Raw genomic sequence first — 143,540 nt, 5'->3', positions numbered from 1 at the left:
TTTTATTACTATTTTCCCTAATCCGTACTCTTATTCTAACCCTAAAACTAACCCCATCTCCCCTAAACCTAACACTAATTCTGACCTTAACCCAAAAAACTAACCCTAGAAATTTGTTGGTTCCCTTGTGGGGACCAACAACATGTCCCCAGTTAGTCAAATATGTGTTTGTTTACTATTCTTGTGGGGACTTCTGGTCTCCGCAAGAATAGTTCAACATGTCCACACACACAAACACAGAGTTCAGATTATCTGATCACATGTTTGTCTGTAGGCGTGTGTGTATATTTGTGAGTGTCCTCTCTCCGGTCACACCCCTCCCCCTTTGGCACAGAGAGGTTTGTTTCCCCACCCCTTAGAGGGAGAGGGAAGGGCAAAGGGGCTAGACTGCACTATGGAATTTGGGCAAAGGTTTGAGGTCTGAGAATAGTGGTGGTTAGTTAGGTAGAGGTTGGCCTGGTGTGTGTGTGTGTGTTTGGAGAGGGGGGGGTTCATTTGAGTGGCTCAATCTGGTTCTCCCCCTTGAGCCTTTCGCAGTGGGAGAACCTGCCACACACTTTCCCACCCTCAGCCCAGTGGGTGGTGTTGGCATCTGGCCCTGGGGCCCTTCCTCGGTGGGGTCCTCCTGGGCTCTATAGGCCCAGCCCTCCAGCCCTGCTCCAGCCCCACAGCGCTGGTTATAGTGAACCTCTGTGTGAACCTCTCAGCCTCTCCCCCTCATAGCCCTTGTCCCCTCTTCTTCTTCCCTGTTCACTGTCCCATTTATTCTCCTCTACTGTCAAATCCTCTCCTGGTTCCCCTTCTATCTGTACCCTTATCATCTCCTCTACTGTCAAATCCTCTCCTGTCTTCTCTTCTCTTTACTCTCTACCCCACCTTCTTTCCTCTCCTTTTTTGTCTCCTCTTCCCCCAGTGCTGTAGGCCTCATAAGGAGGAAAAGCAACCCGTTGTAGAGGTTGAGTCTAGTAGAGCCTAGAGGGGAGCCTACATCATCTGCCTGCATGGTGAACAGGACATTTTCTCTCTTTCATGAATGAAAGTGTTGATCAACTGCTCTCCAACAGAGAAATTTGTTGTGGGTGCTATCTGTGTGTCTCTCTCTGTGTGTCTCTCTCTGTGTGTCTCTCTCTGTGTGTCTCTCTCTGTGTGTCTCTCTCTGTGTGTCTCTCTCTCTGTGTGTCTCTCTCTTTGTGTGTCTCTCTCTTTGTGTGTCTCTCTCTTTGTGTGTCTCTCTCTTTGTGTGTGTCTCTCTTTGTGTGTGTCTCTCTCTCTCTCTGTGTGTCTCTCTCTGTCTCTCTCTGTGTGTCTCTCTCTGTCTCTCTCTGTGTGTCTCTCTCTGTCTCTCTCTCTGTGTCTCTCTGTGTGTCTCTCTCTCTCTCTCTCTGTGTGTCTCTCTCTCTCCCTCTCTCTGTGTCTCAATTCAATTTGCTTTATTGGCATGACGTAACAATGTACATATTGCCAAAGCTTACTTTGGATATTTACAATAAGAAAATAATAAGAATTTAAATTGTCAACGGGACAACAATAACCAAGTGTCAAAATAACCATACATTGAACAACAACAATAATCATACAATAGATGACATGTGCAGTTTGATTGGTCTGTCAGACAATGTCCCTCATCTTATGAGGCAATGTAGTGCGCTGCCAACCCACAGCTCTCTGCGTCCTCCCCCAACAGGACGGGTAGCCTACTCTCATCAGAGAGGTCTTTGAAACCTTGAATAAGGGTTTCAAATTTGGGGAAATAACACTCTCTAATTGTTTTATATTTTTCAAATTTTGTCAGGAAATCCAGCTCTGTCTCAGGTTCTGCTGTTGTGCAATGGTTGCACAGCCTTTCCTCTACAGGGAGCCAGGTTTTCATGTGTCTACCCTTCTCAATGGCAAGGCTGTGCTCACTGAGCCTGTACTTTGTCAAGGTTTTTCTAAGGTTTTGATCAGTAACCATGGTCAAATAGTTAGCGACAGTGTACCTTCGATGTAGGGCCAGATAGCACTGCATTTTGCTTTGTGTTTCCCAATAAGCAATGTAGTTTTGTTTTGACTGTGTTGTAATTTGGTTTATTCTGATTGATTGGAGGTTCTGGTCCTGAGGTTTTAGTGTGTAAGTAGACAGGTTTGTGACCTCAGCCCCAGGACCAGCTGGATGAGGGGACTCTTTTCTTTGCTCAGCTCTTGGCATTGCAGGGCTTGGTAATGATATGAGAGGGGGTCACTGTATTTTAGATGTTTCCAAAACTTAATTGCTCTTTTTTGAGTTTTTATTATTAGTGGATATTGGAATAATTCTGCCCTTGCATGCATTGTTTGTAGTTTTCCTCTGGACATGTAGGAGCATCTTACAGAACTCTGCATGCAGGGTTTCAATGTTTTTTTGTCCCATTTGATGAAATCTTGTTTTGCAAGTGGACCCCACACCTCACTGCCATAAAATACAATTGGTTCAATGACATATTCAATTAGTTTTAGCCAAATTGTAATAGGTATTTCAATTTGAATTATCTTTTTAATGGCGTAGAATGCCCTGCGTGCTTTCTCTCAGTTTATTCACTGCATCATTAAGGTGTCCAGTTTAGCTTATTTTTAAACCTAAGTAATTGCAGTGTGTGCAGTACTCTATATATGTTGTACCAATTGAGAACTTTGGTCTAATTCCCTGAGATCTGGATCTTCTCTGGAAAATCATTATTTTAGTCTTTTTGGGGTTTACTGCCAGTGCCCATGTCTGGCATTACTGCTCTAGCAGGTCCAGGCTCTGCTGTAGGCCATGTGCTGTGGATGACGGCAGACATAGGTGAACTCTGTGAAGAGTAGGCATTTAACTTCTGAATTGTGGAGACTAACACCAGGGGCTGAGGATTTTTCTAGAATAGTGGCCAATTCGTTGATGTAAATATTGAAGAGTGCAGGGCTCAGATTGCAACCATGGCGAAGGCCCCGCCCCAAGTTAAAGAATTCTGATATTTTCTTGCCAAGTTTAATGCTGCACATATTGCCAGTATACATTGATTTAATTATGTCATGTTTTACTCCCTACACCACTTTCATTAACTTTGTAGAACAGTCCTGTTTGTCAAATAGAATCAAATGCTTTTGGAAGTTGATAAAGCAAGCGTATATTTTGGTATTATTTTGATGGACATGTTTATCTATCAGGGTGTGCAGGGTGTAAATATCATAAGTTGTGCGATGTATTGGTATAAATCCAATTAGGCTTTTACTCAAGACATTGTGCTTATTAAGGAAGTTTAGAACTCTTACATTTATAATACTACAGAAAACCTTCCCCGGGTTACTTTTCACACAAATGCCTCTGTAATTGTTAGGGTCAAATTTGTCTCAGCTCTTAAAGATTGGGGGTTTGAGTCCTTGATTCCAGATGTCAGGGGAATAACCTACCCTCAGGATCAAATGAAACAGTTTTAATATAGCCAATTGAAATGTTGCACTAGTGAGTTTGAGCATCTCATTTAGGATGCCATCAGGTCCGCATGCTGTTTTATATTTGAGAGCCTGAAGTTTATAGAGCTCCTGGTCAGTAATTGGGGAGTCCAGTGGATTTGAATCATCATGAATTTGGCGTTGTTCTACGTTTGTGTCAATTTGAACGCTGTCGTAGACTGTTTTAAAATGGGTTGTCCATATGTCAACATTTTGTATTGCTAATTCCTCTTGTTTCGATTTTTGTAGTTTTTTTTTTCAATTTTGCCAGAAGTTGTTTGTTTTTATGGACTCAATTCGTGTCAGCTGCTTGCTGTTGTACTGTGCCTTTTTGGTTCTGAGTGTACGTTTATGGAGTTTTAAAGTCTCACAGTAATGAGTATCTCTCTCTGTGTGTGTGTGTGTCTCTCTGTGTGTGTCTCTTTGTGTCTTTCTCTCTGTGCGTGGGTCTTTCTTTCTGTGCGTGGGTCTTTCTTTCTGTGCGTGGGTCTCTCTCTCTGTGCGTGTATCTCTGTGTGTGTGTCTCTCGCTCTCTCTCTCTCTCTCTCTCCGTGTGTGTGCGTCTCTTTCTCTCTTCTCTCTCTCTTGCTCTCTCTCTTGCTCTCTTTCTTCTCTCTCTCTCTCTCTGTCTCTGTCTCTGTCTCTGTCTCTGTCTCTGTCTCTCTCTCTCTCTCTCTCTGTGTGTGTGTCTCCAGGGTACCAACTGTAATTATGCTTCCTATTCATCATGACCGTTAAGCAGAAGACACAGAGGTCAGGGGCCATGGTACTGAGAGGCAGGGCTGAAACTGGAGTGTACGGGGCAAGGCGTGTGTGTTTGGCGTGTACCTTTGCTGTGTATGCGTTGTGGTTTATGTGTTTGTTAATGTGTCACATGTACAGTTTGTGTGTGAGACAAAGACAGCGTTATGGTGTGTATGTCTGTATTCTCTCCCCCTCAGGCACCTCCTGGCTGTGGGGTTTTATTTATGGCAGCCGTGACCTGTGTGATCTGAGGGTAAACCATTAACTGTATAGCTTCATACCAAACCAATATGGGGTCATGGTACAGTTACAGTAGACATTCTGTCACTTCCTCCATTCTGGGGCTACAGCATTACAGGATGTATCCCAGTTTCCTCACCTCATAGTCAATGGTAATGGGCCTTGTATCACTGTGTGTGTGCTGTTAGAGCCACAATGTTCCCAGAGACTCCGGTGTCCGACTGTGTCTGTGGGAAATAGGAGAGGAAGGAGTGAGGGACAGACGTGTGTGTGTGTGTGTCCCAGACAGCAGGCCAAGCTGGGAGGGGCACAGCCACAGAGCCATGGGGGTGTGGGAGGAATGATGAGGGAGGGAAGGAGAGGAGGGAAGAGCAGTGACCCAGATTGTCACTCTGTTCCCCCCTCTCCATCTCTGTCACACACGCTCTTCCTCTCTTACACTCATCACTCTCTCTCTCTTTCTGTGTCTTTTTTTCTCCTGCCGCAACAGATCCCAGGGAAGTGAAGACAAACTCTCTCTCTCTCTCTCTCTCTCTCTCATATGTATTCAATTCAAGGGCTTTATTGGCATGGGAAACATGTGTTAAATTAATTAGATAATAAACAATAAAAATTCACCAGCAAACATTACACTCACTAAAGTTCCAGAATAAAGACATTTCAAATGTCATATTATGTGCAAATAGTTAAAGTATAAAAGGGAAAATAAATAAACATGGTTTGTATTTACGATGGTGTTTGTTCTTCACTGGTTGCCCTTTTCTGGTGGCAACAGGTCACATATCTTGCTGTTGTGATGTCACACTGTAGTATTTCACCCAGTAGATAACACTCAATTTGGTGTTTGTCATTTTGCAGGAGGTTAGGAAGTTTAACCTCATTTTGTGGGCAGTGCACATAGCCTCAATAGCTTCCCTTTAGGTGGTTGTAGAATTTAACTGGATTTAAAATTTTTTTTTACACATTTGTGAATTCTTGGATAGTGAGCGGACCCCAGACCTCACAACCATAAAGGGAAATGGTTTCTATAACTGATTCAAGTATTTTTAGCCAGAGCGTAATTGGTATGTTGAATTTTATGTTCCTTTTGATGGCATAGAAAGACCCCTCTTGCCTTGTCTCTCAGCTCGTTCACAGCTTTGTGGAACTTACCTGTGGCACTGATGTTTAGGCCGAGGTATGTATAGTTTTTTTGTGTGATCTAGGGCAACGGTGTCTAGATGGAATTTGTTTTTGTGGTCCTGGCGACTGAACCTTTTTTAGAACACTATTATTTTGATCTTACTGAGATTAACTGTCAGGGCCCAGGTCTGGCAGAATATGTGCAGAAGATCTAGGTGCTGCTTGGTTGGTGACAGAAGCACCAGATCATCAGCAAACAGTAGACTTTTTGTGACCGACCTCCTTGATTCTGGTTTATGTAGCAACATTTTAAATGTTTTTTTTTTTTTTACATGGGATATAAGCAGAGATGCAGAACTACAAAATGGTATATCATATACTGCATTTGCGGAACAATGGGAAAGTAATTCTGCTTTGAAATTTGATAAACTTGTAATCTCGCTTTTGAGAAAATGGCCTTAGAAAGTTTTGGTACACCTACTGGAGAGCCCTTCTTTGTCTACACCCATTCAACATCGTTCACACCCTCTTAAGCTTTAGCCCCACACATCTTTTTAACCTGTCTGGCCCACCCGGGACGCAACTGCACCCCTGCCAACAATAAATGCAAATGCGCTACGCCAAATGCTAATAGCACTCGTTAAAACTCAAACGTTCATTAAAATTCACATGCAGGGTAGTCAATTCAAGCTACACTCGTTGTGAATCAAGCCAACAAGTCAGATTTGTAAAATGCTTTTCGGCGAAAGCATGAGTAGCTATTATCTGATAGCAGGCAACACGCCGAAATATCAGAAGGGACGTAAACAAAGGAATTAGCGTAGCCGGCGCTACACAAAACGCAGAAATAAAATATAAAACATTCATTACCTTTGACGAGATTCTTTGTTGGCACTCCTATATGTCCCATAAACATCACAATTGGGTCTTTTTCGATTAAATCAGTCCTTGTGTACCCAAAATGTCAATTTATGAAGACCGTCAGATCCAGTAAAAACACTTTTTAAACGCAACGTTATTTTTTAAAATTAAAAAAGTTGCCTATAAACTTTGACAAAACACTTCAAACTACTTATGTAATCCAACTTTAGGTATTACTAAACGTTAATAAACGATCAAATTGATCACGGAGCGATCTGTATTCAATAAGCACGAGTTTGTGTAACGTAACTAACTTTTCCGGTTCCATTGTTTACAGCTGTGGACTTGACAACCGGATGTGGCTATTACTCAGATGACCAAGGATTTAGTTGAATCGAAATCACAACACTGGCGACACCGTGTGGAAGCTGTAGGAACTGTAATCTCACTCTTAATTATTTTTCCTTCCAATAGACAATACATGGGCTGGCGGATTGATTTTTTCTTCGTCGATTTAGTGACCAGGTTTTCTGGCGATTTTGACCACGGAACTCGTTCTGTTATAGTCACAGACACCATTGAACCAGTTCTAGAAACTTCAGAGTGTTTTCTATGCACACATACTAATCATATGAATATACTATATTCCTGGCATGAGTAGCAGGACGTTGAAATGTTGCACGATTTTTAACAGAATGTTGAAAAAAGTAGCCCGATCTCTAAGAGGTTTTAAGGATTCACATGTAAGGCTAAACAGTGAGTCGTGTAGTAAAGATTAAGACTAAAAGTGGTCAAAGTAGTAGCCTACAATAAGGAACAATTCCAGGTAAACAGTGTCCAGATAAATACAATCTAATATATTTATAAAATATTTTTTATTTATTTTTTTATTTCACCTTTATATAACCAGGTAGGCTAGTTGAGAACAAGTTCTCATTTACAATTGCGACCTGGCCAAGATAAAGCAAAGCAGTTCGACACATCCAACAACACAGAGTTACACATGGGATAAACAAATATACAGTCAAAAATCTATAAAAACGTATATATACAGTGTGTGTAAATGAGGTAGGAGAAGGGAGGTAAGGCAATAAATAGGCCGTAGTGGGGAAATAATTACAATTTAGCAATTAAACACGGGAGTGATAGATGTGCAGAAGATGAATGTGCAAGTAGAGATACTGGGGTGTCAAGGAGCAAGATAAATAAATAAATACAGTATGGATACAGTATGGAGATGGGCTATTTACAGATGGGCTATGTACAGGTGCAGTGATCTGTGAGCTGCTTTGACAACTGGTGCTTAAAGCTAGTGAGGGAGATTGGAGTCTCCAGCTTCAGAGATTTTATAGTTGGTTCCAGTCATTGGCAGCAGAGAACTGGATGGAAAGGTGGCCAAAGGAGGAATTGGCTTTGGGGTGACCAGTGAGATATACCTGCTGGAGCGCGTGCTACGGGTGGGTGCTGCTATGGTGACCAGTGACCTGAGATAAGTGGGGACTTTACCTAGCAGGGTCTTGTATATGACCTGGAGCCAGTGGATTTGGCGACAAGTATGAAGCGAGGGCCAGCCAACGAGAGCGTACAGGTCGCAGTGGTGGGTAGTATATGGGGCTTTGGTGACAAAGCGGATGGCGCTGTGATAGACTGCATCCAATTTGTTGAGTAGAGTGTTGGGAGGCTATTTTGTAGATGACATCGCCGAAGTCGAGGATCGGTAGGATAGTCAGTTTTACGAGGGTATGTTTGGCAGCATGAGTGAAGGATGCTTTGTTGCAAAATAGGAAGCCAATTCTAGATTTAATTTTGGAATGGAGATGCCTAATGTGAGTCTGGAAGGAGAGTTTACAGTCTAACCAGAGACCCAGGTATTTGTAGTTGTCCACGTATTCTAAGTCAGAGCCGTCCAGAGTAGTGATGCCGGACGGGCGAGCAGGTGCAGGCAGTGATCGGTTGAAGGGCATGCATTTAGTTTTACTTGCATTTAAAGAGTAGTTGGAGGCCACGGACGGAGAGTTGTATGGCATTGAAGCTTGTTTGGAGATTAGTTAACACTGTGTCCAAAGAAGGGCCATAGGTATACAGAATGGTGTTGTCTGCGTAGAGGTGGATACGAGAATTGCCAGCATCAAGAGCAACATTATTGATGTATACAGAGAAGAGATTTTGCCCGGGAATTGAACCCTGTGGCACTCCCATAGAGACTGCCAGAGGCCCGGGCAACAGGCCCTCTGATTTGACACACTGAACTCTATCAGAGAAGTTGTTAGTGAACCAGGCAATGCAATCATTTGAGAAACCAAGGTTGTTGAGTCTGCTGATAAGAATGTGGTGATTGAAAGCTTGGCCAGGTCGATGAAAACGGCTGCTAAGTACTGTCTTTTATCGATGGCGGCTATGACATCGTTTAGGACCTTGTGTGTGGCTGAGGTGCACCCATGACCAGCTCTGAAACCAGATTGCATAGCTGAGAAGGTACAGTGGGATTCGAAATGGTTGGTAATCTGTTTGTTGACTTGGCTTTCGGAGACCTTCGAAGGGCAGGGTAGGATGGATAGAGGTCTGTACTAGTTTGGGTCTGGAGTGTCTCCCCCTTTGAAGAGGGTGATGATCATGGCAGCTTTCCAATATTTGGGAATCTCAGGCGATACAAAAGAGGTTGAACAGGCTAGTAATAGGGGTTGCAACAATTTCGGCAGATAATTTTTGAAAGCGGGGTCCAGATTGTCCAACCCGGCTGATTTGTAGGGGTTCAGATTTTGCAGTTTTTTCAGAACAACTGCTATCTGGATTTGGGTAAAGGAGAACCTGGAGAGGCTTGGGCGAGTAGCTGCGGGGGGTGGGTGACCGTGTTACCTCGCCTCAGTGCAGTGGGCAGCTGGGAGTTGCTCTTGTTCTCCATGGACTTCAGTGTCCCAGAACTTTTTGGAGTTAGGGGGGGGAGCTGTAGGCCGAGGTTAGAGTAGCCAGGAGGAAGGCATGGCCAGCCGTTACGAAATGCTTGTTGAAGTTTTCGATAATCATGGATTTATCGGTGGTGACCGTGTTACCTCGCCTCAGTGCAGTGGGCAGCTGGGAGTTGCTCTTGTTCTCCATGGACTTCAGTGTCCCAGAACTTTTTGTAGTTAGAGCTACAGGATGCAAATTTCTGCCTGAAGAAGCTGGCCTTAGCTTTCCTGACTGACTGCGTGTATTGGTTCCTGACTTCCCTGAACAGTTGCATATCGCGGGGACTATTCGATTCTATTGCAGTCCGCCACAGGATGTTTTTGTGCTGGTCGAGGGCAATCAGGTCTGGAGTGAACCAAGGGCCATATCTGTTCTTAGTTCTGCATTTTTTTGAACGGAGTATGCTTATCTAAATTGGTGAGGAAGTTACTTTTAAAGAATGACCAGGCATCTTCAACTGACGGGATGAGGTCAATATCCTTCCAGCATACCCGGGCCAGGTCGATTAGAAATGCCTGCTCGCAGAAGTGTTTTAGCGAGCGTTTGACAGTGATGAGGGGTGGTTGTTTGACTGCGGATACAGGTAATGAGGCAGTGATCTGTGAGATCCTGGTTGAAGACAGCGGAGGTGTATTTGGAGGGCCAGTTGGTCAGGATGACGTCTATTAGGATGCCCTTGTTTACAGATTTAGGGTTGTATCTGGTGGGTTCTTTGATGATTTGTGTGAGATTGAGGGCATCTAGCTTAGATTGTAGGACTGCCAGGGTGTTAAGCATATCCCAGTTTAGGTCACCTAACAGAACAAACTCTGAAGCTAGATGGGGGGCGATCAATTCACAAATGGTGTCCAGGGCACAGCTGGGAGCTGAGGGGGGTCGGTAGGAGGCGGCAACAGTGAGAGACTTATTTCTGGGGAGAGTAATTTTTAAAATTAGAAGTTTGAACTGTTTGGGTATGGACCTGGAAAGTATGACATTACTTTGCAGGCTATCTCTGCAGTAGACTGCAACTCCTCCCCCTTTGGCAGTTCTATCTTGACGGAAAATGTTATAGTTGGGTATGGAAATCTCAGAATTTTTGTTACCTGTAAACTTGTTCCAAACATTTCAAACAATTTTCCTAATACAACTTTAGGTATTTTTTTGCGTAAATAATCGATAAAATTTAAGACTAGATAAACTGCGGATATAAACAAAGTGGAGCAAGCATTCAGGTCACGCTCCGCTAACAAACAATACACTTCACTCGACCCTCGTTCTGGTCATTTTACTCGCCCGAGCCGAGCTGGTTAGGCTGTTTTCATGTTATCCAGAGCGTTGGTGACTGTAAATGTGCTCTTGGCAACAATTTAATAAGGCTTTTTTGCTGACGTTTACTGAAACTGGCCATATTCAACGGGTGTTGAGCTTTGGTAAATTCATCAGTTATTCTGCGCTGTGGCACACTCAGATGAAAGTGCTCTGAAAGAGTTGTTACAGTGACATTCTATTGAAATGTCACTTGTTGTTTGTGTACATGGATTTTATAATGTTGTGTGTTTTTCCCCAACACCACTTCCCATCAATGTGTATAGCAGAACCTCATGCCAAATTAAGTCGATTAGGTTTTTTGAAATCAAACAAAGAATGAGAAGACTTTGCCTTTGTTTTGGTTTGCTTGTTTGTCAATTAGGGTGTGCAGGGTGAATATGTGGTCTGTCGTATGGTCATTTAGTAAAAGCCAATTTGACATTTGCTCAGTACATTGTTTTCACTGAGACAATTTACTGGTCTGCTGGATTTCCCCAAGGTGGCTGTTGACGCATATCCCACGGTAGGTATTGAGGTCAAAGTTGTCTCCACTTTTGTGGATAGGGGTGATCATTCCTTGGTTCCAAATTTTTGGGGGAAGATGGCAGAGCTAAGGATGATGTTAAAGAGTTTATGTATAGCCAATTGGAATTTGTGGTGTGTATATTTTATAATTTAATTGAGGATACCATCAACACCACAGGCCTTTTTGGGTTGGAGGGTTTGCATTTTGTCCTGTAGTTCATTCAATGTAATTGGAGAGTCCAGGGGGTTCTGGAAGTCGAGGGCCAAAAAGATGGGAGAAGTGGATTACCCATACATCCCCGTTTTGGATAGATCACTCACTCACTCACTCACTCACTCACTCACTCACTCACTCACTCACTCACTCACTCACTCCTTGTTAGTTTTGCTTCACCCACCCCGTACCACTCTCTTCTCCAAGCACTCTGTGATCATAGAATGTAGCTGAGTACAGAGAGAGAAGGGAAAGGAATAGAGGAATCTAGCATAGTTAGCCACCCTGTGCCTGCAGGCTTGACTGGCTCTGTATGTACAGTGCATTCGGAAAGAATTCAGACCCAGCCTTATTCTAAAATTGATTAAATTGTTCTGTTTTTTTGTCATCAATCTACACACAATATGAAAAAGCAAAGCCAGATTTTTTTTGCAAAAAAAACAAAATGGTATCACATTTACATAAGTATTAAGACCCTTTTAATCAGTACTTTGTTGAAGCACCTTTGACAGCGATTAGAGCCTCAAGTCAAATTGGGTATGATGCTACAAGCTTGGCACACCTGTATTTGGGGAGTTTCTCCCATTCTTCTCTGTAGATCCTCTCAAGCTCTGTCAGGTTGAATGGGGAGTGTCGCTGCACAGCTATTTTCAGGTCTCTACAGAGATGTTAGGGTCGTTGTCCTGTTGGAAGGTGAACCTTCGCCCCCAGTCTGATGTCCTGAGCGCTCTGGAGCAGGTTTTCATCAAGGATCTCTCTGTACTTTGCTCGGTTCATCTATTACTACCACACATTGATGCCAAAGCTAAGAACGCCCTCAACCAACTCGATAAGGCCATAAGCAAACAAGAAAAAATTTATCCAGAAGCGGCTCTCCTAGTGGCCGGGGACTTTAATGCAACCAGAAACTTAAATCAGTTTTACCTCATTTCTATCAGCATGTTAAATGTGCAACCAGAGGGAAAAAAACTCTAGACCACCTTTACTCCACACACAGAGACGCATACAAAGCTCTCCCTCACCCTCCATTTGGCAAATTTGACCATAATTATATCCTCCTGATGCCTGCTTACAAGCTAAAACTAAAGCAGGAAGTACCAGCGACTCGCTCAATAGGCAAGTGGTCAGATGATGCGGATGCTACGCTACAGGACTGTTTTGCAAGCACAGACTGGAATATGTTCCGGGATTCATTCACCTGCTTCATCAATAAGTGCATTGACAACATAGTCCGCACAGTGACCGTGCGTACATATCCTAACCAAAAGCCATGGTTTACAGGCAACATCCCCACCGAGCTAAAGGTTAGAGTTGCCACTTTCAAGGAGCGGAACACTAATCCGGACACTTATAAGAAATCCCGCTATGCCCTCAGATGAACCATCAAACAAGCAAAGTTTCAATATAGGACTAAGATTGAATCCTACTACACCGGCTCTGACTCTCATCAGATGTGACCGGGCTTGACAACTATTACGGACTACAAAGGGAAACCCAGCCGCGAGTTGCCCAGTGACGCTGCCTTCCAGACGAGCTAAATACCTATTTATGCTTCGAGGCAAGCATACGTGAGAGCACCAGCTGTTTTTGACAACTGTGTGATAACGCTCTCCGTAGCCAATGTTTTTTATTTATTTTTTATTTATTTCACCTTTATTTAACCAGGTAGGCTCGTTGAGAACAAGTTCTCATTTGCAACTGCGACCTGGCCAAGATAAAGCATAGCAGTGTGAACAGACAACACAGAGTTACACATGGAGTAAACAATAAACAAGTCAATAACACAGTAGAAAAAAAAGAGTCTATATACATTGTGTGCAAAAGGAGGTAGGCAAATAGGAGGTAGGCAAATAATTACAATTTTGCAGATTTACACTGGAGTGATAAATGATCAGATGGTCATGTACAGGTAGAGATACTGGTGTGCAAAGAGCAGAAAAGTAAATAAATAAAAACAGTATGGGGATGAGGTAGGTAAATTGGGTGGGCTATATACCGATGGACTATGTACAGCTGCAGCGATCGGTTAGCTGCTCAGATAGCAGATGTTTGAAGTTGGTGAGGGAGATAAAAGTCTCCAACTTCAGCAATTTTTGCAATTTGTTCCAGTCGCAGGCAGCAGAGAACTGGAACGAAAGGCGGCCAAATGAGGTGTTGGCTTTAGGGATGATCAGTGAGATACACCTGCTGGAGCACGTGCTACGGGTGACCAGTGAACTGAGATAAGGCGGAGCTTTACTTAGTATGGACTTGTAGATGACCTGGAACCAGTGGGTCTGGCGACGAATATGTTGCGAGGGCCAGCCGACGAGAGCATACAGGTCGCAGTGGTGGGTGGTATAAGGTGCTTTAGTGACAAAACGGATGGCACTGTGATAAACTGCATCCAGTTTGCTGAGTAGAGTGTTGGAAGCTATTTTGTAGATGAGGTCGCCGAAGTCGAGGATCGGTAGGATTGTCAGTTTTACTAGGGTAAGTTTGGCGGCGTGAGTGAAGGAGGCTTTGTTGAATAGAAAGCCGACTCTAGATTTGATTTTCGATTGGAGATGTTTGATATGAGTCTGGAAGGAGAGTTTACAGTCTAGCCAGACACCTAGGTACTTATAGATGTCCACATATTCAAGGTCGGAACCATCCAGGGTGGTGATACTAGTCAGGCGTGCGGGTGCAGGCAGCGAACGGTTGAAAAGCATGCATTTGGTTTTACTAGCGTTCAAGAGCAGTTGGAGGCCACGGAAGGAGTGTTGTATGGCATTGAAGCTCGTTTGGAGGTTAGATAGCACAGTGTCCAAGGATGGGCCGGAAGTATATAGAATGGTGTCGTCTGCGTAGAGGTGGATCAGGGAATCGCCCGCAGCAAGAGCAACATCATTGATATATACAGAGAAAAGAGTCGGCCCGAGAATTGAACCCTGTGGCACCTCCATAGAGACTGCCGGAGGACCGGACAGCATGCCCTCCGATTTGACACACTGAACTGTCTGCAAAGTAGTTGGTGAACCAGGCAAGGCAGTCATCAGAAAAACCGAGGCTACTGAGTCTGCCGATAAGAATATGGTGATTGACAGAGTCGAAAGCCTTGGCAAGGTCGATGAAGACGGCTGCACAGTACTGTCTTTTATCGATGGCCGTTATGATATCGTTTAGTACCTTGAGCGTGGCTGAGGTGCACCCGTGACCGGATCGGAAACCAGATTGCACAGCGGAGAAGGTACGGTGTGATTCAAGATGGTCAGTGACCTGTTTGTTGACTTGGCTTTCGAAGACCTTAGATAGGCAGGGCAGGATGGATATAGGTCTGTAACAGTTTGGGTCCAGGGTGTCTCCCCCTTTGAAGAGGGGGATGACTGCGGCAGCTTTCCAATCCTTGTGGATCTCAGACGATATGAAAGAGAGGTTGAACAGGCTGGTAATAGGGGTTGCGACAATGGCGGCGGATAGTTTCAGAAATAGAGGGTCCAGATTGTCAAGCCCAGCTGATTTGTACGGGTCCAGGTTTTGCAGCTCTTTCAGAACATCTGCTATCTGGATTTGGGTAAAGGAGAACCTGGAGAGGCTTGGGCGAGTAGCTGCGGGGGCGGAGCTGTTGGCCGAGGTTGGAGTAGCCAGGCGGAAGGCATGGCCAGCCGTTGCGAAATGCTTGTTGAAGTTTTCGATAATCATGGATTTATCGGTGGTGACCGTGTTACCTGGCCTCAGTGCAGTGGGCAGCTGGGAGGAGGTGCTCTTGTTCTCCATGGACTTCAGTGTCCCAGAACTTTTTGGAGTTGGAGCTACAGGATGCAAATTTCTGCCTGAAGAAGCTGGCCTTAGCTTTCCTGACTGACTGCGTGTATTGGTTCCTGACTTCCCTGAACAGTTGCTTATCGCGGGGACTATTCGATGCTATTGCAGTCCGCCACAAGATGTTTTTGTGCTGGTCGAGGGCAGTCAGGTCTGGAGTGAACCAAGGGCTATATCTGTTCTTAGTTCTGCATTTTTTGAACGGAGCATGCTTATCTAAAATGGTGAGGAAGTTACTTTTAAAGAATGACCAGGCATCTTCAACTGACGGGATGAGGTCAATGTCCTTCCAGGATACCCTGTGCCAGGTCGATTAGAAATGCCTGCTCACAGAAGCGTTAGGGAGCGTTTGACAGTGATGAGGGGTGGGCGTTTGACTGCGGATACAGGCAATGAGGCTGAGATCCTGGTTGAAGACGGCGGAGGTGTATTTGGAGGGCCAGTTGGTCAGGATGACGTCTATGAGGGTGCCCTTGATTACAGATTTAGGGTTGTACCTGGTGGGTTCCTTGATGATTTGTTTGAGATTGAGGGCATCTAGCTTAGATTGTAGGACTGCCGGGGTGTTTAGCATATCCCAGTTTAGGCCACCTAACAGAAAAATCTCTGAAGCTAGATAGGGGGCGATCAATTCACAAATGGTGTCCAGGGCACAGCTGGGAGCTGAGGGGGGTCGGTCGCAGGCGGCAACAGTGAGAGACTTATTTCTGGAGAGAGTAATCTTTAAGATTAGTAGTTTGAACTGTTAGGGTATGGACCTGGATGTGATCAAGATCTTTCAACAGGTCAACATTCACAGGGCAGGGCTTGCATTCCATTAGACTACAAAGGGAAGCACAGCCGAGAGCTGCCCATTAACATGAGCCTACCAGACGAGCTTAACTACTTCAATGCTTGCTTCGAGGCAAATAACACTGAAACATGTATGAGAGCACCAGCTGTTCCGGACGACTATGTGATCACTCTCTCCACAGCTGATGTGAGTAAGACCTTTTAAACAGGTCAACATTCACAAGGCCGCGGAGCCAAACGGATTATCAGGACGTGTACTCATAGCATGCGCGGACCAACTGAAAGGGTCTTCACTGACATTTTCAACCTCTCCCTGACCGAGTGTAATACATACATGTTTCAAGCAGACCACCATAGTCTCTGTGCCCAAGAACACTAAGGCAACTTGCCTAAATTACTACCGACCCGTAGCACTCACGTCTTTAGCCAGGAAGTGCTTTGAAAGGCTGGTCATGGCTCACATCAACAACATTATCCCAGAAACCTTAGATCCAATCCAATTCGCATACCGCCCCAACAGATCACAGGTGGACTTTATTTAACTAATTATGTGACTTCTGAAGGCAATTGGTTGCACCAGATCCTATTTAGGGGCTTCATAGCAAAGGGGGTAAATACACGCACTACTTTTCCATTTTGTATTTTTTTGAAACAAGTTATTTTTAAAATTTCACTTCACCAATTTGTCCAATTTTGTGTGTCCATTACATGAAATCCAAATAAAAATCAATTTCAATTACGGGTTGTAATGCAACAAAATAGGAAAAATGCCAAGGGGGTGAATACTTTTGCAAGGCACTGTATGTAAGAATGCTTTCATCAACTACAGCTCAACATTCAACACCATAGTACCCTCCAAACTCATCATTAAGCTTGAGGACCTGAGTCTCAACCTCGCCCTGTGCAATTGCGTCCTGGGCTTCCTGACTGGCCGCCCCCAGATGGTGAAGGTAGGAAACAGCATCTCTACTTCGCTGATCCTCAACACAGGGGCCCCACAAGGGTGCGTGCTCAGCCCCCTCCTGTACTCCCTATTCATGACTGCAAGGCCATGCAAGCCACCAACTCAATCATCAAGTTTGCAGATGACACAACAGTAGTGGGCTTGATCACCAACATCTACAAGACAGGCTAAAGGGAGGAGGTGAGGGCACTCGGAGTGTAGTGTCAGGAAAACAACCTCGCACTCAACGTCAACAAAACAAAGGAGATGATCGTGGACTTCAGGAAACAGCAGAGGGAGCACCCCCCTATCCAAATCGACGGGACAGAAGTGGAGAAAGTGGAACGTTTTTAAGTTCCTCTGCAATTGGGTCCTAGACTTCCTGACGGGCTGCCCCCAGGTGGTGAAGGTAGGAAACAACACATCCTCCGTGCTGATTCTCAACACAGGGGCCCCACAAGGGTGTGTGCCCCCTCCTGTACTCCCTATTCATGACTGCAAGGCCATGCAAGCCACCAACTCAATCATCAAGTTTGCAGACGACACAACAATAGTGGGCTTGATCACCGACAACGACGAGACAGCCTATAGGGAGGAGGTCAGAGACCTGGCCGTGTGGTGCCAGGATAACAACCTCTCCCTAAATGTGATTAAGACAAAGGAGATGATTGTGGCCTACAGGTAATGGAGGACCGAGCACGCCATCTTTCTCATCGACGGGGCTGTAGTGGAGCAAGTTGAGAGCTTCAAGTTCCTTGATGTCCACATCACCAACAAACTAACATGGTCCAAGCACGACAAAACCTTTTACCCCCTGGGAGACTGAAAAAATTTGGCATGGGTCCTCAGATCCTCAAAAGTTTCTACAGCTGCACCATGTCATAGCTGAAGTGTACCTATGATGAAAATTACAGGCCTCTCATCTTTTTAAGTGGGAGAACATGCACAATTGGTGGCTGACTAAATACTGTTTTGCCCCACTGTACATCCACAGGTACACCTCCAGTTGACTCAAATGATGTCAATTAGCCTATCAGAAGCTTCTAATGCCATGACATAATTCTCTGTAATTTTCCAAGCTGTTTAAAGGCACAGTCAACTTAGTATATGTAAACTTCTGACCCACTGGAATTGTGATACAGTGCATTTTAAGTTAAATAATCTGTCTGTAAATAATTGTTGGAAAAATGACTTGTGTCATGCGCAAAGTAGATGTCCTACCCGACTTGCCAAAACTGTAGTTTGTTAACAAGAAATTTGTGGAGTGGTTGAAAATCGAGTTTTAATGACTCCAACCATAGTGTATGTAAACTTCCGACTTCCAACTGTATATTTCATTTTTTAGTATCATTTATTTTTTTATTTTTAAGTCAAACTTGTTCAGTGGTCTTCCATATCGCTGCTCAGCAATGCTGTTCACAGCCAAGTCATTGTCGAACTGCCTTCGATTTGCTGGCATCAGAGGACACAGCTTGGTGATGATGTCCATCATCTTGGACTCTTATTGCCCTGTTGCTTATTTAGATTGCATGGGCGGTCATTGTCCTAATGCACCCTCATACTTCAACTTTGACTGGGACAGTCATGCAATATTGGAATATAAAAGAACACCAAAAACCCTGGACATGTGAGTAGATATATTATTAGAGAGGGAGCAATGCTGTGTGTGTGCTCAACCGGAAAACGAGGGTGACAATTCAGTATGGGGTGCACATCTAACTGACTGGCTAGAGATCATGTGTGTGGTGTATCGTTACTGATTCAAATAACCCATGGAATGTCAGAATACAATTACAGGGTTTATATTCATTATAGGAATAATAGATGTAAGCTAGTATAAATTGCTGATCACCTCTTATGCGAGCTTCATGCTAATGCTATGTAGGTAGGTTTTTAAATTTTGGTAGGGGCGCGTCAGTTCTAGCTAGGTGGCTTTCACTGGCTAGGAATTGTGTGTGTGTGTGGTGTACTGATTCAAAGAATCCATTTCTGAATATAGTTCATTATCGGGCTAATAGATTGAAGTTAGATTTAATTGCAGATCTCTTATGGGAGCCGGTAGCATTGTTAGTCTATGCTCACTAGCTAGTTAGCTAATTAAATATGTTCTCAGATCTACTTAGCAAGCTAGTTCTTACCAATACAGGAGTTGTGACCCTAGATAAGCTTATTTTCAGAACTGTATTTAACTTCAAATAACAGAGAATTCCATTGTCAGAATGATAATAAAACCTCCCAGGAAAGCTTTCAGGGAACATTCTCAGAATCTCTCTTCAACTTAAAAATATATGTTCCCAGAACAGAGGAAATGTTCACTTTTGTTCTTAGAGCATTTAAAAACCGGTCAGACTTGGGGGCCAAAAAACGTACGTTCCCACAACTTCCAAGGAACCAAATGTGCTAGCTGGGCTGTCGCTTTTACAGTGGGTGTTGGGAGAGGGCACAGCGTGTGTGTTTTTAGTAGGGGGAGGGGTGTGTGCATGTAGCGGGGGTAGGAGGGTTTGTGTGTAGCAGGGGGATGTGTGTGCGTGTAGTGGGGAGGTGTGTGTGTGTGTGTGTGAGCAGAGCCACACCCAGGCTGATTGGGGGACCACACCTCTTTGAGGAATCTGCTGCAGCTGGGTCACATGTCTACCCCTTCTCTCTCTCTCTCGCTCGCTCTCTCTCCAATTAAATTTAATTCAAAGGGCTTTATTGGGATGGGAAACATATGTTTATATAGTTTGTCACTTTATTACCTATCCCAATCAGAAATTAACAGTAAACATTACTCACAAAAGTTTCAAAAGTTCTCTCTCGCGCGCTCTGCTAAGCTGTATTCTAGCATTCTGCTAAGGAGCTGGGCTGTGGCATTTCCATCTAAAAGGTCCCATGAGCACCAACATGTGAAGTTCATAGGAGCATGTCAAATTAAAGCTAAGAGTCTATTTTGTTACAGTACGAACTGTAAGAGGCATTTCCATCTATGTCAAATTGGGACCGACCGACCAAATCGGTCTTAGGTGGCAAAATTTCAAATAGTGTTTTTTACATTTGATAAAAGCAAAGACACAGAGCTACAAAATGGTATATCATACACTGCATTTGAGGAACAATGGGAATGTAATTCTGCTTTAAAAGTTGATAAACTTGTAACCTAATTTTTGAGAAAATGGCCTTTGAATATTTTGGTACACCTACTGGAGAGCCCTTCTTTGTCTACACCCATTCAGCATCTTTCACACCCTCTTAAGCTTTAGCCACACCCATCTCTTTAAGGGTTGATCCGAGCTTTCTGTACCAAGAGCAGTCCAGCACCCAAGCTAGCTAACTTGCTAGCTACTTCAGGCATGTGAAAACAGTTCACTGAACATTGCTTGCCCTAGCAGATCTGGTTAGGCTGTTTTGTTATCCAGAGCGTTGGTGACCGCAAATGTGCTGTCAGATTGATTTGTAAATTCAGAGCTTCTTGCTCTAGGAGCATTCAGAGCACATACTGGTCTCTGACCGATGAGTAAGGTTGATCCGAACGTTATGATCTCACAAGTCAAACACCCAAGCTAACTGGCTAACATTGGCTAGCTACTTCCAGACACATGATGAGATAACACCCCACTCTGACCATTTTACTCCCCCTAGCAGAGCTGGGTGACTGTAATTGTGCTACTGGCCACAATTTAATTATGCTTTTTTAGCCGACATCGGGATAATTTCAACCGGTGTTGAGCGTTCGTATATTCATCAGTTATTCTGCGCTCTGGCACACGCCGATCGTCTATTGTTAAAACAATTAACCATAATCCCAACTCATGACGTTACTACCCTGCATGAATCTGCAGGTAGCTCCTTAAAGCTTTCACTGAATGTTTCAATACGAACTTTAATAACACTGCTAGCTTAGGTTAACTGCTTTGAACTCCAAGCACAGATGGGACACATGGAAATTCATTTTTATTTAGGCATTAATCATGCAAACACGTTTATTTTTATTGTGGCACAGCGTCAATGAGATTCAAACCTATTGTCTTTTGTTATGTATCCATGGAAAGTCCACTATGCCACCAGGTTGGAGTTTTTTTTTTTTACTCATACGAAGCTGTTCATTTTTGTTTGTTAAAACAGACCCCATTTTTAAGGAAACAAGCTCTCATAAAGATCAGGTGAGGCCAACACACTTAAACACACTTAACAAGATAGAGTATAATGAGAGTTTTGTTGACGCTGACAACAAAATGTATATGTTTTTTAATTATGTTTTTAGGAAGTTTTTTTGTTGTAATGTTACTAACGTTTTCTTATTTTTTTATGGAAAGCTTTCTTAATGTTCTGAGAAAATGACTATACATAGAACCGTGAAGAACTTGCCGAAGTACTGAAATTCCCAAAGAAGAACCTAGTTCAGTGAGCGTTAAGAAACCATTTGAGAACATTCCCAATGTCAAACCAGTTGGAAAACCTTTCTATAACATGAAGAAAATGGATAAATGTTATCATGTTTGAACTTTTAGGAAACGTTCTGTTAAAGTAATGAAATACCAAGAAAATAACATTGTTTTGTCAAGTTCCTTAAATGTTCTGAGAGTGTTCCAAAGCCAAGCAACTATCCTGCACCATTCCCAGAACGTTGTGGGAAGGTTGTATGCAAAATAACCATAGTACAACCACTCTCTCACCAGACTCTAAGAAAACATGGTCTTCAGAACGTTATGTGCATGCTGGGTTTACTGTACTGAACTCTACCGTTAATCTAACGCCTGCCTCAGACCACTCGTAGAACAGTGCGTCGTAGATGTTTTTTTGCACTCCAGCATCACTTCATACACAGAAGATCTCCGCTAAACAAAGAATTACATGGTTTGACTGCCGAAAACTTCAGAATAAAGTTGACTACAGTAGAAATACAAAGTTGCCAATGTCTTTGCAATTAATACAGACAAGCGACGTATAAAATGAGGCTTCAAATGAAATCCAAGATGACTGCATTAAAATATATCACATTGACATACATTTCATGTTCAATCAATTGAGTTGTATTTTGCTACTTGTAGGCTACTGTCTGTAATTTGTCTTGATATATGTGTAGCCTAACAGCAATGATGTACCAAATCGTGATTTAGTGCATTTTCTTTCATTGGGTAGGAGTTACAATAAGCCGACTCAGTATTTGCAGCTGTAGGTTGTAATATCTCTCGAGGAGCTGATCTGTCGTCAGTGTTGTTGAATAATTCTAATGTTAAGGAAAGATTTTATTTGAGAAAAGTGATCCGAGTGCAGCGCTCCCCTTTTTCCCGATCCTATCAGTATCGTCACATGCTCCAATGACGCACGTAGCAACCGTTCTCTCTTCATTGTGATTTGGCCTTGATGGAGGTCCTTGAAGATCTTCTTGGCCTTCCTGAAATGCATGTTGGCCCTTGATGGGAAGATGCTAAGTTCCATCACTTCCAGGAAACCGGACCCTGTGCTCTTCCGTGCTGTACTGTCCAAACTTGGGAACCATAGACATCTAAGATCCTTTCACATTTGATCTGGTCTGGACCAACCAAATGTGCTCTTGTTTGGGGGTCGAGCTCATTACAATAAGAGTTAGTGATTAGAATTATACCTAAATATGCAAAAATAAGGATATTGCAAATTTCTACCTTTTTGAGTTCCTAGGTACATCACCATGAAGAGAATGATATTTATAAGCATAATTATGAATTTGTGTAGAGTACAGATCAGGGACCTATGATTCTGTTACCGTAATTCCGTTACCAGATGTAAATCCACTTCACCTACTGTACTTCAATAACCAACATTTGTTTCATAGCTGACACCCCATTCTTTCTGCAGACATCTTTTAATCATAATTCGTAGCCGATATTTACGAGGTTTTGGAGAACTTGGTTGCATAAATAGCTGAGGGATATTTTACTGTAATTCTGTCACTGAACTTCTGCAGTTCTTCCAGTAAATATGTTTTTGTGAAATGTTCTTTGTAAATTGTTTATTTAGTCCTTGTGCATAGAGGTTTATGGTTTAAACTTTGAAATCAATGTTTTTTGTTTGGCATACATTTTTAAAGTGAAAACTTGAGTCAAACCGTAATTGCGTTACCATGGAACTGTGTGTGTGTGTGTGTGTGTGTGTGTGTGTGTGTGTGTGTGTGTGTGTGCACGTGCGTGCAAGTGACTACATAGACCCACAAAGAATTCAGAAACCAATCCAATTTTGATAAACTGAAATACCACAGTGTGCATCACAGCAGCAAGACTTGTGACCTGTTGACACAAGAAAAGGGAAACAAGTGAAGAACAAACACCATTGTAAATACAACCCATATTTATGTTGATTTATTTTCCCTTTTCTACTTTAACTATTTGCAAATTGTTACAACACTATATATAATAGGACATTTTAAATGTCTTTATTCCTTTGGAGCTTTTGTGAGTGTAATGTTTACTGTTCATTTTGTTTATTTCACTTTTGTTTTATCTATTTCACTTGCTTTGTTCAAGAGAGAGAGAGAGAGAGAGAGACTCTCCACTCCCCTCTGCTTCTAGAGAAGGGTGTGACTGTCTACCAGTGAGAGAGAGGGAGGGGACATTCTTGTTGAGCTACTCCTCCCTGTTTCTCTCTTTCTCTTTCGGTCCCATTAACTTACTAGCAGGGCAAGGATTAGGCTTTCTCTCTCTCGCTACATATATGTCCCTATTTCCTTCTGTTTTCCTCTACTCTTTATTGTATTTCTCTCTACACCAAATTAGTATTTTTGTTTCTGAGTAGTAGGCCTACAGTTTGAGAAGAGGTAATGCTGGGTATATTTGTGTGGGTGGCACTACTCTGGTTGTCATTTCCTCTTTTTACCTGTCTCTACTCCTCCCCATCCCCCCTGTTCTCACCTCTCCTCTAATGGTTCTGTTGTCTTTCCCTCTCTACCTCTATCTCACCCATCCTCTATCGCATCTGTCTGTTGCATGTCAGCATATGTAGCAGTTGGCTAACATGTCTTATCTCCCAGTGTAGCAGTAGTCTAACTGTACCCCTGTACAGATAACTGTGTGTGTCTGTCTCTGTCTCTCTCTGTCTCTGTGTGTGTGTGTGTGTGTGTTATCTATATGTATTATGTGGCTAACAGTCCTCTCTCTCCCTCTCCTCTGCAGTGCCTGTCGAGTCCTAAGGCCAGCGGTGGTGCCAGCTCCCAACCACAACCCAAGAAGGAGTCCCAACCCCAGCAGCCCAAGTTGACCAAGAAGGAACCCAAGACAGAGCCTCATACCCAGGAGGAAGAAGAAAACATGCCCTCAGTACACATCAAACCAGAACCACAGGAGGTGGAGTCCACGGTGAGAGATTGAATGAGGGGTGGATGGAGGGTTTGGGGAGTGTGGGGTGGTGAAGAAGAGGGGGATAGATGACTTAAATTGAAGAGAAAGAGTTCTGGGTGGATGGTTGTAGAGAGAGAGGCTAAAGGAAATCGAGTCTGGGTCTGTTTGTAGATTGTTAGAAAGGGCAGAAGAAATGGTGGCTGGAGAGGAAAGATAGTGTTAGAGAGAGAAGGGTGTAGAGCAGGGCTGTTCATTGTCGGTCCTGAAGGGCCAAAGCACTTCTGGGTTTCATCCTCTCCTAATCAGGACTGATTCAGACCTGGGACATCAGGTGAGTGTAGTTAACTACCAGGTAGAAACAAAAAGCAGAAGTGTTTCGGCCCTCCAGGACCGGATTTGAACAGTCCTGGTGCAGATAAGACGACTGAGGGTGAATGTATTGTGTAGGACAGATTCCCTGTCATACGGAAAGGGAACTCATGCCAGCTCTATAGGTCTACATTTACATTTCTCTGTGCATGTAGAGAGAGTTGGGTGAGCTGTAGCGAGAGAATGTTACCCATAAAGTTCCGCTGATATTTTTCTGAGGGTTCAGAGAATATTCTATCAACATCATTTCAAACATACACAGAACACGGTTGCCATGTTCTCAGAATGTAAGATATGTTTAATGGGAACGTTGCCAGAACATGTCTGTGTGTCAGTTGTGGCCTGATGGTCCCAAAGAAACATTCCCCCCCCCAAAAAAAGACATTCATTACACATCACGCCTTGTTACTGTTGCCCATCAAGGCCTTGGTTGGTGAACCAACCACTTATCCATTCACAGCTCTTTTTGTCTGTTGGCAAGGGATACTCACACACATGATGACATTGTGCATGTTCATTTATACAGTAATTATTATTCAACATGTCCTCAGCTGGGATTTGACCTCACAGCATTCAGATCTTCCTGCTGCGCCACCATGTCTGTGTCAGTTATTAGCTCATTTCACAATTCTCACGTCTTTGATTTACTTATTTGTAGTTGTCTAATGTTGGTGGGGCATATTAAACTTTTAATGATTTTAATGATACTCCCCAATCACTATGATCAATACGTTTTTCTTGAGTGTACTTTTAACAGAGCTGAGATTTACTTTGAAGTGCATTCCCCCTATTGCTTACAACTATCAAGTGCCTAGGGAGGATGGGTTAGGTTTTCTTCTGGACAGGGCCTAACTACAGTGGGGCAAAAAAGTATTTTGTCAGCCACCAATTGTGCAAGTTCTCCCACTTAAAAAGATGAGAGGCCTGTAATTTTCATCATAGGTACACTTCAACTATGACAGACAAATTGAGAAGCAAAAAAATACAGAAAATCACATTGTAGGATTTTTTATGAATTTATTTGCAAATTATGGTGGAAAAAAAGTATTTGGTCAATAACAAAAGTTTATCTCAATACTTGGTTATATACCCTTTGTTGGCAATGACAGAGGTCAAATGATTTCTGTAAGTCTTCACAAGGTTTTCACACACTTGCTGGTATTTTGGCCCATTCCTCCATGCAGATCTCCTCTAGAGCAGTGATGTTTTGGGGCTGTTGCTGGGCACATGGCCTTTCAACTCCCTCCAAAGATTTTCTCTGGGGTTGAGATCTGGAGACTGGCTAGGCCACTCCAGGACCTTGAAATGCTTCTTACGAAGCCACTCCTTCGTTGCCCGGGTGGTGTGTTTGGGATCATTGTCATGCTGAAAGACCCAGCCACGTTTCATCTTGAATGCCCTTGCTGATGGAAGGAGGTTTTCACTCAAAATCTCAGAAACATGGCCCCATTCATTCTTTCCTTTACACGGATCAGTCGTCCTGGTCCCTTTGCAGAAAAACAGCCCCAAAGTATGATGTTTACACCCCCATGCTTCACAGTAGGTATGGTGTTCTTTGGATGCAACTCAGCATTCTTTGTCCTCCAAACACGACGAGTTGATTATTTTTTTACCAAAAAGTTATATTTTGGTTTCATCTGACCATATGACATTCTCCCAATCTTCTTCTGGATCATCCAAATTCTCTCTAGCAAACTTCAGACGGGCCTGGACATGTACTGGCTTAAGCAGGGGGACACGTCTGGCACTGCAGGATTTGAGTCCCTGGCGGCGTAGTGTGTTACTGATGGTAGGCTTTGTTACTTTGGTCCCAGCTCTCTGTAGGTCATTCCCTAGGTCCCCCCGTGTGGTTCTGGGATTTTTGCTCTCCGTTCTTGTGATCATTTTGACCCCACGGGGTGAGATCTTGCGTGGAGCCCCAGACCGAGGGAGATTATCAGTGGTCTTGTATGTCTTCCAATTCCTAATAATTGCTCCCACAGTTGATTTCTTCAAACCAAGATGCTTACCTATTGCAGATTCAGTCTTCCCAGCCTGGTGCAGGTCTACACTTTTGTTTCTGGTGTCCTTTGACAGCTCTTTGGTCTTGGCCATAGTGGAGTTTGGAGTGTGACTGTTTGAGGTTGTGGACAGGTGTCTTTTATACTGATAACAAGTTCAAACAGGTGCCATTAATACAGGTAACGAGGGGAGGACAGAGGAGCCTCTTAAAGAAGAAGTTACAGGTCTGTGAGAGCCAGAAATCTTGCTTGTTTGTAGGTGACCAAATACTTATTTTCCACCATGATTTGCAAATAAATTCATTAAAAATCCTACAATGTGATTTTCTGGATTTTTTTTCTCATTTTGTCTGTCATAGTTGAAGTGTGCCGATGATGAAAATTACAGGCCTCTCATCTTTTTAAGTGGGACAACTTGCACAATTGGTGGCTGACTAAATACGTTTTTGCCCCACTGTATACTTGCCCAATAAGTACATGCCACTGGTTCCCAAACTGTGGCGGCGTATAATTTCTTCTCGCATCTACATGCTCTACTTGTTTCACCTTTTCCCTTCGCTTGTGGACTTCAATGCACAACACATCAGCTGTTTGACCAGGCCAAAAAATCTTTCTAAGCCAAACCTTCTTATCATAACCGCTAACCGCTACACACAGCCTACATCGTTGTCACCATATTAACATCATAGTCAACATAGGTAATATAAATAAGGTGTTAGTAAACCCGCTACAATCATGCAGTAGTACAGTGTACAGTCAGCAGCAAGCAGTTTAGCAGTTACATCTTTTGGCCCAGGTGGCATTAATTTAATACAACCAAAAGCTTACCTTGACTTGGAAGAGTTCCAGTGTTGGATAGCCATAGACAGCTAGCTAACATAGCATCCCTCTCTGTTTGAGCCAGGTGTTTGAGTAGGCTAAACTAGCTAGCTGCATTTGCTAGCTGAGTAAGTGAAGTGAAAAAGAAATACAACAAAATATAGCTATCTCTCTCTCCTTCGCTTCTCCTTAATTTTTGAAGAAATTAATTTGTTCAAAACTGATGGCCAACTAGCTGAAAAAGTTTGAGAGCGTTTATCTAATGTTCCCTCGCTAGATTTGATCTAATCTCACTCTGGCTAGCATTAGTTGTTGATCTTGTTGATGTGCATGACTGTGGTTGTTTGATCAATAGGACTGTAACGTTCCCAAATGTCAGAGGAATCCTGTGGTATTTACATATAGGCCCTACTGCCTGTAAACACACAGTCCAATTCAGAGTGAATGATGTCGGATGGCTTATTTGCGTAAAGCGTGTCAAGAACATTTGTCTTATATTCTGAAAAAATGGTGACCACGATCTGGGTAAGTTGCATTTGACATTAAGGGGGTTGGAAACATTCCTTGCACATCACGGGGACATTCCTATAAAAACGTCAGTTCGTGACTTAATGAGACTCTTTAAGGGAACTTTCTCTAAAGTTGTGGGAACATTTGTTGTTACCTGGGAGAGCTTTCAGAGGGGAGAGGGGGAGGAGAGAGAGAGAAAGGGGTGGAAAGAGAGGGAGGAGGGGTGGGCAGATAGGGTGGGGGGCTGGGTGGGTCACAGTTGCATTAGGCCTAGTTTGAGAGGGGTGTGGTTGGGTTGTTTGTTTGTGTGTGTGTGTGTTGACCACCCCCTCAAGGAAGCCGCCCAGTAAGAACACAGCAGGATTGTGGGTTTCCTGTCCAGAGATAAGGGGTTCGTCCCAAATAGCACCGTATTCCTTACACAGTGCTCGACTTTTGACCAGAGCCCTAAAGGCCTGGTCACAAGTAGTGCACTGTAAGTGGATATGGGCTTAAGTTCCCAAACACAGCTGACAGACTAACTGCTACATGGGCTCTATTGGACTCTACTCTGGGCTCTTTTGAGGGGCTCTACTGGGCACTGTTTAGTATGACAAATCTGGAGTAAACCGGGAGAAAAGGTCATGTTTTTGTTGTTCAAATTAATAAAAATTAAATAAAAAAATATCCCATTTTGTGCTAAACAGGACCCTGGTCTGGACCTTACCTTACCAGACAAGGAACTGGGAGATGGATAGAGACTGAGAGAAGAGAGAAAGGGAAAGGGTGTAAGAGATGGACATAGTGAGAGGGAGATGGGAAAAGAGAGACACACACACACACTCAATGAGATGCAGAAGTACAGTACACACACTACCGTTCAAACGTTTGGGCTCACTTAGAAACGTCCTTGTTTTCCATGAGAATATGTTGCAAAATTAATAGGAAATGTAGTCAAGACGTTGACGAGGTTATAAATAATGATTTTTAATTGAAATAATAATTATGTCCTTCAAACTTTGCTTTCATCAAAGAATCCTCCATTTGCAGCAATTACATCCTTGTAGACCTTTGGCATTCTAGTTGTCAATTTGTTGAGGTAATCTGACGAGATCTCACCCCATGCTTCCTGAAGCACCTCCCACAATGCTTGATGGGCATTTCTTACGTACCACAATAGCTCAACAGGGTTGAGATCCGGTGACTGTGCTGGCCACTCCATTATAGACAGAATACCAGCTGACTGCTTCTTCCCTAAATAGTTCTTGCATAGTTTGGAGCTTTGCTTTGGGTCATTGTCCTGTTGTAGGAGGAAATTGGCTCCAATTAAGCGCCGTCCACAGGGTATGACATGGCGTCGCAAAATGGAGTGATAGCCTTCCTTCTTCAAGATCCACCAACGCAGCCCCAGACCATCACATTGCCTCCACCATGCTTGACAGATGGCACTCCTCCAGCATCTTTTCATTTTTTTCTGCGTCTCACAAATGTTTTTCTTTGTGATCCGAACACCTCAAACTTAGATTCGTCTGTCCATAACACTGTTTTCCAATCTTCCTCTGTCCAGTGTCTGTGTTCTTTTGCCCATCTTCATCTTTTATTTTTATTGGCCAGTCTGAGATATGACTTTTTGTTTGCAATTCTACCTAGAAGGCCAGCATCCCGAAGTCGCCTCTTCACTGTTAACGTTGAGACCGGTGTGTTGAAGGTACTCGTTAATGAAGCTGCCAGTTGAGGACTTGTGAGGCGTCTGTTTCTCAATCGAGACACTCTATTGTACTTGTCCTGTTGCTCAGTTGTGCACCGGGGCCTCCCACTCCTCTTTCTATTCTGGTTAGAGCAAGTTTGAGCTGTTCTGTGTATGGAGTAGTACACAGCGTTGTACGAGATCTTCAGTTTCTTGGCAATTTCTCGCATGGAATAGCCTTCATTTCTCAGAACAAGAATAGACTAACGAGTTTCAGAAGAAAGGCCTTTGTTTCTGGCCATTTTGAGCCTGTAAATGAACCCATAAATGCTGATGCTCCAGATACTTAACTAGTCTAAAGATGGCCAGTTTTATTGTTTCTTTGATCAGAACAACAGTTTTCAGCTGTGCTAACGTACTTGAAAAAGGGTTTTCTAATGATCAACTAGCCTTTTAAAATGATAAACTCTGATTAGCTAACACAACGTGCCATTGGAACACAGGAGTGATGGTTGCTGATAATGGGCCTCTGTACGCCTATGTAGATATTCCATAAAAAATCTGCCGTTTCCAGCTACAATAGTCATTTACAACATTAACAATGTCTACACTGTATTTCTGATCAATTTCATGTTATTTTAATTGACAAAAAAATGTGCCTTTAAAAAAAAAAAAAGGACATTTCTAAGTGACCACAAACTTCTGAATTGTAGTGTACATTCACACCCTGCTTTGACACTCCCCTCCCTCCCTTCCTCACCCACACTCTTTTTCTCTCTCGCCCCGGCTACCACTTTCAGTTTCTCTCAGTTTTTTTCAATATAAGGGCTTTATTGACATGGGAAACATATGTTATCATCGCCAAAGCAAGTGAAGTAGATAATCAACAAAAGTGAAATAAACAATAAAAATGAACAGTAAACATTACACTCACAGAAGTTCTCTTGCTCTCTGAGTCTCGCCTAGGCCCTAATAGGATATATCGAGGGAGGCTTCCGCTCTCTGGTAGCCATGGCAACGGGGCTCTGGTGGGAGTTGGAGCCAGCCTGCCCACACCCCTCACACACACACCCCTCCTCCACCCCTTCACTGCTACCCCCCTGCAACTCTCCCCTCCATCCCCCACAACACACCACTACTACACCCAAAGGCACAAACAAATACACACAGTAAAACTGACACGCATGCGCGCACACACAGATAAACCCACACAAAGACACACATACACACAAAACTTGTTGCCTGCTAGAAATACACATTTTCATTTGAATCTCACTCTCTCTCACACACACACACACACCCACACACACCCAGGGACTTGTCCTCCAGCTATCTGGAGCGCTAATGCAGAAAGATGTGTACCACACCCACTCTACCCACTCCATTTACACACACACACACACACACACACACACACACACACACACACACACACACACACACACACACACACACACACACACACACACACACACACACACACACACACACACACACACACACACACACACACACACACTCACCACACATTACTGTAGTATTGCTAGGATGCTGCTAGCGTTCCATCCCTATTCACCCACAATCAGTCATGGTGCAGAGTGATGATGTCATTGTTGGCCAGTGCGAGCAATCTTTCCTCCTGGACCAGAAATTACAGTAACTCCACGTTAGGCTATGTTGGGTTGTCAGAACATTCATGACTTTACACTGACATGTTTGTTGTCTTTGACCGAAGGCTCTTCATTTTGTGTGTTGGTGTCTTAGATTCTGTGTTTTTAAGCTGTTGTATCTACAATCAACTTTGGGTTCCACCCTGCTTTTAAAGCACCGATTACAGTGAGGCTAATTGAAGGTTATTACTAAGGTCTATAGGCTGAGGGAGTATCACAGGGTATAAACACAACATTTGGACAATTAGGTTGTAAAGACACAGTTTGACACAGTTTGATGTCAGTCAGCTCTGCCAGAGAGGCTTGTTGTTGTTTGTTGTCTGCTCGATATAGGCTATGTTTAAGTATTAACCCTAGGGTGTGTGTGTGCCTGCATGCATCTATGGGAATTGGTCTATATGGATAGGGCTCATTTTAAATGTTTCTTACACAAGAAATATCGAAAGCATGTACATAACCTTGGTAGCAATTAAAAGGGAACATTTACATTTGACATTTTAGTAATAATAAATATATATTTTTATTTTATTTTAGGGAGTGGATCAGCTTTAATATTGCGGATAAATTGTTGCTTCCATCAATGTAATACATAGGAGGTTATGAGTACATACAGTTGAAGTCGGAAGTTTACATACACTTAGGTTGGAGTCATTAACTTGTTTTTCAACCACTCCACAAATGTCGTGTTAACAAACTACAGTTTTGGCAAGTCGGTTAGGACGTCTACTTTGTGCATGACACAAGTCATTTTTCCAACAATTGTTTACAGACTGATTATTTCACTTATTTATTCACTCACTGTATCACAATTCCTGTGGGTCAGAAGTTTACATACACTAAGTTGACTGTGCCTTTAAACAGCCTGTGCAAATCAATCCCAGAACAACAGCAAGGACCTTGTGAAGATGCTGGAGGAAACGGGTACAAAAGTATCTATAAAACGAGTCCTATATCGACATAACCTGAAAGGCCGTTCAGCAAGGATAAAGCCACTGGTCCAAAGCCACCATAAAAAAGCCAGACTACTAGTTTGCAACTGCACATGGGGACAAAGATCGTACTTTTTGTAGAAATGTCCTCTGGTCTGAAAGAACTGTTTGGCCATAATCGTTATGTTTGGAGGAAAAAGGGGGAGGCTTGCAAGCCGAAGAACACCATCCCAACCGTGGACCACGGGTGTGGCAGCGTCATGTTGTGGGGGTGCTTTGCTGCAGGAGGGACTGGTGCACTTCACAAAATAGATAGCGTCATAAGGCAGGAAAAGGTTGTGGATATATTGAAGTAACATCAAGACATCAGTCAGGAAGTGAAAGCTTGGTTGCAAATGGGTCTTCCAAATGGACAATGACCCCCAAGCATACTTCCAAAGTTGTGGCAAAATGGCTTAAGGACAACAAAGTCAAGGTATTGAACTGGCCATCACAAAGCCTATAGAACATTTGTGGGCAGAACTGAAAAAGCGTGTGCAAGCAAGGAGGCCTACAAACCTGACTCAGTTACACCACCTCTGACAGGAGGAATTGGCCAAAATTCACCCAACTTATTGTGGGAAGCTTGTGGAAGTTTACCCGAAACGTTTGACCCAAGTTAAACAATTTAAAGGCAATGCTACCAAATACTAATTGAGTGTATGTAAAATTATGACCCACTGGGAATGTGATGAAAGAAATAAAAGCTTTAATAAATAATTCTCTCTACTATTATTCTGACATTTCACATCCTTAAAATAAAGTGGTGATCCTAACTGACCTAAAACAGGGACTTTTTACCAGGATTAAATGTCAGGAATTGTGAAAAACTGAGTTTAAATGTATTTGGCTAAGGTTTATGTAAACTTCTGACTTCAACTGTACATACATACCTATATACATAGATACATACAATATATATAAACATTCACACATGTACTCATACATACACTACCGTTCAAAAGTTTGGGGTCGCTTAGAAATGTCCTTGTTTTTGAAAGAAAGGCAACATTTTTTTTGTCCATTTAAAATGACACCAAGCTGATCAGAAATACAGTGCAGACGTTGTTAATGTTGTAAATGACTATTGTAGCTGGAAATGGCAGATTGTATCTGCCGATGTAGATATTCCATTAACAGAGTCCCTTTATCAGCAACTCCTGTGTTCCAATGGCACATTGTGTTAGCTAAGTACATAACTAGTCTAAAGAAGGCCAGATTTATTGGTTCTTTAATTAGTACAACAGTTTTCATAATTGCAAAATGGTTTTCTAATGATCAATTATCCTTTTTGAAATCATAAACTTGGATTAGCAAACACATTTCTAAGCGACCCCAAACTTTTGAACGGTAGTGTATATACATACATGTACAGTGGGGCAAAAAAGTATTTAGTCAGCCACCAATTGTGCAAGTTCTCTCACTTAAAAAGATGAGAGGCCTGTAAATTTCATCATAGGTACACTTCAACTATGACAGACAAAATGAGAAAAAAAAATCCAGAAAATCACATTGTAGGATTTTTAATTTATTTATTTGCAAACGATGGTGGAAAGTAAGTATTAGGAGTAGAGTGTTGGTTTGTTGAGGAGGGGAGCGACATGGGCCATTTTGAAGTCAAAGGGGACGCAGCCATTGGTCAGGGATGAGTTGAGGAATGGGAGAAGGTCTCCAGAGAAGGTCTGGAGAAGGGAGGAGGGATGGGGTAGAGTGGGCAGGTTGTCAGACGGCTGGACCTCACGAGTCGCAGGATTTCATCTGAAAAGAGAGGGGAGAAATCGGTCAAAGCCGTAGGGTAGTTCTGTGTGAGTAGGACCAGTGGACTCAATAGGCTTAGTGAATGAGGAACAGATGTCATCAACGTTCTTTTCAAAGTGGAACAGTTTGTCGTTTATGGGAAAAATATTAGACCAATTGTGAGGACCTGACATGAGTAAATCCAAACATTACACTCTTGATTTTATGTGCATTTTATATTTACTTTACTTTTCACCATATGTGTTGATAACAAAAACAGAAAATACTCTGGATCTATTCTGTAACGTAGATAGAACATTCTGGAAAATACTCTGGATCCATTCAGTTACATAGATAAAATATTCTGGAAAATACTCTGGATCCATTCAGTAACATATTAGGAACATTCTGGAAAATACTCTGGATCCATTCAGTAACATAGTAGGAATATTCTGGAAAATACTCTGGATCCATTCAGTAACAAAATGGAAAACTCTGGATCCATTCAGTAACATAGTAGGAATATTCTGGAAAATACTCTGGATCCATTCAGTTACATAGTAGGAATATTCTGGAAAATACTCTGGATCCATTCAGTTACATAGTAGGAATACTCTGGAAAATACTCTGGATCCATTCAGTAACATAGTAGGAATATTCTGGAAAATACTCTGGATCCATTCAGTAACATAGTAGGAATATTCTGGAAAATACTCTGGATGCATTCAGTTACATAGTAGGAATATTCTGGAAAATACTCTGGATCCATTCAGTTACATAGTAGGAATATTCTGGAAAATACTCTGGATGCATTCAGTTACATAGTAGGAATATTCTGGAAAATACTCTGGATCCATTCAGTAACATAGTAGGAATGTTCTGGAATAGGTTCAACATTGTTATTATAATCCTCAACGTCTTTCAAAATACGTTGAGCTGCTTAATTTACAGCATTTCCCCCACTCAAACAGCATCAATTGTGCAAAAGTTTCCCAATTAGCGTTAGGGATGGGGGCAACTTCTTTCTTTGGTCCCGTGGTGCTCAAGTTCAGAACGGCTGTCAGTCAAAGCCCATATACAGAGGCGTGAAGAGGAGGACCCTCTGACGTCATGTATAGCATGTTCAAGTACAGCTGCTTTGTTATTTAGGCATTATTTACAAGTATAAAGGTGGTTGTTGAAGTTGTCTGTGAGAAGGGAAGAGTTGATTGGTTGGTACGTACAGTCAGACCAGAGTGGGTGTTTTATACAGTGTAGAGGTTGCAGTTAGGGTGGACGGCAGAGTGCTGTGTGTTGGCAGGACTTCCTGCGTGCTCAACAGCTAATATCACATAATAGTGTGCCCATCGAAAGAGATTTGGTTTAATAAGTAATATTTTTTTCTCTCAAAAAGGTAGGGGTGTCAATAATTTTGATCCCTAAAGATTCTTAGAAATAAAGTAGTCAAAAGTTTAGTATTTGGTCCCATATTCCTAGAACGCAATGACTACATCAGGCTTGTAACGGCAAATGCATCTAAAACGTTTGTAGAGTCACAAGCTTAATGTAGTCATTGCGTGTTAGGATTGAGGGACCAAATACTAAACTTATGAATTCATAAGAATCTTTATCGAGGATGTCAATAACTGGTTGACCTACTTTTGTGGCAGCAGGTCACGCATTTTGCTGCTTGGATTGCACACTGTGGTATTTCACCAAACAGATATGGGAGTTTGTCCAAATGTGGCAGTCTGCCTATGGTGTACCTCTCTCAATAGCAAGGCTCTGAGTCTACATAGTCAAAGCTTTTCTTAGCTTTGGGTCAGTTTACTCTCTTTTTTTCAGGCAAGGTAGAATTCCTATTTGCTCAGTTTTTTGGGTTGATTCTTGACAATTTATCAAGTAATTCTCTTTTTGTTTTCTCGTAATTTGGTTGGGTGTAATTGTGTTGCTGTCCTAGGGCTCGTGTATTTGTGAACAGCGCCCCAAAATCATTTGGCTGAGGGGATTCTCCTCTAGGTATCTCCTTGAAGGTTAGGGATTGTGAGGGAAGGTTTGGGCATCACTTTCCTTTTGGTGGTTGTGGAATTCAACGGCTGTTTGCTGGCTTTTGGGACTTCCGATCACGGCCTGATGTGATGCAGCCTGGATTTGAACCAGGGACTGCAGTGATGCCTCTTGCACTAAGATACAGTGCCTTAGACCGCTGCGCCACTCGGGAGCCCAAAAGGAGGTCAGTAACCTCCTGCCAAATGTACGACCATATCAAGAAGATTTGTGACCTGTTGCCACAAGGGCAACCAGTGAAGAGCAAACACCATTGTAAATAAAACCCATTTGCACATCATTGCAACACTGTATATAGACAAATATGACATTTTAAATGTCTTTATTCTTTTGGAACTTTTGTGTGTAATGTTTACAGATCATTTTTATTGTTTATTTCACTTTTGTATATTGTCTACTTCACTTGCTTTGGCAATGTAAACGTGTTTCCCATGTCAACAAAGCCCTTATATTGAGAGAGAGAGGAGGGGGAGGGGAGACGGGGGGAGAGAGAGAAACAGGGGAGAGAGATGGGGGAGAGATGGGGGGTGAGAGAGAGACAGGGGAGAGCAAGAGGGAGAGAGATGGGGGAGAGCAAGAGACAGGAGAGGGTTTAAGAAGGAGTTGGGTCAGAGAGAGAGAGTTTATCTCTCCTGGTGTTGCTCATATGTATTGCTTTTGACCAGGGACCGCTCAGGGACAAGGATATACAGGGCTGCCATTTCAGACACAGCCTCTCTTCTGTCCGTGTGTAATGGGGTTTAATTCAGACACAGCCTCTCTCTCTTCTGTCAGTGTGTAATGGGGTTTCATTCAGATACAACCTCTCTTCTGTCAGTGTGTAATGGGGTTTCATTCTGACACTGCCTCTCTTCTGTCAGTGTGTAATGGGGTTTCATTTCAGACACAGCCTCTCTTCTGTCAGTGTGTAATGGGGTTTCATTTCAGACACAGCCTCTCTCTCTTCTGTCAGTGTGTAATGGGATTTCATTCTGACACTGCCTCTCTTCTGTCAGTGTGTAATGGTGTTATATTTCCGACACTGCCTCTCTTCTGTCAGTGTGTAATGGGATTTCATTCTGACACAGCCTCTTTCTCTTCTGTCAGTGTGTAATGGTGTTATATTTCCGACACAGTCTCTCTTCTGTCAGTGTGTAATGGGATTTCATTCTGACACAGCCTCTTTCTCTTCTGTCAGTGTGTAATGGGGTTTCATTCTGACACTGCCTCTCTCTCTTCTGTCAGTGTGTAATGGGATTTCATTCTGACACAGCCTCTCTCTCTTCTGTCAGTGTGTAATGGGGTTTCATTTCAGACACAGCCTCTCTTCTGTCAGTGTGTAATGGGATTTCATTCTGACACAGCCTCTCTCTCTTCTGTCAGTGTATAATGGGGGTTCATTTCAGACACAGCCTCTCTTCTGTCAGGTTGTAATGGGGTTTCATTCTGACACAGCCTCTCTTCTGTCCGTGTGTAATGGGATTTCATTTCAGACACAGCCTCTCTTCTGTCAGTGTGTAATGGGGTTTCATTCTGACACAGCCTTTCTTCTGTCAGTGTGTAATGGGGTTTCATTCTGACACAGCCTCTCTTCTGTCAGTGTGTAATGGGATTTCATTCTGACACAGCCTCTCTCTCTTCTGTCAGTGTATAATGGGGGTTCATTTCAGACACAGCCTCTCTTCTGTCAGGTTGTAATGGGGTTTCATTCTGACACAGCCTCTCTTCTGTCCGTGTGTAATGGGATTTCATTTCAGACACAGCCTCTCTTCTGTCAGTGTGTAATGGGGTTTCATTCTGACACAGCCTTTCTTCTGTCAGTGTGTAATGGGGTTTCATTCTGACACAGCCTCTCTTCTGTCAGTGTGTAATGGGATTTCATTCTGACACAGCCTCTCTTCTGTCAGTGTGTAATGGGGTTTCATTCTGACACAGCCTTTCTTCTGTCAGTGTGTAATGGGGTTTCATTTTGACACGTCCTTTCTTATGTCAGTTTGTAATGGGGTTTCATTCCGATACATCCTCTCTTCTGTCAGTGTGTAATGGGGTTTCATTTCTGACACAGCCTCTCTTCTGTCAGCGTATAATGGGGTTTCATTTTGACACAGCCTCTCTTCTGTCAGTGTGTAGTGGGGTTTCATTTCTGACACAGCCTCTCTTCTGTCAGTGTGTAATGGGATTTCATTCTGACACAGCCTCTCTCTCTTCTTTCTGTGTGTAATGGGATTCATTTCTGACACAGCCCCTCTCTCTTCTGTCAGTGTGTAATGGGGTTATCATTCTGACACAGCCTCTCTTCTGTCAGTGTGTAATGCGGTTTCATTTTGACACATCCATTCTTCTGTCAGTTTGTAATGGGGTTTCATTTCAGACATGCCTCTCTTCTGTCAGTGTGTAATGGGGTTATATTTCCGACACTGCCTCTCTTCTGTCAGTGTGTAATGGTGTTATATTTCCGACACTGCCTCTCTTCTGTCAGTGTGTAATGGGGTTATATTTCTGACACAGCCTCTCTTCTGTCAGTGTGTAATGGGGTTTCATTTCTGACACAGCCTCTCTCTCTTCTGTCAGTGTGTAATGGGGTTATATTTCCGACACAGCCTCTCTTCTGTCAGTGTGTAATGGGGTTATATTTCTGACACAGTCTCTCTCTCTTCTGTCAGTGTGTAATGGGGTTTCATTTCAGATACAGCCTCTCTTCTGTCAGTGTGTAATGGGTTTATATTTCCGACAGCCTCTCTTCTGTCAGTGTGTAGTGGGGTTATATTTCTGACACAGCCTCTCTTCTGTCACTGTGTAATGGGGTTATATTTCTGACACAGCCTCTCTTCTGTCAGTGTGTAATGGGGTTTCATTTTAGACACAGCCTCTCTCTCTTCTGTCAGTGTGTAATGCGGTTTCATTTTGACACTTCCATTCTTCTGTCAGTTTTTAATGGGGTTTCATTTCAGATACAGCCTCTCTTCTGTCAGTGTTTAATGGGGTTTCATTTCTGACACAGCCTCTCTTCTGTCAGTGTGTAATGGGGTTTCATTTCAGACACAGCCTCTCTTCTGTCAGTGTGTAATGGGGTTTCATTTCAGACACAGCCTCTCTCTCTTCTGTCAGTGTGTAATGGGGTTTAATAATTCAGACACAGCCTCTCTTCTGTCAGTGTGTAATGGGGTTTCATTTCTGACACAGCCTCTCTTCTGTCAGTGTGTAATGGGGTTTCATTTCTGACACAGCCTCTCTTCTGTCAGTGTGCAATGTTGTTATATTTCCGACACAGCCTCTCTTCTGTCAGTGTGTAATGGGGGTTATATTTCAGACACAGCCTCTCTTCTGTCACTGTGTAATGGGGTTATATTTCTGACACAGCCTCTCTTCTGTCAGTGTGTAATGGGGTTTCATTTTAGACACAGCCTCTCTCTTCTGTCAGTTTGTAATGGGGTTTCATTCCGACACAGCCTCTCTTCTGTCAGTGTGTAATGGGATTTCATTCTGACACAGCCTCTCTTCTGTCCGTGTGTAATGGGGTTTCATTTTGACACAGCCTCTCTACTGTCATTGTGTAATGGGGTTTCATTCTGACACAGCCTCTCTCTTTTCTGTCAGTGTGTAATGGGGTTTCATTTCTGACACAGCCTCTCTTCTGTCAGCGTGTAATGGGGTTTCACTTCAGACACAGCCCTCTCTCTGTCAGTGTGTAATGGGGTTTGTCACCGCCTCTCTTCTGTCAGTGTGTAATGGGGTTTCATTTCTGACACCGCCTCTCTTATGTCAGTGTGTAATGGAGTTTAATTTCTGACACAGCCTCTCTTCTGTCAGCGTGTAATGGGATTTCATTTCTGACACAGCCTTTCTCTCTTCTGTCAGTGTGTAATGCAGTTTCATTTTGACACATCCATTTTTCTCTCAGTTTGTAATGGGGTTTCATTTCAGATACAGCCTCTCTTCTGTCAGTGTGTAATAGGGTTTCATTTCAGACACAGCCTCTCTTCTGTCAGTGTGTAATGGGGTTTCATTTCTGACACAGCCTCTCTTCTGTCAGTGTGTAATGGGGTTTCATTCTGACACAGTCTCTCTCTCTTCTGTCAGTGTGTAATGGGGTTTCATTCTGACACAGCCGCTCTCTCTTCTGTCAGTGTGTAATGGGGGTTCATTTCAGACACAGCCTCTCTCTCTTCTGTCAGTGTGTAATGGGATTTCATTTCAGACACAGCCTCTCTTCTGTCAGTGTGTAATGGGATTTCATTCTGACACAGCCTCTCTTCTGTCAGGTTGTAATGGGGTTTCATTCTGACACAGCCTCTCTTCTGTCCGTGTGTAATGGGATTTCATTCTGACACAGCCTCTCTTCTGTCAGTGTGTAATGGGGTTTCACTCCTGACACAGCCTCTCTTCTGTCAGTGTGTAATGGGGTTTCATTCTGACACAGCCTTTCTTCTGTCAGTGTGTAATGGGGTTTCATTTTGACACGTCCTTTATGTCAGTTTGTAATGGGGTTTCATTCCGATACATCCTCTCTTCTGTCAGTGTGTAATGGGGTTTCATTTCTGACACAGCCTCTCTTCTGTCAGCGTATAATGGGGTTTCATTTTGACACAGCCTCTCTTCTGTCAGTGTGTAGTGGGGTTTCATTTCTGACACAGCCTCTCTTCTGTCAGTGTGTAATGGGATTTCATTCTGACACAGCCTCTCTCTCTTCTTTCTGTGTGTAATGGGATTTCATTTCTGACACAGCCCCTCTCTCTTCTGTCAGTGTGTAATGGGGTTTCATTCTGACACAGCCTCTCTTCTGTCAGTGTGTAATGCGGTTTCATTTTGACACATCCATTCTTCTGTCAGTTTGTAATGGGGTTTCATTTCAGATACATCCTCTCTTCTGTCAGTGTGTAATGGGGTTATATTTCTGACACAGCCTCTCTTCTGTCAGTGTGTAATGGGATTTCATTTCTGACACAGCCTCTCTCTCTTCTGTCAGTGTGTAATGGGGTTATATTTCCGACACAGCCTCTCTTCTGTCAGTGTGTAATGGGGTTATATTTCTGACACAGTCTCTCTCTCTTCTGTCAGTGTGTAATGGGGTTATATTTCCGACACTGCCTCTCTTCTGTCAGTGTGTAATGGGGTTTCATTTCTGACACAGCCTCTCTCTCTTCTGTCAGTGTGTAATGGGGTTATATTTCCGACACTGCCTCTCTTCTGTCAGTGTGTAATGGGGTTATATTTCTGACACAGCCTCTCTTCTGTCAGTGTGTAATGGGGTTTCATTTCTGACACAGCCTCTCTCTCTTCTGTCAGTGTGCAATGGGGTTATATTTCCGACACAGCCTCTCTGCTGTCAGTGTGTAGTGGGGTTTCATTTTAGACACAGCCTCTCTCTCTTCTGTCAGTGTGTAATGGGGTTTCATTTCAGACACAGCCTCTCTTCTGTCAGTGTGTAATGGGTTTATATTTCCGACAGCCTCTCTTCTGTCAGTGTGTAGTGGGGTTATATTTCTGACACAGCCTCTCTTCTGTCACTGTGTAATGGGGTTATATTTCTGACACAGCCTCTCTTCTGTCAGTGTGTAATGGGGTTTCATTTTAGACACAGCCTCTCTCTCTTCTGTCAGTGTGTAATGCGGTTTCATTTTGACACTTCCATTCTTCTGTCAGTTTGTAATGGGGTTTCATTTCAGATACAGCCTCTCTTCTGTCAGTGTTTAATGGGGTTTCATTCTGACACAGCCTCTCTTCTGTCAGTGTGTAATGGGGTTTCATTTCAGACACAGCCTCTCTTCTGTCAGTGTGTAATGGGGTTTCATTTCAGACACAGCCTCTCTTCTGTCAGTGTGTAATGGGGTTATATTTCCGACAGCCTCTCTTCTGTCAGTGTGTAGTGGGGTTATATTTCTGACACAGCCTCTCTTCTGTCACTGTGTAATGGGGTTATTTTTCTGACACAGCCTCTCTTCTGTCAGTGTGTAATGGGGTTTCATTTTAGACACAGCCTCTCTCTCTTCTGTCAGTGTGTAATGCGGTTTCATTTTGACACTTCCATTCTTCTGTCAGTTTGTAATGGGGTTTCATTTCAGATACAGCCTCTCTTCTGTCAGTGTGTAATGGGGTTATATTTCTGACACAGCCTCTCTTCTGTCAGTGTGTAATGGGGTTTCATTTCTGACACAGCCTCTCTCTCTTCTGTCAGTGTGCAATGTTGTTATATTTCCGACACAGCCTCTCTTCTGTCAGTGTGTAGTGGGGGTTATATTTCAGACACAGCCTCTCTTCTGTCAGTGTGTAGTGGGGGTTATATTTCAGACACAGCCTCTCTTCTGTCACTGTGTAATGGGGTTATATTTCTGACACAGCCTCTCTTCTGTCAGTGTGTAATGGGGTTTCATTTTAGACACAGCCTCTCTCTTCTGTCAGTTTGTAATGGGGTTTCATTCCGACACAGCCTCTCTTCTGTTAGTGTGTAATGGGATTTCATTCTGACACAGCCTCTCTTCTGTCAGTGTGTAATGGGGTTTCATTCTGACACAGCCTTTCTTCTGTCAGTGTGTAATGGGGTTTCATTTCTGACACAGCCTTTCTTATGTCAGTGTGTAATGGGGTTTCATTCTGACACAGCCTCTCTTCTGTCAGTGTGTAATGGGGTTTCATTCAGACACAGCCTCTCTCTCCTGTCAGTGTGTAATGGGGTTTCGTTTTAGACACCGCCTCTCTTCTGTCAGTGTGTAATGGGGTTTAATTTCTGACACCGCCTCTCTTATGTCAGTGTGTAATGGAGTTTAATTTCTGACACAGCCTCTCTTCTGTCAGCGTGTAATGGGATTTCATTTCTGACACAGCCTTTCTCTCTTCTGTCAGTTTGTTTTGGGGGTTCATTTCTGACACAGCCTCTCTCTCTTCTGTCAGTGTGTAATGCAGTTTCATTTTGACACATCCATTTTTCTCTCAGTTTGTAATGGGGTTTCATTTCAGATACAGCCTCTCTTCTGTCAGTGTGTAATAGGGTTTCATTTCAGACACAGCCTCTCTTCTGTCAGTGTGTAATGGGGTTTCATTTCTGACACAGCCTCTCTTCTGTCAGTGTGTAATGGGTTTCATTCTGACACAGCCTCTCTTCTGTCAGTGTGTAATGGGGTTTCATTTCAGACCAGCTCTCTCTTCTGTCAGTGTGTAATGGGGTTTCATTCTGACACAGCCTCTCTTCTGTCAGTGTGTAATGGGGTTTCATTTCAGACACAGCCTCTCTCTTCTGTCAGTGTGTAATGGGGTTTCATTTCTGACACAGCCTCTCTTCTGTCAGTGTGTAATGAGTTTCATTTCTGACACAGCCTCTCTTCTGTCAGTGTGTAATGGGGTTTCATTTCTGACACAGCCTCTCTTCTGTCAGTGTGTAATGGGGTTTCATTTCTGACACAGCCTCTCTTCTGTCAGTGTGTAATGGGGTTTCATTTCTGACACAGCTCTCTCTTCTGTCAGTGTGTAATGGGGTTTCATTTCTGACACAGCCTCTCTTCTGTCAGTGTGTAATGGGGTTTCATTTCTGACACAGCCTCTCTTCTGTCAGTGTGTAATGGGGTTTCATTTCTGACACAGCCTCTCTTCTGTCAGTGTGTAATGGGGTTTCATTTCTGACACAGCCTCTCTTCTGTCAGTGTGTAATGGGATTTCATTCTGACACAGCCTCTCTTCTGTCAGTGTGTAATGGGGTTTCATTTCTGACACAGCCTCTCTTCTGTCAGTGTGTAATGGGGTTTCATTCTGACACAGCCTCTCTTCTGTCAGTGTGTAATGGGGTTTCATTTCTGACACAGCCTCCTCTCTTCTGTCAGTGTGTAATGGGGTTTCATTTCAGACACAGCCTCTCTTCTGTCAGTGTGTAATGGGGTTTCATTTCTGACACAGCCTCTCTTCTGTCAGTGTGTAATGGGTTTCATTTCAGACACAGCCTCCTCTCTTCTGTCAGTGTGTAATGGGGTTTCATTTCTGACACAGCCTCTCTTCTGTCAGTGTGTAATGGGGTTTCATTTCTGACACAGCCTCTCTTCTGTCAGTGTGTAATGGGGTTTCATTTACACAGCCTCTCTTCTGTCAGTGTGTAATGGGGTTTCATTTCAGACACAGCCTCTCTTCTGTCAGTGTGTAATGGGGTTTCATTTCAGACACAGCCTCTCTTCTGTCAGTGTGTAATGGGGTTTCATTTCAGACACAGCCTCTCTTCTGTCAGTGTGTAATGGGGTTTCATTTCTGACACAGCCTCTCTTCTGTCAGTGTGTAATGGGGTTTCATTTTGACACAGTCTCTCTTCTGTCAGTGTGTAATGGGGTTTCATTCTGTCAGCCTCTCTTCTGTCAGTGTGTAATGGGTTTCATTTCAGACACAGCCTCCTCTCTTCTGTCAGTGTGTAATGGGGTTTCATTTCAGACACAACCTCTCTTCTGTCAGTGTGTAATGGGGTTTCATTTCAGACACAGCCTCTCTTCTGTCAGTGTGTAATGGGGTTTCATTTCTGACACAGCCTCTCTTCTGTCAGTGTGTAATGGGGTTTCATTTCAGACACAGCCTCTCTTCTGTCAGTGTGTAATGGGGTTTCATTTCTGACACAGCCTCTCTTCTGTCAGTGTGTAATGGGGTTTCATTTCAGACACAGCCTCTCTTCTGTCAGTGTGTAATGGGGTTTCATTTCTGACACAGCCTCTCTTCTGTCAGTGTGTAATGGGGTTTCATTTCTGACACAGCCTCTCTTCTGTCAGTGTGTAATGGGGTTTCATTCTGACACAGCCTCTCTTCTGTCAGTGTGTAATGGGGTTTCATTTCAGACACAGCCTCTCTTCTGTCAGTGTGTAATGGGGTTTCATTTCTCTCCTCTCTTCTGTCAGTGTGTAATGGGGTTTCATTTCTGACACAGCCTCTCTTCTGTCAGTGTGTAATGGGGTTTCATTTCTGACACAGCCTCTCTTCTGTCAGTGTGTAATGGGGTTTCATTTCTGACACAGCCTCTCTTCTGTCAGTGTGTAATGGGATTTCATTCTGACACAGTCTCTCTCTCTTCTGTCAGTGTGTAATGGGGTTTCATTTCTGACACAGCCTCTCTTCTGTCAGTGTGTAATGGGGTTTCATTTCAGACACAGCCTCTCTTCTGTCAGTGTGTAATGGGGTTTCATTTCTGACACAGCCTCTCTTCTGTCAGTGTGTAATGGGGTTTCATTTCTGACACAGCCTCTCTTCTGTCAGTGTGTAATGGGGTTTCATTTTGACACAGCCTCTCTTCTGTCAGTGTGTAATGGGATTTCATTCTGACACAGCCTCTCTTCTGTCAGTGTGTAATGGGTTTCATTCTGACACAGCCTCTCTTCTGTCAGTGTGTAATGGGGTTTCATTCTGACACAGCCTCTCTTCTGTCAGTGTGTAATGGGGTTTCATTCTGACACAGCCTCTCTTCTGTCAGTGTGTAATGGGGTTTCATTTCAGACACAGCCTCTCTTCTGTCAGTGTGTAATGGGGTTTCATTTCTGACACAGCTCTCTCTTCTGTCAGTGTGTAATGGGGTTTCATTTCTGACACAGCCTCTCTTCTGTCAGTGTGTAATGGGGTTTCATTTCTGACACAGCCTCTCTCTCTTCTGTCAGTGTGTAATGGGGATTCATTTCAGACACATCCTCTCATCTGTCAGTGTGTAATGGGGTTTCATTCTGACACAGCCTCTCTTCTGTCAGTGTGTAATGGGGTTTCATTTCAGACACAGCCTCTCTCTCTTCTGTCAGTGTGTAATGGGGTTTCATTTCAGACACAGCCTCTCTTCTGTCAGTGTGTAATGGGGTTTCATTTCAGACACAGCCTCTCTTCTGTCAGTGTGTAATGGGGTTTCATTTCTGACACAGCCTCTCTTCTGTCAGTGTGTAATGGGGTTTTTTCTGACACAGCCTCTCTTCTGTCAGTGTGTAATGGGGTTTCATTTCAGACACAGCCTCTCTCTCTTCTGTCAGTGTGTAATGGGGTTTCATTTTGACACAGCCTCTCTTCTGTCAGTGTGTAATGGGGTTTCATTTCTGACACAGCCTCTCTTCTGTCAGTGTGTAATGGGGTTTCATTTCTGACACAGCCTCTCTTCTGTCAGTGTGTAATGGGGTTTCATTTCTGACACAGCCTCTCTTCTGTCAGTGTGTAATGGGGTTTCATTTCTGACACAGCCTCTCTTCTGTCAGTGTGTAATGGGGTTTCATTTCAGACACAGCCTCTCTTCTGTCAGTGTGTAATGGGGTTTCATTTCTGACACAGCTCTCTCTTCTGTCAGTGTGTAATGGGGTTTTCATTTCTGACACAGCCTCTCTTCTGTCAGTGTGTAATGGGGTTTCATTTCTGACACAGCCTCTCTTCTGTCAGTGTGTAATGGGGTTTCATTTCTGACACAGCCTCTCTTCTGTCAGTGTGTAATGGGGTTTCATTCTGACACAGCCTCTCTCTCTTCTGTCAGTGTGTAATGGGGTTTCATTCTGACACAGCCTCTCTTCTGTCAGTGTGTAATGGGGTTTCATTTCAGACACAGCCTCCTCTCTTCTGTCAGTGTGTAATGGTGTTTCATTTCTGACACAGCTCTCTTCTGTCAGTGTGTAATGGGGTTTAATTTCTGACACAGCCTCTCTTCTGTCAGTGTGTAATGGGGTTTCATTTCTGACACAGCCTCTCTTCTGTCAGTGTGTAATGGGGTTTCATTCTGACACAGCTCTCTCTTCTGTCAGTGTGTAATGGGATTTCATTTCTGACACAGCCTCTCTTCTGTCAGTGTGTAATGGGGTTTCATTTCTGACACAGCCTCTCTTCTGTCAGTGTGTAATGGGGTTTCATTTTGACACAGCCTCTCTTCTGTCAGTGTGTAATGGGGTTTCATTTCTGACACAGCCTCTCTTCTGTCAGTGTGTAATGGGGTTTCATTCTGACACAGCCTCTCTCTTCTGTCAGTGTGTAATGGGGGTTCATTTCTGACACAGCCTCTCTTCTGTCAGTGTGTAATGGGGTTTCATTTCTGACACAGCCTCTCTTCTGTCAGTGTGTAATGGGATTTCATTTCTGACACAGCCTCTCTTCTGTCAGTGTGTAATGGGGTTTCATTTCTGACACAGCCCTCTCTTCTGTCAGTGTGTAATGGGGTTTCATTTCTGACACAGCCTCTCTCTTCTGTCAGTGTGTAATGGGGTTTCATTTCTGACACAGCCTCTCTTCTGTCAGTGTGTAATGGGGTTTCATTTCTGACACAGCCTCTCTTCTGTCAGTGTGTAATGGGGTTTCATTTTGACACAGCCTCTCTTCTGTCAGTGTGTAATGGGATTTCATTCTGACACAGCCTCTCTTCTGTCAGTGTGTAATGGGATTTCATTTCTGACACAGCCTTTCTCTCTTCTGTCAGTGTGTAATGGGGTTTCATTTCAGACACAGCCTCTCTTCTGTCAGTGTGTAATGGGGTTTCATTTTGACACAGCCTTCTTCTGTCAGTGTGTAATGGGGTTTCATTTCTGACACAGCCTCTCTTCTGTCAGTGTGTAATGGGGTTTCATTTCTGACACCGCCTCTCTTCTGTCAGTGTGTAATGGAGTTTAATTTCTGACACAGCCTCTCTTCTGTCAGTGTGTAATGGGGTTTCATTTTGACACAGCCTCTCTTCTGTCAGGTTGTAATGGGGTTTCATTCTGACACAGCCTCTCTTCTGTCAGTGTGTAATGGGATTTCATTTCTGACACAGCTCTCTCTTCTGTCAGTGTGTAATGGGGTTTCATTTCTGACACAGCCTCTCTTCTGTCAGTGTGTAATGGGTTTCATTTCTGACACATCCTTTCTTATGTCAGTGTGTAATGGGGTTTCATTCTGACACAGCCTCTCTTCTGTCAGTGTGTAATGGGATTTCATTTCAGACACAGCCTCTCTTCTGTCAGTGTGTAATGGGATTTCATTCTGACACAGCCTCTCTTCTGTCAGTGTGTAATGGGGTTTCATTCTGACACAGCCTCTCTTCTGTCAGTGTGTAATGGGGTTTCATTTCTGACACAGCCTCTCTTCTGTCAGTGTGTAATGGGGTTTCATTTCTGACACAGCCTCTCTCTCTTCTGTCAGTGTGTAATGGGATTTCATTTCAGACACAGCCTCTCTTCTGTCAGTGTGTAATGGGGTTTCATTCCGACACAGCCTCTCTTCTGTCAGTGTGTAATGGGATTTCATTTCAGACACAGCCTCTCTCTCTTCTGTCAGTGTGTAATGGGGTTTCATTCAGACACAGCCTCTCTTCTGTCAGTGTGTAATGGGGTTTCATTTCTGACACAGCCTCTCTTCTGTCAGTGTGTAATGGGGTTTCATTCAGATACAACCTCTCTTCTGTCAGTGTGTAATGGGGTTTCATTCAGATACAACCTCTCTTCTGTCAGTGTGTAATGGGGTTTCATTTCAGACACATCCTCTCTTCTGTCAGTGTGTAATGGGGGTTCATTTCAGACTTTGCCTCTCTTCTGTCAGTGTGTAATGGGATTTCATTCTGACACAGCCTCTCTTCTGTCAGTGTGTAATGGGGTTTCATTTCAGACACAGTCTCTCTTCTGTCAGTGTGTAATGGGGTTTCATTCTGACACAGCCTCTCTTCTGTCAGTGTGTAATGGGGTTTCATTTCAGACACAGCCTCTCTCTCTCTTCTGTCAGTGTGTAATGGGGTTTCATTCAGATACAACCTCGCCTCTGTCAGTGTGTAATGGGGTTTCATTTCAGACACAGCCTCTCTTCTGTCAGTGTGTAATGGGGTTTCATTTCAGACACAGCCTCTCTCTCTTCTGTCAGTGTGTAATGGGGTTTCATTCTGACACAGCCTCTCTTCTGTCAGTGTGTAATGGGGTTTCATTCTGACACAGCCTCTCTTCTGTCAGTGTGTAATGGGGTTTCATTTCAGACACAGTCTCTCTTCTGTCAGTGTGTAATGGGGTTTCATTCTGACACAGCCTCTCTCTCTTCTGTCAGTGTGTAATGGGGTTTCATTTCTGACACAGCCTCTCTTCTGTCAGTGTGTAATGGGGTTTCATTTCAGACACAGCCTCTCTTCTGTCAGTGTGTAATGGGGTTTCATTTCTGACACAGCCTCTCTTCTGTCAGCGTGTAATGGGATTTCATTCTGACACAGTCTCTCTCTCTTCTGTCAATGTGTAAAGGGGTTTCATTCTGACACAGCCTCTCTCTTCTGTCAGTGTGTAATGGGGGTTCATTTCAGACACAGCCTCTCTCTTCTGTCAGTGTGTAATGGTGTTTCATTTCTGACACAGCCTCTCTTATGTCAGTGTGTAATGGAGTTTAATTTCTGACACAGCCTCTCTTCTGTCAGCGTGTAATGGGGTTTCATTTTGACACAGCCTCTCTTCTGTCAGTGTGTAATGGGATTTCATTCTGACACAGCCTCTCTCTCTTCTTTCAGTGTGTAATGGGATTTCATTTCTGACACAGCCTCTCTCTCTTCTGTCAGTGTGTAATGGGGTTTCATTTCTGACACAGCCTCTCTTCTGTCAGTGTGTAATGGGGTTTAATTTTAGACACAGCCTCTCTTCTGTCAGTGTGTAATGGGGTTTAATTTCTGACACCGCCTCTCTTCTGTCAGTGTGTAATGGGGTTTCATTCTGACACAGCCTCTCTCTTCTGTCAGTGTGTAATGGGGTTTCATTTCAGACACAGCCTCTCTTCTGTCAGTGTGTAATGGTGTTTCATTTCTGACACAGCCTCTCTCTCTTCTGTCAGTGTGTAATGGGATTTCATTTCAGACACAGCCTCTCTTCTGTCAGTGTGTAATGGGGTTTCATTCCGACACAGCCGCTCTCTCTTCTGTCAGTGTGTAATGGGGGTTCATTTCAGACACAGCCTCTCTCTCTTCTGTCAGTGTGTAATGGTGTTTCATTTCTGACACAGCCTCTCTCTCTTCTGTCAGTGTGTAATGGGATTTCATTTCAGACACAGCCTCTCTTCTGTCAGTGTGTAATGGGATTTCATTCTGACACAGCCTCTCTGATGTCAGGTTGTAATGGGGTTTCATTCTGACACAGCCTTTCTTCTGTCAGTGTGTAATGGGGTTTCATTCTGACACAGCCTCTCTTCTGTCAGTGTGTAATGGGATTTCATTCTGACACAGCCTCTCTTCTGTCAGTGTGTAATGGGGTTTCATTCTGACACAGCCTTTCTTCTGTCAGTGTGTAATGGGGTTTCATTTTGACACGTCCTTTCTTATGTCAGTTTGTAATGGGGTTTCATTCCGATACATCCTCTCTTCTGTCAGTGTGTAATGGGGTTTCATTTCTGACACAGCCTCTCTTCTGTCAGCGTATAATGGGGTTTCATTTTGACACAGCCTCTCTTCTGTCAGTGTGTAATGGGGTTTCATTTCTGACACAGCCTCTCTTCTGTCAGTGTGTAATGGGATTTCATTCTGACACAGCCTCTCTCTCTTCTTTCTGTGTGTAATGGGATTTCATTTCTGACACAGCCCCTCTCTCTTCTGTCAGTGTGTAATGGGGTTTCATTCTGACACAGCCTCTCTTCTGTCAGTGTGTAATGCGGTTTCATTTTGACACAGCCTCTCTTCTGTCAGTGTGTAATGGGATTTCATTCTGACACAGCCTCTCTCTCTTCTGTCAGTGTGTAATGGGATTTCATTCTGACTCAGCCTCTCTTCTGTCAGGCTGTAATGGGGTTTCATTCTGACACAGCCTCTCTTCTGTCCGTGTGTAATGGGATTTCATTCTGACACAGCCTCTCTCTCTTCTGTCAGTGTGTAATGGGATTTCATTTCAGACACAGCCTCTCTTCTGTCAGTGTGTAATGGGGTTTCATTCCGACACAGCCTCTCTTCTGTCAGTGTGTAATGGGATTTCATTTCAGACACAGCCTCTCTCTCTTCTGTCAGTGTGTAATGGGGTTTCATTCAGATACAACCTCTCTTCTGTCAGTGTGTAATGGGGTTTCATTCTGACACAGCCTCTCTCTCTTCTTTCAGTGTGTAATGGGGTTTCATTCAGATACAACCTCTCTTCTGTCAGTGTGTAATGGGGTTTCATTCAGATACAACCTCTCTTCTGTCAGTGTGTAATGGGGTTTCATTTCAGACACATCCTCTCTTCTGTCAGTGTGTAATGGGGGTTCATTTCAGACTTTGCCTCTCTTCTGTCAGTGTGTAATGGGATTTCATTCTGACACAGCCTCTCTTCTGTCAGTGTGTAATGGGGTTTCATTTCAGACACAGTCTCTCTTCTGTCAGTGTGTAATGGGGTTTCATTCTGACACAGCCTCTCTTCTGTCAGTGTGTAATGGGTTTTCATTTCAGACACAGCCTCTCTCTCTCTTCTGTCAGTGTGTAATGGGGTTTCATTCAGATACAACCTCTCTTCTGTCAGTGTGTAATGGGGTTTCATTTCAGACACAGCCTCTCTTCTGTCAGTGTGTAATGGGGTTTCATTTCAGACACAGCCTCTCTTCTGTCAGTGTGTAATGGGGTTTCATTCTGACACAGCCTCTCTTCTGTCAGTGTGTAATGGGGTTTCATTCTGACACAGCCTCTCTTCTGTCAGTGTGTAATGGGGTTTCATTTCAGACACAGTCTCTCTTCTGTCAGTGTGTAATGGGGTTTCATTCTGACACAGCCTCTCTCTCTTCTGTCAGTGTGTAATGGGGTTTCATTTCTGACACAGCCTCTCTTCTGTCAGTGTGTAATGGGGTTTCATTTCAGACACAGCCTCTCTTCTGTCAGTGTGTAATGGGGTTTCATTTCTGACACAGCCTCTCTTCTGTCAGCGTGTAATGGGGTTTCATTCTGACACAGTCTCTCTCTCTTCTGTCAGTGTGTAATGGGGTTTCATTCTGACACAGCCGCTCTCTCTTCTGTCAGTGTGTAATGGGGGTTCATTTCAGACACAGCCTCTCTCTCTTCTGTCAGTGTGTAATGGGGTTTCATTTCTGACACAGCCTCTCTTCTGTCAGTGTGTAATGGGGTTTCATTTCTGACACAGCCTCTCTTCTGTCAGCGTGTAATGGGGTTTCATTTTGACACAGCCTCTCTTCTGTCAGTGTGTAATGGGATTTCATTCTGACACAGCCTCTCTCTTCTTTCAGTGTGTAATGGGATTTCATTTCTGACACAGCCTCTCTTCTGTCAGTGTGTAATGGGGTTTCATTTCTGACACAGCCTCTCTTCTGTCAGAGTGTAATGGGGTTTCATTTTAGACACCGCCTCTCTTCTGTCAGTGTGTAATGGGGTTTAATTTCTGACACCGCCTCTCTTATGTCAGTGTGTAATGGGGTTTCATTCTGACACAGCCGCTCTCTCTTCTGTCAGTGTGTAATGGGGTTTCATTTCAGACACAGCCTCTCTCTTCTGTCAGTGTGTAATGGTGTTTCATTTCTGACACAGCCTCTCTTCTGTCAGTGTGTAATGGGATTTCATTTCAGACACAGCCTCTCTTCTGTCAGTGTGTAATGGGGTTTCATTCTGACACAGCCGCCTCTCTTCTGTCAGTGTGTAATGGGGGTTCATTTCAGACACAGCCTCTCTCTCTTCTGTCAGTGTGTAATGGTGTTTCATTTCTGACACAGCTCTCTCTTCTGTCAGTGTGTAATGGGATTTCATTTCAGACACAGCCTCTCTTCTGTCAGTGTGTAATGGGATTTCATTTCTGACACAGCCTCTCTGATGTCAGGTTGTAATGGGGTTTCATTCTGACACAGCCTTTCTTCTGTCAGTGTGTAATGGGGTTTCATTCTGACACAGCCTCTCTTCTGTCAGTGTGTAATGGGATTTCATTCTGACACAGCCTCTCTTCTGTCAGTGTGTAATGGGGTTTCATTCTGACACAGCCTTTCTTCTGTCAGTGTGTAATGGGGTTTCATTTTGACACGTCCTTTCTTATGTCAGTTTGTAATGGGGTTTCATTCCGATACATCCTCTCTTCTGTCAGTGTGTAATGGGGTTTCATTTCTGACACAGCCTCTCTTCTGTCAGCGTATAATGGGGTTTCATTTTGACACAGCCTCTCTTCTGTCAGTGTGTAATGGGGTTTCATTTCTGACACAGCCTCTCTTCTGTCAGTGTGTAATGGGATTTCATTCTGACACAGCCTCTCTCTCTTCTTTCTGTGTGTAATGGGATTTCATTTCTGACACAGCCCCTCTCTCTTCTGTCAGTGTGTAATGGGGTTTCATTCTGACACAGCCTCTCTTCTGTCAGTGTGTAATGCGGTTTCATTTTGACACATCCATTCTTCTGTCAGTTTGTAATGGGGTTTCATTTCAGATACATCCTCTCTTCTGTCAGTGTGTAATGGGGTTTATTTCTGACACAGCCTCTCTTCTGTCAGTGTGTAATGGGATTTCATTTCTGACACAGCCTCTCTCTTCTGTCAGTGTGTAATGGGGTTTATTTCCGACACAGCCTCTCTTCTGTCAGTGTGTAATGGGGTTATATTTCTGACACAGCCTCTCTCTTCTGTCAGTGTGTAATGGGGTTTCATTTCCGACACTGCCTCTCTTCTGTCAGTGTGTAATGGGGTTTCATTTCTGACACAGCCTCTCTCTCTTCTGTCAGTGTGTAATGGGGTTATATTTCCGACACTGCCTCTCTTCTGTCAGTGTGTAATGGGGTTTATTTCTGACACAGCCTCTCTTCTGTCAGTGTGTAATGGGGTTTCATTTCTGACACAGCCTCTCTCTTCTGTCAGTGTGCAATGGGGTTATATTTCCGACACAGCCTCTCTGCTGTCAGTGTGTAATGGGGTTTCATTTTAGACACAGCCTCTCTCTCTTCTGTCAGTGTGTAATGGGGTTTCATTTCAGACACAGCCTCTCTTCTGTCAGTGTGTAATGGGTTTATATTTCCGACAGCCTCTCTTCTGTCAGTGTGTAGTGGGGTTATATTTCTGACACAGCCTCTCTTCTGTCAGTGTGTAATGGGGTTATATTTCTGACACAGCCTCTCTTCTGTCAGTGTGTAATGGGGTTTCATTTTAGACACAGCCTCTCTCTCTTCTGTCAGTGTGTAATGCGGTTTCATTTTGACACTTCCATTCTTCTGTCAGTTTGTAATGGGGTTTCATTTCAGACACAGCCTCTCTTCTGTCAGTGTTTAGTGGGGTTTCATTCTGACACAGCCTCTCTTCTGTCAGTGTGTAATGGGGTTTCATTTCAGACACAGCCTCTCTTCTGTCAGTGTGTAATGGGGTTTCATTTCAGACACAGCCTCTCTTCTGTCAGTGTGTAATGGGGTTTATTTCTGACACAGCCTCTCTTCTGTCAGTGTGTAATGGGGTTTCATTTCTGACACAGCCTCTCTTCTGTCAGTGTGTAATGGGGTTTTTTTCTGACACAGCCTCTCTTCTGTCAGTGTGTAATGGGGTTTCATTTTTTAGACACAGCCTCTCTCTCTTCTGTCAGTGTGTAATGCGGTTTCATTTTGACACTTCCATTCTTCTGTCAGTTTGTAATGGGGTTTCATTTCAGATACAGCCTCTCTTCTGTCAGTGTTTAATGGGGTTTCATTTCTGACACAGCCTCTCTCTCTTCTGTCAGTGTGTAATGGGGTTTCATTTCTGACACAGCCTCTCTCTCTTCTGTCAGTGTGCAATGTTGTTATATTTCAGACACAGCCTCTCTTCTGTCAGTGTGTAATGGGGGTTTATTTCTGACACAGCCTCTCTTCTGTCAGTGTGTAATGGGGGTTTATTTCAGACACAGCCTCTCTTCTGTCAGTGTGTAATGGGGTTTCATTTCTGACACAGCCTCTCTTCTGTCAGTGTGTAATGGGGTTTCATTTTAGACACAGCCTCTCTCTTCTGTCAGTTTGTAATGGGGTTTCATTCCGACACAGCCTCTCTTCTGTTAGTGTGTAATGGGATTTCATTCTGACACAGCCTCTCTTCTGTCAGTGTGTAATGGGGTTTCATTCTGACACAGCCTTTCTTCTGTCAGTGTGTAATGGGGTTTCATTCTGACACAGCCTCTCTCTTTTCTGTCAGTGTGTAATGGGGTTTCATTTCTGACACAGCCTCTCTTCTGTCAGCGTGTAATGGGGTTTCACTTCTGACACATCCTTTCTTATGTCAGTGTGTAATGGGGTTTCATTCAGACACAGCCTCTCTCTCCTGTCAGTGTGTAATGGGGTTTCATTTTAGACACCGCCTCTCTTCTGTCAGTGTGTAATGGGGTTTAATTTCTGACACCGCCTCTCTTATGTCAGTGTGTAATGGAGTTTAATTTCTGACACAGCCTCTCTTCTGTCAGCGTGTAATGGGATTTCATTTCTGACACAGCCTTTCTCTCTTCTGTCAGTTTGTTTTGGGGGTTCATTTCTGACACAGCCTCTCTCTCTTCTGTCAGTGTGTAATGCAGTTTCATTTTGACACATCCATTTTTCTCTCAGTTTGTAATGGGGTTTCATTTCAGATACAGCCTCTCTTCTGTCAGTGTGTAATGGGGTTTCATTTCAGACACATCCTCTCTTCTGTCAGTGTGTAATGGGGGTTCATTCAGACAGACTTTGCCTCTCTTCTGTCAGTGTGTAATGGGATTTCATTCTGACACAGCCTCTCTTCTGTCAGTGTGTAATGGGTTTCATTTCAGACACAGCCTCTCTCTCTTCTGTCAGTGTGTAATGGGGTTTCATTTACACCTCTCTTCTGTCAGTGTGTAATGGGGTTTCATTTCAGACACAGCCTCTCTCTCTTCTGTCAGTGTGTAATGGGTTTCATTTCTGACACAGCCTCTCTTATGTCAGTGTGTAATGGAGTTTAATTTCTGACACAGCCTCTCTTCTGTCAGTGTGTAATGGGGTTTCATTTCTGACACAGCCTCTCTTCTGTCAGTGTGTAATGGGATTTCATTCTGACACAGTCTCTCTCTCTTCTGTCAGTGTGTAATGGGATTTCATTTCTGACACAGCTCTCTCTCTTCTGTCAGTGTGTAATGGGGTTTCATTTCTGACACAGCCTCTCTTCTGTCAGTGTGTAATGGGGTTTCATTTCTGACACCGCCTCTCTTATGTCAGTGTGTAATGGAGTTTAATTTCTGACACAGCCTCTCTTCTGTCAGTGTGTAATGGGGTTTCATTTTGACACAGCCTCTCTTCTGTCAGTGTGTAATGGGATTTCATTCTGACACAGCCTCTCTTCTGTCAGTGTGTAATGGGATTTCATTCTGACTCAGCCTCTCTTCTGTCAGTGTGTAATGGGGTTTCATTCTGACACAGCCTCTCTTCTGTCCGTGTGTAATGGGATTTCATTCTGACACAGCCTCTCTCTCTTCTGTCAGTGTGTAATGGGATTTCATTTCAGACACAGCCTCTCTTCTGTCAGTGTGTAATGGGGTTTCATTCTGACACAGCCTCTCTTCTGTCAGTGTGTAATGGGATTTCATTTCAGACACAGCCTCTCTTCTGTCAGTGTGTAATGGGGTTTCATTCAGATACAACCTCTCTTCTGTCAGCGTGTAATGGGGTTTCATTTCTGACACAGCCTCTCTCTCTTCTGTCAGTGTGTAATGGGGTTTCATTCAGATACAACCTCTCTTCTGTCAGTGTGTAATGGGGTTTCATTCAGATACAACCTCTCTTCTGTCAGTGTGTAATGGGGTTTCATTTCAGACACATCCTCTCTTCTGTCAGTGTGTAATGGGGGTTCATTTCAGACTTTGCCTCTCTTCTGTCAGTGTGTAATGGGATTTCATTCTGACACAGCCTCTCTTCTGTCAGTGTGTAATGGGGTTTCATTTCAGACACAGTCTCTCTTCTGTCAGTGTGTAATGGGGTTTCATTCTGACACAGCCTCTCTTCTGTCAGTGTGTAATGGGTTTTCATTTCAGACACAGCCTCTCTCTTCTGTCAGTGTGTAATGGGGTTTCATTCAGATACAACCTCTCTTCTGTCAGTGTGTAATGGGGTTTCATTTCAGACACAGCCTCTCTTCTGTCAGTGTGTAATGGGGTTTCATTTCAGACACAGCCTCTCTCTCTTCTGTCAGTGTGTAATGGGGTTTCATTCAGACACAGCCTCTCTCTCTTCTGTCAGTGTGTAATGGGGTTTCATTCTGACACAGCCTCTCTTCTGTCAGTGTGTAATGGGGTTTCATTTCAGACACAGTCTCTCTTCTGTCAGTGTGTAATGGGGTTTCATTCTGACACAGCCTCTCTTCTGTCAGTGTGTAATGGGGTTTCATTCTGACACAGCCTCTCTTCTGTCAGTGTGTAATGGGGTTTCATTCTGACACAGCCTCTCTTCTGTCAGTGTGTAATGGGGGTTCATTTCAGACACAGTCTCTCTTCTGTCAGTGTGTAATGGGGTTTCATTCTGACACAGCCTCTCTCTTCTGTCAGTGTGTAATGGGGTTTCATTTCTGACACAGCCTCTTCTGTCAGAGTGTAATGGGGTTTCATTTCAGACACAGCCTCTCTTCTGTCAGTGTGTAATGGGGTTTCATTTCTGACACAGCCTCTCTTCTGTCAGCGTGTAATGGGATTTCATTCTGACACAGTCTCTCTCTCTTCTGTCAGTGTGTAATGGGGTTTCATTCTGACACAGCCGCTCTCTCTTCTGTCAGTGTGTAATGGGGTTTCATTTCAGACACAGCCTCTCTTCTGTCAGTGTGTAATGGGGTTTCATTTTGACACAGCCTCTCTTATGTCAGTGTGTAATGGAGTTTAATTTCTGACACAGCCTCTCTTCTGTCAGCGTGTAATGGGGTTTCATTTTGACACAGCCTCTCTTCTGTCAGTGTGTAATGGGATTTCATTCTGACACAGCCTCTCTTCTTTCAGTGTGTAATGGGATTTCATTTCTGACACAGCCTCTCTTCTTCTGTCAGTGTGTAATGGGGTTTCATTTCTGACACAGCCTCTCTTCTGTCAGAGTGTAATGGGGTTTCATTTTAGACACCGCCTCTCTTCTGTCAGTGTGTAATGGGGTTTAATTTCTGACACCGCCTCTCTTATGTCAGTGTGTAATGGAGTTTAATTTCTGACACAGCCCTCTCTTCTGTCAGTGTGTAATGGGGTTTCATTTCAGACACAGCCTCTCTCTCTTCTGTCAGTGTGTAATGGGTTTCATTTCTGACACAGCCTCTCTTCTGTCAGTGTGTAATGGGGTTTCATTTCAGACACAGCCTCTCTTCTGTCAGTGTGTAATGGGGTTTCATTTCAGACACAGCCGCTCTCTCTTCTGTCAGTGTGTAATGGGTTTCATTTCAGACACAGCCTCTCTCTCTTCTGTCAGTGTGTAATGGTGTTTCATTTCTGACACAGCCTCTCTTCTGTCAGTGTGTAATGGGGTTTCATTTCTGACACAGCCTCTCTTCTGTCAGTGTGTAATGGGGTTTCATTTTGACACAGCCTCTCTTCTGTCAGTGTGTAATGGGGTTTCATTCTGACACAGCCTCTCTTCTGTCAGTGTGTAATGGGGTTTCATTTCAGACACAGCCTCTCTCTCTTCTGTCAGTGTGTAATGGGGTTTCATTCAGATACAACCTCTCTTCTGTCAGTGTGTAATGGGGTTTCATTTCAGACACAGCCTCTCTTCTGTCAGTGTGTAATGGGATTTCATTTCAGACACAGCCTCTCTCTTCTGTCAGTGTGTAATGGGGTTTCATTCTGACACAGCCTCTCATCTGTCAGTGTGTAATGGGGTTTCATTCTGACACAGCCTCTCTTCTGTCAGTGTGTAATGGGGTTTCATTTCAGACACAGTCTCTCTTCTGTCAGTGTGTAATGGGGTTTCATTCTGACACAGCCTCTCTCTCTTCTGTCAGTGTGTAATGGGGTTTCATTTCTGACACAGCCTCTCTTCTGTCAGAGTGTAATGGGGTTTCATTTCAGACACAGCCTCTCTTCTGTCAGTGTGTAATGGGGTTTCATTTCTGACACAGCCTCTCTTCTGTCAGCGTGTAATGGGATTTCATTCTGACACAGCCTCTCTCTCTCTTCTGTCATGTGTAATGGGGTTTCATTCTGACACAGCCGCTCTCTCTTCTGTCAGTGTGTAATGGGGGTTCATTTCAGACACAGCCTCTCTCTCTTCTGTCAGTGTGTAATGGGGTTTCATTTCTGACACAGCCTCTCTTCTGTCAGTGTGTAATGGGGTTTCATTTCTGACACAGCCTCTCTTCTGTCAGCGTGTAATGGGGTTTCATTTTGACACAGCCTCTCTTCTGTCAGTATGTAATGGGATTTCATTCTGACACAGCCTCTCTTCTTTCAGTGTGTAATGGGATTTCATTTCTGACACAGCCTCTCTCTCTTCTGTCAGTGTGTAATGGGGTTTCATTTCTGACACAGCCTCTCTTCTGTCAGAGTGTAATGGGGTTTCATTTTAGACACCGCCTCTCTTCTGTCAGTGTGTAATGGGGTTTCATTTCTGACACCGCCTCTCTTCTGTCAGTGTGTAATGGGGTTTCATTCTGACACAGCCGCTCTCTCTTCTGTCAGTGTGTAATGGGGGTTCATTTCAGACACAGCCTCTCTCTCTTCTGTCAGTGTGTAATGGTGTTTCATTTCTGACACAGCCTCTCTCTCTTCTGTCAGTGTGTAATGGGATTTCATTTCAGACACAGCCTCTCTTCCGTCAGTGTGTAATGGGGTTTCATTCCGACACAGCCGCTCTCTCTTCTGTCAGTGTGTAATGGTGTTTCATTTCTGACACAGCCTCTCTTCTGTCAGCGTGTAATGGGGTTTCATTTTGACACAGCCTCTCTTCTGTCAGTGTGTAATGGAGTTTAATTTCTGACACAGCCTCTCTTCTGTCAGCGTGTAATGGGGTTTCATTTTGACACAGCCTCTCTTCTGTCAGTGTGTAATGGGATTTCATTCTGACACAGCCTCTCTCTCTTCTTTCAGTGTGTAATGGGATTTCATTTCTGACACAGCCTTTCTCTCTTCTGTCAGTGTGTAATGGGGGTTCATTTCAGACACAGCCTCTCTCTCTTCTGTCAGTGTGTAATGCAGTTTCATTTTGACACATCCATTTTTCTCTCAGTTTGTAATGGGGTTTCATTTCAGATACAGCTTCTCTTCTGTCAGTGTGTAATGGGGTTTCATTTCTGACACCGCCTCTCTTATGTCAGTGTGTAATGGAGTTTAATTTCTGACACAGCCTCTCTTCTGTCAGCGTGTAATGGGGTTTCATTTTGACACAGCCTCTCTTCTGTCAGGTTGTAATGGGGTTTCATTCTGACACAGCCTCTCTTCTGTCCGTGTGTAATGGGATTTCATTCTGACACAGGCTCTCTTCTGTCAGTGTGTAATGGGGTTTCATTCCTGACACAGCCTCTCTTCTGTCAGCGTGTAATAGGGTTTCACTTCTGACACATCCTTTCTTATGTCAGTGTGTAATGGGGTTTCATTCTGACACAGCCTCTCTCTCTTCTTTCAGTGTGTAATGGGATTTCATTTTAGACACAGCCTCTCTTCTGTCAGTGTGTAATGGGGTTTCATTTCTGACACAGCCTCTCTTCTGTCAGAGTGTAATGGGGTTTAATTTCTGACACCGCCTCTCTTATGTCAGTGTGTAATGGAGTTTAATTTCTGACACAGCCTCTCTTCTGTCAGTGTGTAATGGTGTTTCATTTCTGACACAGCCTCTCTCTCTTCTGTCAGTGTGTAATGGGGTTTCATTCCGACACAGCCTCTCTTCTGTCAGTGTGTAATGGGATTTCATTTCAGACACAGCCTCTCTCTCTTCTGTCAGTGTGTAATGGGATTTCATTCTGACACAGCCTCTCTTCTGTCAGTGTGTAATGGGGTTTCATTTCAGACACAGCCTCTCTCTCTTCTGTCAGTGTGTAATGGGGTTTCATTCAGATACAACCTCTCTACTGTCAGTGTGTAATGGGGTTTCATTTCAGACACATCCTCTCTTCTGTCAGTGTGTAATGGGGGTTCATTTCAGACTTTGCTCTCTTCTGTCAGTGTGTAATGGGGTTTCATTCTGACACAGCCTCTCTTCTGTCAGTGTGTAATGGGGTTTCATTTCTGACACAGCCTCTCTTCTGTCAGTGTGTAATGGGGTTTCATTCAGACACAGCCTCTCTTCTGTCAGTGTGTAATGGGGTTTCATTTCTGACACAGCCTCTCTTCTGTCAGTGTGTAATGGGGTTTCATTTCAGACACAGCCTCTCTCTCTTCTGTCAGTGTGTAATGGGGTTTCATTCTGACACAGCCTCTCTTCTGTCAGTGTGTAATGGGGTTTCATTTCAGACACAGCCTCTCTCTCTCTTCTGTCAGTGTGTAATGGGGTTTCATTCAGATACAACCTCTCTTCTGTCAGTGTGTAATGGGGTTTCATTTCAGACACAGACGCTCTCTCTTCTGTCAGTGTGTAATGGGGTTTCATTTCAGACACAGCCTCTCTCTCTTCTGTCAGTGTGTAATGGGGTTTCATTCTGACACAGCCTCTCTTCTGTCAGTGTGTAATGGGGTTTCATTTCTGACACAGCCTCTCTTCTGTCAGTGTGTAATGGGGTTTCATTTCAGACACAGCCTCTCTTCTGTCAGTGTGTAATGGGGTTTCATTTCAGACACAGTCTCTCTTCTGTCAGTGTGTAATGGGGTTTCATTCTGACACAGCCTCTCTTCTGTCAGTGTGTAATGGGGTTTCATTTCTGACACAGCCTCTCTTCTGTCAGTGTGTAATGGGGTTTCATTTCAGACACAGCCTCTCTTCTGTCAGTGTGTAATGGGGTTTCATTTCAGACACAGTCTCTCTTCTGTCAGTGTGTAATGGGGTTTCATTCTGACACAGCCGCTCTCTCTTCTGTCAGTGTGTAATGGGGTTTCATTTCAGACACAGCCTCTCTCTTCTGTCAGTGTGTAATGGGGTTTCATTTCTGACACAGCCTCTCTTCTGTCAGCGTGTAATGGGGTTTCATTTTGACACAGCCTCTCTTCTGTCAGCGTGTAATGGGGTTTCATTTTGACACAGCCTCTCTTCTGTCAGTGTGTAATGGGATTTCATTCTGACACAGCCTCTCTCTCTTCTTTCAGTGTGTAATGGGATTTCATTTCTGACACAGCCTCTCTCTTCTGTCAGTGTGTAATGGGGTTTCATTTCTGACACAGCCTCTCTTCTGTCAGTGTGTAATGGGGTTTCATTTCAGACACAGCCTCTCTTCTGTCAGTGTGTAATGGGGTTTCATTTCTGACACAGCCTCTCTTCTGTCAGTGTGTAATGGGGTTTCATTTCTGACACAGCCTCTCTTCTGTCAGCGTGTAATGGGGTTTCATTTTGACACAGCCTCTCTTCTGTCAGTGTGTAATGGGATTTCATTCTGACACAGCCTCTCTCTCTTCTTTCAGTGTGTAATGGGATTTCATTTCTGAGACAGCCTTTCTCTCTTCTGTCAGTGTGTAATGGGGTTTCATTTCAGATACAGCCTCTCTTCTGTCAGTGTGTAATAGGGTTTAATTTCAGACACAGCCTCTCTTCTGTCAGTGTGTAATAGGGTTTAATTTCAGACACAGCCTCTCTTCTGTCAGTGTGTAATGGGGTTTCACTTCTGACACAGCCTCTCTCTCTTCTTTCAGTGTGTAATGGGATTTCATTTTAGACACCGCCTCTCTTCTGTCAGTGTGTAATGGGGTTTCATTTCTGACACCGCCTCTCTTATGTCAGTGTGTAATGGGGTTTCATTTCTGACACAGCCTCTCTTCTGTCAGCGTGTAATGGGGTTTCATTTTGACACAGCCTCTCTTCTGTCAGTGTGTAATGGGATTTCATTCTGACACAGCCTCTCTCTCTTCTGTCAGTGTGTAATGGGGTTTCATTTCAGACACAGCCTCTCTTCTGTCAGTGTGTAATGGGGTTTCATTTCTGACACAGCCTCTCTTCTGTCAGCGTGTAATGGGATTTCATTCAGACACAGCCTCTCTCTCTTCTGTCAGTGTGTAATGGTGTTTCATTTCTGACACAGCCTCTCTCTCTTCTGTCAGTGTGTAATGGGATTTCATTTCAGACACAGCCTCTCTTCTGTCAGTGTGTAATGGGGTTTCATTCCGACACAGCCTCTCTTCTGTCAGTGTGTAATGGGATTTCATTTCAGACACAGCCTCTCTCTCTTCTGTCAGTGTGTAATGGGATTTCATTCTGACACAGCCTCTCTTCTGTCAGTGTGTAATGGGGTTTCATTTCAGACACAGCCTCTCTTCTGTCAGTGTGTAATGGGGTTTCATTCAGATACAACCTCTCTACTGTCAGTGTGTAATGGGGTTTCATTTCAGACACATCCTCTCTTCTGTCAGTGTGTAATGGGGGTTCATTTCAGACTTTGCCTCTCTTCTGTCAGTGTGTAATGGGGTTTCATTCTGACACAGCCTCTCTTCTGTCAGTGTGTAATGGGGTTTCATTTCAGACACAGCCTCTCTCTCTCTTCTGTCAGTGTGTAATGGGGTTTCATTCAGATACAACCTCTCTTCTGTCAGTGTGTAATGGGGTTTCATTTCAGACACAGACGCTCTCTCTTCTGTCAGTGTGTAATGGGGTTTCATTTCAGACACAGCCTCTCTCTTCTGTCAGTGTGTAATGGGGTTTCATTCTGACACAGCCTCTCTTCTGTCAGTGTGTAATGGGGTTTCATTTCAGACACAGCCTCTCTTCTGTCAGTGTGTAATGGGGTTTCATTCTGACACAGCCTCTCTTCTGTCAGTGTGTAATGGGGTTTCATTTCAGACACAGCCTCTCTCTTCTGTCAGTGTGTAATGGGGGACACAACCTCTCTTCTGTCAGTGTGTAATGGGATTTCATTTCTGACACAGCCTCTCTTCTGTCAGTGTGTAATGGGGGTTCATTTCAGACACAGTCTCTCTTCTGTCAGTGTGTAATGGGATTTCATTCTGACACAGCCTCTCTCTCTTCTGTCAGTGTGTAATGGGGTTTCATTTCTGACACAGCTCTCTCTTCTGTCAGTGTGTAATGGGGTTTCATTCTGACACAGCCTCTCTTCTGTCAGTGTGTAATGGGGTTTCATTTCAGACACAGCTCTCTCTTCTGTCAGTGTGTAATGGGGTTTCATTTCAGACACAGCCTCTCTTCTGTCAGTGTGTAATGGGGTTTCATTCTGACACAGCCTCTCTTCTGTCAGTGTGTAATGGGGTTTCATTCTGACACAGCCTCTCTTCTGTCAGTGTGTAATGGGGTTTCATTTCAGACACAGTCTCTCTTCTGTCAGTGTGTAATGGGGTTTCATTCAGATACAACCTCTCTTCTGTCAGTGTGTAATGGGATTTCATTTCTGACACAGCCTCTCTTCTGTCAGTGTGTAATGGGGGTTCATTTCAGACACAGTCTCTCTTCTGTCAGTGTGTAATGGGATTTCATTCTGACACAGCCTCTCTCTCTTCTTTCAGTGTGTAATGGGATTTCATTTCTGACACAGCCTCTCTCTCTTCTGTCAGTGTGTAATGGGGTTTCATTCTGACACAGCCGCTCTCTCTTCTGTCAGTGTGTAATGGGGGTTCATTTCAGACACAGCCTCTCTCTCTTCTGTCAGTGTGTAATGGGGTTTCATTTCAGACACAGCCTCTCTCTCTTCTGTCAGTGTGTAATGGGGTTTCATTCTGACACAGCCTCTCTTCTGTCAGTGTGTAATGGGGTTTCATTCTGACACAGCCTCTCTTCTGTCAGTGTGTAATGGGTTTCATTTCAGACACAGCCTCTCTTCTGTCAGTGTGTAATGGGGTTTCATTTCAGACACAGTCTCTCTTCTGTCAGTGTGTAATGGGGTTTCATTCTGACACAGCCTCTCTTCTGTCAGTGTGTAATGGGGGTTCATTTCAGACACAGTCTCTCTTCTGTCAGTGTGTAATGGGATTTCATTCTGACACAGCCTCTCTCTCTTCTTTCAGTGTGTAATGGGATTTCATTTCTGACACAGCCTCTCTTCTGTCAGTGTGTAATGGGGTTTCATTTCTGACACAGCCTCTCTTCTGTCAGTGTGTAATGGGGTTTCATTTCAGACACAGCCTCTCTTCTGTCAGTGTGTAATGGGGTTTCATTTCTGACACAGCCTCTCTTCTGTCAGCGTGTAATGGGATTTCATTCTGACACAGTCTCTCTCTCTTCTGTCAGTGTGTAATGGGGTTTCATTCTGACACAGCCGCTCTCTTCTGTCAGTGTGTAATGGGGTTTCATTTCAGACACAGCCTCTCTTCTGTCAGTGTGTAATGGGGTTTCATTCTGACACAGCCTCTCTTCTGTCAGTGTGTAATGGGGTTTCATTTCAGACACAGCCTCTCTTCTGTCAGTGTGTAATGGGGTTTCATTTCAGACACAGTCTCTCTTCTGTCAGTGTGTAATGGGGTTTCATTCTGACACAGCCTCTCTTCTGTCAGTGTGTAATGGGGGTTCATTTCAGACACAGCCTCTCTTCTGTCAGTGTGTAATGGGATTTCATTCTGACACAGCCTCTCTCTCTTCTTTCAGTGTGTAATGGGATTTCATTTCTGACACAGCCTCTCTCTCTTCTGTCAGTGTGTAATGGGGTTTCATTTCTGACACAGCCTCTCTTCTGTCAGAGTGTAATGGGGTTTCATTTCAGACACAGCCTCTCTTCTGTCAGTGTGTAATGGGGTTTCATTTCTGACACAGCCTCTCTTCTGTCAGCGTGTAATGGGATTTCATTCTGACACAGTCTCTCTCTCTTCTGTCAGTGTGTAATGGGGTTTCATTCTGACACAGCCGCTCTCTCTTCTGTCAGTGTGTAATGGGGGTTCATTTCAGACACAGCCTCTCTCTCTTCTGTCAGTGTGTAATGGGGTTTCATTCTGACACAGCCTCTCTTCTGTCAGTGTGTAATGGGATTTCATTTCAGACACAGCCTCTCTCTCTTCTGTCAGTGTGTAATGAGGTTTCATTCTGACACAGCCTCTCTTCTGTCAGTGTGTAATGGTATTTCATTTCAGACACAGCCTCTCTCTCTTCTGTCAGTGTGTAATGGGATTTCATTTCAGACACAGCCTCTCTCTCTTCTGTCAGTGTGTAATGGGATTTCATTCTGACACAGCCTCTCTTCTGTCAGTGTGTAATGGGGTTTCATTTCAGACACAGTCTCTCTTCGGTCAGTGTGTAATGGGGTTTCATTTCAGACACAGCCTCTCTTCTGTCAGTGTGTAATGGGGGTTCATTTCAGACACAGCCTCTCTTCTGTCAGTGTGTAATGGGATTTCATTTCAGACACAGACGCCCTCTCTTCTGTCAGTGTGTAATGGGGTTTCATTTCAGACACAGCCTCTCTCTCTTCTGTCAGTGTGTAATGGGGTTTCATTCTGACACAGCCTCTCTTCTGTCAGTGTGTAATGGGGTTTCATTTCAGACACAGCCTCTCTTCTGTCAGTGTGTAATGGGGTTTCATTTCAGACACAGTCTCTCTTCTGTCAGTGTGTAATTGGGTTTCATTCTGACACAGCCTCTCTTCTGTCAGTGTGTAATGGGGTTTCATTTCAGACACAGTCTCTCTTCTGTCAGTGTGTAATTGGGTTTCATTCTGACACAGCCTCTCTTCTGTCAGTGTGTAATGGGATTTCATTTCTGACACAGCCTCTCTTCTGTCAGTGTGTAATGGGGTTTCATTTCAGACACAGCCTCTCTTCTGTCAGTGTGTAATGGGGTTTCATTCTGACACAGCCTCTCTTCTGTCAGTGTGTAATGGGGTTTCATTTCTGACACAGCCTCTCTTCTGTCAGTGTGTAATGGGGTTTCATTTCAGACACAGCCTCTCTTCTGTCAGTGTGTAATGGGGTTTCATTTCAGACACAGTCTCTCTTCTGTCAGTGTGTAATGGGGTTTCATTCTGACACAGCCTCTCTTCTGTCAGTGTGTAATGGGGGTTCATTTCAGACACAGTCTCTCTTCTGTCAGTGTGTAATGGGATTTCATTCTGACACAGCCTCTCTCTTCTTTCAGTGTGTAATGGGATTTCATTTCTGACACAGCCTCTCTCTCTTCTGTCAGTGTGTAATGGGGTTTCATTTCTGACACAGCCTCTCTTCTGTCAGAGTGTAATGGGGTTTCATTTCAGACACAGCCTCTCTTCTGTCAGTGTGTAATGGGGTTTCATTTCTGACACAGCCTCTCTTCTGTCAGCGTGTAATGGGATTTCATTCTGACACAGCTGCTCTCTCTTCTGTCAGTGTGTAATGGGGGTTCATTTCAGACACAGCCTCTCTCTCTTCTGTCAGTGTGTAATGGGGTTTCATTCTGACACAGCCTCTCTTCTGTCAGTGTGTAATGGGATTTCATTTCAGACACAGCCTCTCTCTCTTCTGTCAGTGTGTAATGAGGTTTCATTCTGACACAGCCTCTCTTCTGTCAGTGTGTAATGGTATTTCATTTCAGACACAGCCTCTCTCTCTTCTGTCAGTGTGTAATGGGATTTCATTCTGACACAGCCTCTCTTCTGTCAGTGTGTAATGGGGTTTCATTTCAGACACAGCCTCTCTTCTGTCAGTGTGTAATGGGGTTTCATTTCAGACACAGCCTCTCTTCTGTCAGTGTGTAATGGGGTTTCATTTCTGACACAGCCTCTCTTCTGTCAGTGTGTAATGGGTTTCATTTCAGACACAGCCTCTCTCTTCTGTCAGTGTGTAATGGGGTTTCATTCTGACACAGCCTCTCTTCTGTCAGTGTGTAATGGGGTTTCAGACACAGCCTCTCTTCTGTCAGTGTGTAATGGGGTTTCATTTCAGACACAGCCTCTCTTCTGTCAGTGTGTAATGGGGTTTCATTTCAGACACAGTCTCTCTTCTGTCAGTGTGTAATGGGGTTTCATTCTGACACAGCCTCTCTTCTGTCAGTGTGTAATGGGGTTTCATTTCAGACACAGCCTCTCTCTTCTGTCAGTGTGTAATGGGATTTCATTCTGACACAGCTCTCTCTTCTGTCAGTGTGTAATGGGATTTCATTTCTGACACAGCTCTCTCTTCTGTCAGTGTGTAATGGGGTTTCATTTCTGACACAGCCTCTCTTCTGTCAGTGTGTAATGGGGTTTCATTTCAGACACAGCCTCTCTTCTGTCAGTGTGTAATGGGGTTTCATTTCTGACACAGCCTCTCTTCTGTCAGTGTGTAATGGGATTTCATTCTGACACAGCTCTCTCTCTTCTGTCAGTGTGTAATGGGGTTTCATTTCAGACACAGCCCTCTCTTCTGTCAGTGTGTAATGGGGTTTCATTTCAGACACAGCCTCTCTTCTGTCAGTGTGTAATGGGATTTCATTTCAGACACAGCCTCTCTCTCTTCTGTCAGTGTGTAATGGGGTTTCATTCTGACACAGCCTCTCTTCTGTCAGTGTGTAATGGGATTTCATTTCAGACACAGCCTCTCTCTCTTCTGTCAGTGTGTAATGGGATTTCATTCTGACACAGCCTCTCTTCTGTCAGTGTGTAATGGGGTTTCATTTCAGACACAGCCTCTCTTCTGTCAGTGTGTAATGGGGTTTCATTTCAGACACAGTCTCTCTTCGGTCAGTGTGTAATGGGGTTTCATTTCAGACACAGCCTCTCTTCTGTCAGTGTGTAATGGGGGTTCATTTCAGACACAGCCTCTCTTCTGTCAGTGTGTAATGGGATTTCATTCTGACACAGCCTCTCTTCTGTCAGTGTGTAATGGGGTTTCATTTCAGACACAGCCTCTCTCTCTTCTGTCAGTGTGTAATGGGGTTTCATTCAGATACAACCTCTCTTCTGTCAGTGTGTAATGGGGTTTCATTTCAGACACATCCTCTCTTCTGTCAGTGTGTAATGGGGTTTCATTTCAGACACAGTCTCTCTTCTGTCAGTGTGTAATGGGGTTTCATTCTGACACAGCCTCTCTTCTGTCAGTGTGTAATGGGGTTTCATTTCAGACACAGCCTCTCTCTCTCTTCTGTCAGTGTGTAATGGGGTTTCATTCAGATACAACCTCTCTTCTGTCAGTGTGTAATGGGATTTCATTTCAGACACAGATGCTCTCTCTTCTGTCAGTGTGTAATGGGGTTTCATTTCAGACACAGTCTCTCTTCTGTCAGTGTGTAATGGGGTTTCATTTCAGACACAGCCTCTCTTCTGTCAGTGTGTAATGGGGGTTCATTTCAGACACAGCCTCTCTTCTGTCAGTGTGTAATGGGATTTCATTCTGACACAGCCTCTCTTCTGTCAGTGTGTAATGGGATTTCATTTCTGACACAGCCTCTCTCTTCTGTCAGTGTGTAATGGGGTTTCATTCTGACACAGCCTCTCTTCTGTCAGTGTGTAATGGGATTTCATTTCAGACACAGCCTCTCTTCTGTCAGTGTGTAATGGGGTTTCATTTCAGACACAGTCTCTCTTCTGTCAGTGTGTAATGGGATTTCATTCTGACACAGCTGCTCTCTCTTCTGTCAGTGTGTAATGGGGTTTCATTTCAGACACAGCCTCTCTCTCTTCTGTCAGTGTGTAATGGGGTTTCATTCTGACACAGCCTCTCTTCTGTCAGTGTGTAATGGGATTTCATTTCAGACACAGCCTCTCTCTCTTCTGTCAGTGTGTAATGAGGTTTCATTCTGACACAGCCTCTCTTCTGTCAGTGTGTAATGGTATTTCATTTCAGACACAGCCTCTCTCTCTTCTGTCAGTGTGTAATGGGATTTCATTCTGACACAGCCTCTCTTCTGTCAGTGTGTAATGGGGTTTCATTTCAGACACAGTCTCTCTTCGGTCAGTGTGTAATGGGGTTTCATTTCAGACACAGCCTCTCTTCTGTCAGTGTGTAATGGGGTTTCATTTCAGACACAGCCTCTCTTCTGTCAGTGTGTAATGGGGTTTCATTTCAGACACAGTCTCTCTTCTGTCAGTGTGTAATTGGGTTTCATTCTGACACAGACTCTCTTCTGTCAGTGTGTAATGGGGTTTCATTTCAGACACAGCTCTCTCTTCTGTCAGTGTGTAATGGGGTTTCATTCAGATACAACCTCTCTTCTGTCAGTGTGTAATGGGATTTCATTTCAGACACAGACGCTCTCTCTTCTGTCAGTGTGTAATGGGGTTTCATTTCAGACACAGCCTCTCTCTCTTCTGTCAGTGTGTAATGGGGTTTCATTCTGACACAGCCTCTCTTCTGTCAGTGTGTAATGGGGTTTCATTTCAGACACAGCCTCTCTTCTGTCAGTGTGTAATGGGATTTCATTCTGACACAGCCTCTCTTCTGTCAGTGTGTAATGGGGTTTCATTTCAGACACAGCCTCTCTTCTGTCAGTGTGTAATGGGATTTCATTCTGACACAGCCTCTCTTCTGTCAGTGTGTAATGGGGTTTCATTTCAGACACAGCCTCTCTTCTGTCAGTGTGTAATGGGGTTTCATTTCAGACACAGCCTCTCTTCTGTCAGTGTGTAATGGGGTTTCATTTCAGACACAGTCTCTCTTCTGTCAGTGTGTAATGGGGTTTCATTCTGACACAGCCTCTCTTCTGTCAGTGTGTAATGGGGTTTCATTTCAGACACAGTCTCTCTTCTGTCAGTGTGTAATGGGGTTTCATTCTGACACAGCCTCTCTTCTGTCAGTGTGTAATGGGGTTTAATTTCAGACACAGCCTCTCTCTCTTCTGTCAGTGTGTAATGGGGTTTCATTTCAGACACAGTCTCTCTCTCTTCTGTCAGTGTGTAATGGGATTTCATTCTGACACAGCCTCTCTCTCTTCTTTCCGTGTGTAATGGGATTTCATTTCAGACACAGCCTCTCTTCTGTCAGTGTGTAATGGGGTTTCATTCTGACACAGCCTCTCTTCTGTCAGTGTGTAATGGGGTTTCATTTCAGACACAGCCTCTCTTCTGTCAGTGTGTAATGGGGTTTCATTTCTGACACAGCCTCTCTTCTGTCAGTGTGTAATGGGATTTCATTCAGACACAGCCTCTCTCATCTGTCAGTGTGTAATGGGGTTTCATTTCAGACACAGCCTCTCTCTCTTCTGTCAGTGTGTAATGGGGTTTCATTCTGACACAGCCTCTCTTCTGTCAGTGTGTTACGGGGTTTTCTTTCAGACACAGCCTCTCTTCTGTCAGTGTGTAATGGGGTTTCATTTCAGACACAGCCTCTCTTCTGTCAGTGTGTAATGGGATTTCATTTCAGACACAGCCTCTCTCTTCTGTCAGTGTGTAATGGGTTTCATTCTGACACAGCCTCTCTTCTGTCAGTGTGTAATGGGGTTTCATTTCAGACACAGTCTCTCTTCTGTCAGTGTGTAATGGGGTTTCATTTCAGACACAGCCTCTCTTCTGTCAGTGTGTAATAGGGGTGTTGTTTCATTTCAGACACAGCCTCTCTTCTGTCAGTGTGTAATGGGATTTCATTTCTGACACAGCCTCTCTTCTGTCAGTGTGTAATGGGGTTTCATTTCAGACACAGCCTCTCTCTTCTGTCAGTGTGTAATGGGGTTTCATTTCAGACACAGCCTCTCTTCTGTCAGTGTGTAATGGGGTTTCATTTCAGACACAGCCTCTCTTCTGTCAGTGTGTAATGGGGTTTCATTTCAGACACAGGGCTCTCTTCTGTCAGTGTGTAATGGGGTTTCATTTCAGACACAGCCTCTCTTCTGTCAGTGTGTAATGGGGTTTCATTTCAGACACAGCCTCTCTCTCTCTTCTGTCAGTGTGTAATGGGGTTTCATTTCAGACACAGTCTCTCTTCGGTCAGTGTGTAATGGGGTTTCATTTCAGACACAGCCTCTCTTCTGTCAGTGTGTAATGGGGATTAATTTCAGACACATCCTCTCATCTGTCAGTGTGTAATGGGGTTTCATTCTGACACAGCCTCTCTTCTGTCAGTGTGTAATGGGGTTTCATTTCAGACACAGCCTCTCTCTCTTCTGTCAGTGTGTAATGGGGTTTCATTCAGATACAACCTCTCTTCTGTCAGTGTGTAATGGGGTTTCATTTCAGACACAGCCTCTCTTCTGTCAGTGTGTAATGGGGTTTCATTTCAGACACAGCCTCTCTTCTGTCAGTGTGTAATGGGGTTTCATTCTGACACAGCCTCTCTTCTGTCAGTGTGTAATGGGGTTTCATTTCAGACACAGCCTCCTCTCTTCTGTCAGTGTGTAATGGGGTTTTCATTCATGACACAGCCTCTCTTCTGTCAGTGTGTAATGGGATTTCATTTCTGACACAGCCTCTCTTCTGTCAGTGTGTAATGGGGTTTCATTTCAGACACAGCTCCTCTCTCTTCTGTCAGTGTGTAATGGGGTTTCATTCTGACACTGCCTCTCTTCTGTCAGTGTGTAATGGGGTTTCATTTCAGACACAGCCTCTCTTCTGTCAGTGTGTAATGGGATTTCATTCTGACACAGCCTCTCTTCTGTCAGTGTGTAATGGGGTTTCATTTCAGACACAGCCTCTCTTCTGTCAGTGTGTAATGGGCTGTTTCATTCTGACACAGCCTCTCTTCTGTCAGTGTGTAATGGGGTTTCATTTCAGACACAGCCTCTCTTCTGTCAGTGTGTAATGGGGTTTCATTTCAGACACAGCCTCTCTTCTGTCAGTGTGTAATGGGGTTTCATTTCTGACACAGCCTCTCTTCTGTCAGTGTGTATGCTCCATAGGGGGTTTCATTCTGACACAGCCTCTCTTCTGTCAGTGTGTAATGGGGTTTCATTTCAGACACAGTCTCTCTTCTGTCAGTGTGTAATGGGGTTTCATTCTGACACAGCCTCTCTTCTGTCAGTGTGTAATGGGGTTTCATTTCAGACACAGCCTAGGGCTCTCTCTTCTGTCAGTGTGTAATGGGGTTTCATTTCAGACACAGCTCTCTCTCTTCTGTCAGTGTGTAATGGGTTTCATTCTGACACAGCCTCTCTCTTCTGTCAGTGTGTAATGGGATTTCATTTCAGACACAGCCTCTCTTCTGTCAGTGTGTAATGGGGTTTCATTCTGACACAGCCTCTCTTCTGTCAGTGTGTAATGGGATTTCATTTCAGACACAGCCTCTCTTCTGTCAGTGTGTAATGGGGTTTCATTCAGACACAGCCTCTCTCTTCTGTCAGTGTGTAATGGGGTTTCATTTCAGACACATGCCTCTCTTCTGTCAGTGTGTAATGGGGTTTCATTCTGACACAGCCTCTCTTCTGTCAGTGTGTAATGGGGTTTCATTTCAGACACAGCCATCTCTCTTCTGTCAGTGTGTAATGGGGTTTCATTCTGACACAGCCTCTCTTCTGTCAGTGTGTAATGGATTTCATTTCAGACACAGCCTCTCTTCTGTCAGTGTGTAATGGGGTTTCATTTCAGACACAGGGCCTGCTCCTCTCTTCTGTCAGTGTGTAATGGGGTTTCATTCTGACACAGCCTCTCTTCTGTCAGTGTGTAATGGGATTTCATGCTCATGACACAGCCTCTCTAGATTCTGTGTTGTGTCTGTCCTCTGTGTTGTGTCTGTCCAATGTGGTGTACTGCTCCATGCTTAGGGCTGTGTTGTGTACTGCTCCATGCTAGATGGGGCTTTCATTCTGACACAGATAGGGCCTCTTCTGTCAGTGTGTAATGGGGTTTCATTCTGACACAGCCTGTTCTTCTGTCAGTGTGTAATGGGGTTTAATTTCATGACACATCCCTCATCTGTCTGTCAGTGTGTAATGGGGTTTCATTTCTGACACAATTCTGTCAGTGTGTAATGGGTTTCATTTCAGACATAGCTCTCTCTCTTCTGTGTGTGTAATCTCTTCTGCTCCAGTGTGTAGATAGGGGTGTTCATTTCATGCTAGATAGGCCTGTCTTCTGTCAGTGTGTAATGGGGTTTCATTTCATGACACAGGCTCTCTTCTGTCAGTGTGTAATGGGACTGCTCCATGCTGACACAGCCTCTCTTCTGTCAGTGTGTAATGGGATTTCATCTCAGACACAGCTGTGTTCTTCTGTCATGCTAGATGTGTAATGTGTGTTTCCATTCTGATACAGCCTCTCTTCTGTCAGTGTGTAATGGGATTTCATTGCTCATGACACAGCCTCCCTCTCTTCTGTCAGTGTGTAATGGGATTTCATTTCAGACACAGCCTCTCTTCTGTCAGTGTGTAATGGTGTTTCATTCTGACACAGCCTCTCTTCTCTTCTGTCAGTGTGTAATGGGATTTCATTTCAGACACAGCCTCTCTCTTCTGTCAGTGTGTAATGGGGTTTCATTTCAGACACAGCCTCCTCTCTTCTGTCAGTGTGTAATGGGGTTTCATTTCTGACACAGCCTCTCTTCTGTCAGTGTGTAATGGGATTTCATTTCAGACACAGCCTCTCTTCTGTCAGTGTGTAATGGGGTTTCATTCTAGACACAGCTCCTCTCTTCTGTCAGTGTGTAATGGGATTTCATTTCAGACACTGCTCTCTCTTCTGTCAGTGTGTAATGGGATTTCATTCTGACACAGCCTCTCTTCTGTCAGTGTGTAATGGGATTTCATTCTGACACATCCATGCTAGATAGGGCCTCTCTTCTGTCAGTGTGTAATGGGTGTTTCATTTCTGACACAGCTCCTCTCTTCTGTCAGTGTGTAATGGGGTTTCATTTCAGACACAGTACTGCTCATCTTCTGTCAGTGTGTAATGGGGCTTTCATTCTGACACAGCCTCTCTTCTGTCAGTGTGTAATGGGATTTTGTTCTGACACAGGGCTTTTTTGTACTGCTCTTCTGTCAGTGTGTAATGGGGTTTCACTGCTTCAGATACAGCTTTGTTGTGTACCTCTCTTCTGTCAGCGTGTAATGGGGTTTCATTTCAGACACAGCCTCTCTTCTGTCAGTGTGTAATGGGATTTCATTCTGACACAGCCTCTCTCTCTTCTTTCCGTGTGTAATGGGATTTCATTTCAGACACATCCTCTCTTCTGTCAGTGTGTAATGGGATTTCATTCTGACACAGCCTCTCTTCTGTCAATGTGTAATGGGGTTTCATTTCAGATACAACCTCTCTTCTGTCAGTGTGTAATGGGATTTCATTTCTGACACAGCCTCTCTTCTGTCAGTGTGTAATGGGGTTTCATTTCAGACAGCCTCTCTCTCTTCTGTAGATGGGTGTGTAATGGGATTTCATTTCTGACACAGCCTCTCTTCTGTCAGCGTGTAATGGGGTTTCATTCTGACACAGTCTCTCTCTCTTCTGTCAGTGTGTAATGGGGTTTCATTTCTGACAGATTGTTAGGATCTCCGTTTGAAGTGTTTCAGCTGAGAACAGTGGGTGTCTGAATATTCTTATGAGTCTAATCTAAACCATTGGGAAAGGGGATATAGGAGAGAGATGGAAAGAAAGAAACAGAGAGAAGGGGAGTAAAGAGGTAGAAAGATCGAGGGAAGGTGTGGAGGACAAACAGACTAACATGAGAGGGCGAGGTGAAAGGGTGTGGAACCAGAGAGAGGGATGGAGGGAAGGAAAGGGGGCGAGGGAGGGAGGGAGGATGGGAGTGGGTGGACGTGAAGATATAATGAGGGAAAAAACGAGTCAGCTGATACCTCCAAGTTTCCATGGCAACCTGGAGGCCTTTCCCACCCACTCTCCTTCTGTCTCTCTCTCGCTCTCTCTCTCCACCACCCCCACCCACTCCTTTGCTCTCTCTCTTTTTTTGACCAATAACATGTGGACTGGCCTATTTGTTATTTTGAACCCTGACTGAATCCCCTCTCTTTTCTGGGTCTACCTGTGTCCACTCTGTCGTTGTTGTGATGTAGGCTAGTTTTGGTAGGATTAAGAATAGCACATCATCCCTTATAGCTGTCTCTCACTGACAAGTTTGCAGCGTATGTGTGTAGAAGATCTGGGTTCAGTGCTTGGCCTTTGGTTTGGCCAGGGCAAGGCTATGCCCGATTCTCTCTACTGTTGGGTTCTTTCTCTCCTTCCCTATGCTATGCTGTGTTTTTCTGTGCTGCTCCATGCTATATAGGGCTATTATGTACTGCTCCATGCTAGATAGGGCTGCTGTGTACTCCTCCATGCTAGATAGGGCTGCTGTGTACTCCTCCATGCTAGATAGGGCTGCTGTGTACTCCTCCATGCTAGATAGGGCTGTTGTGTACGGCTCCATGCTAGATAGGGCTGTTGTGTACTGCTCCATGCTAGATAGGGCTGTTGTGTGCTGCTCCATGCTAGATAGGGCTGCTGTGTACGGCTCCATGCTAGATAGGGCTGTTGTGTACTGCTCCATGCTAGACAGGGCTGCTGTGTACTGCTCCATGCTAGATAGGGCTGCTGTGTACTGCTCCATGCTAGATAGGGCTGTTGTGTACTGCTCCATGCTAGATAGGGCCGTTGTGTACGGCTCCATGCTAGATAGGGCTGCTGTGTGCTGCTCCATGATAGATAGGGCTGTTGTGTGCTGCTCCATGCTAGATGGGGCTGTGTTGTGTACTGCTCCATGCTAGATGGGGCTGTGTTGTGTACTGCTCCATGCTAGATAGGGTTGTGTTGTATACTGCTCCATGCTAGACTGGGCTGTTTGCTGCTCCATGCTAGATAGAGCTGTTGTGTGCTGCTCCATGATAGATAGGGCTGCTGTGTGCTGCTCCATGCTAGATAGGGCTGCTGTGTACTGCTCCATGCTAGATAGGGCTGTTGTGTACTGCTCCATGCTTAGGGCTGTGTTGTGTACTGCTCCAGGCTAGATAGGGCAGTGTTGTGTGCTGCTCCATGCTTAGGGCAGTGTTGTGTGCTGCTCCATGCTAGATGGGGCTGTGTTGTGTACTGCTCCATGCTAGATAGGGCTGTGTTGTGTGCTGCTCCATGCTAGATAGGGCTGTGTTGTGTACTGCTCCATGCTTAGGGCAGTGTTGTGTATTGCTCCATGCTAGATAGGACTGATGTGTGCTGCTCCATGCTTAGGGCTGTGTTGTATACTGCTCCATGCTACACTGGGCTGTTGTGTGCTGCTCCATGCTAGATATGGTTGTGTTGTATACTGCTCCATGCAAGACTGGGCTGTTTGCTGCTCCATGCTAGATAGGGCTGTGCTGTCTGCTGCTCAATGCTTAGGTCTGTGTTGTATTATGTTCCATGCTAGATAGGGCTGTGTTGTGTGCTGCTCCATGCTAGATAGGGCTGTTTTCTGTGCTGCTCCATGCTAGATAGGGCTGTTGTGTGCTGCTCCATGCTAGATAGGGGTGCTGTGTGCTGCTCCATGCTAGATAGGGCCGTTGTGTACGGCTCCATGCTAGATAGGGCTGTGTTGTGTGCTGCTCCATGCAAGATAGGGCTTTTCTGTGCTGCTCCATGCTAGGTAGGGCTTATGTGTGCTGCTCTATGCTTAGGGCTGTGTTGTGTGCTGCTCCATGCAAGATAGGGCTTTTGTGTGCTGCTCCATGCTAGATAGGGCTTATGTGTGCTGCTCTATGCTTAGGGCTTTGTTGTGTACTGCTCCATGCTAGATAGGGCTTTTCTGTGTTGCTCCATGCTAGATAGGGCTTATGTGTGCTGTTCTATGCTTAGGGCTGTTGTGTGCTGCTCCATGCTAGATAGGGTTGTGTTGTGTACTGCTCCATGCTAGACAGGGGTTGTGTTGCTAGATATACTGCTCCATGCTAGACAGGGCTGTTGTGTGCTGCTCCATGCTCGATAGGGCTGTGTTGTGTACTGCTCCATGCTAGATAGGGCTGTGTTGTGTGCTGCTCCATGCTTAGGGCTGTGCTGCATACTGCTTCATGCTAGACTGGGCTGTTGTGTGCTGCTCCATGCTAGATAGGGCTGTTGTGTACTGCTCCATGCTAGATAGGGCTGTGTTGTGTATTGCTCCATGCTAGATAGGACTGATGTGTGCTGCTCCATGCTTAGGGCTGTGTTGTATACTGCTCCATGCTACACTGGGCTGTTGTGTGCTGCTCCATGCTAGATATGGTTGTGTTGTATACTGCTCCATGCAAGACTGGGCTGTTTGCTGCTCCATGCTAGATAGGGCTGCTGCTCAATGCTTAGGTCTATGTTGTATTATGTTCCATTCTAGATAGGGCTGTGTTGTGTGCTGCTCCATGCTAGATAGGGCTTTTCTGTGCTGCTCCATGCTAGATAGGGCTGTTGTGTGCTGCTCCATGCTAGATAGGGCTTTTCTGTGCTGCTCCATGCTAGATAGGGCTTTTCTGTGCTGCTCCATGCTAGATAGGGCTGTTGTGTGCTGCTCCATGCTAGATAGGGCTGTTGTGTGCTGCTCCATGCTACATAGGGCTGTGTTGTGTACTGCTCCATGCTAGATAGGCTGCTGTTGCTGTTGTGCTGCTCCATGCTTAGGGCTGTTGTGTGCTGCTCCATACTATATAGGGCTGTGTTGTGTACTGCTCCATGCTAGATTGGGCTGTGTTGTGTACTGCTCCATGCTAGATTGGGCTGTGTTGTGTGCTGCTCCATGCTAGATAGTGCTGTGTCGTGTGCTGCAACATGCTAGATAGGGCTGTTGTGTACTGCGATATGCTAGATAGGGCTGTTGTGTACTGCTCCATGCTCGATAGGGCTGTTGTGTGCTGCTCCATGCTAGATAGGGCTGTTGTGTGCTGCTCCATGCTAGATAGGGCTGTGTTGTGTACTGCTCCATGCTAGATAGGACTGTTGTGGACTGCTCCATGCTAGATAGGGCTGTTGTGTACTGCTCCATGCTAGATAGGGCTGTTGTGTACTGCTCCATGCTAGATAGGGCTGTGTTGTGTTATCTCCATGCTTAGGGCTGTGTTGTGTACTGCTCCATGCTAGATAGGGCTGTGTTGTGTGCTGCTCCATGCTAGATAGGGCTGTGTTGTGTGCTGCTCCATGCTAGATAGGGCTGTTGTGTACTGCTCCATGCTAGATAGGGCTGCTGTGTACTGCTCCATGCTAGATAGGGCTGTTGTGTGCTGCTCCATGCTAGATAGGGCTGTGTTGTGTACTGCTCCATGCTTAGGGCTGTGTTGTGTACTGCTCCATGCTAGATAGGGCTGTGTTGTGTGCTGCTCCATGCTTAGGGCAGTGTTGTGTACTGCTCCATGTTAGATAGGGCTGTGTTGTGTGCTGCTCCATGCTAGATAGGGCTGTGTTGTGTGCTGCTCCATGCTAGATAGGGCTGTTGTGTACTGCTCCATGCTAGATAGGGCTGTTGTGTACTGCTCCATGCTAGATAGGGCTGTGTTGTGTACTGCTCCATGCTAGATAGGCTGTGTTGTGTGCTGCTCCATGCTAGATAGGGCTGTGTTGTGTGCTGCTCCATGCTAGATAGGGCTGTGTTGTGTACTGCTCCATGCTAGATAGGGCTGTGTGTGCTGCTCCATGCTAGATAGGGCTGTGTTGTGTGCTGCTCCATGCTAGATAGGGCTGTGTTGTGTATTGCTCCATGCTTAGGGCTGTGTTGTGTGTGCTCCATGCTAGATACTACTGCTCCATGCTAGATAGGGCATGTGATTGTGTGCTGCTCCATGCTAGATAGGGCTGTGTTGTGTGCTGCTCCATGCTAGATAGGGCTGTGTTGTGTGCTGCTCCATGCTAGATAGGGCTGTGTTGTGTACTGCTCCATGCTAGATAGGGCTGTTGTGTGCTGCTCCATGCTAGATAGGGCTGTGTTGTGTGCTGCTCCATGCTAGATAGGGCTGTGTTGTGTATGCTTGCTCCATGCTTAGGGTTGTTGTGTGCTGCTCCATGCTAGATAGGGCTGTGTTGTTTACTGCTCCATGCTAGATAGGGCTGCTGTGTACTGCTCCATGCTTAGGGCTGTTGTGTGCTGCTCCATGCTAGATAGGGCTGTTGTGTACTGCTCCATGCTAGATAGGGCTGTTGTGTACTGCTCCATGCTAGATAGGGCTGTGTTGTGTACTGCTCCATGCTAGATAGGGCTGTGTTGTGTACTGCTCCATGCTAGATATGGCTGTTGTGTACTGCTCCATGCTAGATAGGGCTGTGTTGTGTAATGCTCCATGCTTATAGGGCTGTGTTGTGTACTGCTCCATGCTAGATAGGGCTGTGTTGTGTGCTGCTCCATGCTAGATAGGGCTGTGTTGTGTGCTGCTCCATGCTAGATAGGGCTGTGTTTGTACTGCTCCATGCTAGATAGGGCTGTTGTGTACTGCTCCATGCTAGATAGGGCTGTTGTGTACTGCTCCATGCTGGAAAGGGCTTTGTTGTGTACTGCTCCATGCTTCAGGCTGTGTTGTGTGCTGCTCCATGCTAGATAGGGCTGTGTTGTGTACTGCTCCATGCTAGATAGGGCTGTGTTGTGTACTGCTCCATGCTAGATAGGGCTGTTGTGTGCTGCTCCATGCTAGATAGGGCTGTGTTGTGTACTGCTCCATGCTAGATAGGGCTGTGTTGTGTACTGCTCCATGCTAGATAGGGCTGTGTTGTGTGCTGCTCCATGCTAGATAGGGCTGTGTTGTGTGCTGCTCCATGCTTAGGGCAGTGTTGTGTACTGCTCCATGCTAGATATGGTTGTGTTGATAGTACTGTGTTGTGTGCTGCTCCATGCTAGATTGGGCTGTGTTGTGTGCTGCTCCATGCTAGATAGGGCTGTGTTGTGTGCTGCTCCATGCTAGATAGGCTGTTGTGGACTGCTCCATGCTAGATAGGGCTGTTGTGTACTGCTCCATGCTAGATAGGGCTGTTGTGTACTGCTCCATGCTAGATATGGCTGTTGTGTACTGCTCCATGCTAGATAGGGCTGTGTGTGTAATGCTCCATGCTTAGGGCTGTGTTGTGTACTGCTCCATGCTAGATAGGGCTGTTGTGTGCTGCTTCATGCTTAGGGCAGTGTTGTGTACTGTTCCATGTTAGATAGGGCTGTGTTGTGTGCTGCTCCATGCTAGATAGGGCTGTTTTGTACTGCTCCGTGCTAGATAGGGCTGTTGTGTACTGCTCCGTGCTAGATAGGGCTGTTGTGTACTGCTCCGTGTTAGAAAGGGCTTTGTTGTGTACTGCTCCATGCTTCGGGCTGTGTTGTGTGCTGCTCCATGCTAGATAGGGCTGTGTTGTGTGCTGCTCCATGCTAGATAGGGCTCTGTTGTGTACTGCTCCATGCTAGATAGGGCTGTCGTGTGCTGCTCCATGCTAGATAGGCTGTGTTGTGTGCTGCTCCATGCTAGATAGGGCTGTGTTGTGTGCTGCTCCATGCTTAGATAGGGCTGTGTTGTGTATTGCTCCATGCTTAGGGCTGTGTTGTGTACTGCTCCATGCTAGATAGGGCTGTGTTGTGTGCTGCTCCATGCTAGATAGTGCTGTGTTGTGTGCTGCTCCATGCTAGATAGGGCTGTGTTGTGTACTGCTCCATGCTAGATAGGGCTGTCGTGTGCTGCTCCATGCTAGATAGGGCTGTGTTATGTGCTGCTCCATGCTAGATAGGGTTGTGTTGTGTATTGCTCCATGCTAGATGGGCTGTGTTGTGTACTGCTCCATGCTAGATAGGGCTGTGTTGTGTGCTGCTCCATGCTAGATATGGCTGTTGTGTGCTGCTCCATGCTAGATAGGGCTGTGTTGTGTGCCTGCTCCATGCTTAGGGCTGTGTTGTGTGCTGCTCCATGCTTGATAGGGCTGTTGTGTTCTGCTCCCATGCTAGATAGGGCTGTTGTGTGCTGCTCCATGCTTGAGAGGGCTTTTGTGTGCTGCTCCATGCTAGATAGGGCTGTGTTGTGTGCTGCTCCATTCTAGATAGGGCTGTGTTGTGTTTTGCTCTGCTTGATAGGGCTGTGTTGTGTGCTGCTCCATGCTAGATAGGGCTGTTTTGAACTGCTCCATGCTAGATAGGGCTGTTTGTGTGCTGCTCCATGCTAGATAGGGCTGTGTTGTGTAATGCTCCATGCTTAGGGCTGTGTTGTGTATTGCTCCATGCTTAGGGCTGTGTTGTGTACTGCTCCATGCTAGATAGGGCTGTGTTGTGTGCTGCTCCATGCTAGATAGGGCTGTTGTGTGCTGCTCCATGCTACATAGGGCTGTGTTGTGTGCCGCTCCATGCTTAGGGCTGTGTTGTGTACCGCTCCATGCTAGATAGGGCTGTGTTGTGTACTGCTCCATGCTTGATAGGGCTGTTTTGTGTACTGCTCCATGCTAGATAGGGCTGTGTTGTGTGTGTGCTGCTCCATGCTAGATAGGGCTGTGTTGTGTGCTGCTCCATGATAGTGCTGTTGCTTTTTGCTGCTCCATGCTAGATAGGGCTGTGTTGTGTGCTGCTCCCATGCTAGATAGGGCTGTTGTGTGCTGCTCCATGCTGATAGGGCTGTGTTGTGTGCTGCTCCATGCTAGTTAGGGCTGTGTTATGTGCTGCTCCATGCTAGATAGGGCTGTGTTGTGTGCTGCTCCATGCTTGATGCTCCATGGGCTGTGTTGTGTGCTGCTCCATGCTAGATAGGGCTGTGTTGTGTGCTGCTCCATGCTAGATAGGGCTGTGTTGTGTGCTGCTCCATGCTAGATAGGGCTGTGTTGTGTGCTGCTCCATGCTAGATAGGGCTGTGTTGTGTGCTGCTCCATGCTAGATAGGGCTGTGTTGTGTGCTGCTCCATGCTAGATAGGGCTGTGTTGTGTGCTGCTCCATGCTTTATGGGGCTGTGTTGTGTGCTGCTCCATGCTAGATAGGGCTGTGTTGTGTGCTGCTCCATGCTTGATGGGGCTGTGTTGTGTGCTGCTCCATGCTAGATAGGGCTGTGTTGTGTGCTTGCTCCATGCTAGATAGGGCTGTGTTGTGTGCTTCTCCATGCTAGATAGGGCTGTGTTGTGTGCTGCTCCATGCTTGATGGGGCTGTGTTGTGTGCTGCTCCATGCTAGATAGGGCTGTGTTGTGTGCTGCTCCATGCTAGATAGGGCTGTGTTGTGTGCTGCTCCATGCTAGATAGGGCTGTGTTGTGTGCTGCTCCATGCTTGATGGGGCTGTGTTGTGTGCTTCTCCATGCTAGATAGGGCTGTGTTGTGTGCTGCTCCATGCTAGATAGGGCTGTGTTGTGTGCTGCTCCATGCTAGATAGGGCTGTGTTGTGTGCTGCTCCATGCTAGATAGGGCTGTTGTGTACTGCTCCATGCCAGATAGGGCTGTGTTGTGTGCTGCTCCATGCCAGATAGGGCTGTGTTGTGTGCTGCTCCATGCTTGATGGGCTGTGTTGTGTGCTGCTCCATGCTTGATAGGGCTGTGTTGTGTGCTGCTCCATGCTAGATAGGGCTGTGTTGTGTGCTGCTCCATGCTAGATAGGGCTGTGTTGTGTGCTGCTCCATGCTAGATAGGGCTGTGTTGTGTGCTGCTCCATGCTAGATAGGGCTGTGTTGTGTGCTGCTCCATGCTAGATAGGGCTGTGTTGTGTGCTGCTCCATGCTAGATAGGGCTGTGTTGTGTGCTGCTCCATGCTAGATAGGGCTGTGTTGTGTGCTGCTCCATGCTAGATAGGGCTGTGTTGTGTGCTGCTCCATGCTAGATAGGGCTGTGTTGTGTGCTGCTCCATGCTAGATAGGGCTGTGTTGTGTGCTGCTCCATGCTAGATAGGGCTGTGTTGTGTGCTGCTCCATGCTAGATAGGGCTGTGTTGTGTGCTGCTCCATGCTAGATAGGGCTGTGTTGTGCTCCATGCTAGATGCTCCATGCTAGATAGGGCTGTGTTGTGGGCTCCTGTGATTGTGTGCTGCTCCATGCTAGATAGGGCTGTGTTGTGTGCTGCTCCATGCTAGATAGGGCTGTTGTGTGCTGCTCCATGCTAGATAGGGCTGTGTTGTGTGCTGCTCCATGCTAGATAGGGCTGTGTTGTGTGCTGCTCCATGCTAGATAGGTCTGTGTTGTGTGCTGCTCCATGCTAGATAGGGCTGTGTTGTGTGCTGCTCCATGCTAGATAGGGCTGTGTTGTGTGCTGCTCCATGCTAGATAGGTCTGTGTTGTGTGCTGCTCCATGCTAGATAGGGCTGTGTTGTGTGCTGCTCCATGCTAGATAGGTCTGTGTTGTGTGCTGCTCCATGCTAGATAGGGCTGTGTTGTGTGCTGCTCCATGCTAGATAGGTCTGTGTTGTGTGCTGCTCCATGCTAGATAGGTCTGTGTTGTGTATGCTGTAGCAGGATGCTGTAAGTCCAGGGACAGGCTGTTTTATGCTGAATGTATGTCCTACTGTACACCGTGCTTTGTGAGCTAGCATAGTGCTGCTATATGCTTTGTACTTACTCGTGATCAGCGGGCACGGTGCAGTCAGTGGGCACGTTCGAGCGGATCCCTTTTTTCAAGTCGTTGGTCACCGCCTTTCAAAGTGTGTTGCATTCTACGGCAAAAAGTTGTCCAACTGTTTGAAAACACAAAGAATGTGTTCAAAAGTTCATGAGGTTTTGACTGCAGTCGACTGCAAATGTCTGCGGTTGCTCTTCACTGACTTAACTCTGCAACCATCGCCTACGTTGTGTCTCTATTGTCAACCGTCAGGGTGTTTTTGTTTGACCCATGCAAACGTGACCAAAGACATGACTGAAACTGGAGCTTTGCATTCTGCAGTCATTTATATGAACACTCAAACACGCCCGGTGCCTCAGCGCAGGGCTGGGCAGGGCTGTACTCTCATGGCAGTGTGCCAGCTCGAGGTCTGCTGCTCTGTTCTCCACCTCTCAGTTCCACCTCTCCCTCCCAGCTCCCTCTCAGCTCCCAGGGCCCCACACAGCAACCATTGTTCCCCTAACCTGCTCTGTTTGTGCAGCCAGAGAGTACAGCGGAACTTCGCTGGGGAGAGCAGGGTCAGGTGTGTGTGTGTGTGTGTGTGTGTGTGTGTGTGTGTGTGTGTGTGTGTGTGTGTGTGTGGAGAAAAATAATGTGCTGACTGATCATCTCTTTCTTCCTCTCTCCATGGTCTTCTATTTATCTCCCTTTCCCTCTCTCTTTTTCTCTCTTCCTCCCTCCATCCTCTCCTGCCCCCTCCCTCTCTCTCTCTCTAGCAGGCTGAAGTAGGTGAGGAGTGTCCCCAGCCTACAGACCTGAAGATCAAGACAGAGAAGACCCAACCTGTGTCTCCCCCTCCACTCTGCACAGACACAGACACAGACACAACAACAGACGACTCCTCCCTCCCCCCGGAGGACCAGACGGAACCTGTCGACCTGTCACTCGGCAAGCCTCGCTCCTCCCTGCCCGTCTCTACGCCGACAGCCAACCCCGTCCCGAGTTCCGTGGCGATGCCCACGCTGTCGGCAACCCCCATCCCTACGGTAACCTTTCTAGACACCATGGTAACCACGCCAGTTATTAAGCCAGTCGGCTCGTTAGCTAGCTCCTCTTTTGGAATGATGGGTAGAAGCGTCTGTTGGTTGAAAAGTGAAACCACTCACACATATTAGGGCCTGCCAAAAATGTGGAAGACCGGTTCCTATGTCTTATGTAGTAAATGTTAGTTTACAATGTTTTTATTGAAAGGCTTTGTCTTTCAGTTTAACAATCTCATACAGTACTCCCATGCTTGACACAATATCTGTGTCCAAAATGGTCCCCTATTCTCCTTTCTGGTTAAAAGCATTGTACTGTAAATACAGTGCCATTTCAGATGGTCTTGCTCCTCTACATCTATACCCACACTATCCTCTTCTCCACCCATCCATCCCTCCCTCCCTCCTCCAGATGCTCTCCCCCGGGTCCATCCTAGCGTCCACCCAGGGGGCAGGCGGTCAGCAGATCCTGCATGTCATCCACACTATCCCGTCGGTCAACATGCCCAGTAAGATGGGCCAGCTGCAGACCATCCCCGTGGTGGTCCAGTCTCTGCCCGTAGTCTACACCACCATTCCCACGGACGGGGTGGCCACCGCTGCCATCACGGTCCCGCTCATAGGGAGTGACGGGCGCTCGGAGGGATCCGGTGAGTCCGATGCAGGGAGGATGGTGCTGTTGGTTGAGATGGGGCTTTGAGGTTTTTGTTATAGATTGTAGTCAGTTAGCATACGCTCTTGTCCATTTGAAGTGATGAGGCTGAAACAATCACAATACGAACGTCAGAAGTACAACCTTCTAAAATAATGTTTGAAATAAAAAGCGTCAAAGTTAAACAGATAATTCACCCAAATTACCTATTAGCATTTTTGCGCTTCATTTTCGAAACATCTATAAGTAACTTCATTGAGTGAAACAATCCATTTTGAGATACTAAAGGATTATTTGGAAATGAAGCGTGGAAATGCTAATATAGGTACCATTAACTTGCATTGGATTTGTGCCAACAATGCAAAAATGTTGCATTTGGAACCGTGGTTAGGTGAACAACACCAAAGCATGGATTGCTGTCATACTTTCTCCATAAAGTGCTTACAGAGTAAGAAAATCTATTTGTCCTTTTGTAATTTGGGTGAACTATCCCTTTAATAGAGAAACGATAATAGAGTTCTCTCTGGTCACATCTATCCTCCTCTTCTCTAGCAGGAAGAAGTAGGTGATTTCTCTCACTTACACGTCGTTCCTCATCTTCCTCACTTTATCGCACAATCGGGTGTCACTTGACCTCCTGAACGGTTTTCTCGCAAGCGATACATCTCTCCTGGGTCTGTTCGATGTTAACTCTCTTCAAAACAATCTCACGCTGACATACAAGCTCTTTCTCACAGATACATGCACCTGTTGTATCTCACTGTCATGCACATTCTCATTCTCTTTTTCCTCTCTTTCAGTTATAATATCTCACTGTTTCTCATTCACCCCGTCACAATATCTCACACGTGACCCGTCCCTAACTGTCTTCATAAGGACGCCTGTCCCTGCACACACGCACGTACACACACACACACACACACACACACACTAAAAACATATGGCAAATAGAAATCCAATATGGATGGTGTTAAGAGATGCACCACCATTCAGAAGTTTGCGGTCACCTAGAAATGTCCTTGTTTTTGAAAGAAAAGCAAATTTTTTGTCCATTAAAATAACATCAAATTGATCAGAAATACAGTGCAGACATTCTTAATGTTGTAAATGACTATGCTGGTGACACTGTCAGTGATTTATTTAGAATTCAAGGCACACTTAACCGGCATGGCTACCACAGCATTCTGCAGCGATACGCCATCCCATCTGGTTTGCGCTTAGTGGGACGATCATTTGTTTATCAACAGGGAAATTACCCAACACACCTCCAGGCTTTTTAAGGACTATTTGACCAAAAGGGAGTGTGATTGAGTGCTGCATCAGATGACCCTGGCCTCCACAAACACCTGACCTCAACCCAATTGAGATGGTTTGGGATGAGTTCAACCACAGAGTGAAGGAAAAGCAGCCAACAAGTGCTCAGCATATGTGGGAACTCCTTCAAGACTGTTGGAAAAGCATTCCAGGTGAAGCTGGTTGAGAGAATGCCAAGAGTGTGCAGTGCTGTCATCAAGGCAAAGGGTGGCTACTTTGAAGAATTTAAAATAAAACATATATTTTGATATGTTTAACACTTTTTTTGGTTACTACAAGATTCAATATGTGTAATTTCATTGTTTTGATGTCTTCACTATTATTCTCCAATGTACAAAACCCTTAAATGAGTAGGTGAGTCGTTGGACTTGCGCTGTATATATACAGTGGGGGAAAAAAGTATTTAGTCAGCCACCAATTGTGCAAGTTCTCCCACTTAAAAAGATGAAAGACCTGTAATTGAAGGTACACTTCAACTATGACAGACAAAATGAGAAAAAAAATCCAGAAAATCACATTGTAGGATTTTTAATGAATTTATTTGCAAATTATGGTGGAAAATAAGTATTTGGTCACTACAAACAAGCAAGATTTCTGGCTCTCACAGACCAGTAACTTCTTCTTTAAGAGGCTCCTCTGTCCTCCACTCGTTACCTGTATTAATGGCACCTGTTTGAACGTGTTATCAGTATAAAAGACACCTGTCCACAACCTCAAACAGTCACACTCCAAACTCCAGTATGGCCAAGACCAACGAGCTGTCAAAGGACACCAGAAACAAAACTGTAGACCTGCACCAGGCTGGGAAGACTGAATCTGCAATAGGTAAGCAGCTTGGTTTGAAGAAATCAACTGTGGGAGCAATTATTAGGAAATGGAAGACATACAAGACCACTGATAATCTCCCTCGATCTGGGGCTCCATGCAAGATCTCCCCCCGTGGGGTCAAAATGATCACAAGAACTGTGAGCAAAAAATCCCAGAACCACACAGGAGGACCTAGTGAATGACCTGCAGAGAGCTGGGACCAAAGTAACAAAGCCTACCATCAGTAACACACTACGTTACTACGTTACGACGTGTCCCCCTGCTTAAGCCAGTAAATGTCCAGGCCCATCTGAAGTTTGCTAGAGAGCATTTGGATGATCCAGTAGAAGATTGGGAGAATGTCATATGGTCAGATGAAACCAAAATAGAACTTTTTGGTAAAAACCCAACTCGTCGTGTTTGGAGGACAAAGAATGCTTGAGTTGCATCCAAAGAACACCATACCTACTGTGAAGCATGGGGGTGGAAACATCATGCTTTGGGGATGTTTTTCTATAAAGGGACCAGGACGACTGATCCGTATGAAGGAAAGAATGAATGGGGCCATGTATCGTGAGATTTTGAGTGAACACCTCCTTCCATCAGCAAGGGCATTGAAGATGAAACGTGGCTGGGTCTTTCAGCATGACAATGATCCCAAACACACCGCCCGGGCAATGAAGGAGTGGCTTCGTAAGAAGCATTTCAAGGTCCTGGAGTGGCCTAGCCAGTCTCCAGATCTCAACCCCATAGAAAATATTTGTAAGGAGTTGAAAGTACGTGTTGCCCAGCAACAGCCCCAAAACATCACTGCTCTAGAGGAGACCTGCATGCAGGAATGGGCCAAAATACCAGCAACAGTGAAAACCTTGTGAAGACTTCCAGAAAACATTTGACCTCTGTCATTGCCAACAAAGGGTATATAACAAAGTATTGAGAAACTTTTGTTATTGACCAAATACTTATTTTCCACCATAATTTGCAAATAAATGTATTAAAAATCCTACAATGTGATTTTCTGGATTTTTTTTTTCATTTTGTCTGTCATAGTTGAAGTGTACCTATGATGAAAATTACAGGCCTCTCTCATCTTTTTAAGTGGGAGAACATGCACAATTGGTGGCTGACTAAATACTTTTTTGCCCCACTGTATACATTCAGTGTTGTAACGATGTGCAAATAGATAAAGTACAAAAGGAAAAATAAATAAACATAAATATGGGTTGTATATACAATGCTGTTTGTTCTTCACTGTTTGTTCTTCACTGTTCACTGCACAATTGGTGGCTGACTAAATACTTTTTTGCCCCACTGTATACACTGCATTCAGAAAGATCTTGTTACATTACAGCCTTTTTCTAAAATCGATTTTAAAAAATCTTATCAATCTAAAAAATAATACCCCATAATGGCAAAGCGAAAACAGGTTTTTTAGATTTTTTTCAAAATGTATTAAAAATAAAAAACAGAATACCTTTATTTACATAAGTATTCAGCCCCTTTGCTGTGAGTCTTGTAATTGAGCTCAGGTACATCCTGTTTCCATTGATTATCCTTGATGTTTCTAGAACTTGACTGGAGTCCACCTGTGGTAAATTAAATTGATTGGACATGATTTGGAAAGGTACACACCTGTCTATATAAGGTCCCACAGTTGACAGTGCATGTCAGAGCAAAAACCAAGCCATGAGGACAAAGAAATTGTCCGTAGAGCATCGAGACAGGATTGTGTCGAAGCACAGATCTGGGGAAGGTACCAAAAATGTCTGCAGCATTGAAGTTCCCCAAGAACATAGTGGCCTCTATCCTTCTTAAATGGAAATAGTTTAAAATCACCAAGACTCTTCCAAGAGCTGGCCACCAGGCCAATCTGAACTCTTTGGCCTGAATGCCAAGCGTCACGTCTGAAGGAAACCTGGCACCATCCCTACGGTGAAGCGTGGTAGTGGCAGCATCTTGCTGTGGGGATTTTTTCAGCGTCAGGGACTGGGAGACTAGTCAGGGTTGAGGGAAATACGAACGGAGCAAAATACAGAGAGATCCTTGATGAAAACCTGCTCCAGAGAGCTCAGGACCTCAGGCTGGGGCAAAGGTTCACCTTCCAACAGGACAAAGACCCTAAGCACACAGCTAAGACAATGCAGGTGTCGCTTCGGGACAAGTCTCTGAATGCCCTTGAGTCGCCCAGCCAGAGCCCGGACTTGAACCTGATCGAACATCTCTGGAGAGACCTGAAAATATCTGTGCAGCGACGCTCCGCCTCCAACCTGACAGAGCTTGAGAGGATCTGCAGAGAAGAATGGGAGAAACTCCTCAAATACAGGTGTGCTAAGCTTGTAGCGTCATACCCAAGAAGACTCAAGGCTGTAATTGCTGCCAAATGGGCTTCAACAAAGTATTGAATAGTTATGTAAATGTGATATTTCAGTTTTTATTAGTAATTCATTTGCACACAAAAAATGTAAATCCTGTTTTTGCTTTCTCATTATGGTGTATTGTTTGTAGATTGATGAAGGGAAAAAATGATTGAATCCATTTTAGAATAAGGCTAGAATACTTTCTGTGTGTGTGTGTGTGTGTGTGTGTGTGTGTGTGTGTGTGTGTGTGTGTGTGTGTGTGTGTGTGTGTGTGTGTGTGTGTGTGTGTGTGTGTGTGTGTGTGTGTGTGTGTGTGTAAACACAAAAACACACAAGTAAACATGCATTGCATATACAGACTGAAATATATTTTTCTATATATATATTTTTTTATTTACCGTTATTTAACTAGGTAAGTCAGTTAAGAACAAATTCTTATTTACAGTGATGACCTACACCGGAAAAACACTGACGACGCTGGGCCAATTGTGCGCCGCCCTATGGGACTCCCAATCACGGCCGGATGTAATACAATTTATCAGGAAAGCTCTCTGTATAGCACAGTATATCTCTTCCTGAGAGGAATCCGGAAGTGTGTCCCTAATGGCATCCTATTTCCTATGTAGTGCACTATAGGGCTCTGGAAGGGCCTATAGGGCTATAGGGCTCTGGTCAAAAGTAGTGCACTATATAGGAAATAGGGTGCCTTTTGGGACACACTTCCTGACTCCTCTCAGGAAGAGATATACTGTGCTATACTGAGAGCTTTCCTGATAAATTGTATGTCCTTTTGGGACAATGCCTGAGACCATAGTCATCTGTTCTTTCCCCCCAAAAAATAATACTTGTATTTTTCCAAATATAGACACATCCTATGTGTTTTAATCAAATCAACTATATGCACTGAGGTTAACAGATGCTGTTTGATAAAATAATGTTGACACAAATGACTAGAGGGTGTCCGATTGCTATTGATTTGATTGTGCCGGGCTCAGACTTGCTGCGCTTTGTTATAAAGACAAACAATGACAGCGATGACAGTGTGACCTGCACCCGTTGTCTCTCTCTCCTCCCTGCTGCAGCGACCACCACAGACCATCAACAGTATTTAGTACACTGTCCGTGTTGCTGAAGCTGCTACATAATGACAGCCACATCTGACTGGAAAGTGTATAGGGCCTGACCTACAGCATATTATAATCACATCAATAAACGTGTTATAATAAACTCAGAACACCGTCATTTACAAGCATACCAGAGTGTCTTTTTGGTTGTTGTCAATTTGCATTGTTTCGTGAACAGTTTATTGTTAACACTAATTATTCAAGGGTCGCTTAGTTATTTTATTTTTAAACTGAAATGCTTGATTGCATTTCAAATCATGGGTTACTCTATGCTGTGTGATGACATGAACGAATGACTGACAGATACAGTAGCCTATATCAGCATTGAACTACAAGACCGAAGTAAGTTACGGTATTAAGGCTAAACGGGATGCTCTCTTTGGCCAACAGCTCGATGGTGGTTATGCAAGGCTGTTATGGGCTACTAATGATAACGACATGACTTATTATTATCATGGTGATCATAATAGTAATAAAAACAATAAGAAGGAGATCCAGAAGAATGAGGGATATTATTAATATTATTTTGGGGACAAGTCAGAACAGTGTCAACAACACTAAATGAATTGTAAAGAGAGGCTGTTCTAATGAATAAAAAGTAGAAAGTTTTTTTTTACAGCATAGCAAATGCAGATTGGTGCTCACAGAATCAGTAGGCTATCAAACACTTAAACTGGCAACAGAAGCAGGATGTATAAAGCCAGGCACCTTTAACAGCTGTTGATTATAGACCTAATTTAAGTTTAAGTTGGGGTTTCCTCTCTCCTCACTGTTCTTATAAAGGGCTGTTTTCTCACCTCCTCCCTCTGCTACTGCCTCCACCACATTGTTCCCAACACCAATATGCTGGTTAACTGATATTATTCACATAGCAACATGGTCTAAGAAAAGGCACCAATTCAACAGCGCTGACAGATGTTTCGGGACCGCGCACAGCGACCACTATCAAACATGGGAGAAAGAGCATTTGTTATAAAAAAATGTCCCTAACTATATACAATTTCAGTAGCACATGCCTTGTGAATTTCCCTAGTTAGGAACCGACGTGACGGCTGCGTGGTCCCATGGTGTTTATACTTGCGTACTATTGTTTGTACCGATGATCGTGCTACCTTCAGGCATTTGGAAATTGCTCCCAAGGATGAACCAGACTTGTGGAGGTCTACAATTTTTTTTTTCTGAAGTCTTGGCTGATTTATTTAGATTTTCCCATGATGTCAAGCAAAGAGGCACTGAGTTTGAAGGTAGGCCTTGAAATACATCCACAGGTACACCTCCAATTGACTCAAATTATGTCAATTAGCCTATCAGAAGCTTCTAAGGCCATGACCTCATTTTCTGGAATTTCCAAGCTGTTTAAAGGCACAGGCAACTTAGTGTATGTAAATGTCTGACCCACTGGAATTGTGATACAGTGAATTAAAAGTGAAATAATATGTCTGTAAACAATTGTTGGAAAAATGACTTGTCATTCACAAAGTAGATGTCCTACCCGACTTGCCAAAACTATAGTTTGTTAACAAGATAACAAGAAATTTGTGGAGTGGTTGAAAAACAGAATTTGAATGACTCCAACCAAAGTATATGTAAACCTCCGACTTCAACTGCAACTGCCCGATAGAGGGCATCCTTGTCTAATGCCCTGTCTCACCCAGACTGGCCTACTGAGCCCCGACAGCAGCTCATCAGCAAGTCTCCTACCCCAACGCACTCACGCAACACACAGAATAAATCCAGTCCAATTATTCACATTTTATTTTTTATAAAACCACTGGGATTCAATCGACCCCCAGTGCACAGACGGGGGACATCTGGGTTACGGCCTCTGCCAGTTCATGGGACAACAGGGGAATGTCCATTTCATCCCTCTGTGCCAGAGCTTAGGGAGTTCTGCAAACAAGACCTGAGCACACATAGGATCAAACAATTCTGCCCTATACAACTCTGCCCTATACAACCGCATCTCCCCCACCACAGAGGTCACCCCCCCCCCCCCATCAGACAGCCTTAGACAATGCATACCCTTGGCTTCACCGCTCTGTCTTACCAAACTAAAGAAGAAGGAGCTGGAAGGATAGGATGCCTGCTGAGGCCCTGGTGAAATAGACATGGTTATGTGGTCTGAAAAACCCACCGGGAGAATGGTAGCGCCCAACAGCCTATTGCTTTGATTCCTGGACAGGTAAAATCGATCAAGCCGGGCTGCACTCACCCTCGTTCCAAAGGCCTTCACCCATGTATATACTGTCTTGTGTTGGAATATCTAGTTCTCCAAACATCCACTAGGTCAAACATAAGGATCTGCCCCTTTTTATTCAATTTTTGCCTAAAATGACATACCCAAAATCGAACTGCCTGTATCTGCCTGAAAACCTGACGACAGTACACGAAACCACTAGCAACTTTACTAAAACAACTCTTATTTCCCCCCTTTTTTTATCATCTGTAATAAACAGAGGCTAATTTGCAACTACCACCCTGGTTGAGGGGGTAGAAAGAGGGGAGATTGGCACCAACACACCCCGTACAAATATTCTACTAGCAATGAGCCTACCCACCAAATGTTGTCTGTGCATGAACACAACCACAGCTTTGTTCATTCTGGAAGCAGAATGTATAAATTCAGCTGTTCGACGAGCGCAAGCAGAACCTTATTTCCATTCTCAGGAACACGCCTCAATCCATCGCCGTAACGACAGCGTCTCCTCCGCGCTAAGGCTGTGAAGCCGTCGCGGACACCACACCGTTCAAAGGAAACTAAAACTCTGTCCTCTTCCACCCACTTTGAAAAAAAAAACTGTGTGTACAGCTTACGAAGTCACTCCTCCACCATAGTTTGGGATCAAACTTGCCAAAAGACCCAGCATGCATGCAATGGCCTTGCTGATGGAACCTTTTTTTTTTTTTTTACCAAAATTTTCAGAAACAAGCCCCATTCATTCTTTATTTACACGGATCAGTCGTCCTGGTCCCTTTGCAGAAAAACAGTGGGTTAACTGCCTGTTTCCACCCCCATGTTTCACAGTAGGTTTGTTCTTGGCTGCAACTCAGCATTCTTTGTCCTCCAAACACAACGAGTTTAGTTTTTACAAAAAGTTATATTTTGTTTTCATCTAACCATATGACATTCTCCCAATCTTCTTCTGTAGAAAATGTCTCAGCAAACTTCAGATGGACCTGGACAAATGGCATGGGGAAAAGTAAAAGTGTGTTACTGATGGTAGGCTTTGTTACTTGGACAGCATTTGGAAAGTCATTCAAAAGGTCCCCAGAGTTCTGGGATTTTGCTCACAGTTCTTGTGATCATTTTGACCCCATGGGGTGAGATCTTGCGTGGAGCCCCAGATCGAGGGAGATTATCAGTGGTCTTGTATGTCTTCCAATTGAGAAAATTGCTCCCACAGTTGATTTCTTCAAACCAGGCTGCTTACTCATATTGCAGATTGTCTCCCCAGCCTGGTGCAGGTCTACAATTTTGTTTCTGGTGTCTTTTGACAGCCAATTTGGTCTTGGCCATAGTGGAGTTTGGAGTGTGACTGTTTGAGGTTGTGGACATCTTTTATACTGATAACATTTCAAACAGGTGCCATTAAGAACAGGTAACGAGTGGAGAACAAGGAGCCTTTAAAGAAGAAGTTACAGGTCTGTGAGTGCCAGAAATTATTTGTTTGTAGGTGACCAAACACTTATTTTCCACCATGGGGCAAATAAATTAATTAAAAATCCTACAATGTGATTTTCTGTATTTTTTGCTTCTTATTTTGTCTGTCATAGTTGAAGTGTACCTATGATGAAAATTACAGGCCTCTCTCATATTTTTAAGTGGGAGAACTTGCACAATTGGTGGCTGACTAAATACTGTTTTGCCCCACTGTACATAATATGACATTTGTAATTTTTTATTATTTTGGAAATTTTGTGAGTGTAATGTTTACTGTTCATTTGTATTGTTTATTTCACTTTAGTTAATTATCTAGTTCACTTACTTTGGTCATGTTTAACATGTGTTTCCCATGTCAATAAAGCCCTTATATTGAGATGAGCCTTGAGGGAGGGAAGACAGGGGGGAAGAGAAATCTCAGGAAACATGGCCCCATTTTTCTTGAATGAGGTGGGTTACAGTAGATCAGGGGTGGGGGGTTCCTCATGCACAAAGGACAGTTCTTTACCCCGCCCCAATCCCAATCCATCGTTACACCCCCACCCCCTCGCATCCTCAGGGAAGAGTGTTCTTTGAACAATGCAACTCAGCACATTTGACCCCAAAGAGAGGGATGGGGGTTAGGGGAAAGTTATAGGGGGTTTTCATCTGACAATCACCTGCACACAGCCAACCACACCTTCTTGGGAATTCTCTCACAAATAGAAATTCAAATCAACTCAGATGGACCTGGACATTACCTTGTTTTGCCAAGGGACATGTGTTATGGTGGTTGGATTTAGTTGTTACTGTTGTTTTTGCCTTTGTCCCCCTTTGTCTATAAACCTTTCCATCTTCTACAGGTCCATTCACTTTCCCCACTCTGTCCCATTGTGGTTCTGGGATTTTTGCTCACAGTTCTTCCATTTATCCATTTTGACCCCATGCGGGGTGAGATCTTCCAGTGGAGTACCAGATGACAGTGATGTGGAGATGGGACAGTGGTCGGGTTCAGCTTCCTTCCTAATAATTGACTGGACACAGGGTGATTTCATAGACTGGAAGGTGGTGGTATAGGACTTGCAGATTGTCTTCATAGACTGGAAGCAGGTCTACAGGATTTTGTTTCTGGTGTCTTTTGACAGCTCTTTGGTCTTGGAAGGTGGTGGTTTGGACTGGACTGTTTGAGGTTGTGGAAGGTGTCTTTATAGGCCTGATAACAGGGTGAGTGTCAAACTGGAAGGTGGTTAAGGACTGGACACAGGGTGGAGTGTCATAGACTGGAAGGTGGTGGTATAGGACTGGAAGTTACAGGGTGAGTGTCATAGAATGGAAGGTGGTTTATAGGTGACCAAATACTGATTTTCCACCATAGACTGGAAATAAATAAATTAAAACTGGACACAGGGTGATTTTCTGTAGGTTTTTGACTTCTTATTTTGTCTGTCATAGTTGAAGGTGGTGTACCTATGATGAAAATTACAGGCCTCTGTCATAGACTGGAAGGTGGGGTATAGGACTGGACACAGGGTGAGTGTCTGACTGGAAGGTGGTGGTATAGGACTGGACACAGGGTGATGACACAGGGTGAGTGTCATATGACTGTAATGTTTTTATTATTTTGGAACTTTTGTGAGTGTAATGTTTACTGTTCATTTGTATTGTTTATTTCACTTTAGTTAATTATCTAGTTCACTTACTTTGGTCATGTTTAACATGTGTTTCCCATGTCAATAAAGGGTGATATTGAGAGAGAGAGGGAGGGAGGAAGACACGGGGGGGAGAGAGAGAACGGAAGGAGGGTATGTGTGACACAGGGTTTTGTCGTTGAATGAGGTGGGTTGCAGTAGTAATAGACTGGAAGGGGGGGGTTCCTCATGCACAAAGGGCAGTTCTTTAGCCCCAATCCCAACTCCATCGTCACTAGGACCCCACCCCTCGCATCCTCAGACTGGAAGGTGGTGGATAACTGGACACAGGGTGCATTCACCACTGGAAGGTGGTTCTGACCCACTAGGGTGAGTGTCATAGATGGAAGGGGTATTCAGGGGACTAACTGGAGGTGGTGGGGATGGGGGTGAGGGTGAGTTCACAAATAGAATCACCTGGCAGCACAGCCTGGACACACCTAGTGTCATAGACTGTATAATGGAAGGTTCTCTAGGACTGGACACAGGGTAGAAATTCAAATCAACTGGAAGCTGGTGGATAGGCCTGGACACAGGGTGAGTGTCATAGACTGGAAGGTGGTGGTTGGACTGGACACAGGGTGAGTGTCTAGACTGGAAGGTGTTGTTTAGGCCTGACTCTCCCCCTCTGTCTATAAACTTCCATGGTTATAGGACTTGACCATTTCTTTGTCTCAGACTGGAAGGTGGTCCTTAGGACTTTCACAGGGTGAGTGTCTTCCCTGGAATTTATCCATATTTTCCTCAGGGTGAGTATCAAGACTGAAGGTGGTGGTAGGACTGGACACAGTGGAGTGTCATAGACTGGAAGGATGGTGGAGGACTAGGGACACAGGGTGAGTGTCATAGACTGAAGGTGTGTGGTATAGGACTGGACACAGGGTGAGTGTCATAGACTGGAAGGTGGTGGTATAGGACTGGACACAGGGTGAGTGTCATAGACTGGAAGGTGGTGGTATAGGACTGGACACAGGGTGAGTGTCATAGACTGGAAGGTGGTGGTATAGGACTGGACACAGGGTGAGTGTCATAGACTGGAAGGTGGTGGTATAGGACTGGACACAGGGTGAGTGTCATAGACTGGAAGGTGGTGGTATAGGACTGGACACAGGGTGAGTGTCATAGACTGGAAGGTGGTGGTATAGGACTGGACACAGGGTGAGTGTCATAGACTGGAAGGTGGTGGTATAGGACTGGACACAGGGTGAGTGTCATAGACTGGAAGGTGGTGGTATAGGACTGGACACAGGGTGAGTGTCATAGACTGGAAGGTGGTGGTATAGGACTGGACACAGGGTGAGTGTCATAGACTGGAAGGTGGTGGTATAGGACTGGACACAGGGTGAGTGTCATAGACTGAAGGTGGAAGGTGGTGGTATAGGACTGGACACAGGGTGAGTGTCATAGACTGGAAGGTGGTGGTATAGGACTGGAAACAGGGTGAGTGTCATAGACTGGAAGGTGGTGGTATAGGACTGGAAACAGGGTGAGTGTCATAGACTGGAAGGTGGTGGTATAGGACTGGACACAGGGTGAGTGTCATAGACTGGAAGGTGGTGGTATAGGACTGGACACAGGGTGAGTGTCATAGACTGACTGGAAGGTGGTGGTATAGGACTGGACACAGGGTGAGTGTCATAGACTGACTGGAAGGTGGTGGTATAGGACTGGACACAGGGTGAGTGTCATAGACTGGAAGGTGGTGGTATAGGACTGGACACAGGGTGAGTGTCATAGACTGGAAGGGAGTGGTATAGGACTGGACACAGGGTGAGTGTCATAGACTGACTGGAAGGTGGTGGTATAGGACTGGACACAGGGTGAGTGTCATACTGACTGGAAGGTGGTGGTATAGGCCTGGAAACAGGGTGAGTGTCATAGATGGAAGGTGGTGGTTACAGGGTGAGTGTTACTAAGGTGGTGGTATAGGACTGGACACAGGGTATCCAGAAGGTGGTATAGGACTTACAAATTGGTGAGTGTCAGACTGGACATCCAGATCTAAGCAGCTGGACACAGGGCCAATGTCATAGACTGGAAGCCAATCTATAGGACTGGAAACAAACTCATAGACTGGAAGGTGGTGGTATAGGACTGGACACAGGGTTAGTGTCATAGACTGGAAGGTGGTGGTATAGGACTGGACACAGGGTGAGTGTCATAGACTGGAAGGTGGTGGTATAGGACTGGAAACAGGGTGAGTGTCATAGACTGGAAGGTGGTGGTATAGGCCTGGACACAGGGTGAGTGTCATAGACTGGAAGGTGGTGGTATAGGACTGGACACAGGGTGAGTGTCATAGACTGGAAGGTGGTGGTATAGGCCTGGACACAGGGTGAGGGTGTCATAGACTGGAAGGTGGTGGTATAGGACTGGACACAGGGTGAGTGTCATAGACTGGAAGGTGGTGGTATAGGACTGGACACAGGGTGAGTGTCATAGACTGGAAGGTGGTGGTATAGGACTGGACACAGGGTGAGTGTCATAGACTGGAAGGTGGTGGTATAGGACTGGACACAGGGTGAGTGTCATAGACTGGAAGGTGGTGGTATAGGACTGGACACAGGGTGAGTGTCATAGACTGGAAGGTGGTGGTATAGGACTGGACACAGGGTGAGTGTCATAGACTGGAAGGGAGTGGTATAGGACTGGACACAGGGTGAGTGTCATAGACTGGAAGGTGGTGGTATAGGACTGGACACAGGGTGAGTGTCATAGACTGGAAGGTGGTGGTATAGGACTGGACACAGGGTGAGTGTCATAGACTGGAAGGTGGTGGTATAGGACTGGACACAGGGTGAGTGTCATAGACTGGAAGGTGGTGGTATAGGACTGGACACAGGGTGAGTGTCATAGACTGGAAGGTGGTGGTATAGGACTGGACACAGGGTGAGTGTCATAGACTGGAAGGTGGTGGTATAGGACTGGACACAGGGTGAGTGTCATAGACTGGAAGGTGGTGGTATAGGACTGGACACAGGGTGAGTGTCATAGACTGGAAGGTGGTGGTATAGGCCTGGACACAGGGTGAGTGTCATAGACTGGAAGGTGGTGGTATAGGCCTGGACACAGGGTGAGTGTCAGACTGGAAGGTGGTGGTATAGGACTGGACACAGGGTGAGTGTCATAGACTGGAAGGTGGTGGTATAGGCCTGGACACAGGGTGAGTGTCATAGACTGGAAGGTGGTGGTATAGGCCTGGACACAGGGTGAGTGTCTTAGACTGGAAGGTGGTGGTATAGGCCTGGACACAGGGTGAGTGTCATAGACTGACTGGAAGGTGGTGGTATAGGACTGGACACAGGGTGAGTGTCATAGACTGGAAGGTGGTGGTATAGGACTGGACACAGGGTGAGTGTCATAGACTGACTGGAAGGTGGTGGTATAGGACTGGACACAGGGTGAGTGTCATAGACTGGAAGGTGGTGGTATAGCACTGGACACAGGGTGAGTGTCATAGACTGGAAGGGAGTGGTATAGGACTGGACACAGGGTGAGTGTCATAGACTGGAAGGTGGTGGTATAGGACTGGACACAGGGTGAGTGTCATAGACTGGAAGGTGGTGGTATAGGACTGGACACAGGGTGAGTGTCATAGACTGGAAGGTGGTGGTATAGGCCTGGACACAGGGTGAGTGTCATAGACTGGAAGGTGGTGGTATAGGACTGGAAACAGGGTGAGTGTCATAGACTGGAAGGTGGTGATATAGGACTGGACACAGGGTGAGTTTCATAGACTGGAAGGTGGTGGTATAGGACTGGACACAGGGTGAGTGTCATAGACTGGAAGGTGGTGGTATAGGCCTGGACACAGGGTGAGTGTCATAGACTGGAAGGTGGTGGTATAGGACTGGACACAGGGTGAGTGTCATAGACTGGAAGGTGGTGGTATAGCACTGGACACAGGGTGAGTGTCATAGACTGGAAGGTGGTGGTATAGGACTGGAAACAGGGTGAGTGTCATAGACTGGAAGGTGGTGGTATAGGGCCTGGACACAGGGTGAGTGTCATAGACTGGAAGGTGGTGGTATAGGCCTGGACACAGGGTGAGTGTCATAGACTGGAAGGTGGTGGTATAGGACTGGACACAGGGTGAGTGTCATAGACTGGAAGGTGGTGGTATAGGACTGGACACAGGGTGAGTGTCATAGACTGGAAGGTGGTGGTATAGGACTGGACACAGGGTGAGTGTCATAGACTGACTGGAAGGTGGTGGTATAGGACTGGACACAGGGTGAGTGTCATAGACTGGAAGGTGGTGGTATAGCACTGGACACAGGGTGAGTGTCATAGACTGGAAGGTGGTGGTATAGGACTGGACACAGGGTGAGTGTCATAGACTGGAAGGTGGTGGTATAGGACTGGACACAGGGTGAGTGTCATAGACTGGAAGGTGGTGGTATAGGACTGGACACAGGGTGAGTGTCATAGACTGGAAGGTGGTGGTATAGGACTGGACACAGGGTGAGTGTCATAGACTGGAAGGAAGGTGGTATAGGACTGGACACAGGGTGAGTGTCATAGACTGGAAGGTGGTGGTATAGGACTGGACACAGGGTGAGTGTCATAGACTGGAAGGTGGTGGTATAGGACTGGACACAGGGTGAGTGTCATAGACTGGAAGGTGATGTATAGGACTGGACACAGGGTGAGTGTCAGGGACTGGAAGGTGGTGGTATCCTCCAGTACACAGGCCCTGGACACAGGGTGGTGGTTCTGTAGGGCTCATCCTCCAGTACACAGGGTGGTGGTTCTGTAGGGCTCATCCTCCAGTACACAGGGTGATGGTTCTGTTGGGCTCATCCTCCAGTACACAGGGCCTGGACACAGGGTGGTGGTTCTGTAGGGCTCATCCTCCAGTACACAGGCCCTGGACACAGGGTAGTGGTTCTGTAGGGCTCATCCTCCAGTACACAGGGTGGTGGTTCTGTTGGGCTCATCCTCCAGTACACAGGGCCTGGACACAGGGTGGTGGTTCTGTAGGGCTCATCCTCCAGTATACAGGGTGGTGGTTCTGTTGGGCTCATCCTCCAGTACACAGGGTTGTGCTTCTGATGGGCTCATCCTCCAGTACACATGGTGGTGGTTCTGTTGGGCTCATCCTCCAGTACACAGGGTGGTGGTTCTGTTGGGCTCATCCTCCTGTACACAGGGTGGTGGTTCTGTAGGGCTCTGTAATCCAGTACAGGGTGGTGGTTCTGTAGGGTCCAGTACACAGGGTGGTTCTCCAGTACAGGGCTCATCCTCCAGTACACAGGGTGGTGGGTGGTACTAGGGTGGTTGGCTCATCCTCCAGTACACGGTGGTGCTTCTGTTGGGCTCATCCTCCTGTACACAGGTGGCCTGGACAGGGCCTGGACACAGGGTGGTGGTTCTGTAGGGCTCATCCTCCAGTACACAGGGTGGTGGTTCTGTTGTGCTCATCCTCCAGTACACAGGGCCTGGACACATGGTTGTGGTTCTGTAGGGCTCATCCTCCAGTACACAGGCCCTGGACACAGGGTGGTGGTTCTGTAGGGCTCATCCTCCAGTACACAGGGTGGTGGTTCTGTAGGGCTCATCCTTCAGTACACAGGGTGATGGTCCTTCTGGGCTCGTCCTCCAGTACACAGGGTCGTGGTTCTGTAGGGCCTCGTCCTCCAGTACACAGGGTGGTGGTTCTGTTGGGCTCGTCCTCCAGTACACAGGGCCTGCACACAGGGTGGTGGTTCTGTAGGGCTCATCCTCCAGTACACAGGGTGATGGTTCTGTTGGGCTCATCCTCCAGTACACAGGGCCTCCAGTACACAGGGTGGTGGTTTTGTAGGGCTCGTAATCCTCCAGGGTGGTGGTTCTGTTGGGCTCATATTCCACAGGGTAGTGGTTCTGTAGGGCTGTAATCCAATACCCAGGGTGGTGGTTCTGTTGGGCTCATATTCCTACACAGGGTAGTGGTTCTGTAGGGTACACAGGGTGGTGGTTCTGTTGGGCTCATCCTCCAGTACACATGGTGGTGGTTCTGTAGGGCTCATCCTCCAGTACACAGGGTGGTGGTTTTGTAGGGCTCATCCTCCAGTACATGGTGGTGGTTCTGTAGGGCTCATCCTCCAGTACACAGGGTTGTGCTTCTGTTGGGCTCATCCTCCAGTACACATGGTGGTGGTTCTGTAGGGCTCATCCTCCAGTACACAGGGCCTGGACACAGGGTGGTGGTTCTGTGGGCTCATCCTCCAGTACACAGGGTGGTGGTTCCTAGGGACACAGGGTGGTTCTGTAGGGCTCATCCTCCAGTACACAGGGTTGTGCTTCTGTTGGGCTCATCCTCCAGTACACATGGTGGTGGTTCTGTAGGGCTCATCCTCCAGTACACAGGGTGGTGGTTCTGTAGGGCTCATCCTCCAGTACACAGGGTGGTGGTTCTGTAGGGCTCATCCTCCAGTACACAGGGCCTGGACACAGGGTAGTGGTTCTGTAGGGCTCATCCTCCAGTACACAGGGTGGTGGTTCTGTAGGGCTCATCCTCCAGTACACAGGGTGGTGGTTCAGTAGGGCTCATCCTCCAGTACACAGGGTGGTGGTTCTGTAGGGCTCATCCTCCAGTACACAGGGTGGTGGTTCTGTAGGGCTCATCCTCCAGTACACAGGTTGATGGTTCTGTTGGGCTCGTCCTCCAGTATACAGGGTGGTGGTTCTGTTGGGCTCATCTTCCAGTAAACAGGGTGGTGGTTCTGTTGGTCTCATCCTCCAGTACACAGGGTGGTGGTTCTATTGGGCTCGTCCTCCAGTACACAGGGAGGTGGTTCTGTAGGGCTCATCCTCCAGTACACAGGGTGGTGATTCTGTTGGACTTGTTTTCCAGGACACAGGGCCTGGACACAGTGGTGGTTCTGTAGGGCTCATCCTCCAGTACACAGGGTGGTGGTTCTGTTGTGCTCGTCCTCCAGAACACAGGGCCTGGACACATGGTGGTGTGCTTCTGTACACAGGGGGCTCATCCTCCAGTACACAGGCCCTGGACACAGGGTGGTGGTTCTGTAGGGCTCATCCTCCAGTACACAGGGTGGTGGTTCTGTTGTGCTCGTCCTCCAGAACACAGGGCCTGGACACATGGTGGTGGTTCTGTAGGGCTCATCCTCCTGTACACAGGCCCTGGACACAGGGTGGTGGTTCTGTACACAGGGCTCATCCTCCAGTACACAGGGTGGTGGTTCTGTAGGGCTCATCCTCCAGTACACAGGGTGGTGGTTCTGTAGGGCTCATCCTCCAGTAAACAGGGCCTGGACACAGGGTAGTGGTTCTGTAGGCCTGGACACAGTGGCTCATCCTCCAGTACACAGGGTGGTGGTTCTGTAGGGCTCATCCTCCTGTACACAGGGTGGTGGTTCAGTAGGGCTCATCCTCCAGTACACAGGGGTGGTGGTTCTGTACACAGGGCTCATCCTCCAGTACACAGGGTGGTGGTTCTGTAGGGTGGTGGCTCATCCTCCAGTACACAGGTTGATGGTTCTGTTGGGCTCGTCCTCCAGTATACAGGGTGGTGGTTCTGTTGGGCTCATCTTCCAGTAAACAGGGTGGTGGTTCTGTTGGTCTCATCCTCCAGTACACAGGGTGGTGGTTCTATTGGGCTCATCCTCCAGTACACAGGGTGGTGGTTCTGTAGGGCTCATCCTCCAGTACACAGGGTGGTGATTCTGTTGGGCTCGTTTTCCAGGACACAGGGCCTGGACACAGTGGTGGTTCTGTAGGGCTCATCCTCCAGTACACAGGGTGGGGGTTCTGTTGTGCTCGTCCTCCAGAACACAGGGCCTGGACACATGGTGGTGGTTCTGTAGGCTCATCCTCCAGTGGACACAGGGTGGTGGTTCTGTAGGGCTCATCCTCCAGTACACAGGGTGGTGATTCTGTTGGGCTCGTCCTCCAGGACACAGGGCCTGGACACAGTGGTGGTTCTGTAGGGCTCATCCTCCAGTACACAGGGTGGTGGTTCTGTTGTGCTCGTCCTCTAGTACGCAGGGCCTGGACACATGGTGGTGGTTCTGTTGGGCTCATCCTCCAGTACACAGGGTGGTGGTTCTGTAGGGCTCGTCCTCCAGTACACAGGGTGGCCTGGACTGTTGTGCTAGTCCTCCTGTACACAGGCCCTGGACACAGGGTGGTGGTTCTGTAGGGCTCATCCTCCAGTACACAGGGTGGTGGTTCTGTTGTGCTCGTCCTCCAGTACACAGGGCCTGGACACATGGTGGTGGTTCTGTTGGGCTCATCCTCCAGTATACAGGGTGGTGGTTCTGTAGGGTGGTGGTTCTGTAGGGTTCGTCCTCCAGTACACAGGGTGGTGGTTCTGTTGTGCTCGTCCTCCAGTACACAGGGCCTGGACACAGGGTAGTGGTTCTGTAGGGCCTCTCCTCCAGTACACAGGGTGGTGGTTCTGTAGGGCTCATCCTCCAGTACACAGGGTGGTGGTTCTGTTGGGCTCGTCCTCCAGTACGCAGGGCCTGGACACATGGTGGTGGTTCTGTTGGGCTCATCCTCCAGTACACAGGGTAGTGGTTCTGTAGGGCTCGTCCTCCAGTACACAGGGTGGTGGTTCTGTTGTGCTCATCCTCCACAGGTGGTGGTTCACAGGCTCATCCTCCACAGGGTGGTGGTTCTGTAGGGCTCATCCTCCACAGGGTGGTGGTTCTGTAGGGCTCATCCTCCAGTACACAGGGTGGTGGTTCTGTAGAGCTCATCCTCCAGTACACAGGGTGGTGGTTCTGTTGGGTCCTCCATACCAGGGCCTGGACACAGGTGGTGGTTCTGTTGGGCTCATCCTCCAGTACACAGGGTGGTGGTTCTGTAGGGCTCATCCTCCACACAGGGTGGTGGTTCTGTTGGGCTCATCCAGGGCCCACAAGGTGGTGGTTCTGTAGGGCTCATCCTCCACAAGGTGGTGGTTCTGTAGGGCTCATCCTCCCACACAGGGCCTGGACACAGGGTGGTGGTTCTGTAGGGCTCATCCTCCACAAGGTGGTGGTTCTGTTAGGGCTCATCCTCCACAAGGTGGTGGTTCTGTAGGGCTCATCCTCCACAAGGTGGTGGTTCTGTTAGGCTCATCCTCCACAAGGTGGTGGTTCTGTAGGGCTCATCCTCCACAAGGCGGTGGTTCTGTAGGGCTCATCCTCCATAGGGTGGTGGTTCTGTTAGGCTCATCCTCCACAAGGTGGTGGTTCTGTTAGGCTCATCCTCCACAAGGTGGTGGTTCTGTAGGGCTCATCCTCCACAAGGCGGTGGTTCTGTAGGGCTCATCCTCCATAGGGTGGTGGTTCTGTAGGGCTCATCCTCCAGGACACAGGGTGGTGGTTCTGTTTGTTCTGTGGGGTACATATTTAGGGTAGTTTGCAGTCCTGATATATGAGTAGAGTTTTACAGGAAGATTGTGGAAGGTTGAGTGTATTATTAGAGAATAATGATATAGGGTGAATTTGCTTCTTCATTTGGGGTTTGGCTGTGGTGACCTGGGCCCGTCCCCCCTCCTTCCTCTCCACTCTCTGGCGCTAATTACATTACTGCAGCACTGATCTGCTCTGGACACTTATGTAACCCCTGAACACTAGAGGAGAGGAGAGACTGTGTGTGTGTGTTTGTGTGCGTGTGCATGTAAGTGTGTGTGTGTGTCACACTATGTGCAGTGAGGCAGCAACAGGGGAGACAAAATGTATAAATATGTAATTGTTTTGGTAGAAGGGAGCAGCAGCCGCCACACCCCCAAAGGCGTGACTTTGTATGAGACAGAGCTCACTCTATTTAACTGAAATGTAGTGCTTGGAGAGTTCACTTAACTCTATGTGTGTGTATGTGTGTGCGTGCATGTTCTTGTGTGCAGTGAGGCAGCAACAGTGGAGACAGAGCTCACTCTATTTAACTGAAATGTAGTGCTTGGAGAGTTCACTTAACTGTGTGTGTGTGTGTGTGTGTATGTGTATGTGTGTGTGTGTGTGTTTGTGTGTGTGTTTGTGTATGTGTGTGTGTGTGTGTGTGTGTGTGTGTGTGTGTGTGTGTGCAGTGAGGCAGCAACAGTGGAGACAGAGCTCACTCTATTTAACTGAAATGTAGTGCTTGGAGAGTTCACTTAACGTGTGTGCAGTGAGGCAGCAACAGTGGAGACAGAGCTCACTCTTTTAACTGAAATGTAGTGCTTGGAGAGTTCACTTAACTGTGTGTGTGTGTGTGTGTGTGTGTGTGTGTGTGTGTGTGTGTGTGTGTGTGTGTGTGTGTGTGTGTGTGTGTGTGTGTGTGTGTGCTCACTCTATTTAACTGAAATGTAGTGCTTGGAGAGTGTGTGTGTGTGTGTGCGTGTGTGTGTGGTGCATGGTGTTGTCCAGGGGAGACAGAGCTCACTCTTTCCTGAAATGTAGTGCTTGGAGAGTTCACATAACAGGGTTGTCCCAGAACCAGGTGTAAACAAGATTACGTACTGCAGTTTGCCGTCACACCTCCTTATAAATGGTTTGGAGAGAGAAAAGGAGAGGAGAGGGGTGAGTTAGTGTGTTAAACAGGCAGGATAGGATGAAGAAGGAATTATATTAGCTCTATTGGTGCTGGTTTAGTGTGTTTGAGCCAATGGCTGGGCAGTGAAAACAAGAGAAAGGAAGAGAGAGAGGAGGAAAGGGTGTTAACTAGTTGGCAGGGTGGAGAAAGTGAATGGCAGCAAGGAACAGGGAGGTTGAGAGGGAGAGGAAGTAAAGGAGGGGAGATGGAGAGATGGACAGAAAAAGGAGAGTGGGAGGTGGAGAGAGCGAGAGTTGGGGAGAAGAGCGTGAGAGAAGAGAGAGTTGGGGAGAAGAGCGTGAGAGGAGAGAGTTGGGGAGAAGAGCGTGAGAGAAGAGAGAGTTGGGGAGAAGAGCGTGAGAGAAGAGAGAGTTGGGGAGAAGAGCGTGAGAGAAGAGAGAGTTGGGGAGAATAGAGCGTGAGAGTAGAGTTGAAGAGAAGAGAAAGAGAGAGTGAGAGGAGAGTTGGGGAGAAGAGAGTGAGAAGAGAGTTGGGGAGAAGAGAGAGAGAGTGAGAGGAGAGTTGGGGAGAAGAGAGAGTGAGAGGAGAGTTGGGGAGAAGAGAGAGCGAGAGGAGAGTTGGGGAGAAGAGAGCGAGAGAGAGGAGAGAGAGTGAGAGGAGAGTTGAGGAGAAGAGAGAGTGGGAGGAGAGTTGAGGAGAAGAGAGAGTGAGAGGAGAGTTGGGGAGAAGAGAGAGAGAGTTGGGGAGAAGAGAGAGAGAGTGAGAGGAGAGTTGGGGAGAGAGAGAGAGAGTGAGAGGAGAGTTGGGGAGAAGAGAGAGAGAGGAGAGTTGGGGAGAAGAGAGTGAGAGGAGAGTTGGGGAGAAGAGAGTGAGAGGAGAGTTGGGGAGAAGAGAGAGAGAGTGAGAGGAGAGTTGGGGAGAAGAGAGAGAGTGAGAGGAGAGTTGGGGAGAAGAGAGAGAGAGTGAGAGGAGAGTTGGGGGAGGAGAGAGTGAGAAGAGAGTTGGGGAGAAGAGAGAGAGAGAGTGAGAGGAGAGTTGGGGAGAAGAGAGAGAGAGTGAGAGGAGAGTTGGGGACAAGAGAGAGTGAGAGGAGAGTTGGGGAGAAGAGAGAGTGAGAGGAGAGTTGGGGAGAAGAGAGAGTGAGAGTTGGGGAGAGTTTGGGGAAGAGAGTGAGAGGAGAGTTGGGGAGAAGAGAGAGTGAGAGGAGAGTTGGGGAGAAGAGAGAGTGAGAGGAGAGTTGGGGAGAAGAGAGAGTGAGAGGAGAGTTGGGGAGAAGAGAGAGTGAGAGGAGAGTTGGGGAGAAGAGAGAGAGAGGAGAGTTGGGGAGAAGAGAGAGTTGAGGGAGAAGAGAGAGTGGGAGGAGAGTTGAGGAGAAGAGAGAGTGAGAGGAGAGTTGGGGAGAAGAGAGAGAGTGGAGGAGAGTTGGGGAGAGAGAGAGAGTGAGAGGAGAGTTGGGGAGAAGAGAGAGAGAGTGAGAGGAGAGTTGGGGAGAAGAGAGAGTGAGAGGAGAGTTGGGGGGAGAGAGAGAGAGTGAGAGGAGAGTTGGGGAAGAGAGAGAGAGAGTGAGAGGAGAGTTGGGGAGAAGAGAGAGAGAGTGAGAGGAGAGTTGGGGAGAAGAGAGAGTGAGAGGAGAGTTGGGGAGAAGAGAGAGTGAGAGGAGAGTTGGGGAGAGAGAGAGAGAGAGTGAGAGGAGAGTTGGGGACAAGAGAGAGTGAGAGGAGAGTTGGGGAGAAGAGAGAGAGAGAGGAGAGTTTGGGAAGAGAGAGAGAGAGAGGAAGTGTGGGGAGAAGAGAGAGTGAGAGGAGAGTTTGGGAGAAGAGAGAGTGAGAGTTGGGGAGAAGAGAGAGTGAGAGGAGAGTTGGGGGAAGAGAGAGAGAGGAGAGTTGGGGAGAAGAGAGAGTGAGAGGAGAGTTGGGGAGAAGAGAGAGTGAGAGGAGAGTTGGGGAGAAGAGAGTGTGAGAGGAGAGTTGGGGAGAAGAGAGAGTGGGAGGAGAGTTGAGGAGAAGAGAGAGTGGGAGGAGAGTTGAGGAGAAGAGAGAGTGGGAGGAGAGTTGAGGAGAAGAGAGAGTGGGAGAGGAGAGTTGGGGAGAAAGAGAGTGGAGAGGAGAGTTGGGGAGAAGAGAGAGTGAGAGGAGAGTTGGGGAGAAGAGAGAGAGTGAGAGGAGAGTTGGGGAGAAGAGAGAGAGAGTGAGAGGAGAGTTGGGGACAAGAGAGAGTGATTTGATTGGAGATTTTGGGGAGAAGAGAGAGTGAGAGGAGAGTTGGGGAGAAGAGAGAGTGAGAGGAGAGTTTGGGATAAAGAGAGTGAGATTGATTGTGGAGAGAGAGAGTGAGACTGGAAGAGAGTTGGGGAGAAGAGAGAGTGTGGCCTGAGAGTTGGGGAGAAGAGACTGTGAGAGGAGAGTTGAGGAGAAGAGAGAGTAAGAGGAGAGTTGAGGAGAAGAGAGAGCTGGGAGCTGAGAGTTGAGGAGAAGAGAGAGTGTGGAGGAGAGTTGAGGAGAAGAGAGAGTGGGAGGAAAGTTGAGGAGAAGAGCAAGAGTGGGAGGAGAGTTGAGGAGAAGAGAGAGTGAGAGGGGAGAGTTGGGGAGAAGAAGAGAGTGAGAGGAGAGTTGGGGAGAAGCCAAGAGTGAGAGGAGAGTTGGGGAAAGAGAGAGTGAGAGGAGAGTTGGGGAGAAGAGAGAGAGTGAAACCAGGGTTGGGGAGAAGAGAGAGAGAGAGTGAGAGGAGAGTTTGGGATAAAACAAAGTGAGAGGAGAGTTTGGGAGAAGAGAGAGTGAGAGAGGATAGTTGGGGAGAAAACCCTATTCTTTCCTGTTCATTTTCCCCAGAGGAAAGTTGGGGAAAAAGAGAGAGAAGTGAGAGGAGTTTGGGGACAAGAGAGAGTGAGAGGAGAGTTTTGGGAGAAGACAGTATGAGTGAGAGGAGAGTTTGGGAGAAGAGAGAGTGAGAGTTGGGGAGAAGAGAGAGTGAGAGGAGAGTTGGGGACAAGAGAGAGAGAGTGAGAGGGAGAGTTGGGGACAGAGAGAGAGAGAGAGTGAGCTGGAGAGTTGGGGAGAAGAGAGAGTGGGAGGGAGTTGAGGACAAGAGAGTATGGGTGGGAGCTGGGAGAAGAGAGAGAGAGTGAGGAGGAGAGTTGGGAGAAGAGAGAGTGATGAGGAGAGTTGGGAGAAAGTTTGAGAGAGTGAGAGGTTAGTTGGGGACAAGACAGATGAGAGTGGAGAGTTGGGGACAAGAGTGAGTGAGAGGAGAGTTGGGACATAGAGAGTATGGGTGGGAGTTTGGGAGAGAGAGAGTGTTAGAGGAGAGTTTGGGGAGAAGAGAGATGAGTGGGGTTGGGGAGAAGGTGTTAGTGATTTCCTTCCAGGGAGAGTTTGGGAGAAGAGAGATGGGTGGGGGAGAGAGAGAGTGAGAGGGAGAGTTGGGGAGAAGAGAGAGTGAGAGGAGAGTTGGGGAGAAGAGAGAGTGGGAGGGAGTTGGGACAAGAGAGAGTGGGGAGAGTTGGGGAGAAGTCATTTCCTTCCAGGGGGTTAGAGAGAGTGAGAGGTTAGTTGGGGGAGAAGGGAGAGTGAGAGGAGAGTTGGGGAGAATTCCAGGGTAGAGTTGGGAAGAGAAAGAGAGAGTGGGGCTGGAGAGTTGAAAGAAGAGATTTCCTTCCAGAGAGTGGGACAGGAGAGTTGGGGGAAGAGAGTGAGAAGAGAGTTGGGGAGAGAGAGTAGAGTGGTGAGAGGAAAGTTGTTAGAAGAGAGAGTGAGAGGAGAGTTGGGGAGAACAGAGGGTGGGGCTGAGAGAGAGAGAGAGTGAGAGGAGAGTTGGGACATAGACAGTATGGGAGGGGTTGAGAGGAAAGGAGTGAGAGGAGGTTGGGACAAGAGAGTATGGGTGGGGCTGAGTTTGAGGAAAGGAGAGAGTGATTTCCTTCCAGGGAGTTGGGACATAGAGAGATGGGAGGGGCTTGAGGAAAGGTGTTAGAGTGGGAGGGAGTTGGGACATAGAGAGATGGGAGGGGTTGAGAGGTAAAGGTGAGTGATTTCCTTCCAGGGTTAGGAGAGTTGGGGGGAGTAAAGAGAGAGAGAGTGAGAGGAAAGTTGGGAGTCATTTCCTTCCAGGGTTAGTTTGGAGGAGAGTTGGGTGGGGAGAGAGAAAGGTGTTAGTCATTTCCTTCCAGGGTTAGTTGGGACATAGAGAGTGAGAGGAGAGTTGGGGAGAAGAGAGAGATTTCCTTCCAGGGTTAGTTGGGGGAGAGAGAGAGTGAGAGGGGTTGGGGGAAGGAGAGATTTCCTTCCAGGGAGAGTTGGGGACAAGAGAGTGAGAGGAGAGTTGGGGAGAAGAGAGGAGAGTGAGAGGAGTGTTGGGGAGAAGAGAGAGAGAGAGTGAGAGGGAGAGTTGGGGACATAGAGAGAGGAGAGGAGAGTTTGGGAGAAGAGAGAGTGAGAGGAGAGTTTGGGGAGAAGAGACAGTGAGAGGGGTTGGGGAGAAGAGAGAGTGAGAGGAGAGTTTGGGAGAAGAGAGAGTGAGAGTTGGGGAGAAGAGAGAGTGAGAGGATTTTTGGGAGAAGAGAGAGTGAGAGTTGGGGAGAAGAGAGAGTGAGAGGAGAGTTGGGGAGAAGAGAGAGTGAGCGTGAGAGTTGGGGAGAAGAGAGTGTGAGAGGAGAGTTGGGAGAAGAGAGAGTGGGAGGAGAGTTGAGGAGAAGAGAGATTTCCTGGGAGGAGAGTTGGGAGAAGACAGAGAGTGGGAGGAGAGTTGGGAGAAGAGAGTGTGGGAGGGAGTTGGGAGAAGAGAGTATGGGAGGGGTTGAGGAGAAAGGAGAGTGAGAGGAGAGTTGGGGAGAAGAGGGTGGGGTGAGAGGAAAGTTGGGAGTCAAGGGAGTTGAGACATGAGAGGAGAGTTGGGGACAAGAGAGAGTGAGAGGAGATTTCCTTGGGGAGAAGGGACATGAGAGGAGAGTTGGGGAGAAGAGAGAGTGAGAGGAGAGTTTGGGAGAAGAGAGTGAGGGTGGGGGAGAAGTAAAGGTGAGTCATTTCCTTCCAGGAGAGTTGGGGAGAAGAGAGATGGCGTGAGAGTTGGGGAGAAGAGAGTGTCATTTCCTAAGAGAGTGAGGGAGAGTTGGGAGTAAGAGAGGTGGGAGGAGAGTTGTTGGAGAATAGAGAGTGGGTGGGAGTTGAGGAGAAGAGAGATTTCCTTGGGAGGAGAGTTGAGGAGAAGAGAGAGTGGGTGGGAGTTGAGGAGAAGAGGAGTGGGAGGGAGTTGAGGAGAAGAGAGAGGAGAGGAGAGTTGGGGAGAGGAAAGAGTGTGAGAGGGTTAGTTGGGGACAAGAGAGTATGGAGTGGGAGTTGGGGAGAAGAAAGAGTGAGAGGAGAGTTGGGGAGAAGAGGACATAGAGATGGGTGGGGGGAGAGGAGAGGAGAGAGTGAGAGGAGAGTTGGGGACAAGAGAGATGAGAGGAGAGTTTGGGAGAAAGAGAGTGAGAGGAGAGTTGGGACAAGAGAGATGAGAGTTGGGGGAGAAGGAGAGAGTGAGAGGGAGTTGGGGACAAGAGAGAGAGAGTGAGAGGAGAGTTGGGGACAAGAGAGAGAGAGTGAGAGGAGAGTTGGGGGAGAAGAGAGAGTGGGAGGAGAGTTCCAGGGAGAAGAGATAGAGAGGATGGTTGGGGCTGGAGAGGAAAGAGTGAGAGGAGAGTTAGTTGGGACAAGACAGTATGGGTGGGGCTGGAGAGGAGAAAGAGTGAGAGTCATTTGTTGGGGAGAGAGAGAGAGAGTGATGGGTGGAGTTGGGGAAAGAGAGAGTGAGAGGGTTAGTTTGGGACAGAGACAGTGAGTGGGGCTGGAGAGGAAAGAGTGAGTGAGAGGAGTTATTTGGGAGAAGAGAGAGTGGGTGGGAGTTGGGGAGAAAGGAGAGTGAGAGGGAGTTTGGGAGAAGAGAGATGAGAGTGGGGGAGAAGAGAAAGGTGAGTCATTTCCTTCCAGGGAGTTGGGACAAGAGAGTATGGGAGCTGAGAGGAGGTGAGTTGTTATTTGGGAGAAGAGAGAGTGGGAGGAGAGTTGAGGAGAAAGAGTGTGTCAGAGGAGAGTTGGGGAGAAAGAGAGAGAGTGAGAGGAGAGTTGGGGAGAAGTAAAGAGTGAGAGGGAGTTGGGGACAGAGACAGTGAGATGGAGTGGGGCTGGAGAGCGTGAAAGGTGTAGAGTTGAAGGGTTAGTTGGACAAGAGAGTAGTGGGTGGGGTTGGAGAGAGAAAGGAGAGTGAGAGGAGAGTTGGGGAGAAGAGAGTGAGAAGAGAGTTGGGGAGAGAGAGAGAGAGAGTGATTTCCTTCCAGGAGAGTTGGGGACAAGAGAGAGTGAGAGGAGAGTTGGGGAGGAAGGAGAGTCATTTCCTTCCAGGGTTATTTGGGACAGAGAGAGTGAGAGGAGAGTTGAGGGAAAGAGTGGGAGGAGAGTTCCAGGAGTTAAGAGAGAGTGAGAGGATGAGGTGGGGGAGGAGTAAAGTGAGAGTTCCAGGGAGAAGGACATAGGAGGAGGGTGGGGCTGAGAGAGGTAAAGGTGAGAGGAGAGTTGGGGACAAGAGAGAGTGGGAGGAGAGTTGGGAGAAGGAGAAGGTGTTAGAGAGTTGGGGAGAAGAGAGAGAGAGTTTGGAGAGGAGAGTGGGGGGAGTAAAGGAGAGTCATTTCCTTCCAGGGAGAGTTGGGGACAAGAGAGAGTGAGTGGGAGTTGGGGAGAAGAGAGAGAGAGTGAGAGGAGAGTTGGGGAGAAGAGACAGAGAGTGAGAGGAGAGTTGGGGAGAAGAGAGAGTGAGAGGAGAGTTTGGGAGAAGAGAGAGAGAGTGGTTGGTTATTGTTGTTACTGTTGTCCAGTTGATTTGATTGTCATTTTTATTTATTTTTATATTGTAAATATCCAAAATAAGCTTTGGCAATATGTACATTGTTGGGTCATGCCAATAAAGATACTTTAATTGAATTGTGTGAGAGATCAGCGTTGAACTGGAAGCTGTCTAACTGTATGTGGTTTTGACAGTTACTGTCTAGCCCTCTCTGGTGGCCTGTAAATTCACCCAGGGACCAGACATCACTATGAGATGTGATGAACCTGAACAATGGACTTCATTTGCAGTGATTATTAAGAGTCAGGCTCTGTTAAGGCCTCAGCATGCTTCAGTTCGGCTGGCACCTAGCTGAACTCGGCTAGGCGAACCGAACAAGTGTGCTCGCATACACCCTTAAAAGACCTTCACTTGAAAAATGAGAAAAAAGCAGCAAAAGTGGTGTTTGTCCATTTTGAGACTCCATAGCCACTTAAAGGGGAAAGTCAGTTAAGAACAAATTCTTATTTACAATGATGGCCTACACTGCCAAACCCTAACCAGGATGGCACTGGGCCAATTGTGCGCCGCTCTATGGGACTCCCGATCACAGCCGGTTGTGATACAGCCCGGGATCAAACCAGGGTCTGTGATGCAGTGCCTTAGACCGCTGCGCCACTAGGAGCCCCAATATTGTCTCATAAAACAAACATATAAGATCTCCTAAGTTTGTTCACCTCAGACCATATTTGGGGCATTTATCCCAAAACCCTATTATTTCCCGTTCATTTTCCCCATCGGAAACTCTGAACAAACCAGAGAGAAGTCATTTCAGGGTTTTAGGACTATAAGCTACAGCTGTTACATCATAGTCATTTCCTTCCAGGGTTAGTTGGGACATAGACAGTATGGGTGGGGCTGGAGAGGTAAAGGTGTTAGTCATTTCCTTCCAGGGTTAGTTGGGACATAGACAGTATGGGTGGGGCTGGAGAGGTAAAGGTGTTAGTCATTTCCTTCCAGGGTTAGTTGGGACATAGACAGTATGGGTGGGGCTGGAGAGGTAAAGGTGTTAGTCATTTCCTTCCAGGGTTAGTTGGGACATAGACAGTATGGGTGGGGCTGGAGAGGTAAAGGTGTTAGTCATTTCCTTCCAGGGTTAGTTGGGACATAGACAGTATGGGTGGGGCTGGAGAGGTAAAGGTGTTAGTCATTTCCTTCCAGGGTTAGTTGGGACATAGACAGTATGGGTGGGGCTGGAGAGGTAAAGGTGTTAGTCATTTCCTTCCAGGGTTAGTTGGGACATAGACAGTATGGGTGGGGCTGGAGAGGTGTTTGTCATTTCCTTCCAGGGTTAGTTGGGACATAGACAGTATGGGTGGGGCTGGAGAGGTAAAGGTGTTAGTCATTTCCTTCCAGGGTTAGTTGGGACATAGACAGTATTGGTGGGGCTGGAGAGGTAAAGGTGTTAGTCATTTCCTTCCAGGGTTAGTTGGGACATAGACAGTATGGGTGGGGCTAGAGAGGTAAAGGTGTTTGTCATTTCCTTCCAGGGTTAGTTGGGACATAGACAGTATGGGTGGGGCTGGAGAGGTAAAGGTGTTAGTCATTTCCTTCCAGGGTTAGTTGGGACATAGACAGTATGGGTGGGGCTGGAGAGGTAAAGGTGTTAGTCATTTCCTTCCAGGGTTAGTTGGGACATAGACAGTATGGGTGGGGCTGGAGAGGTAAAGGTGTTAGTCATTTCCTTCCAGGGTTAGTTGGGACATAGACAGTATGGGTGGGGCTGGAGAGGTAAAGGTGTTAGTCATTTCCTTCCAGGGTTAGTTGGGACATAGACAGTATGGGTGGGGCTGGAGAGGTAAAGGTGTTAGTCATTTCCTTCCAGGGTTAGTTGGGACATAGACAGTATGGGTGGGGCTGGAGAGGTAAAGGTGTTAGTCATTTCCTTCCAGGGTTAGTTGGGACATAGACAGTATGGGTGGGGCTGGAGAGGTGTTAGTCAGATGTATGAAATATGATCGGGTAACACTAACAGTTTATATTCAGGTAGCTCACTTCTTTCTAGTAATCCTGCTAATACAGGTGATCCTCTGACATTCTGTCATTTCACTAAATACACGACTCAATGCATGTCACTCCAGCCTTACCCATATCATGACAGGCCCCCCCCCCCTCTCTCTCTCTCTCTCTCTCTCTCTCTCTCTTCCATTGTTTCTCTCTCCATCTCTTTCCTTCTCTCTCTCTCTCTTCCATTGTTTCTCTTTCCTTTTCTCTCTCTTCCATTGTTTCTCTCCATCTCTTTCCTTCTCTCTCTCTCTCTCTCTCTCTCCTTTGCCTTCCCCTCTCTCTCTCTCTCTCAGGTCAGGCATAGACATGGACATGCAGGTGGATCCTGATTCGCCGGATATGAAGAGGAGACGTGTCCATATGTGTGACTATGATGGCTGTAACAAGGTGTACACCAAGAGCTCACACCTCAAAGCCCACCGCAGGATACACACAGGTAACACACACACTGACCCTGTCCCACCCACATACTAATCTTTAGCCAATGACTGATCCAGGACCCACATTTTGTAGCCAATGAAGAGACACGTAATGTAGATCTATACTAGAGCTTCATATCTTATTTTTTTTAACCTAAAGTACTGCCTCCGAATGACATGTTCTCTTATAAATCGATCTGTGGATACAGTAGATTGAAATGTCTTGCATTATTCCCACGGACACACCAGTATTTTTTTCTGGGTCTGTATGACGTAGGATGTGAAATCTGGGATGTCCCTCTTACAATTTCATTCGCTCTTCCGACTGTCCATCAACTCCTCGCTGAACCCTACTTCACAGCCATAGACAAAGCACGTGCCTGCAATCGTTACATCGTAGCGCAGCAGGAGAGAGTGGTTTCATCATGGTAGCACATTCAGAGATTGATTTATTGGCATTCATCTAAAATAATTTTAAACAAAACACTTTCTGTTTGTCATAGATGGACAATATTAATATGAGATGAAAGGCTAGTTCCTAGCGAGTTCAGGAAGCCAAGCTAGAGCTCTGTGAGACGTTCACAGCAATGAGACATTTCGATCAGGAGAGACATTTAGAAAATAAATAAGATCTTATAATCATTTTATCATTTGATGATGCTATATTTAGAAAGCATATGTCATTTCAAGCCTTATTCATACAGTTTTGTTGAATAGGAAATAAATAATATTTGTATCATATTTGTACTTGAGCTTGTGTCCTCAAAAGTGACTACACCTCAGCAATGTATAACTATTTTAACCAGAAAGGTGAGTTTTGAACCTTTCTAGGAGTATGCAGGATTACTAGTTATTGTTTATGGCCCTCTCAGGATAAATCATTACTAGTTATTGTTTATGGCCCTCTCAGGATAAATCATTACTAGTTATTGTTTATGGCCCTCTCATGATAAATCATTACTAGCTATTGTTTATGGCCCTCTCAGGATAAATCATTACTAGTTATTGTTTATGGCCCTCTCAGGATAAATCATTACTAGTTATTGTTTATGGCCCTCTCATGATAAATCATTACTAGTTATTGTTTATGGCCCTCTCAGGATAAATCATTACTAGTTATTGTTTATGGCCCCCTCAGGATAAATCATTACTAGTTATTGTTTATGGCCCTCTCATGATAAATCATTACTAGCTATTGTTTATGGCCCTCTCATGATAAATCATTACTAGTTATTGTTTATGGCCCTCTCAGGATAAATCATTACCAGTTATTGTTTATGGCCCTCTCAGGATAAATCATTACTAGTTATTGTTTATGGCCCTCTCAGGATAAATCATTACTAGTTATTGTTTATGGCCCTCTCAGGATAAATCATTACTAGTTATTGTTTATGGCCCTCTCAGGATAAATCATTACTAGTTATTGTTTATGGCCCTCTCATGATAAATCATTACTAGTTATTGTTTATGGCCCTCTCAGGATAAATCATTACTAGCTATTGTTTATGGCCCTCTCATGATAAATCATTACTAGTTATTGTTTATGGCCCTCTCATGATAAATCATTACTAGTTATTGTTTATGGCCCTCTCATGATAAATCATTACTAGCTATTGTTTATGGCCCTCTCAGGATAAATCATTACTAGTTATTGTTTATGGCCCTCTCAGGATAAATCATTACTAGTTATTGTTTATGGCCCTCTCATGATAAATCATTACTAGTTATTGTTTATGGCCCTCTCAGGATAAATCATTACTAGTTATTGTTTATGGCCCCCTCAGGATAAATCATTACTAGTTATTGTTTATGGCCCTCTCATGATAAATCATTACTAGCTATTGTTTATGGCCCTCTCAGGATAAATCATTACTAGCTATTGTTTATGGCCCTCTCATGATAAATCATTACTAGTTATTGTTTATGGCCCTCTCAGGATAAATCATTACTAGTTATTGTTTATGGCCCTCTCAGGATAAATCATTACTTGTTATTGTTTATGGCCCTCTCATGATATTGTTTATGGCCCTCTCATGATAAATCATTACTCGTTATTGTTTATGGCCCTCTCAGGATAAATCATTACTAGTTATTGTGTATGGCCCTCTCAGGATAAATCATTACTAGTTATTGTTTATGGCCCTCTCAGGATAAATCATAACTAGTTATTGTTTATGGCCCTCTCAGGATAAATCAATACTAGTTATTGTTTATGGCCCTCTCAGGATAAATCATTACTTGTTATTGTTTATGGCCCTCTCATGATAAATCACTACTAGTTATTGTTTATGGCCCTCTCATGATAAATCATTACTAGTTATTGTTTATGGCCCTCATGATAAATCATTACTAGTTATTGTTTATGGCCCTCTCAGGATAAATCATTACTAGTTATTGTTTATGGCCCTCTCATGATAAATCATTACTAGTTATTGTTTATGGCCATGATAAATCATTCTAGTTATTGTTTATGATAAATCATTACTAGTTATTGTTTATGGCCCTCTCATGATAAATCATTACTAGTTATTGTTTATGGCCCTCTCATGATAAATCATTACTAGTTATTGTTTATGGCCCTCTCAGGATAAATCATTACTAGTTATTGTTTATGGCCCTCTCAGGATAAATCATTACTAGTTATTGTTTATGGCCCTCATGATAAATCATTACTAGTTAGTTATTGTTTATGGCCCTCTCATGATAAATCATTACTAGTTATTGTTTATGGCCCTCTCATGATAAATCATTACTAGTTATTGTTTATGGCCCTCTCATGATAAATCATTACTAGTTATTGTTTATGGCCCTCTCAGGATAAATCATTACTAGTTATTGTTTATGGCCCTCTCAGGATAAATCATTACTAGTTATTGTTTATGGCCCTCTCAGGATAAATCATTACTAGTTATTGTTTATGGCCCTCTCATGATAAATCATTACTAGTTATTGTTTATGGCCCTCTCATGATAAATCATTACTAGTTATTGTTTATGGCCCTCTCAGGATAAATCATCAACAGTTATTGTTTATGGCCCTCTCATGATAAATCATTACTAGTTATTGTTTATGGCCCTCTCATGATAAATCATTACTAGCTATTGTTTATGGCCCTCATGATAAATCATTACTCGTTATTGTTTATGGCCCTCTCAGGATAAATCATTACTAGTTATTGTTTATGGCCCTCTCAGGATAAATCATTACTAGTTATTGTTTATGGCCCTCTCAGGATAAATCATTACTGGTTATTGTTTATGGCCCTCTCATGATAAATCATTACTAGCTATTGTTTATGGCCCTCGTGATAAATCATTACTAGTTATTGTTTATGGCCCTCTCATGATAAATCATTACTAGTTATTGTTTATGGCCCTCTCAGGATAAATCATTACTAGTTATTGTTTATGGCCCACTCAGGATAAATCATTACTAGTTATTGTTTATGGCCCTCTCATGATAAATCATTACTAGTTATTGTTTATGGCCCTCTCATGATAAATCATTACTAGTTATTGTTTATGGTCCTCTCATGATAAATCATTACTTTTGGGGATTTCTTAGGTTACGTTTTATATAACATTTAGTTAGATTTAACTGGTTTTATTCCAATATTTGCACAATCAATCAACCAATCAACTAATCATCTCCATATCTTCTTCCCTGTAGGAGAGAAGCCGTACCACTGTACATGGGAGGGCTGTACCTGGAGGTTCGCCCGGTCAGACGAGCTGACGCGACACTTCCGTAAACACACGGGCATCAAGCCCTTCCGCTGCACCGACTGTGACCGCTCCTTCTCCCGGTCTGACCACCTTGCCCTACACCGGAGACGCCACGTCATGATGTGAACCATGACCCCTGACCTTTGACCTTTAAACCTTAACCCCCCTACTACCTTCGCCCTCCAACCCATCACCTCCCTCCCCAGCCCCCCTCGGGACTCAGATGGAACTAAAATGGGAGGGCCTGAACTCTGACCCCGAGAGGTTCTCTGCTGTGTCACTTCCTTTTACTGTTCCCCCTCTTCTCCTCTCTTCTCTCTAAAAAATAACCAAGGTTCAGACAACATACATGTTCCATGCGGGAGCATGAAAATAAACTCGTTCATTGGACCAGCGCTGATTCGACAGGATTAGCATTGCAAATGTCACCAGTGGTCAGGAAATCAAGTAATAAAGTGGCTGTAGATCATTTGAAGAAACATTTAAATGAATAGAAAGGCAGTAAAACAGTTATGTTATGTGTTTGCACAGTAGTTAGCTGAAATTCACTATGATTGTGTTTATTATCCACTTTGATGGCGAGCTTTCTGTACTGTTAAAATTCACTTTCAGTCATTTTTGATCGCATTGCTGGTCCATTGTTTAGACCTAATCTTCTCTACGCTACGCCTCGTCCTCCATTTTGAACTGTGGGTCATCGTGGAGATCATTACATTAAAGAGGTGGAGAATGAAGATCCCAAAAGGATGAGAGGAGTTTGTTGTTGTTTTCTGGTTGCTTAGCACCTGAAGGGGTAGTCCACAACCCTCATACCCCACAGTTTACCTCCTCGTTTCTCTCTCACACCCCACTCAGTGTGCACACAGCCAGAGGCTATCTACTTCAACAGCACCCTATCCATCCAGAAGATCAACAAACCAGTGAAGACGAACCTGGGATACAGCAGAGAGAGATGGACAGGCTGGACAGAGAGAGAGACGGAGGACATACTTTGAAATGATGCAGGGTTACCTACATCACACACTCAGCTCAGAGGAGGAGGAGGAGGACAGAGAGGAGGGGAAAACACTTCAGAGATTACATTTCAGCTGTCTCGCAACTGTTTACTGTGTTTTATCATCTTCTGTTAACCTGCGTTGCATGCTTGGGCTCGCTGCCTGTATGTGTGTGTGTGATTGTGTGTGAGTGTTAGTGTAGTGTGTGCTATTTAAAGACAGTTGATGATGCATCGTGTCCTCTCCTCCATACATATCATTTCCTCAGCAGAGTCAGCAGACCCCTCGGGTGTGGTGGTGTAGAAATGTCTTATTCAACCCCCTTCCACGCCATTTCTCCGCTCCCCCATCTCCTAAAACAGGGAGCTACAAGACTGTGAAGATTCTGTTTTATTAATATTTTCAATCAGAAATGAAATCATGTTCACTTGCCCCACATTTATAGCTTGTTGTTCAGTAACAATATTTGTGTTGTTTTAAAAAAAAAAAAGGCCTTCTGTAAGTTTTTTTTCTCAATTTCTTCTCTTTCTATTTGCTCATGATTGGCTCATAACATAACATCCCTTTTTTTGACTATTTCATATCCTTAGATTGTGTTTGAGGCTGTAAAAGTATAACAAGAAAAAGGTTGAGATTACAAATGAGGGGAGCTTGAGTTTGTAACAAATAATTTGAACTGAGGATTTTAGAAGTGTGTGTTCGGTGCAGCAGAGTGTTACCTCTTGCCCGTCGGAGCCTTAATGAATCAACGTCAATCGGGGAAACTCTGTTTTTAGAAACGCACGTTTGTTTTGGTCTTCAGGGTTACCCGGGAAACGGGGTCTCATTGCCCTGATGACACATCACAGCATTTCTACCCAATATCGACCCAGATCAGGGCCTGTATTCACAGTCTCAGAGTAGGAGTTCTGATCCATATTATCACATTCATTATTATCTAAAAGGCTAAACTGATCCTAGATCAGTACTCCTACTCTGAGCCTGACTGATCTCCATGTCTTAAGGTGGTTGTTTTTAGCTCCTGCTCTCTGTGTTCACTTGATTATGCAACCTTCACAGACCTCGCTCCTAGCGCTGTACTGGGGTAAGTGGTTAAATATGTGTTGCTACAGGAACATATACAGCACTCGCTACTAAGCACTATTCTGGAGTCAGTGGTAATATACATCTTGCTACTGGGACATACACAAACCTCCCTCTTAAGCGCTGTTCTGAAGTCAGTGGCCAAGTACAGCTCCTATGGTACATGCGTACAGAGGGCATTCTAAAGAACATGTAAACAAAGTGTTTGGCTCTCACTAGCAGTCGCAGCAGTCATCATCATTTCAAATGCTAGCTAAATAAAACACGATTGCATTTAACATGTAATTTTTTTCTGTTGACAATGTAAAAACAAAGTGCAGATAATAGTGCTTTTCTGACTGGGAACCCAGCCTTGGTGTGAGTTGAGTTGAGCGCATGCCTGAAGCAGAGAGGGATTTTATTGGTCCACACAGAGAAATGCAATGTTCCTATGAGATTCTCTCATTCTCTGCTTCAACTCCTAACAATGTTACTAAGCACATCTTTCCAGAAGAGGACATGCATTTGATTGCAACTTGTTATTAGACGGTATTAGACATTAAGGACTATGAGAAATAATTCAAGAGCAGGAAGTGTACATACTGTAAATAATCAAAAAGCATAATAAATGTAACAGGTGGAGTTCTATTTTTAACACTGACTAGACAATGTGAAAAATATCATTTTTTCTTTTATTTTTTACTCTGTTGGATGGATTTACAACTGAAATGTGTTATAAAAAAAAGTGTTCTTTTTTTTAACGTCCTAAAAATCGGTCCCGTTTGTGTCGTGCACATTTAGTTTTTGTGAGGTTGGTGAGCATGTCGGTGTGATTATGCTGCCCTAACCTTACAGTCCTAATGACCTGCAACACGCAACAACAAAACCACGAAGGACCGTCTCAACCTGAACAACCGTCCAAAATGGCACCCTACTATCTAATGCACTTCTTTTGACCAGGCCCCCTTGGGCTTTGGTTAAAAGTAGTGCACTATCTAGGGAATGCTGGGACATAGACAGTATGGGTGGGGATGGAGAGGTAAAGGTGTTAGTCAACCCAGAGTTGAAAATCTGATTTGATCTAACATCTGTTATCATTGGTCAAACCCACCTTACCGCATTGATAGGTACAATACAAGTTCCCCTTTAGTGTCCATTGTGAAGTATTACTCCATATAGCACAAAGAAAACAATACCAGAATAGATCAATACAATGCAGTACGTCAATATAGAAATGTTGTGTTCAACAAAAGACAGATCCATCTATGGTTTAGCCATGGCAGCATACGACTTAAGACTCTATACTGTACTGTATTTGTACAAGCCCATTTATCCACTTCACTAGTCACCCCTCACTTCAACAATGTGGCACCACATAATGTAAGCGTGGATTGATTGTGTGTGCATGTGTGTATAAGTGTGTGAGTGTGCCTCTTCTTATCATTAATCAAAACTCCTTTTCTTAAAGTAACTGTCTAGTGTTGGCAGATTTTTATGACATATCACCTAGAATTAATAACAACGAGTGAAATTGTTTTACTTCCAGTTTGTTTTAATTCATTATGTTAAAACGCAGGTTTTCTGCGTTGCAATAGTGTAGGTGTACCCCAACAACAGAATGGTATGGGTGTATACCGGTCATTAAAAATATTTGTGCCAGTAGACCGCTGATTGGCCAGCTCATCCTCCTTCAGGAGGATGACATCATCCTCTATGAGGAAATGGCAAGCATTTCTTAAACGGTGTGTTTGAGATACACATTTGAGGTGGGGTTTTTTAAGAAAGAAATCTCCAAATTATGCTTTGGCCACAAATACAAGTATTGGATGGGTCAACAACATTATTTAGGTATGAGTTAACAGAATAGATTGTCACTGGACAGTTACTTTAACAACCAGAATTGTAGGTATTTTATATTGAATGCATTAACTTTTGGGCCAGTACTATATTACTCAGTGCAATGCAGTTATTGTTATTGTCATTAATATTATTTGTTTTGTATTTGTACAGAACAAATCTGTAAAGATCAGTGAGGAAGAACGTGAGCTTTTTGATACTGTGAGAAATGGTGTTTCATTAAGTCTGTTTCCCCCTGTACAGTTGAGATTTACCCCACTCCTTTTATAGAATAAAAGGTTTTTGGTGCAGATTGTTGATTCAATGTCTTTATTGTTGACTACGGATGAAATTTTCATAAAATTTTATCCTGGTGGAACCAGCAGGATCACTGCATTCACCATTGAAGGAAGTTACATAGAATGGTGAATGCAGGGATCAGGCTGCCGAGGCTATTGACGGTTCAGAGTGACTTTTGGGACAGTGGGAAGAATAACATGCATGAGAGTAATATAGTCAACCTCATGGGGGAGCGCTATGACAGAGGATGATGCACAAGTGGTGAAGGTGCCTGTGAAGCTGCACTGCCTCACAGACTGTTTCTGCAACTCCGCCCATTCTTTCCTAGCAGCCAATCAAATTCAAATTGTAGATGGAGGGACAGCAAGAATATTTTTTGAAATATTTGATGCAGGTGGGAAAAAAAATAAGCACATTGCATCCAAAAACACTGAAATATGTAGATTATTTTCGAAGACTATTTCCAATTTATACAAGCTGATATACTGTAGATTGCTGGTTAGTTATCTTTCCAAATGATCTGACATAGCTTGCTAGATAGCCAGCAATATGCAGCAAGCTAACTAGCTATTTGTCAACATAATGCAGCAAGTACAGCAACTGTTAAACTGCTTAGCTACCTATTTTCTGTGGAGCAATTAGCTAATCGCAAACTGTAATTTAGCTGGCTGGTTAGATAGTTATAACTATCTTTGCATCTCACACAATGCAGGCTCCTCCCAGGCTGATCAGTGTACTTAGAGGCCTTAACTAGAGTTGATGTCCGAGCCACAGTGGAAATCACATTAGCATAATAAAGCAATCCCCCCAAAAATCTGTCAATTTGAACTGGAGATGCATCTCAGTGAATCCACCGCACCTGCCAATGTCGCGCTTCCGCATCTGCGGTGAAAGGAGACGGAGCTCGAGCCATGTTTGTCAGACAATGAGACAACATACATTATCTGTAGCATCCAAATGGTTTGGCCGACAAAACTATTATGATGGTGTTCTCCATTTTCTTCCACAAGTGTATTGGGACTCGTACCGACAATCTGACAACTTCTGTCTGTAGCATCTGAACAGTTTGGGCTACACACTAATATGACCCCTCTGTGGAAAGGTGAGACTATCACGAACACGTACACAAACGTGTACACTGCCACAAACACTCGTCTGAAGGTCCCCTGGTACCAGTTGAAAAAAAGTTATGGAAGTATATATGGAGACTGTTTAGTATCAAAAATAAGGGATGTAAAACAAAACAAATGTTTCCTGACCTTTCTCATATCTCTCAGATATAGAACAGACACTTCAGAACAAGCTTCCTTTCGATTTTTTGGGGGACTATCTGTTGTTCCATGTGGTGAATATTTAATAGTTATTTGTGAAAACATCTGGAGAAATCTTTTAATGTGGGGCGCCGTCCTCAAACATTTGCATGGCATGTTTTCACAAGAATTTAAGCTTTCAGCCGATATGAGACACTTGTATGTACCTAAATGTTTAATATCCATATTATTTATGATTATTTATTTGAATTGAATGCCCTCCAGTTTCACAGGAAGTTGTCCCGTTAGCGGGTGCCTTAAGGGCCTCCCGAGTGGCGCAGCAGTCTAAGGCATCGCAGTGCTTGAGGTGTCACTACTTTTTTTTTTAATGTATTTCACCTTTATTTAACCAGGTAGGCTAGTTGAGAACAAGGTCTCATTTACAACTGCTTCCTGGCCAAGATAAAGCAAAGCAGTGTGACAAACAACAACACAGAGTTACACATGGTGTAAACAAACGTACAGTCAATAACACAATAGAAAAGTTTATATGCAGTGTGTGCAAATAAGGTAAGATTAGGGAGGTAAGGCAAAAACATTAGTAATTACAATTTAGCAATTAAACATTGGAAAGATAGATGTGCAGAAGATGAATGTGCAAGTAGAGATACTGGGGTGCAAAGAAGGGAAAAAATAACAATATGGGGATGAGATAGTTGGATGGGCTATTTACAGATGGGCTGTGTACAGGTGCAATGACCTGTAAGCTGCTCTGACAGCTGATGCTTAAAGTTAGTTAAAGAGATATGAGTCTCCAGCTTCAGTGATTTTTGCAATTTGTTCCAGTCATTGGCAGCAGAGAACTGGAAGGAAAGAGGCCAAAGGAGGAATTGGTTTTGGGGGTGACCAGTGAAATATACCTGCTGGAGCGCGTGCTACGGGTTGGTGCTGCTAAGGTGACCAGTGAGCTGAGATAAGGCGGGGCTTTACCTAGAAAAGACTTATAGATGACCTGGAGCCAGTGGGTTTGGCGACGAATAGGAAGCGAGGGCCAGCCAACGAGAGCGTTCAGGTCGCAGTGGTGGGTAGCATATGGGGCTTTGGTGACAAAACGGACAGCCCCGGGTTCGATCCCAGGATGTGTCACAGCTGGCCGTGACCGTGAGACCCAAGAGGCGGGGCACAATTGGCCCAGCATTACGAGTTAGGGAAGGGTTAGGCCGGCCGGGATTTTCTTGTCCCATGGGGCGGCAGTGTAGCCTAGCGGTTAGAGCATTGGACTAGTAGCCGAAATGTTGCAAGTTCAAATCCCCGAGCTGACAAGGTACAAAATCTGTCATTCTGCCCCTGAACAGGCAGTTAACCCACTGTTCCTAGGCCGTCATTGAAAATAAGAATTTGTTCTTAACTGACTTGCCTTGTAAAATAAAGGTAAAAAAAAAAAATAATCACGCTCTTACGGCACCTTCTGGCGGGTCAGGTACCTGCAAGCTGACTTTGGTTGCCAGCTGGACAGTGTTTCCTCTGACACATTGGTGCGGCTGGCTTCCGGGTTAAGCGAGCAGTGTGTCAAGAAGCGGTGCGGCTTGGCATGATCGTGTTTCAGAGGACTCATTGCTCTCAACCCTCGCCTCTCCTGAGTCTGTAGGGGAGTTGCAGCGATGGGATAAGACTGTAACTAACAATTGGATATCATGAAAAAGTGGTAAAAGTACATTTTTGTAATTTTTTTCAATGTATATATTTTTGGGATGCTTCAAGGGGTCTTAAAATTCAAAATGATACTTGGTATGACCTTCTTAAAACAATTGCATATAGCTTAGTAGCCTAAAACCCCAAATTGCAAGCAATGCAAGTATAGAAGGACGGTTGCTAGGAAAAACTCCCTAGAAAGGCCAAAACCTAGGAAGAAACTTAGAGAGGAACCAGGCTATGAGTGGTTACCAGTCCTCTTCTGGCTGTGCCGGGTAGAGATTATAACAGAACATGGCCAAGATGTTCAAATACATAGTACATAAATAACCAGTATGGTCAAATAATAATAATCTCAGTAGTTGTCGAGGGTGCAGCAAGTCAGCACCTCAGGAGTAAATGTTAGTTGGCTTTTCATAGCCGAACATTAGGAGTATCTCTACCTCTACAGCTGTCTCTAGAGAGTTGAAAACAGCAGGTCTGGGACAGGTAGAGAGAATTAGAGAGAGCATACTTAAATTCACACAGGATACCAGATAAGACAGGAGAAGTACTCCAGGTATAACAAACTGACCCTAGACCCCCGACACAAACTACTGCAGCAGAAATACTGGAGGCTGAGACAGAAGGGGTCAGGAGACACTGTGGCCCCATCCGATGGATCTGAGGACCCATGCCAAATCGTTTCAGTCTCCTGAGGAGGAATAGGTTTCTCGTGCCTGCTTCATGACTGTCAGGATGTGCTTGGACAATGGTAGTTTGTTGGTGATGTGGACACCAAGGAACTTGAATGCTCTCAACCTGCTCCACTGCAGCCCCGTCGATGAGAATGGGGCCGTGATCGGTCCTCCTTCTCCTGTAGTCCACAATCATCTACTTTGTCTTGGTTATGTTGAGGGAGAGGTTGTTATCCTGGCACCACCCGGCCAGGTCTCTGACCTCCTCCCTATAGGCTGTCTCGTCGTTGATCAGGCCTACCAGTGTTGTGTCATCTGCAAATGTAATGATGGTGTTGGAGTCGTGCCTGGCCATGCAGTCATGAGTGAACAGGGAGTACAGGAGGGGGCTGAGAACCAACCCCTGTGGGGCCCATGTGTTAAGGATCAGTGTGGCGGATGTGTTGTTACCTACCCTAACCTCCTGGGGGTGGCCCGTCAGGAAGTCCAGGATCCAGTTGCAGCGGGAGGTGTTTCGTCCCAAGCTCCTTAGCTTATTGATGAGCTTTGAGGGCACTATGGTGTTGAAAGCTGAGCTGTAGTCAATGAACAGCATTCTCACATACAGTTGAAGTCGGAAGTTTACATACACCTTAGCCAAATACATTTAAACCTGTTGTGACTCGGGGGCAGTATTTTCATTTTTGGAGAAAAAAAACGTTCCCGTTTTAAACAGGATATTTTGTCAGGACAAGATGCTAGAATATGCATATAATTGACAGCTTAGGATAGAAAACACTAACGTTTCCAAAACTGTAAAAATATTGTCTGTGAGTATAACAGAACTGATGTTGCAGGCGAAAGCCTGAGAAAAATTCAATCCGGAAGTGCCCCAGGTTTTGAAAGCGCTGCGTTCCAATGAGTCCCTATTGAGCATTGAATGGGCTATCAACCAGATTACTTTTTCTACGTATTCCACCAGGTGTCTACAGCATTGTGACGTAGTTTTACGCATTTATGTTGAAGAATACCCGTAAGCGGCTACATTGCGCAAGTGGTCACCTGATGCTCCAGAGAGATTCTCGTGTAAAATACAGAGGTAGCCATTACTCCAATCGGTCCTACTGAAAAACAAATTGTCCCGATGGATATATTATCGAATAGATATTTGAAAAACACCTTGAGGATTGATTATAAATAACGTTTGCCATGTTTCTGTCGATATTATGGAGCTAATTTTGAATATTTTTCACCGTTTTCGTGACTGCAATTTCCAGGCGATTTCTCAGCCAAACGTGAAGAACAAATGGAGCTATTTCGCCTTCAAAAATAATATTGTTGGAAAAAAGGAACATTTGCTATCGAACTGGGAGTCCGAAGCTCATCAAAGGTAAACTATTTAATTTGATTGATTTTCTGATTTCCGTGACCAAGTTACCTGCTGCTAGCTGGACAAAATGCTATGCTAGGCTATCGATAAACTTACACAAATGCTTGTCTAGCTTTGCTGTAAAGCATATTTTGAAAATCTGAGATAACAGGGTGATTAACAAAAGGCTAAGCTGTGTCTCAATATATTTCATTTGTGATTTTCATGAATAGGAATATCTTCAAGGGATATTTATGTCTGTTGCTTTATGCTAATTCGTGATGATTACGCTCCTGCATGCGGGATGGGGAGTCACTAGATTAAACACAGTTTTTCACCATTCCTAACATTAAATCTTAGAAAAAATGCCCGGTCTTAGGTCAGTTCGGATCACCACTTTATTTTAAGAATGTGAAATGTCAGAATAAGTATAGAGAATGTGTAGAGAATGATTTATTTCAGCTTTAATTATTTTCATCACATTCCCAGTGGGTCAGAAGTTTACATACTAATTGAGTGTATTTAGTAGCATTGCTTTTAAATTATTTGACTTGGATCAAATGTGTTGGGTAGCCTTCCCCAAGCTTAACTTGTGTGAATTTTGACCCATTCCTCCTGACAGAGCTGGTGTAACTGAGTCAGGTTTGTAGGCCTCCTTGCTCGCACACGCTTTTTCAGTTCTGCCCACAAATTTTCTATAGGATTGTGGTCAGGGCTTTGTGATGACCACTCCAATAACTTGACTTTGTTGTCCTTAAGCCATTTTGACACAACTTTGGAAGTATGCTTGGTTCATTGTCCATTTGGTAGCAACAAGCTTTAACTTCCTGACTGATGTCTTGAGATGTTGCCTCAATATATCCACAATTTTCCCACTTCATGATGCCATCTATTTTGTGAAGTGCACCAGTCTCTCCTGTAGCAAAGCACCCCCACAACATGATGCTGCCACCCCTGTTCTTCACGGTTGGGATGGTGTTTTTGGCTTGCAAGCCTCCCCTTTTCCCCCAAACATAATGATGGATATTCTTGCCAAACAGTTCAGAGGACATTTGTCCAAAATGTATGATCTTTGTCCCCATGTGCAGCTGCAAACCGTAGTCTGGCTTTTTTATGGCGGTTTTGGAGAAGTGGCTTCTTGCTTGCTGAGAGGCCTTTCAGGGTAATTCAATATAGGACTTGTTTTACTGTGGATATAGATACTTTTGTACCTGTTTCCTCCAGCATCTTCACAAGGTCCTTTGCTGTTGTTGTGGAATTGAATTTCACTTTTCGCACCAAAGTACGTTCATCTCTAGGATACAGAATGCGTCTCCTTCCTAAGCGATATGACGGCTGCGTGGTCCCATGGTGTTTATACTTGCGTACTATTGTTTGTACAGTTGAATGTGGTGATTGCTCCCAAGGATGAACCAGACTTGTGGTCTACAAATTTTTTTCTGCGGTCTTGGCTGATTACTTTGATTTTCCCATGATGTCAAGCAAAGAGGCACTGAGTTTAAAGGTAGGCCTTGAAATACATCCACAGGTACACCTCCAATTGACTCAGATTATGTAAATTAGCCTATCAGAAGCTTCTAAAGCCATGACATAATTTTCTGTAATTTTCCAAGCTGTTTAAAGGCAATGTCAACTTAGTGTGTGTACACTTCTGACCCACTGGATTTGTGATACAGTGAATTATAAGTGAAATAATCTGTCTGTAAACAACTATTGGCAAAATTACTTGTGTCATGCACAAAGTAGATGTCCTAACCGACTTGCCAAAACTATAGTTTGTTACCCTGAAATTTGTGGAGTGGTTGAAAAACGACCTAAGTGTATGTAAACTTCCAACTTCAACTGTATATACAGACAGACAGGCATACAATGTGCATCCATTAATACATGGGGCAATTGGAGGCAGGTGTCCATGGTCCCCTGTTTCTTTGAAAGTCCATACCTCCCAATGATGACGTTGTCATTACAGGAGCAGACATTTTGATCTTTGTGTTGGGCTTCAGGGTGGTGGTGATGTGTCCCTCTCTTCTGGTGGCGCTTCAGGTGGTCGTAGTGTGTGTGTGGGTGGATGTGTTGGTGGTTGGGTGTTTATGCCGGTGCACATGCTCACGTGCATGTACGTATGTGTGCGTGTTTAGTTCTGGTGACATTTCAGGTGGTCGTAGCGTGCGTGTGTGCTTAGTTCTGGTGGCGCTTCATGTGTAGGCCAAGGTGATCGGACCGGGAGAAACAGCGCCTGCAGGCTACACACTTGAAGGGCTTGGCTCCCGTGTGTTTACGATAGTGTCGTGTCAGCTCGTCAGAGCGGGCGAAACGCCAGTCACAGCCCTCCCAGTTGCAAGAGTATGGTTTCTCTCCTGAAACACACAGAGAGAGAGACCAGGGATGTAACTACAATGTAAAATACCTATCAGTATGGGTTACAATTGGTGAGGCCTGTGTGGCTGTTAGACAGGGATATGAATACACTGTAAAATACCTATCAGTATGGGTTACAATTGGTGAGGCCTGTGTGGCTGTTAGACAGGGATATGAATACACTGTAAAATACCTATCAGTATGGGTTACATTGGGGAGGCCTGTGTGGCTGTTAGACAGGGATGTGTGCCAGTTTAGGACAGTTTGTAATGTGCCATGGAGATACAGCAGGACAGTTATTTTGAGAAAGAGATGAGTTGTAGACTATTTTTCATTGCACATTTATTTGTTCAATACTGTGTTCACAGTGATGTCTTCAACAGAGTGTGGTAAACATACAATCAAACACACAAATCAAATCATATTGATTGCATACACAGTTCACAGCAGGTATAAAAGCTTCAGCCAAATGCATACAGTATGTGTATCTCCCTCAACAATGCAGCACATTAGTCAATAATAAAAGAGTCAAATAAAAAATAGCAAGTAATAAGAGAGGTGGTATGCATAGTAATAGACTGTATTTACACTGTGTTTCAGAGTTCTGAGTGCATGTGTGTGTGTTTGTGTGTAAAGGTTGGATGTGTGGGTAGTCTTTGTAAATAATCTATTAGGAGCAAATAGTCTAAGGTACAGGTCTGTGCAGGGGGAGACATTAAGGGTTAGCTGTTCAGCAGTCTGATATCCTGGTGGTAGAAGCTGTCTCTGAGCCTATTGATATAAGACCCGATGCTCCGATACGGGTTGGTAGATTGTAAGGTGGTGCAGTTGCAGTACCAGATGGTAATGCAGCCGGTCAAGATGCTTTCGATTGTGTAGCTGTAGAACTTCTTGAGGATCCGAGGACCCATGCCGGATTTCTTCAGTCACTGGAGGTTGAAGAGGCACTGTTGCACCTTCTTCACCAAGCTGGTGGTGTGATTTGACCATCTCAGGTCCTCTCATGTGCATGCAGAGGAACTTGAAGCTTTTGATCCACTCCACTGTAGCTCCGACAATAGGGGCATGCTCCTCCTCGTTTCCTGTAGTCCACGATCAGCTCCTTGATTTTGCTGACGTTGAGGGAGAGGCTGTTTTCCTGGCACCACTCTGCCAGCGCTCTAACCCCCACCCTATAGGCTGTCTTGTTTCCATCAGTAAATCAGGCCACCATCGTTGTGTCATCGCCAAACTTAATGATGGTGTTGGAGTTGTCCGTGGTCACGCAGTCATCAGTGCACAAGGTGTACACAAGGGGGTTGAGCACGCACCCCTGGGCGTCCCATGTGTTGAGGGTAAGTGTGGTGGAGGTGTTGTTGCCTACCCTCACCACTTGGGTTCTGCCTGACAGGAAGTCCAGGATCCAGTTGCAGAGGGAGGTGTTCATTCCCAGGGCCTTGAGCTTAGTGTCAAGCATTTTCTCACATAGGTGTTCCTTTTGTCCAGGTGGGTTATGGCAGTGTGTAGAGCAATGGCGTTTCCGTAATCTGTTGGGGCGGTATGAAAATTGGAGTGGGTGTCAGGTAAGGTGGAGCTGATGTGGTCCTTGACCAGTCTCAGCAGCGGGGGCCCTCATAGGAGGATCAGTGTTGATTATCTCAAAGCAAGCATAGAAAGTGTTTAGTTCATCCGGGAGAAAGGCATCGGTGCTTGCCACACAGCTGGTTTTCCCTTTGTAGTCCTTGCCACATGTGTCTCGCGTCAAGAGCGATTGAAATGTGATTCCACTTTGTCCCCGTAGTGTCTTTTTGCATCTTTGATTGATTTTTGGAAGTCGTAGCTGGTCCTTTTGTATTCGGCTATATCCCCAGAAAGTTAAATGCATTGGTCCGCCCTCTCTCAGGGGGTGTAGAAAGTCTCGATACAAACAGATGTGAATTCTCTCAGTGGACAGTGGGGATGGCATTTGATCGTGAGGTATTCCAGGTCAGGAGAAAATAACGTCTTAAGCGTTTGTCCATTACTACAATCACACCATGAGTTGACGATCATGAAACATACCCTCTCCTCTTTTGTTATTCACGCAATGTTATTTCTTCCTGTCCGCAGGATATAGGGAAACCCAACAGGCTGGATAGCCGGATCCATTTAAACATTTATATTTTAGTCAGTTAGCAGACACTCTTATCCAGATCGACTTACAGTTAGTGCATTCATTTTAAGATAGCTAGGTGAGACAATCACATATCACAGTCATAGTAAGTACATTTTCCCTCAATAAAACAGTTATTGGCAAAGTCAGTTCTAGTTATAAAAGACTGAGATGTCTTATATAAGATGCTCTTTGAAGAGGTAGGGGTTCAGATATTTTCGGAAGATGGGTAGGGACTCTGAGCAGGAGCTAACCTTTTCGTAGAGGTGGGACGGCCAAGAGACCAGAGGAACTCTGGTTGGGATGTAGGGTTTGAACATAGCTTGAAGGTAATGAGGGGCTGTTCCCCTGGCTGCTCCGTAGACAAGTACCATGGTCTCGTAGTGGATACGAGCTTTGACTGGAAGCCGGTGGAATGTACAGAGGAGCGGAGTGACATCCCTTACCAACATCTGGCTATTCACTCGAGGGAATTCAGAGCTTGAATAGCTGTGCTGTTATTCAGAATTTTTATTGTATGCCCTCAAATTCCATGGATGAAATTTGGAGACACAAGCTATAGGCTTCTTTAGGGCCAAACCTGCTGAGTTGATGTTAGCTCATCAGAATGTTTTAATTATATGCACAGGCTTTTATTCCATTTTATCTTACAATTTGTATCATGTTAAATGTTAGCCACTTCCACATTTGCGGTGAAAGGTGGCAGAGCTAAAGCTGTGTTTGTCAGACCATGAGACATCTTGAAAATCTGTACTGTCACGAAAACATCTGTAGCATCCGAACGGTTAGCCTACAAACTATTATGACCCATCTATGGAAAGATGAGACTCTCGCGAACACAATGGTGTTCTCCATTTTGATCTGCCAACTTCTGCCTGTCGCGTCCAAGGGTACCAGTTTAAAACATGAGTATATATGTATATATGGAGACAGTTTAGTGCCAAAAAGAAGGTGATAAATACATGTAAAAAATTATAGTGTTACATACGCCTCTTGGAGGAGGGAACACAACACCCTGCTACAACAACTCCCTGTGGAGTGAAAGAGGTATGGGACTGTAGGTGCAGGTAAGGGTGTTGCGTTCCCTCCACCAAGAGGCGTACGTAACATAATGGGAGCTCCTCCGGGATTTGAACCTGGGACCTTTTTGCCCAGGCAGCAGCGTTGGCAGATTATGTTATGTACACCTCTTGGAGGAGGGAACACAACACCTTGCTACACTCAACTCCTCGTGGAGTGAAAGAGGTATGGGATAGTAGGTGCGGGTAAGGATGACAGAGGCAGAGAATATTACCATTAACAGGGAATGTATTTCCTTAACACGGTAAATGTGGGGAAAAGGGGCTGGAAGGAACAAAACCAAAGAAAGTTAAAGTTAAAGAGCCCCCTCTCCTACCTAACTACCTACCCACTACTTACCTATTCTTAATGCCACCTGGCACGCTAACCAAAATACAGGGGGTGGTCCGCCCAGGTCTTACCTAGTGTGCATAGACAGTACATACTATGGGTCTATATATGCCCTCAGGACTCTTGCCAAAACACTCCCAAGGTGCCTTCCCCTTCCCCAAAAAACACTAGGTACTATAGCAAACACATACCTCTGCAGGAGCTGCTACAAAATACTGTCAACATCTTTACAGCCCACAACCAACACAGCACATACAAAGAAGCTCTCTCTTCTAACAAAGGAACACTGGCTTTTCAAGCTGTAGAAGGAGTCGGTAATTGCAGACATCTGTGTCCCCTGACGAGAAGATGGGGTCAGAGCTCCAATCTGCAATGGGGCTGACCAATCAGCTGCTTGAAATCCAGGAAGCCAACCTGAAACATATACAGTGTCTTGCGAAAGTATTCGGCCCCCTTGAACTTTGCGACCTTTTGCCACATTTCAGGCTTCAAACATAAAGATATAAAACTGTATTCTTTTGTGAAGAATCAACAACAAGTGGGACACAATCATGAAGTGGAACGACATTTATTGGATATTTCAAACTTTTTTAACAAATCAAAAACTGAAAAATTGGGCGTGCAAAATTATTCAGCCCCCTTAAGTTAATACTTTGTAGAGCCACCTTTTGCTGCGATTACAGCTGTAAGTCGCTTGGGGTATGTCTCTATCAGTTTTGCACATCGAGAGACTGAAAATTTTTCCCATTCCTCCTTGTAAAACAGCTCGGGCTCAGTGAGGTTGGATGGAGAGCATTTGTGAACAGCAGTTTTCAGTTCTTTCCACAGATTCTCAATTGGATTCAGGTCTGGACTTTGACTTGGCCATTCTAACACCTGGATATATTTATTTTTGAACCATTCCATTGTAGATTTTGCTTTATGTTTTGGATCATTGTCTTCTTGGAAGACAAATCTCCGTCCCAGTCTCAGGTCTTTTGCAGACTCCATCAGGTTTTCTTCCAGAATGGTCCTGTATTTGGCTCCATCCATCTTCCCATCAATTTTAACCATCTTCCCTGTCCCTGCTGAAGAAAAGCAGGCCCAAACCATGATGCTGCCACCACCATGTTTGACAGTGGGTATGTTGTGGTCAGGGTGATGAGCTGTGTTGCTTTTACGCCAAACATAACGTTTTGCATTGTTGCCAAAAAGTTCAATTTTGGTTTCATCTGACCAGAGCACCTTCTTCCACATGTTTGGTGTGTGTCCCAGGTGGCTTGTGGCAAACTTTAAACAACACTTTTTATGGATATCTTTAAGAAATGGCTTTCTTCTTGCCACTCTTCCATAAAGGCCAGATTTGTGCAATATACGACTGATTTTTGTCCTATGGACAGAGTCTCCCACCTCAGCTGTAGATCTCTGCAGTTCATCCAGAGTGATCATGGGCCTCTTGGCTGCATCTCTGATCAGTCTACTCCTTGTATGAGCTGAAAGTTTAGAGGGACGGCCAGGTCTTGGTAGATTTGCAGTGGTCTGATACTCCTTCCATTTCAATATTATCGCTTGCACAGTGCTCCTTGGGATGTTTAAAGCTTGGGAAATCTTTTTGTATCCAAATCCGGCTTTAAACTTCTTCACAACAGTATCTTGGAACTGCCTGGTGTGTTCCTTGTTCTTCATGATGCTCTCTGCGCTTTTAACGGACCTCTGAGACTATCACAGTGCAGGTGCATTTATACGGAGACTTGATTACACACAGGTGGATTGTATTTATCATCATTAGTCATTTAGGTCAACATTGGATCATTCAGAGATCCTCACTGAATTTCTGGAGAGAGTTTGCTGCACTGAAGGTAAAGGGGCTGAATAATTTTGCACACCCAATTTTTCAGTTTTTTATTTGTTAAAAAAGTTTGAAATATCCAATAAATGTCATTCCACTTCATGATTGTGTCCCACTTGTTGTTGATTCTTCACAAAAAATACAGTTTTATATCTTTGTTTGAAGCCTGAAATGTGGCAAAGGGTCGCAAATTCAAGGGGGCCGAATACTTTCGCAAGGCACTGTACGTACACATTAAATCAAATTTTATTTGTCACATACACATGGTTAGCAGATGTTAATGCAAGTGTAGCGAAATGCTTGTGCTTCTAGTTCCGACAATGCAGTAATAACCAATGAGTAATCTAGCTAACAATTCCAAAACTACTACCTTATACACATAAGTGTAAAGGGATAAAGAATATGTACATACAGGTATATGAATGAGTGATGGTACAGAGCGGCATAGGCAAGATGCAGTAGATGTATCGAGTACAGTATATACATATGAGATGAGTATGTAAACAAAGTGGCATAGTTTAAAGTGGCTAGTGATACATGTATTACATAAAGATGCAGTAGATGGTATAGAGTACAGTATATACGTATACATATGAGATAAATGATGTAGGGTATGTAAACATTATATTAAGTAGCATTGTTTAAAGTGGCTAGTGATATATTTTCCATCAATTCCCATCAATTCCCATTATTGAAGTGGCTGGAGTTGAGTCAGTGTGTTGGCAGCAGCCACTCAATGTTAGTGGTGGCTGTTTAACAGTCTGATGGCCTTGAGATAGAAGCTGTTTTTCAGTCTCTCGGTCCCAGCTTTGATGCACCTGTAGTGACCTCGCCTTCTGGACGATAGCGGGGTGAACAGGCAGTGGCTCGGGTGGTTGTTGTCCTTGATGATCTTTATGGCCTTCCTGTGACATCGGGTGGTGTAGGTGTCCTGGAGGGCAGGTAGTTTGCCCCCGGTGATGCGTTGTGCAGACCTCAATACCCTCTGGAGAGCCTTGCGGTTGTGGGCGGAGCAGTTGCCGTACCAGGCGGTGATACAGCCCGACAGGATGCTCTCGATTGTGCATCTGTAAAAGTTTGTGAGTGCTTTTGGTGACAAGCCTAATTTCTTCAGCCTCCTGAGGTTGAAGAAGCGCTGCTGCGCCTTCTTCAAGATGCTGTCTGTGTGGGTGGACAAATTCAGTTTGTCTGTGATGTGTACGCCGAGGAACTTAAAACTTACTACCCTCTGCCCTACTGTTCCATCGATGTGGATAGGGGGTGTTCCCTCTGCTGTTTCCTGAAGTCCACAATCATCTCCTTAGTTTTGTTGACGTTGAGTGTGAGGTTATTTTCCTGACACCACACTCCGAGGGCCCTCACCTCCTCCCTGTAGGGCGTCTCGTCGTTGTTGGTAATCAAGCCTACCACTGTTGTGCCGCCCGCAAACTTGATGATTCGAGTTGGAGGCGTGCGTGGCCACGCAGTTGTGGTTGAACAGGGAGTACAGGAGAGGGCTCAGAACGTACAAAACATACATACAATACAAACCCACAACACCGAAACTGGGGAACGTAACAAATAGTTTTCTGATCTTTCTTATATCTTTCAGATATAGGACAGACACTTCAGAACAAACTTCACTTCGATAAAAAAAATTGCTATCTTTTTTTCAATGCTATTCTATGGGCTAGTAGAAGTAAGGCGAAATTCAATGTTTAATTTTGGACATGTAGCCTATTTGAATCATTATGGAACTCAGACCACACGTAGCAGTTTAAACCTGGAAAATGATGGACAGTTAACGACTGTTGTCATATAGTTCCATGATTAATGAGGATTAGGGTAGATTTATAGAACTATTGTTCAACACCCATTGTACACTTTTTTTTCCACCTTCCAATATTTCATGGGATTGAACTTGAATATGGCAACTTTCAGGATGTATCAAACCACTGTAATTTTGATTCATCAGTATGTGACTCACCACCTGGATTCGGTCTTATGTAGCAAAATGTGAAATTGTGTTTTTTTACATTGGATAAAAGTAGAGACTCAGAGCTACAAAATGGTTATATCATACACTATTGGGAAAATAATTCTGCTTTGAAATGTAATCAACTTGTAAACTCACTTTTGAGAAAATCGCCTTTGAATGTTTTGGTATCTAGTGAAGAGCTCCTCTTTGACTACACCCATTCAGCATCGTTCACACCCTCTTAAGCTTTAGCCCCACCCATCTCGTTTCGCTCTCAGAGCGTTCAGAGCACCAGTGATTTGTTTACCTATGGATAACACGAAGACAGCCTAACCAGCTCTGCTGGCAAATATTTCATTAAGAGCAACACTTATGCAGATCCACTACAGTACACTTTAGCTTAAGACATATAGCTAACTAGCTGGGTAAACAAGGAACCTAGCTAGGTAAACAAGGTTTAAGATCACACACGTCACGTAACGTTAGCTAACGAGCCAGTCAGCTAACGTTAGCTAGTTAAACAATGATGAGACAGCCTACAGGGAGGAGTTGTTGGCCCTGGCAGAGTGGTGCAAAGAAAATAACCTCTCCCTCAACGTCAACAAAACGAAGGAGCTGATGGCGTACTTTAGGAAACAGCAGAGGGAGCATGCCCCTATCCACATCGACAGGACCGCAGTGGAGAAGGTGGAAAATGAAAGATCCTCGGCATACACCTCCCTGACAATCTGAAATGGTCCACCCACACAGACAGTGTGGTGAAGAAGGCTCAACAGCCTCTCTTCAACCTCAGGAGGCTGAAGAAATATGACTTGGCCCCTAAGACCCTCACAAACTTTTACAGATGCACCATAGAGAGCATCCTGTCAGACTACATCACCGCCTGGTACGGCAACTGCACCGTCTGCAACCCCAGGGCTCTCCAGAGGGTGGTGCGGTCTGGCCAACGCATCACCTGTGGGCACACTGCCTGCCCTCCAGGACACCTACAGTACCCAATGTCATAAGAAGGCCAAAAAGATCCGACATTAACCACCCTAGCCATGGCCTATTCATCCCAGTATTATCCAGAAGGTGAGGTTAGTACAAGTGCATCAAAGCTGGGACCGAGAGACGCATACTTTCATATGGCCATATATCTCCCTCACAGAAAGTTCCTGAGTTTACATTTTGAGGCTCTAGCCTTTGAGTTTCTGGTCCTCCCTTTTGGGCTTTCCCTCTTTCCTTGCACTTAATGTTTTTTATTTTACCCTTATTATACCAGGGAAGTTGATTGAGGAACCATTGTAATTTATAGCAATGACCTGGTGAATAGTTCATGGCAGAGGAGGTTGGATGATTGAGCCAATTGAATGAGTGGCTCCAAAGTTGTGGGCTCAGGATATTGGACTACCTGGATGACTGGCAGGTGGTAGCCGGGCCGAGGGAGCAGGTGGAGATCCACACATGCTGGTATCCCATGTTCAGTCTCTGGGTTTATTGTGAATCAAGAGAAGAGCTTTTCCCTTCGCGTCTATCACCCACTGCGACCTTTCCAGCAGTGGGTGATAGACAATCGCTTGGACGCACTTGCTCCACCTAAACCAGTCACTCAGGGTGTCCCCATCTCCCCTTCCGACTCTGGCTCAGTGGATGGACCCGCAGCATTTGTCTCTGGGGACCCCCATGGGTCAAGTTATATCCCGCAGGCTGATCACAACAGACGCATCCCCCAGAGGGTGCGTTGTGCGTGGGCAGCTGAATTCGGGGTTGTCGACAGTTTCACATCAGTTACATGGAGCTGTTGGAGGTGTACATAGCAGGCCAGCATGTGCTCGTGAGGACTCTGTACTGCTGTAGAGCAATGCACACTTTCCCTCGCTCCGGGTGACTCATCTCCCGGGTGCCTGAACACAGGTGTGAATCTAATATCCAGTGAGGGCCCCCGCACTCGGGAGTGGAGACTGCACCCCTAGGTGGTCTCCCAGATGCCACTATTTTCTCAGGTTGGGAAAAGTCCAAATTTGGCTTTTCTGTCAACAGTATACAGCTCTCTCATCCTCAGAGGCTAGGAGAGTTTTGGGGGAACTCGAGCATAGTATTAGTGAGATGGAGGTAGAGCTGGTGGGGCAAGGCAATGTAGGCCTCCAGGCTAATTTATCTGAAATGCTCCCAGCTCCTCCTCTTCCTTCAGTTTGGAAAGACAGAGTGGTGAAGCCAAGGGTGAGTGTTGCCTACGGCTTTCGGATGTGCGGGTGACCTCTGTGATTGGGGAGATGCAGGAGCGGACTGTGGAGTTTTAGACTGAGTTGTATAGGGCAGAATTGTTTGATCCTATGTGTGCTCAGGTTTTGCTTGCAGAACTCCCTAAGCTCTGGCACAGAGGGATGAAATGGACATTCCCCTGTTGTCCCATGAACTGGCAGAGGCGGTAACCCAGAAGTCCCCCCGGCCGTGATGGACTCCCAGTGGAGTTTTTTTTAAATTCTGGAGAATAATTGGACTGGACCTCTTTTGCATTTTGCATGAGTGCGTCAGGGTAGGAGAGTTGCCGATGAGCTGCCATCGGGCGGCTCTGACTCTCCTGCCCAAAAAAGGGGACGTGTGAACTTAAGAGCTGGAGGCCTGTGGCATTGCTCTGTGCGGATAACAAGATATTTGCCAAGGGCCTCACTAATAGACTGAAGTACCATCTGGACTCTATAGTACACAAGGACCAGACATATTGCGTACCGGGACGCTCAATCACGGACAACTTGTTCTTAATCAGGGACTAGTTGGACTTGTCAAGACTTGTCGAGAGGTTCTAATGTTAACTTTTTTCACTGGTCTCTTTAGATCAAGGTAAGGCTTTTGATAGAGTGGGCCATGAGTATCTGTTTAATGTCTGTGTTTGGGTTTGGGGAAAGGATTTTGACCTGTGTGAAGATGTTGTATGCTAGGGCGTCATATATGTTCAAGGTGGGAGGGGGGCTTAGTAGGCCAGTCTGGGTGAGACAGGGTATTAGACAAGTATGCCCTCTATCGGACAGTTACAGTTGAAGTCGGAAGTTTACATAAACTTAGGTTGGAGTCATTAAAACTCGTTTTTCAACCACTCCACAAATTTCTTGTTAATTAACAAACTATAGTTTTGGCAAGTCAGTTAGGACATCTACTTTGTGCATGACACAAGTAATTTTTACAGCAATTGTTTACAGACCGATTTCACTTGTAATTCACTGTTTCTAAATTCCAGTGGGTCAGAACTTTACATACACTAAGTTGACTGTACCATTAAACAGCTTGGAAAATTCCAGAAAATGATGTCATGGCTTTAGAAACTTCTGGCTAATTGACGTCATTTGAGTCAATTGGAGGGATACCTGTGGATGTATTTCAAGGCCAACCTTCAAACTCAGTGTCTCTTTCCTTGACATCATGGGAAAATCAAAAGAAATCAGCCAAGACCTCTGAAAAAAAATTGTAGACCTCGACAAGTCTGGTTCATCCTTGGGAGCAATTTCCAAACGCCTGAACGCCTGAAGGTACCACGTGCAAACAATAGTATGCAAGTATAATCACCATGGGACCACGCAGCCATCATACCGCTCAGGAAGGAGACGCGTTCAGTCTCCTAGAGATGAAGTATTTTGGTGGGAAAAGTGCAAATCAATCTCAGAACAACAGCAAAGGAACTTGTGAAGATGCTGGAGGAAATAGGTACGAAAGTATCTATATCCACAGTAAACCGAGTCCTATATCGACATAACCTGAAAGGCCGCTTAGCAAGGACTGCTCCAAAACCGCCATAAAAACGCCAGACTACGGTTTGTAACTGCACATGGGGACAAAGATAGTACTTTTTGGAGAAATGCCCTCTGGTTTGATGAAACAAAAATAGAACTATTTGGTCATAATAACCATTGTTATGTTTGGAGGAAAAAGGGGAGGCCTTGCAATCCAAAAAACATAATCCCAACCATGAAGCACGGGGGAGGCAGCAATTATGTTGTGGGGGTGCTTTGCTGCAGGAGGGACTGGTGCACTTCATAAAATAGATGGCATCATAAGGCAGGAAAATGATGTGTATATGTTGAAGCAACATATCAAGACATCAGTCAGGAAGTTAAAGCTTGGTCACAAATGGGTCTTCCAAATGGACAATGACCCAAGCATACCTCCAAAGTTGTGGCAAAATGGCTTAAGGACAACAAAGTCAACATACTGGAGTGGCCATCACAAAGCCCTGACCTCAATCCTATAGAAAATGTGTGGGCAGAACTGAAAAAGCGTGTGCGAGCAAGGAGGCCTACAAACCTGACTCAGTTACACCAGCTCTGTCAGGAGGAATGGGAAAAAATTCACCATCTTATTGTGGGGAGCTTGTGGAAGGCTACCCGAAACGTTTGACCCAAGTGTATATACAGTTGAAGTCGGAAGTTTACATACACCTTAGCCAAATACATTTAAACTCAGTTTTTCACAATTCCTGACAATTAATCACAGTAAAAATGACCTGGATCACCACTTTATTTTAAGAATATGAAATAGAGAATAATAGTAGAGAGAAGGATTTATTTCAGCTTTTATTTCTTTCATCACATTCCAACTGGGACAGAAGTTTAAATACACTCAATTAGTATTTGGTAGCATTGCC

The 143,540-nt window shown here is 45.1% G+C and overlaps 2 protein-coding genes and 1 pseudogene across 4 annotated transcripts; 2 read left to right on the top strand and 1 right to left on the bottom strand.

Annotated features, from left to right (window-relative positions):
* Positions 1-23,530: 23,530 nt before the first annotated feature.
* On the top strand, positions 23,531-87,288 carry LOC135509698 (Krueppel-like factor 8). 3 transcript variants are annotated; one of them, XM_064930570.1, is made up of 4 exons: positions 23,531-23,679; positions 24,035-24,217; positions 84,766-85,053; positions 85,439-87,288. In XM_064930570.1, the coding sequence occupies exons 2-4, from the start codon at positions 24,170-24,172 to the stop codon at positions 85,724-85,726; spliced, it is 624 nt and encodes a 207-aa protein (XP_064786642.1). In that variant the 5' UTR covers positions 23,531-23,679; positions 24,035-24,169; the 3' UTR covers positions 85,727-87,288. The 3 variants fall into 3 exon arrangements, with proteins under 3 accessions (XP_064786642.1, XP_064786641.1, XP_064786643.1); XM_064930569.1 differs by having other exon boundaries at positions 84,763-85,053; positions 85,439-87,280; XM_064930571.1 differs by having other exon boundaries at positions 84,763-85,032; positions 85,439-87,279.
* Positions 87,289-116,187: 28,899 nt separating this feature from the next.
* On the top strand, positions 116,188-124,282 carry LOC135509699 (Krueppel-like factor 3). Its single transcript, XM_064930572.1, has 2 exons — positions 116,188-116,370; positions 120,023-124,282. Exons 1-2 carry the CDS (start codon positions 116,241-116,243, stop codon positions 120,202-120,204), a joined length of 312 nt encoding a protein of 103 aa, XP_064786644.1. The 5' UTR covers positions 116,188-116,240; the 3' UTR covers positions 120,205-124,282.
* A 3,521-nt stretch (positions 124,283-127,803) lies between these two features.
* The window catches only part of LOC135509697 (Krueppel-like factor 5), a 41,521-nt pseudogene continuing 25,784 nt past the window's right edge, over positions 127,804-143,540 (bottom strand).

The sequence above is a fragment of the Oncorhynchus masou genome, chromosome 22, assembly GCF_036934945.1.
Source record: "Oncorhynchus masou masou isolate Uvic2021 chromosome 22, UVic_Omas_1.1, whole genome shotgun sequence".
NCBI classification, from domain to species: Eukaryota; Metazoa; Chordata; class Actinopteri; order Salmoniformes; family Salmonidae; genus Oncorhynchus; species Oncorhynchus masou.
Note: the sequence above shows the minus strand (reverse complement) of the source record. Positions and strands in the feature narration are given on the sequence as shown.

What these genes read in the sequence shown, in the direction of transcription:
- LOC135509698 (XM_064930569.1), top strand. Translation starts at nt 24,170, where the DNA reads ATGCCCTCAGTACACATCAAACCAGAACCACAGGAGGTGGAGTCCACG. An exon ending in CACAGGAGGTGGAGTCCACG is followed by an intron (nt 24,218 to 84,762) that starts GTGAGAGATTGA and finishes CTCTCTCTCTAG; the next exon opens with CAGGCTGAAGTAGGTGAGGA. An exon ending in TAACCTTTCTAGACACCATG is followed by an intron (nt 85,054 to 85,438) that starts GTAACCACGCCA and finishes TCCCTCCTCCAG; the next exon opens with ATGCTCTCCCCCGGGTCCAT.
- LOC135509699 (XM_064930572.1), top strand. Translation starts at nt 116,241, where the DNA reads ATGGACATGCAGGTGGATCCTGATTCGCCGGATATGAAGAGGAGACGT. An exon ending in CCACCGCAGGATACACACAG is followed by an intron (nt 116,371 to 120,022) that starts GTAACACACACA and finishes TCTTCCCTGTAG; the next exon opens with GAGAGAAGCCGTACCACTGT.